This window comes from Myxine glutinosa, chromosome 8 (genome assembly GCF_964187855.1).
Source record: "Myxine glutinosa chromosome 8, kmMyxGlut1.1, whole genome shotgun sequence".
Classification (NCBI taxonomy): Eukaryota; Metazoa; Chordata; class Myxini; order Myxiniformes; family Myxinidae; genus Myxine; species Myxine glutinosa.
The window spans coordinates 150,595,384-150,708,042 of record NC_136268.1 but is presented as its reverse complement, the minus strand read 5'-3'; the positions used below and the strand labels follow the sequence as shown (position 1 = coordinate 150,708,042).

The 112,659-nt window shown below is 44.5% G+C and overlaps 1 protein-coding gene across 4 annotated transcripts; it reads left to right on the top strand.

Annotated features, from left to right (window-relative positions):
- The first annotated feature begins 17,549 nt into the window (after window positions 1-17,549).
- Window positions 17,550-106,683, top strand: SCYL2 (SCY1 like pseudokinase 2). Of its 4 annotated transcripts, none has more exons than XM_078783847.1 (18): window positions 17,550-17,656; window positions 20,508-20,699; window positions 20,834-20,991; window positions 25,183-25,327; window positions 29,864-30,013; window positions 46,174-46,398; window positions 55,558-55,674; window positions 59,640-59,765; window positions 60,294-60,470; window positions 65,234-65,356; window positions 65,605-65,718; window positions 65,818-65,950; window positions 68,769-68,887; window positions 87,434-87,534; window positions 92,879-92,948; window positions 93,083-93,187; window positions 100,889-101,014; window positions 104,838-106,683. In XM_078783847.1, the coding sequence occupies exons 2-18, from the start codon at window positions 20,514-20,516 to the stop codon at window positions 105,387-105,389; spliced, it is 2,727 nt and encodes a 908-aa protein (XP_078639973.1). In that variant the 5' UTR covers window positions 17,550-17,656; window positions 20,508-20,513; the 3' UTR covers window positions 105,390-106,683. The 4 variants fall into 4 exon arrangements, with proteins under 4 accessions (XP_078639973.1, XP_067981495.1, XP_067981497.1 ...); XM_068125394.2 differs by having other exon boundaries at window positions 17,550-17,716; window positions 20,511-20,699; XM_068125396.2 differs by having other exon boundaries at window positions 17,575-17,933.
- Window positions 106,684-112,659: the final 5,976 nt, after the last annotated feature.

Here is a 112,659-nt window from a genome sequence, read left to right as displayed (position 1 = left end):
TTTTGCAATTGCTTGTGTGCAATCTCAATCGCAATCTGTCCAGGTCATAACCGTTTTTTTTAACCATTTCAGCTTTTGTCATCAAATTTTCAACAAACCTTTATTATGAGAATATGGATAAAATAATTCAAAATTGGGTCAAAATGTGAAAGGGAAAAGTCATAGTAACTATAAAAGCACTTAGTTCCCCTGCCGCAGCGTGTCGCGTGAGGCACACTGTTTTATTATTATTATCGTTTTCGTGTTTGTTTTTTATTGTTTTCTTTTACTTTATTCATGGTATTATCCAATAGATTTAGAGCACAGGGTGAATAAAAACCAGTTGAAGGCAACAAATTGATATAAAACACACTTTAAAATAGGAATAAAGCACAAAAAATAATAAAATTAATGACCACAACATTTTTGGTAAATTACAATTTCAAATAAAGTCAATAAAACCAAATTCAACAAGTTTAAATAAACGATCATCCATATTTTTCCAAAAGAAAACACTCAAATTTCACAGTTCTCAAAAGAAAAAAACCACTTCCACAAGACAAAAATTAGTGATGGACAGGTGATTAAACTTTCAGAGGTAAAAAATTTGTCGTCAATATTTTTTGACCCTGGAACCGTTACCCTTGTGCTCACCGCATTTCCTTTGTATCGCCATACTGATAGCTTAAAGAATAAACAATATGGAATGGGGCTCTCCAGTAGCAAATGCGGATGCAATTTCCAATCCTTGATGAATTTGAGCAATTTGGTCCCCCAAGGACCAAATGTCTCAACGCAAATGGGAATAACTTCATAGATGTTCCTCAAATTTGTGTATTTGGTGAGTTTGCGCATTTCCGCCATTTTGGCAACCTTGTCTGGTATAGATAATGTAGGCAAATTGTTTGGCGTTGCGGTGTCGCTGCATGTGAAATCCCAGACCAATGTCCTGACATTTTCCAGGGGAAAATGGACATACTGTCGGGTCTCCTACTGTCGACCCATGAAACCCCTACTCATTCCAAAACAGAGGGCTGGTTCACAGAAGCCAAGGCCCATTTGATGAGGCCATTCACTTGATGGCAAAGGAACTTGCCAGCACTTTTTTGCAGTTGAGACTGTGCACCCCTGAGGAGTCTACTGCCATGCCACAAACGCAAGTATGAGGATGGCACGGAGGTGAACGAAGTCTAAGGGCACACTATTCTCAGCTGAGAATTGTCCAACTTTAGACCAAGAGAGGGGTTGCGGATGGCATTCAGCCAATCTGCTGAATGTTCGGAGGCTGTTACTAGCACCCTCGCCTGTTCTTCATCTGAGGATGAACAAGAGAGCATGGTTTCAACGAACGAATACACAAAGGAGTGTCCCAAGTGGATTGGCTTGATGTTTTGGCTGGGATTCCGTAAATGCCGACACCAGTTTTTTCTGTCCACTGTATGCGGGCACCTGCCAAATCAAAATAATCGTCCTGAGAAAGATACTGTGGTGGTAAAGCATCAATCGGTAGCTTGCAAGTATAGGCCGAAGAAAGGAAAGCTGGCAAGGACAAATCGGATGCAGATCTGGCACTGACGCTACCATTATTTGTTGGCAGTGAACATTGTGTCCGTCTTGATTCTGATAGGCAAATGTTCAAAGCACTTTCCAAAGCCTTTTTTAGTTCCTAATCAAAGGAAAAAAGCACATTGATATCAAAGCATGGAGCTGACCGTAAGAAGAACAACAATTTCTGAATTGCAAAGCAGTTTTTCTTTCAGCAAAAACAAAGTGTTGTGGGCATCCAAATAATTTAGCCTGCTCGTTATGTTCAAGCCCATTGCTATGAGACGTTAGTAGGCAATGTCCAACCCCAGAGACTGTTCTGCATCGATTATATATTTTTAAGTCAGCCAAAACGATTGTACAATCCCCACCCAGGGTTCCGTCATCCGAATACCAAACGTTAAATTCGCTGGTACAGTTGTAGATAAGGTCTTGAATGCCCAAGTAGAAGCAAAAGGGGCCTCGAGGATTGCCCTGCTGCACGCCTTCCACTGAACTCAACGAATGATCCCGGAAGTGCAAAGTTGATCGTTTGGAGTATGCTTGCCAAGCAAATGGAAGGAGAGATCGATCTTTAGAATGATCTTTCCTTTCTATTGGGAGTGGCTGATAAATATTGTACATGCATGTGTGGCCACCTCTGCCCCCTAAGGTTGACCGAGGCCCAAACGTTGTAGAGCAAATAGTGGACAATTTGTTCATACTCACTTTGGCCACAAGAGGTCTCAACGTTATTCCAATTGCAATTGGCCTAATACCACTATCCTGTTTAAAGAACTCCAAGAGAAGCCCCAAAGAAGAATGCGTGCATGTTTTCTGGGATGTTTCCACACAAAATCATATTGTTGCTGATCTTCACGATTGCATCCAATAAGTTAGTTGCCACATCACCGAGGGACTCGGCTTTCAGGCCTTTTAGGTGTTGGGGCAGTAAGCCATCCGGGCCTTCCACCGAACCATTTTCAGGTAATCTCATCTCAATTCTCAAGATGAACTTATAAAATGGGTTGTGATGTTGTGATAAAATGGGTTGTGATGTTGTGATAAAATGGGCTGTGATGTTGTGATAAAATGGGTTGTGATGTTCAGATGTCCTTCCGTCAGTCCGTCCATCCGTCCGTTCATTAACTTTTCACTATTTTTGCTACTACTCCCTTATCACCCTGCTGATTGTTCTGAAACTTGATAAATGAGTAGAAGACAGCAGCTTGCACAATTGCTCAAACTTAGATTTTCGATTTCGGATCATGGGGGCTCACTGGAGGTGGCGTAGTGGGGTGGGGGTTTGCGGGCGGGGGAGGTGTGGGGAGTTCACCCCCTGAAACTTCGGATCCCTACTTTCCCATTATTTACCAACAAATTACTATAAAACCTGATACAGCTATTCTACCCGATGGTCTTTAGGATTGCTCGATCTTAGATTTTTCGATTTTGTATTGGGGGCCCACCCAGGGGATCAGGGGGTCTCCCAGTGGGGTCTCCCAAAATCAGCAGAGGTCTGAACTACAACCTTAAGAGATGACTATCAGCCCACTCGTGGCTATTTGTTGAAAGATAAAATCACCCGTTTGACCTCGTTTGCGGAGAAGTAGTAAGGGAAACATATGAAAATCTGTTAACTAAATTGTTACCAAAAAATTTATTCACCAATATGTTTGTAAAGGTGTGTAATAACATGTGTTAAAATGTTGAAGGTCAACTCCCGTGGGAAACCCAGAAAAAAAGCTGTTGAATTCGGGTACTGAAAAATTATTTTCGAGAATTTTTATTTTTTTTAATCGGCCCTTAAGTAACTTATGAGGGGTCAAATAAGGGCTTTTCATGATTCTGAGTTGATTGTTAACATTTATATTTCACCACAGACACTCCTTTGTGGAAAAATAATTTCTAAATATATCTCATTTTCTACTTTGCAGGACATGGAGTCTAGCAATATGGATGAAGACGTTACTCCACCTGTGCTCAATTGCTTCATCTGTGCACGCTCGGATACACCAGCTGAAAGGCTCATACAGGCAACTCCAAAGGGATACTCAACTTTATTGAAACAAGCAGAAACTGTCGAAAATGTTACTGTTGTGGAACGTATGAAGGAGGCTCAAAAGGAAGGAAAACTGAGGTACCACCAGAAGTGTAAAAATGATCTGTACAACAACTTTGTTGCAACCACCAAGAAGTCAGCTCAAGCATCAAAGGCAGAGAAAGAGTCATCAAAGTTGAAGAGAAGACGCACTACTTGTGAGTTCAGTTCATCAACTGGCTGCAGTTCTAGAAGATCACAGTCAGTTGACCTCCTGTATAAGGATGTATGCATTCTTTGCAACCAACCAGCCCAGCTCTACAAAAATAATCCAGCACAAGCTAGAAAGAAATACAGAGTGCCAGATAATTTGACTGCAGATACACTGAAGGCAAGCTTGCTGAAGACAGCACGGAGTCGCGGGGATGACTGGGGCACTGAAGTCACTGGACGCCTGGAAGGGATCAACGACTTGGTAGCAGAAGAAACACTGTACCATTTGCGATGCAAACTTATGTTTGCGAGAGGTGACAGTTTGTCCAAGACTGATGAGGAAGGAAAAAGGAAGAGAGGACAGAGGAGTATTGATGAGGAGCGAGAAGCAGTTTTTATTGAATTCTGCGAATGGTTAGACTCAGAATTAGAGCATGGGGTAATGAACATGGACCAAGTCCATGAAAAGCTGCAGGAGTTTGATCAGTCACCAGAGAAGAGCCTTTCTTATTCAAAGCATTGGCTAAAGATAAAACTTCTAGAGAAATACGAAGACACCTTGTATTTCACAACACAGGAAAGAAGGGCAGATGTACTCTGTTTCAAAGATGGCACCGACAATATTCTGCGAGCGCATCATGCTAATCTTGACCATGGAGATGAGAAGACTCAGATCATAAAGACGGCACTCAAGTTCATATCCAATGATATTGCCTTGATTGATTTAGGTCCAAAGTCATACCCCACCACACACAGTATGACTGACATCGATAGTCAGCTGACACTTGTTCCTGCAAGCCTTCAGATGTTCTTGAGACCGATTGTCAAGACAGACGAAAGAGTTGCCGTTTGGGGGCAGAATTTTATTAAGGCCTGTCGACCTCGGTCTGGAGTATTGCCACACCAAATGGGGCTTGCCATACAACTTGATCATAGATTTGGGTCAAAATGGATGCTCAACAAGTTCCACCGGCTGGGATACACTGAGTCTTACACAGAGACACAAAACTACAAATACTGCTTCCTTAATAGTAGGAGTGGAGATGATGTTCCAGATACTTCTGGCACTCTTGACACCATTGTGGAGGAAACCGATGAACAGATCAATGATGAGGTTGCGGTTGATGCTGCGCTTGAGGATCAATCAGTGATGACAGCCAAAGTGCCAGCCAGTGAAAGTGAATTGTCAAGTAATGATCAGGTGGTCTTTATGGAGGTTGGGGAAACAAACAATGCAGTCACTCAGTTTGTTGGAGACAATATCGATTTAAACATTGTCTCTATTCACGGAAACACTCCCTTTCACTCAATGGGTTGGATCGAAGTCACCTCTCCGGCACCACCTTTGCCAGATCCACAGACAACAGCAGCTTTCCCCCGGGTGAAGTTGAAGGCACTCGACAAAGCTAAGATCCTGAGAGGAACTGAAGTAGAGATTATTCCATTTACGAACAGGAAACAGATAGGAACGAACGCGATCATGTTTCTCCCCCTCGCTGAGCTTTCCTCCTCCCTGGCTCATGATCAGCCACTCCTCACTCCAGGTGACACACTCTGGGCAGCAGGGTGGGTGATCAAAGCCAACGATCCTGAGTTCCCACACTCCAACTGGAATGGCTGGATGAAGAGAATCCATGCTAATGATGCAAAGCAGAGCACACAGATCGAGTTCCTCCCAGTTATTGAAGGAGACCCTAATGACCTCAACACCATCTTCACCACTCTGAAAGAGTGCATACGGCACGCTGGGGTCGCTATAGTGACCTTTGATCTTCCGATTTGGCTGAAGGCTGTGAATATAATAAAGCAGGCAAATCTACCCGTCATTCCAAGGTTGGGTGGTTTTCACCTGCTGAAGTCTTATCTTGGATCAATGGGTAACATCATGGAAGATTCTGGACTACTAGATGTGATCCAGTTGATCTATCCTGGAAGTACGACAGCCAACCACATCATGGATGGAGGATGTTTTGACAAGGCAATCCGTGTTCACCTCCTCATCGATGCAGCCATCTATCAACACATGAAACTTGCCTTCACTGAGGAGGAGCGTGGTGACATGAAGACCTTCATGGAGAAGGTGGCTGATGGGAAGATGGGAGCCAGACACTCAGACCAGTAGTGCCAGTGTTTGAGCAAAGGTTTGAAGAAACCTTCAAACGACTCGCAAAAGGAGGAAGAACACCTGCACTCTGGGTGGAGTACCACCACATGGTAGATGTGATCAAGGTCTTTATCAGAACCGAGCGACTTGCAGACCACAATGGGCATCTGTCCTGCATTGTTACCAAGATGCTTCACATCTTTGCCGCTGCAGGCCATCATCAGTATGCCAAGGGCGCACGGCTGTACTGTCAACTCATGAAGGAACTAGAAACTTTGCCTGCTTACAAAGACACCTTAGAACGTCTCACTGCCCACAGGAACCACGTTGTCCGTTACTCAAGTCATGAGTGGTCCGGCACATGGTGTGACATTTGCATTGAGCAGACATTAATGAAGGCAGCCAAGTCACAAGGTGTACTGAGCAGAGGAAGAATGAGAAACAGTTTTTAGGGTTAGGTCATGATGTTGACCAAACTGCAGTCATGATGTTGTTGAGTCTGAAGAAGACATAGACAATGACTGTTGAAACTTCTGACATTGTGAATGAGAAATAACTCTTGAGTATTATATATGTATGTGAAATAAAAGCTACTTTGTGTGTAAATGTAAAAGTGAAAATATAAATGTTAACAATCAACTCAGAATCATGAAAAACCCTTATTTGACCCCTCATAAGTTACTTAAGGGCCGATTTAAAAAAATAAAAATTCTCGAAAATAATTTTTCGGTACCCGAATTCAACAGCTTTTTTTCTGGGTTTCCCACGGGAGTTGAACTTCAACATTTTAACACATGTTATTACACACCTTTACAAACATATTGGTGAAGAAATTTTTTGGTAACAATTTAGTTAACAGATTTGTGAAATATCTCATAAAATGCCCTTACTAAAGGCCATGCTTGGTGAGATGCCTGTCCCGAAAGGTGGAGATGGCAGTGAAGATTAGAACGGCACTCAGTAGAGAGCATACCTCCGCCTGGTTGGCCATATCACTCAATGGTGAATAATCACTTAAAAAATTATACCAGCTGTACCCGGATCTGGATCTTCACCAAAACTGAATCGATTCTTCCTTGTCACACACACAACCTGTCCAACAAGGTTCGTCCAAATCCATCCATAACTTTTTGGGATATCCTGCTATGTATCGTTTTTGGCCCTATCTCCCAATGGTGAAGAATCACTTAAAGATTTAAATAATTCTCATATCTGAATCCATATTCAGATCTTCACCAAAATCGAATCGTCCTTGTCAAACACCCAAACGATCCACCAAGTTTCGTCCAAATCCATCCACAACCTTTTGAGATATCCTGCTATGTATGGATTTTGGGGGCATCTCCCAATGGTGAAGAATCACTTTTAAAAATTCTAGTAGCCGGATCCGAATCCTGATCTTCACCAATATCTAATCATTTCGTCCTTGGCACATACGCTACATCTCTGCCAAATTTCGTCCGAATCCGTCCACAACTTTTTGAGATATCTTGTTCATATACGGACAGACAAGGGTGGAGGTAATCAGCTTGAAGTTCGGAATGCTGATCTTGTAGTTTCTGTACCACTTCCGGTGACGGGTTCTATGATCGACTCATCTGATGAAACTATCACAGTTTCACACATTGAAGATGAAACTAATTTGAGCAAATGTCGCAACAAATTCACTGACGCCACCATGCCTCGCCGTCGTTGAGGCCTAATCTATCTATAATTCCAGTAATCTCTGTGTGTATGCGACCGCTGTTTCTCGACAACTACCGGTCCGATATACTTGAAACTTGCCAGGTATATTGCTGGGGACCCGAGGATGTGCCTTTTCAAGGTTTCATATTAATCGGACAAGTAGTTACCGAGCTATGTCCAAAAAACGATTCGACCAATCAGAGAGCAGCGAGCTACCGAGCTATAGCGATTTAGCCGGCGCCGTTCGCTTTGGCTTTGCGAATGGACCAAACCATTTCATGTAAATAGAGGGGGGGGTTCTACCGTACTCGCAAGCCGTTCGCTTTGGCTTTGCGAATGGACCAAACCATTTCATGTAAATAGAGGGGGGGGGATATAATTTTAGATATATATATAGTACGGGCATGCCCTAGTTTTTGGGAAATTGACATATTGTTGTTGTTGTTAATGACAGCGGCAGTGTTATTTCGAGTATTGATAATGGTTGTGCTGCCGTTCGCAGAGTGGAAGAAATAGCTTTCCGCACTGCATGCCGGCATGTCATGGATGTTGTTGTTGAAGTTAGAACTGCCGAGAACATGGAGAACACAAATGAACAAGGAGAAAAATACAAAATGTCATAACTCCCATGGTTTTAGTCATTCTGCTGTACGGAGTTAATGGCCGCCAGTCGGCCATCTTTGGTCAGATTACAAAAAAAAATCGTCTGCATATGTATGCTCTCATGTATTGTCTCTGTACCAAGTTTGAACAAAATCGGTCAATGCATGTGCGAGAAATGGTTGGGACACGTTTAAATAATGACCGCTAGTCCGCCATCTTGGATCTGAAAACATACGCACATATGTAAACCATCATTCATTTTATCTGTGAGTCAAGTTTGAACAAGACTGGTAAATGCATGTGCCGAGAAATGGTTGAGGAGGTGTTCAACTTGATCAGGATTTCAACTACCGTACGTTATCAAGTTCAACTACGGATCAGATTTTGTTTTACAACTAAAATGGCGGCCAGTCGGCCATCTTTGATTGCATCGCAAAGCATGTATACCATCATGTATTGTCCTTGTGCCAAGTATGAACAAAATCGGTCCATACATCTCCGAGATATGGTTGTGTCATAGATGTGCCTCCATCAATCTCGAATCCTCATAGACTGGTCGGATTTTTGGGAAAACACACTTCTGGAGGCATTTTTGGGGAAAAGCTGACATACCACTTTTTTATCATAATTATGGTGTGCTGAGTTCATTTTTGCTGTCTGTCACCCTCTCCTATGAAGCTAAATTCCTCAAAATGGCCAAAAACAAAATGGCCACCAAAATGTTATTTTACCTATTATATCCGGTCTTCCTGAGGTCAAATGCACAGTTTATAAGTGTCATCCATAGATATGACGTATCACCATATATAAATTTGTTGTCCTATCAAATTATAATGTTGTCTTCATTTTAATTAGTGGCAATGGCGGCCATTTTGTATTTCAGGATGGCTGCCATGGCCAGCAACTATTTCTCTTATATCGACTTCTAAGGTACAACCTAGTCGGAGTTTAATTGTTCAAAGTTTTGAGGAATAAAGTATTTAATTTGGCCCAAATATTTCCAATCGTAGTTGTAATCAAGAAACATATTTGCTCCATATATGTGTAACCAAAAATGCTGAAACACTCTACGCTCATATCATCATCACCAGAAAGCGCTTATATGGTCGAGTGATAAAATGCACTAATTCATTTTTCTTTTGTTTCAGATGAAGGATTGTCGAATGTGATTTTCATATGATGAATGTGCCGATACAAAAATGAGAATATGGAGCCAATACTGAATCTTAAAAGAGACAGATCCACTGATGTCAGACAATGCATCATCTGTCAGGAGAAGAAGAGTGACAAGCTGTTAGGTGCTACAGAACAAGGACTAACCAAACTGAGAGTCTGTGCAAATACGTCAGAAACATAGAGACAGTCAAAACAGAATAGCAATCGATAGACTTGTTATGATACTAACTACCAACCCTGATTCCTTGGTATGGCATAAATCTTGCTATGCTAGTTTTACTAGCAAAACAAACATATCCAGATTACAAAAACGAAATTACTCTGAATCGTGTGAAGCTGGCACAAGCGCTTCAGCTGGTGATCTGCCCTCTAGACCGCCCTCTAGACTTCGAAGTTCCATACAGCCTGTTGATTGGGCAGCCTGTATGTTCTGTCAGGATGACAGCACTAAGACCAAATTGTCATCTGTGACCACGCTGAAGATGAGCCAGCAGATCCTTGAAGCTTCTCCCTATGATCAACTTACCAGTATACGTTTATCTGGGGTGAATGATCTTATAATAATAATAATAATTCATTTATTTTGTATAGCGCTTTTCATGAAGCCCAAAGGCGCTTTGACAGAGTGCAAAACATAATGCATAACAAAACATGAAAACAACAATTGCAAAAAGACAAGAATCAATAGGTAAATATTCTTATAGCTTCTGAGGGCAAATACCATGCTAACTGCTACAAACAATTCCTCCGCAATACATCCAGAAGAAAGGAAAACACACAAAAAACATATCTTGCTATGCAATGGCTTATAGAAGAACTAGAGGGTGCAGCAAAACTAGCTCATGTTCTCGAATTATCTGAGGTGTGGAAAAGATATTGTCACTTGGCTGAAACAGCTGATATTGACGTTCCCCCATGTTTCACTAGTAGGAGGGCATCTTTCAAGGAAAAGCTTAAACTATATATAAGCCACTTCTTTGAGTTCGTAGTTATGCACAACCAAGCCGTTGAAGACAGACAAACATTGCTGGTGCCAACAAAATACGGACAAGCTCGGCATGAAGAGGCTGATACCCGTATTATTTTACATTGTGTTAAAAACCAAGCTGACAGAATAGTGGTTCAAGCCAGGGATACTGACATTCTGGTTCTTCTTCTGGCTCACTTCCCTCGAATGTCTTGCACAAAACTCTGGCTCAAAGCGGGCACAGCTAAGAAAAGAAAACATATACCTATTCACACAATAGCAGAACAGATGTCGTTTGATCCGACTGTGCTGGAAACTATTCCAGCCTTCCATGCTTTGACTGGAAGTGATGTGACATCCTTCTTCTCGGGCCACAGCAAATCCACTGCATGGAAAGTCTTTACAGAGCATCACGGACTACTGCAAAATCTTGGAAATGGAGATCTTACAGAAGGAACTGCTAAAGATGCGGAGCTGTTTGTCTGCAAAATGTACAAGATGCAACACGTTGACACAGTTGACAAGGCTCGACCAGTACTCTTCATTAAGTCCGTGCTCTAGAGTCACTTCCCCCAACAAGTGATGCACTATTCTTCCATGTGAAACGTTCACATTATCAGGCATTAGTGTGGAGACAAGCACATCTGAACGACCCAGATCTGCTTCCACCCGGGTCCATGGGTTGGAAACAGAGCGAGGACAAACTGGTGCCCATTTTGATGTCATTTCCACCTGTACCCCAGTCGTGTCTGGAACTGATTTCCTGTAGCTGCAACACTGGCTGTATGAATTTACGGTGCAAGTGCAGAAAGTCTCGTCTGTTGTGGACATCACAATGCAAATGCAAGGATAACGACAACTGTCACAATGAGTAGAACTGTATATGAATGACTGTGTGACACAATTGCAGAAAATTCGATCATTTTCATATGAGACATTGGAGGGAGATGCACATTCTATCAGATAACATCACATGTACATTGTATTATATATGGCTAAATTTATTTGAATACATATAAAGTAGCATTATGTACTGCTTAAATACAACAACAACAACAACAACATGCATTTTAAAGGCCATTTTCCCTGCTAGAGCGGGGGTTAGCCTTGCGGTCCCCATGACAATCTTCTCCATTTTGCCCTATTTTCTGCATCTCTCCTTGTTAACCCCCTTGCCCGCATTTCTTCTTCCACCATCTTTAGCCAAGTCTTTCTCGGTCTTCCCCGTCTTCTACTTCCTTCTACATTCATTTCCATCACTCTTCTCAACCAGTCACTTTCATCCTTCCTCAACACATGACCAAACCATCTCAACCTGTTCCACTTCACAGCATCAATCACAGGCTCTATTCCCATCATCTTTCGCAATTCATCATTTGTCTTCCTCTCTCTCAACGATACTCCGCACATCCGTCGAACCATTCGCATTTCCACCCTTTCCAACCTTAGTTGCTGCTCTACGTTCATTACCCATGTCTCGCTCCCATAAATCATAACACTTCTCACACATGCAGCATACACCTTTCCCTTCAGCTTCAACGACACTCCCCTCATCATCAGCACGCCACTCAATTCCCGAAACTTCTTCCATGCACATCTCACTCGAGCAACCGTTGCCGAGTCTGATCCACCTTCTCCATTCAGCATGTCTCCGAGGTAGCAAAATGTTTTCACACCTTCCAGCTTCACGCCGTCTCCAAGATCCAACTCAACATTTCCTCCATCTGCAGCTCCCTCTGTGCCCACCTTACATTTGAATGTAGCTGCCACACTGGTTAATGACCCTCTCAGACAACTACATTTTTGATGAACCCACTCAGCGCACATTGTACACTGAATGGAGTTCACTCCGACACCCTTCCTACACACAGCACAGGGCCACTTCCCAGTTCTTTCCACCTCACCACATGCTTTACCACTTGCCATCACCTTCGTCTTTCCGATATTCACCTTCAGACCTTTTGACTCCATACATTCCTTCCACGTGTTCATCTTTTCCTTCAGTCCATCCATACTTTCCGCAATCAACACCAGATCATCTGCATACAACTCCCACGGTAAACCTTCCTTTATGTTCTGAGCCAGCACCTCCATCACAGCTACAAATAGTAGTGGACGTAGTACCGACCACTGATGCACTCCCACCTTCACCTCAAACTCACCACTGTTCCCGTCCTTCGTCCTTACAGCTGTGCGTGCTCTTGTGTACATTGCCATCACTACTAGGATCAACCATTCCTCCACTCCTAACTTCCTCAATGCCCATGTCAATACTTTGCGTGGAACCCTATCGAATGCTTTCTCCAGATCAACAAACCCAAGAAACAACTTCTTCCTCTTCTCCATGTACTTCTCCTGCAACTGCCTCACAATGAAAAGCACGTCTGTCGTTCCTCTTCCTGGCATGAATCCAAAATGCATTTCGTCGATCTTCACTTTCTTCCTTATCCTCCTCTCCAACACCCTTTCCAATACCTTCATTCCATGTTCCAATAACTTTATCGCTCGGTACGAGCCACACTCCAGAGGGTCACCTTTCCCCTTGTATAGAGGGACGAGGGTACTCAGTTCCCAATCCACTGGAATGCGGCCTTCTTTCACCACCAGATTACAGATCTCTGTCATTCTCTTCACACCCCAACTTACTGCTGCCTTCAACATATCTCCCACAACTCCCGTCGGCCTTCCCGCTTTTCTACCCTTCATTGCTTTTATCGCTTCCTCAACTTCCTTCTCAGTTATCTTCTCTGCCGGTCATAAAACTGGGTTACTCTCTATGTTGCCATCCCATTCATTCTCTGTATTCAACAGCATTTCCATATATCTTTTCCATCTTCCTTTAATTCCATCTCGGTCGACAACAATTTGTCCCACTTCATCCTTCAAGCAACTCACCCCCATCATATCACACCTCTCTTTTGCTATCTGCTTTGCAATCCTGAATACTGCTTTCTGACCCTCTTCCGAATCCAAGCGTTCTCCGAACATTTTCCTACATGCCTCCTGCGCCTTTGCTACCTCTTTCTTTGCAGCCTTCCTGGCTGCCTTATAACTTTCATGCTCTGCTGTTTCTGCTCCCGTACCCTTCGCCTTCTGCCACTCCTTGAACTTCTTCCTCTTCTCGTCAATCCTCTTTCCAACTTCATCATCCCACCACCATGTTTCCGAGTGCCTCGGTGGTCCTTTTGTCCATCCACATACCTCACCAACGGCTCCCAACAGACTAGCTTTCATTGACATCCAACCACTTTCAAGCTCAACCACATCATCCTCGACCCTACTCAGCCTCTCTTTTAATGCCTCCCTTACTGTCACCTCTTTCAACCTCCACACCTTCATTCTCGGTTGGTACTTCACCCGCCGAGCTCTCCTCGCACCTTTCACCCTTACGTCGCAGACAACCAAGTGGTGCTGTGAAACAGCCTCCTCCCCCGGGATCACCTTTGTGTCCCGGAGGTGCCCCCTATCTCGCCTACGCACCATCAGGTAGTCAACGGTTGTCGTCGACCCACCTGACGTGTATGTAACAAGCTTATTATCCTCTTTCTGGAACTGAGTATTACAAATCAACAAATCAGCTCCATCAGCAAACTCCAAAATCCTTTCACCTTCTCCATTTCTCACACCATATCCGTAACCCCCATGAACTCCATCAAAACCATCCATACTCCTTCCCACATGTCCATTTAGGTCTCCTCCTACCACAATAACTTCCTCATCTTTCACGTTTTCCATCAGCTTCTCTATCGCACACCAGAACTTGTCCTTCTCTTCATCGCTTCGACCAACCTGCGGAGCATATCCCGAGATGACGTTCACCAAGAGCTTTCCAATCATCATTTTCACCATCATCAACCTATCACTCACTCTAGTCACACTCACCACACTGTCTACAAACTCCTCAGAAAACAGGACACCAACACCATTCACGCCCTCCGGGCACCCTTGCCACACAAACTTGTATTTCTGTCCCTGCCTACCCTTCACCATTCCCACACCACTTCCCTTCCATCTCGTCTCTTGCACACAACATATGTCCACTCTTCTCCTGACCAATACTTCCACCACTTCTCCTGATCTCCCTGTCATTGTCCCTACATTCCATGTCCCAAACCTCAGAAACCGATCTCCACTTCGGGCTGTACCCTGCCCACATGTAGTTGTAATTGTCATGGTTCTCTTTTTGAGGCAATGTTTTTATGGCCGGATGCCCTTCCTGACGCCAACCCTCTTAGTCGCCTTTTACGACACGCAGGGATACGGCGTACCTATTCTTATCCAGGGTAATAATAATAATAATAATTCATTTATTTTGTATAGCGCTTTTCCAGAAGCCCAAAGGCGCTTTGACAGAGTGGAAAACATAGTGCATAACAATACATGAAAACAACAATTGCAAAAAGACAAGAATCAAGAAAACAAACAGCAGCGATATACGGCATATATATAAGACAAGAATCAAAAAGACAAAGACAATCAAAGGGTACACACTGCTTAAATGCTGGTACCTTATCTAATTCACTGTTTGTCATCATATGAATGTGCCTACAAATAGCCTCTCGTGTCGCCTTCATATTTCCTATATTGGCAACATACCGATTAACAATGACAGCCATCTTGAAATTCAATATTCTTCCTCATCTGCATCACTTCATCTGCATCACTGAAATAAAATCCTGGCTTCAAATCAACTTCCTCAAACTTAACTGTGATAAATCTGAAATAATCATCATTGGCCCAAAAACGCTCACCAAGTCCACCCATAACTTTGCCCTCAACATCGACGGTTTCCCAGTATCCACCTCCCCTCACATCCGGAATCTTGGCATCATCTTTGACCAAACCCTCTCCTTCGACAAATACACTAAACAGATCACAAAGACAGCCTTCTTTCACCTGAAAAACATCGCCCGTCTCCGTCCATCCCTCTCCTCCGTGGCTGCAGAAACCCTCATCCACGCCTTCATCACTTCCCGTCTGGACTACTGCAATAGCCTCCTTTATGGTTCACCCTCAACAATCACCAATAAACTCCAATACATTCAGAACTCCGCTGCCCGTCTACTCACCCATTCCCGGACCCGTGACCACATCACCCCCGTTCTTTACAAGCTTCACTGGCTCCCCATCTCCCAGAGAATCCAGTACAAAATCCTCCTCTTGACCTACAAAGCCCTCCATAACCTGGCCCCATCCTACCTGGCTGACCTCCTCTCCAGACACACTCCCACCCGCAACCTCCGCTCTGCTGGTACCAACCTCCTGACCCCCCCCCCCCCCCCCCATCCGGACCAAATTTAGATCCTGGGGGGACAGGGCCTTCTCCATCGCTGCTCCCACCCTCTGGAACTCGCTACCTCACACCATCAGAGACTCCTCCTCACTCACCACATTCAAAACATCACTCAAGACCCACCTGTTCAACACTGCATTCAACATTTAACCCACAGCATCTAACCCCTGACTATCTCCTCTCCTTCTCCCTCCTTTGTGCTTTGAATATTTCCCTATTGATTCTTCTTTTTTTTGCAATTGTTTTTATGTTTTGCTATGCATTATGTTTTGCACTCTGTCAAAGCGTCTTTGGGCTTCCTGAAAAGCGCTATATAAAATAAATGCATTATTATTATTATTATTAATACTAGGGCATGCCCGTACGTGGGTGCCCGTTCCTTGCCAAAAAAATAAAAAAACGCTACCCGTACGCTCTACCCCGCCCGTACGCCCGTAAACAAAAAAAACAACGCTCTTCGCTTCCGCCCTTCGCTCTGGGAGAAATAATGCGCATAAGAAATCGAGAAATTATTATTTTCTCCGGAAGAAATCGAATTACGAACCGTAATGGCGCACGCGCTCGGCTCGGCTCGCAACAACGCGTTCTGTGATTGGCTGCCGGAAGTGAAGTCTTCACTGTCCGGAAGGTCGCAAATCGCAGTTACGATGAATCGCAAATTAGTTTTATTTAGTTTTAAAACATAGTTTAACGCCAACATAGTTTGCCAACGTGAAATAAATGAATACGCTCTCAAATGTGCCGTCCGAGGCAGAGTCTGTTCGCCACGTCCGGCACACGTGATAGCTCGCTGCTCTCTGATTGGTTGAATCGTTTTTTGGACATAGCTCGCTAACTACTTGTCCGATTAATATGAAACCTTGAAAAGGCACATCCTCGGGTCCCCAGCAATATACCTGGCAAGTTGCAAGTATATCGGACCCGTGGTTGTCGAGAAACAGCGGTCACAGACAAACAAACACACACACAGACACACACACACACACACAGAGATTGCTGGAATTATAGATAGATGGACACCATCAACCTATGTTAAGAAACTAATAACAGTATTTTGCATATTTGAGAAAATTTTGTACATAATGATGCTTTTGAAATGAGGAGAGTACTCACCTTTGTATTTAATTTAGAGAGGTATTAAAAAAATACAGTAAAATTGAATCTTTGGCAGCCATTTTGTTTTCGGCCATTTTTGAAGCTTTTGCCTTCATTTGAGAGGGTGACAGACAGCAAAAATGGACTCAGCACACCCAATTTATGATAAAAAAGTGGTCTGTCAACTTTTCCCCAAAAATGCTTCTAGGATTTTATAGAATTAGAAGCACATTTATCAGATTTCCGACCAGTCTATCAGACAAAACCAACAGTGACACTGAGCGAGCCCACATGATATCGTGTGCGCCTGTCTTCACTGAGCTCGCTTCTCGGTAACACCGACTTCATGTCACTTGCTCAGGACAGCATTGTTCGGATTCCTTACGAACATTATGCGTCACTGTCAAGTGTCAATGTAATTGATCCCGAATGACGTAATCTATCTTTTTCTGGGTGGAGCAACATGGCGGTGGTGCCTTCATCATTTACGTCATTGAGCATTCGTTACTCACACGAGCACATTGAGTTTTACTTACGGAATACAAGGAACGATACCACGTCCCACGTAAGCAGATTTTTTCCCGCATTTAGGGAACGAACAAACATTACTCTATGTTATTAATCATTATAAAAACCCGCCAGCCGACATTATTAAAACCACGTCGATCCTTCGTCGCCCCACGTCGAACCATGTCGTCCTTCCAAATAATGTGTACGTCACGTATTGAAATATTTTCCTCATTCCTGAGAATTTCCAGTTAAACAAAAATTAATGCTTAATTGTAGTGTCATATATACATATGTTTGGTATCTACATGTACATTGTGTTGGATTTGTAAAACGTTACGAAATGCTTTAAAGACGATTTACCACAAACAACAACAACAACAGCCATAAACGGATGGGCTTGTGCTGTCTCCGGACATCTGTTCCGGGGGGCGAAACATAAAGCTGGCACGCTGGCGTTTTCGAAAGGTTTGCCTGAAGAACACTATGGCTGTAATAACCACAAACGTGTAGTCCATCTGTGAGGCGGTAAGTCGTGGGTTTGAGATGCACACTTGGAGACGTGACGGCGGCGGTGGCGGGGAACGGCTCGGCTTCGGGTCACGAGCGTATTCCTACCTACCTGCGCGGTCTTTGCAGTCCGCGTCGAACAGTCCAGCGCAGTGCACCTGGCGTCGAACAGTCCAGCGCAGTGCACCTGGCGAACCGTACTGTCCGGTTTTCCTGACGCCAGTTTAGTCAATAGGTACCTTGGTACTTGTACGTAGGCCTACGTGTTTAAGTAGACCTGTGGAGACGCTGCTTGTCACTGCCAGTGGTTGTGTTGAAATTAGGGGTTTTTTGCCATTAATTTTGAAAATACCTGTTCATACCTGCACCTGTCCAACTTTACAACATTCTACTCATTTGATAGAAATCGGTGCTGACAGGATGACCTGGAAGTAGGCATGCTGGCCTCTCGCCTGTCTCGCCTGGGTTCGAATCCCGACCCGGCTATAAAAACGGTCATCCCGGTGTTTCACAGGTAGGTCGATTCATCGATGTGCGTGTGGTCCCTCGGATGGACGTTAAACCAGGTGTCCCGTCCACCGGAATTCGTTGGTGGACGTTAAATACCCCACGGTGTCCTTCGTGAAGGGTGGGCGAGTTATCACCGGCACCATGAACAAATTAGAAATTCCTGCCCTACCTACCGCTGGAAAGGCAATGGCAAACCACCTACTATCACCCCTGCTCAGGAAGCTACTTCGGCGACACCGACGCTCTGTGAGAGATAGAGACATTGTTACACGAAATGTCTTTGATTATTGCAGATTGCGTGTGTGTGTGTGTGTTTGTGTGTGTGTGTGTGTGTGTGTGTGTGTGTGTGTGTGTGTGTGTTGCAGAGAAGATAACTGAGAAGGAAGTTGAGGAAGCGATAAAAGCAATGAAAAGTAGAAAAGCAGGAGGGCCGACGGGAGTTGTGGGAGATATGTTGAAGGCAGCGGGAAGTTGGGGTGTGAAGAGAATGGCAGAGATCTGTAATCTGGTGGTGAAAGAAGGCCACATTCCAGTGGATTGGGAACTGAGTATCCTCGTCCCTCTATACAAGGGGAAAGGTGACCCTCTGGAGTGTGGCTCGTATCGAGCGATAAAGTTATTGGAGCATGGAATGCAGGTATTGGAAAGGGTGTTGGAGAGGAGGATAAGGAAGAAAGTGAAGATCGACGAAATGCAGTTTGGATTCATGCCAGGAAGAGGAACGACAGACGCGCTCTTTATTGTGAGGCAGTTGCAGGAGAAGTACATGGAGAAGAGGAAGAAGTTGTTTCTTGGGTTTGTTGATCTGGAGAAAGCATTCGATAGGGTTCCACGCAAAGTATTGACATGGGCATTGAGGAAGTTAGGAGTGGAGGAATGGTTGATCAGAGTAGTGATGGCAATGTACAAAAGAGCATGCACAGCTGTAAGGGCGAAGGACGGGAACAGTGGTGAGTTTGAGGTGAAGGTGGGAGTGCATCAGGGGTCGGTACTAAGTCCACTACTATTTGTAGCTGTGATGGAGGTGCTGGCTCAGAACGTAAAGGAGGGTTTACCGTGGGAGTTGTTGTATACAGATGATCTGGTGTTGATTGCAGAAAGTATGGATGGACTGAAGGAAAAGATGAACAAGTGGAAGGAATGTATGGAGACAAAAGGTCTGAAGGTGAATATCGGAAAGACGAAGGTGATGGCAAGTGGTAAAGCATGTGGTGAGGTGGAAAGAACTGGGAAGTGCCCATGTGCTGTGTGCAGGAAGGGTGTCGGAGTGAACTCCATTCAGTGTACAATGTGCGCTGAGTGGGTTCATCAAAAATGTAGTGGTCTGAGAGGGTCATTAACCAGTGTGGCAGCTACATTAAAATGTAAGGTGTGCACAGAGGGAGCTGCAGATGGAGGAAATGTTGAGGTGGATCTTGGAGAAAGCGTGAAGTTGGAGAGTGTGAAAACATTTTGCTACCTCGGAGACATGCTGAATGGAGAAGGTGGATCAGACTCGGCAACGGTTGCTGGAGTGAGATGTGCATGGAAGAAGTTTCGGGAACTGAGTGGCATGCTGATGAGGAGGGTAGTGTCGCTGAAGCTGAAGGGAAAGGTGTATGCTGCATGTGTGAGAAGTGTTATGATTTATGGGAGCGAGACGGGTAATGAACGTAGAGCAGCAACGGAGGCTGGAAAGGGTGGAAATGCGAATGGTTCGATGGATGTGCGGAGTATCGTTGAGAGAGAGGAAGACAAATGATGAATTGCGAAAGATGATGGGAATAGAGCCTGTGATTGATGCTGTGAAGAGGAACAGGTTGAGATGGTTTGGTCATGTGTTGAGGAAGGATGAAAGTGACTGGTTGAGAAGAGTGATGGAAATGAATGTAGAAGGAAGTAGAGGACGGGGAAGACCGAGAAAGACTTGGCTGAAGATGGTGGAAGAAGAAATGCGGGCAAGGGGGTTAACAAGGAGAGATGCAGAAAATAGGGCAAGATGGAGAAGATTGTCATGGGGACCGCAAGGCTAACCCCCGCTCTAGCAGGGAAAATGGCCTTAAAATGCATGTTGGCGGTGGTGGTGGTGGTGGTGGTGGTGGTGGTGGTGTGTGTGTGCATGTGTGTGCGCGTGCATGTGTGCGTTCGTTCATGTTCAGGGCACATGGAGGTTCTTGCCCTATTGTCGCCTGGCCAAGTCCTCAGAGTGATTCATATTCCTTTATCATATAATTTGATGGTGATGGGTGTAATATCCTGGTTAAATATGTTTATTCCAAGGGTGGTGACGTAATTTGATAGATTTCCTTGTTGATCTCAGCAGGTCATGGAGTCAATGTTTAGCAAGCTGAAGAGCACTGTGACAAAGGTTACGGCAGATGTGACGAGCGCAGTCTCTGTGGTGCTTGGCAATCCGGTTACCCGGGAGTACGAGATAACCGGTCATGCTGCGAGTGGAGGCCCCAACTTGGCATGGAAAATATACCACGGCTTCAAAAAGTCGACCAAGCAGGTTAAGCACCATGTAAAAGGGTACCGATTAGTGATCACAAACATTTCGTTCACCCAGTTTTAGCTTTCTAAACATTTTAATGATTTTTAACTCGTTTCTGTTTCTTCTTTCTTTCTTTCCCACAATGTTTCCAGGATGTTGCCGTGTTTGTCTTTGAAAAGAAACAACTGGAGAGATTTGGTCGATTGGATCGTGATCCTGTGTTGGAGCAGATGCGACGAGGAGTGCAGCAGCTAACCAGGCTTCGGCACCCTCGCCTTTTAACGGTCGAGCACTCGCTTGAGGAATCCAGGTGCTGTGGACTCCAAAATGTATTGCCACCCCATCCCTCTGGACTACCTTGCTTCAAGCGTCCCACTTTCCATTTTATTGTCCAGTAATGGAATACAACATTATTACTACAGCATGTAACATGTTCTTCTGACACATCCCTTTCCTTGGGCGGTGTATAGGCAACAGGCTGCTGCCTTGATCATCCTAAATATAAAATTCATGCACATATATAATACATTGTAAATTGAGTCAAACACGTAGGTGTGTGCGAACTTTCGCTCTCGGGGGATCCTACTATAGTAAATACTTAAATATCGTGGGGGAAGTTGGAGGGATTACGTGCCTGGAAAATGCTGTGATGTTCAAAATTGCTATTGTTAAAACCAATGTTTTATGGTAAAAGGAGGGGGAGGCTTATGTTAATGAGCTTTGAGAAAAGATAGAGGAACGTGGGCGGAAGTCAAAAATATGAACCACCTTTAGAGGCCATTTTTCCTCGCAGAGCAGTGGTTGGCCTTTTTGGGCACCATGGTCCCCTTTTTGAAGCAATGTTTTAGGGCCGGATGCCCTTCCTGCCGCCAACCCTGTTAGTCGCCTCTTGCGACACACCTAGAATAATTACCAGTGAACTGGTACTCAATTTGCCGACCTCGTAAGGATGACAAGCTGCGTCAACCCCCCTGATGTTAATTCAGCGATTGACCGGGATTCGAACCCAGGATCCTAGGATCCCAAGCCTGCACCTTAACCACTAAGCCAACACCAGGCAGTCAAAGTCAAATATATATTCAGACGATAATTGAAATAAACGCAAAATAAATATAAATCTACTTTACGATGAAATCTCCTGATGTGTTGAAGCAGATTAAACATTCAAAAGCAGACCAAACGTCACCCTTCCCTTCCATAATTTGTCTTCCATAATACTCCTTCATTCCTCTTTTCTCCCGCCTCTGGAACAATCTCCCACACTCTCTTCAATCCCACGTCTCCCTCCAGGTCTTTAAAACAGCTGTTCACCACCATCTCTTATCTTCCCCCATCCAAAACCTTGATCTCTTCTACCCCCATTAATTAACCACAGATCCACTTTTTTTTTGAAATCCCGACTTCTTTCTTTCCTGGAAGTTCTAGCAGTGTCTATGTGTTTTATACCTTTCCCACCCCCCCCCCTACCTTCCCATTCCCCCCCCCCCCCAAGCCCTCTCCCTCCCACGGACCTTCCGATGTCCTTGTTCTCTGCTGTTGTACTTGTGTGCTTCCTTCGCTCTCCCCATCTTATCTCCCGCCCCCTTTATTGTATGTTTTGTGTGTCTGTTTGTTTTTTTGTCATTAATGTTAGCTCTTACAGCCTGGTGTTGGGCTAGCGGCTAGGGTGCCAGCTTAGGATTCCTAGGATCCTGGGTTCGAATCCCGGTCGATCGCTGAATTAACGCCAGGGGGGTTGACTCAGCCTGTCATCCTTCCGAGGTCGGCTAATTGAGTACCAGTTCACTGGTAATTCCCTGCTTGTCGTAAAAGGCGACAAAAAGGGTTGGCGGCAGGAAGGGCATCCGGCCGTAAAACATTGCTTCAAAAAGGTGACCAAAAAAACAACAACAACAACCACGGTCCCCGAAAAAGGCCAACCCCCGCTTTGCAGGGAAAAATGGCCTCTAAAGGTGTTTTATTTTTTATTTTTAATGTTAGCTCTTACACGAGCCTCGATCTTATATACCAAAAAAAACCCCCAAAAAACCCCCCACCTCTCTCTCTCTCTCTAACTGATGTACCATCCTTTTCACAGAGAGTCAGTGATGCCAACGCAGCTTCCTGAGCTCTTAGGGTTAGGATTGGTAATACTGGGGATAAGTTAGGACAGCAATAGCTAGGACAGGAATTTGTAATTTGTTCATGGTGCCGGCGATAGCTCGCATACTCTTCGCAAAGGACACTGTGGGGTCTTTAACGTTCACTATCTAATGCCAGCAGATGGGTTATCCTTCCTAGGTTGGCAGAATGAGTACCAGCATACTGATAACAGTGCATATAAAATATAGAAAGTACATGGCAGGAACACACAAACAACAACAATCACACCATGACAGTAGCAACAACAAGGACATGTTATAAAATATCCTTTTTTTTCACGTGTTTCACTTCATGTATGTATGTATGTATGTATGTATGTATGTATGTATGTATTTGCTTTGCCTTCAAAAACTTTTCATACCACTTGGCTTTTTTCACATTTTGTTGTGTTACAGCCTGAATTTAAAATGGATTAAATTAAGATTTTTTTTTTTGTCACTGATCTACACATAATACCCCATAATGTCAGTGGAATCTTTTTTCAGAGTTTTTTTTTTACAAAATAATTAAAAATGAAATACAGACATGTATAATTTATATAAGTATTCAACCCCCTGAGTCAATACTTTGAAGAAGCGTGTTTGACAGTGATTACAGCTTCGAGTCTTCTTGGGTATGTCTGTATCAGCTTTGCACAAATGGATTTCGGGAGTTTCTCCCATTCTTCCTTGCAGATTTGCTCAAGTTCTGTCAAGTTGGATGGGAAGCATCAGTGAACAGCAATGTTCAAGTCTTTCCACAGATTCTCAATGGGATTCAAGTCTAGGCTTTGGCTGGTCCACTCAACAATTTTCATGTTCTTCTTCTGAAGCAATTCCAGTGTTGCATTGGCTGTATGCTTGGGGTTATTTGTCCTGTTGAAATGTAAATCTTCACCGCAGTCAAAGGTCTTTTGCACTCTGAAGCAAGTTATTCTCAAGGATTTGCCTGTATTTGGCTCCATTCATTGTTGCCTCTGTCCTTGCAAGTCTCCCAGTCTATGCCACTGAAAAGCTTCCCCATAGCATTATGCTTGCCACCATCATGCTTCATGGTAGGGATGGTGTTAGATGGACAATGAGTTGTGCTCGGTTTCCTCCAGAAGTAGCGCTTTGCATTCAGGCCAAAGAGTTAAATTTGCGTCTCATCAGACCACATCATATTTTGCCTCATGCTCTGAGTCTTTCACGTGCCTTTTTGCAAACTTTGGCGTGCTGTCATGTGCCCTCTTCTCAAGTGGCTTTTATCTGGCCATGCTTCCATAAAGACTAGATTTGTGAAGTGCTGCAGAGACTTTCCTTCCAGCAGGTTCTCCCATCTCAGCCAAAGAACTCTGTAGTTCTGCCAGAGTGGTCATTGGTTTCTTGGTGACATCTCTGACCAAATTCCTTCTTGTCCGGTTGCTCAGTTTTGTCAGACAGCCAGCTCAAGGAAGAGTTCACTGTAAGAGAAGAGTTCACCTAATGATGGAGCTCACTGTGCTCTTGGGAACTTTAAACACTCTAGAAATTGTTTTATACCCTTCACCAGATCTATGCCTCCTCACAATTCTATCTCGGAGTTCTACGGACAGTTTCTTGGACATCATGTTAGAGTTTCTGCTCTGAAATACACTGTTAACTGTGGGACCTTATATAGAAAGGTGTTTCTTTCTAAATCATATCAAATTAATTGAATTGGCCACAGGTGGACTCCAATCAAGTTGATGAGACATCTCAAGGATGATCAAAGGAAATTGGATGCACCTGAGCTCAATTAGGAGTGTCATAGCAAAGGGGTTGAATACTTATTGACTCAAGACATTTCAGCTTTTCATTTTTAATTATCTTGTAAAAAAATAAAATAAATAACCCCCAAAACATTATGGGGTGTTATGTGTCGATCAGTAAAAAAAAAATACAACTCTATTTCATCCATTTTAAATTCATTCTGTAAGACAACAAAATGTGGAAAAAGTCAGGGGGTGTGAATACTTTCTGAAGGCACTGTATGTATGTATGTATGTATGTATGTATGTATGTATGTATGTATGTATGTCGGTATGTATCTATGAACCTTATAGAATTGAAAACGACATGGCCGATCTCCATCACATTTTGCAGACATGCTCGGGGTACCCAAGGTCTTTCACTCCCGGGGGAATGAAAGACCTTGGGTATATTACTCGTGGTATTACTAATTCTTAATACTTCTGCCTTCAGCTGAATTTAAGCACACATCCAACACTGTGCCACCCTCATGTTTTCACTCGACCACCACCTTAACCAAGGCGATGTATACGCATCTTTCTTATCCTTGACATGCCAAGGAAAACATACTAAACAAAAAGTGAGTTGGCGTAGGCACTTGGTTAGTAGCTCTGTGCTTGTTTCACTTGCAGAGACTGCCTGGCATTTTGTACTGAGCCTGTGTTTGCCAGCTTGGCAAACATACTGGGAAAATATGATAACCTGCCATCACCAGTACCTGCAGATATTTGTGAGCATGAACTTTACGATGTGGAGACAAAGTACGGGCTGTTGCAGGTAACTTCTTGTTGGTTTGCATTTCGACTTTACTGTATTTAATTTAAAACGTGAAATTGTCACTTAAGATGTTCACGTACGTGCCAGTGAAAAACAACCCCCCCTCCCCACCCCCCCCCCCACCCCAACCCACCATACCCTCACACCCTACTTATTTTACCATTTGTATCATTGTGGAGTATACTGTGCCTCATTATATTTTGACACAATTTTCAGATTTTGCGAAAGTGAAATAAATATAGTTAAAACAGTTTTTAAATCTGCTTGTGTGGAAAGTGTCAGTTGTTGTACTTTGGGACGATATGAGACAAGTATAAGGGGCGGGAGGTTGGGGGGGGGGGGCGAGGGGAAAAAATGGAATTGGAATTGTGTGTGGGTTTTGGGATGTGATAATCGTTTGAACTTGATGCGATGAAGAAGGGGCAAAGCTCTTGGAGCACTGTACTTGAGAACTTGAGCACTGCGAAAAGGAGGAGATAAAGGGGGAAGGGTATGCCACATTATTATTGGTGTACAGCTGCACTTTTGCTGCAATCTGCTCTTGCACGATCCTGAAAATAAATAAATAAATAAATAACAACGAGAGTGAAGTTGATGGTGTGCTCCCCACACTTCCCACCTAAAGGAAAGTTGAAAGATGGCATAAAGTTCCACCAGGATTGACCCAATATCGAATTTTGCGTTAAATATTTCCTGTTTTGGCCCCTATGAGCCCAAGTTCACACCCCTTGGGGCATGAACCGGGGGTCAAATCCCAAAAATAGTTACTTATTTCATGCGTACCCCAATGTGGATTGCACATACAAATTTTAATCTGCTTGTGTTGCATTGTGATTGGACAGGTCCGTCTTAATGCATTTTTTGGTATTTGACCCCACACCAGGGAGCGGAGCCAAAATGATACTGCTCTTGGATCTGCTTGTCATAAACCACCTTTAGAGGCCATTTTTCCCCGCAAAGCAGGGGTTGGCCTTTTTCGGGGACCGTGGTTGTTGTTGTTTTTCGGTCCCCTTTTTGAAGCAATGTTTTACGGCCGGATGCCCTTCCTGCCGCCAACCCTTTTTGTCGCCTTTTACGACAAACAGGGAATTACCAGTGAACTGGTACTCAATTAGCCGACCTCAGAAGGATGACAGGCTGAGTCAACCCCCCTGGCGTTAATTCAGCGATCGACCGGGATTCGAACCTAGGATCCTAAGCCGGCACCCTAGCCGCTAGCCCAACACCAGGGTTGTCATGTGATATCATAACTACAGAGTTTGGTGAATTTCTGCCAAACCGTTTAAGAGGAGATGGCATGACGGACAGAAAAATTTACAGACAAAAGGAGACGATTACAATATCCCTCCGTTTTTTCCAAATACAGTGCATTCAGAAAGTATTCAGACCCCTTCACTTTTTTCACATTTTGTTATTTTGCAGCCTTATGCTGAAATCGTTTAAATTCATTTTTTCCCTCATCAATCCACACTCAATACCCCATAATGACAAAGAGAAAACAGGATTTTAGAAAGTTTTGCAAATTTATTAAAAAGAAAAAACTGAAATATCACATTGACATAAGTATTCAGACCCTTAACTCAGTACTTAGTTGAAGCATCTTTGGCAGCGATTACAGCCTCGAGTCTTCTTGGGTATGACGCGACAAGCTTTGCACACCTGGATTTGGGGATTTTCTGCCATTCTTCTCTGCAGATCCTCTCGAGCTCTTTCAGGTTGGATGCGGACCGTCGGTGGACAGCCATTTTTAGGTCTCTCAAGAGTTGTTCAATTCGCTTCAAGTCAGCACTCTGGCTGGGCCACTCAAGGACCTTCACAGAGTTGTCATAAGTATTCAGACCCTTTGCTATGACACTTGAAATTTAGCTCAGGTGCCTCCCATTTCTCTTGATAATCTTTGAGATGTTTCTACACCTTGATTGGAGTCCACCTGTGGTAAATTCAATTGATTGGACATTATTTGGAAAGTCTCACAGCTGACAATGCATATCAGAGTAAAAACCAAGCCATGAGGTCGAAGGAACTGCCTGCAGAGATCAGAGACAGGATTGTGTCGAGGCACAGATCTGGGGAAGCTTACAAAAAATTTCTGCTGCATTGAAGGTTCCCAAGAGCACAGTGGCCTCCATAATTCTTAAATGGAAGAAGTTTGGAACAACCAGGACTATTCCTAGAGCTGGCTGCCTGGCCAAACTGGACAATCAGGGGAGAAGGGCCTTGGAAAGAGAGGTGACCAAGAACCCGATGGTCACTCTGGCTGAGCTTCAGAGATCCTGTATGGAGATGGGAGAAACTTCCAGAAGGACAACCATCACTGCAACACTCCATCGATCTGGGCTTTATGGCAGAGTGGCCAGATGGAAGCCTCTCCTCAGTGAAAGACACATGAAAGCCCGCTTGGAGTTTGCAAAAAAGCACCTAAAGGACTCTCAGACTGTGAGAAACAGGATTCTGTTGTCTGATGAAACCAAGATTTAACTGTATGGCCTCAATTCTAAGCGTCATGTCTGGAGGAAACCAGGCACTGCTCATCACCTGTACAATACCATCCCAACGGTGAAGCATGGTGGTGGCAGCATCATGCTGTGGGGGTGTTTTTCAGCAGCAGGGACCTGGGGACTGGTCAGGGTTGAGGGAACAATGAACAGAGCAAAGTACAGAGATATCCTTAATGAAAACCTGAAATAGAGCGCTCAGGACCTCCAACTGGGCCGAAGGTTCACCTTCCAACAGGACAATGACCCTAAGCACACAGCCAAGACAATGCAGGAGTGGCTTAGGGATAACTCTGTGAAGGTCCTTGAGTGGCCCAGCCAGAGCCCTGACTTGAACCCAATCGAACATCTCTGGAGAGACCTGAAAATGGCTGTCCACCGACGGTCCCCATCCAACCTGACAGAGCTTGAGAGGATCTGCAGAGAAGAATGGCAGAAAATCCCCAAATCCAGGTGTGCAAAGCTTGTCGCGTCATACCCAAGAAGACTCGAGACTGTAATCACTGCCAAAGGTGCTTCAACTAAGTACTGAGTTAAGGGTCTGAATACTTATGTCAATGTGATATTTCAGTTTTTTCTTTTTAATAAATTTGCAAAACTTTCTAAAATCCTGTTTTCTCTTTGTCATTATGGGGTATTGAGTGTGGATTGATGAGGGAAAAATGAATTTAAACGATTTCAGCATAAGGCTGCAACATAACAAAATGTGAAAAAAGTGAAGGGGTCTGAATACTTTCTGAATGCACTGTAGCATGGGGATAATAATGGTAAAAGGAGGGCAAGAGCGAATGGATAGTCACTAACTTGATGGATTATTTTTGTGATTTACCCAGTGCAATTAGTGTGTTTTGTTTTTTTCATGCAAGTTGATGTAACTTTTCAATTAGCGTTGCCTGGAATATGAGGTTTTAAATCTCATGGGTTTCACTGAGTAATAATGTATTCATTTTCTGTCATATAAGGTATTTCACTACTTTTGTATGGCAGCTGCGTTTTCCCTTTCCATAACTTCCTTGCTGGCCCACTCCAGCCCCATCTTCATCTATTCCTCTTCCTCCCCCTCTCCACCCCAAAGTTATTTTTTGTACAGTATGTTCTCCATTGCTACCCCTCCCCATCTCTTTGCATATGTAATGTATTAGATGATTCCTGGGTTGGTAGATAGCTTGGAGGTAGCACACTCTAATCTAGGTTCGATTCCTGACCGAACGATAAACTGACGCCCCGGTTTTGTCAGGCAGGGCGATACGCCAATGAGTCAACCGTCCGTCAGATGGGGACTCTAATCTAACAACTCGCCTGCCAGCCTTGCATGCTGGTGGATGCTTCTAACGCAGTTGTCTTGCACAAAGATGAGGCGATTGTTCCTGGCACCCTGGACAAATGCAGTGCCAGATACTGCTGTGAAGGCAAAGGCAAACCACCCAGTGTAATTCTTGCCATGACACAGATTTGGCAGTCTATCAAGCTGCCTTCTGACAAACCACCAAACTGAAAATATATGGTGTCATGAAATTGTGTCTAAGTCTGAACCCAGATGTCATGCGACTTCTGTCCACTGCGCGGCATTTATAAAGATCTCGGACATTTAGCGCAGCGATCATTCCTGTGACATTTATTGTATGTTACGTAGGTGCATAAATAGATGGTACGTACAACCACTTTGTTCAAGGCTTGCTTGTGCTCGATTGTAAACCCATTACTGATTCAGATGAATGCTGCGTATTGATATGATATTCGCTGGTTCTCTTTACAGGTATTGCTAGGGATCGATTCAGATTAAACTCATGATCTGAGACAATGTTGTATCTCTGATTTTTACAACATATGGTCCATAAAATTAGGAAGGAGTTCAATGTCTCTTGTCCTTACTGATGTGCCTTTTGAAAAGCAGCAGATGTCAGGGTAGTTGTCTTTGAATAGTCAGTTCAGAAATATTGTATTTTACAATTTTTATGTCTGCACATAGTTCTAAAAAATTTTTTCCCAGTTCTTTGTGACATGTCTGTCATAACCGGGATCTATTTATCTTCCTATGTAGCTTGCCGAAGGACTGTCTTTCCTGCACAACAGTGTACGAATGGTCCATGGAAACCTGACTCCAGAAAATGTGATTCTCAACAAGAATGGTGCTTGGAAGATAATGGGTTTCGATTTCTTCATAACAGTGCCCTCCAATGATGACAATGTGGTACGTACCATGTGTGTGATTTTTTTAACCTCATTAAAAGTACTAATCTGTGTTTTTGATGCCAGCAGAGTACCTGCCCTATGGGCAATCTTGTTCCAAGCATGCAATACCATTTACCTTGGATGTGGTCTTTCATGTGGTCTTCCAGCCAGGGGATACGCCCTCGGTTGTGCACTGATCTTATCTTAATGGCATGTGGCCGAGCAACCAATAAGGCACACTGGAATCTACAGATTGGAGCCAAAATTAATTGGGTAATTATAATCTCCCAGACTAACACTAGGTACTAACACAGATTGGAGCCAATTAATTGGGTAATTATAATCTCCCAGACTAACACTAGGTGCTAGACCAATGGAGGAAAACACGAACACAGCCAGATGAGGTGAAGTACAACAATAGGGGGGTTTATTATTTACAAGGTGAATGGGGGCAAAGTGGAGCATGTAGTGCTGTTTAAGCACTTTAATGGTTCAAAGTAATTCAGGAGCAATTGGTGAAAAGGTAACTTTGGACTGGGTGGGGGGACAATGGAAGGAGAAGAGTGGAAGAGTGAAAAGTAAATTGTGACTAACAAAGCAAATGTACATTCTGTTATCGGTTAACAGAAATCAGAGTTTGAGTTGGAGGAGAGGACTTGTTATTGTGGATGTGGATATAATAAATCCTGAGGCCTTTATTTTATTTTGCAGATTAAAGATCATGTGATATATTTTACAATCCTATTGGAATCAGTATCGTGACCAAATAAATTTTAATAATCTTCATCATCTTCATCATACCAACCTGTTTTACCCATATCCATAGACAAAATAAATTGTATAAGTGTTAATAAAAGTAATTTGGCAAAGTAAATGGTTTACAGTGATTGTATTATATTAATTGCAGTTTGCAATGCCAATTAAGACATTTGTTTACATTTACAGCAGATCAGGACTCCACCTTAGCTTTTTTTTTTTTAACCTGCCAAGCACCCACTTTTTGTGATCCTGATTTATTTATTTTCTATGTGCCAAAAGTCAAAGTTTGGGTGACCGAAAAAGAAAAAAACAACTTATTTTCTAAGATATTGAAGTTTAAAAAATGAATATATAATTCCGTCAATGACTGTGGAAGGAGGTTATGTTTTCACCTTTATCTGTTTGTCTGTGAGCAAGATATCTCAAAGAGATTAACGTATTTTTTAACGTATTTATTAACGTATTAACGTATTTTTGACTCGAAGGTCACAAGAAACTCATTTTGCAATAAATGTTTGTTTCCCATTAATCGTACACTTTCTAAAATCCAATCTCACCCCTCCCCTCCAAATCTTCCCCATCACCCCTCCCCTCCAAATCTTCCCCATCACCCATCCCTTTCAAATCTTCCCCCTTTCGCCTCCCCTCCTAATCCTCCCCATCACCCATCTCTTTCAAATCTCCCCCCTTGCCCCCTCCCTCCTAAACTACCCCCTCACCCCTCCCCTCCAAGACTCCCCTCACCCCTCCCCTCACCCCTCCCCTCCTAGACTCCTCCCTCACCCCTCCCCTCCAAATCTCCCCCATATCCCATCCCTTTCAAATCCCTCCCCTCACCCCTCCCCTTCAAATCTCCCCACCCTCATTTCTTCTCAATTTCCCCCCTCTCACTCCCCCTCCTCAAAGCGTCCTCCCCGCTTCCTCCCCCTTCCAACTCTCACCTCCATCTCCCCCAACCTTCTTCCTCGCTCTTCCCCCGCCTCAAATAACACCTCATTGTGCCTCACCCAATCACCATCAAACCTTTTGTCCGCCCCATCCTTCCCTTTCTCCGAGCTATTCTGAAATCTCTGACACACCTTCAACAGCTCTCCCTACCTCTTCCACCTCTTCCACATCTTACCCTACCCCTCCTCCCCCCTGTTCTGTATCCGATGCTCCCCCTTCCTCTTCATTAACGGTATGGACCTCAAACATCCGGGGCCTTCGTTCAAACTTAACTGATCTCTCCATACAGGTTGCTTCTGTCAAACCAGACGTGATCTGCTCAACAGAAACTTTCCTCCTTCATGATGTCTCCGAATCCTTAGTATCTCTCCCGGGTTACTCCCTCCTCCGGTATGATAGACCTGAGCCTCGTCCTGGAGGTGGGGTTGCTATCTTTATCAAAAACTCTCTTCCTCACTAGCCTTGCACTGCACTCTCTCCACCTCACCCCCAGGAATACCTCTGGCTACGGCTTCCCCTTCGCTCCCACCTCTTGTTCATATGTGTGTTGTACCGTCCACCAAACAGTGATGACTCCATCTACATCTCGCTGTCTGATAATATGGACCAACTTCTATCTACTCATCCCAACTCTCTCTTCCTCATATGTGGTGATTTCAATTGTCACCATGCCAGTTGGCTGGGTGTGGGTACCCCTCTCACCAGCCATGGCTCCTCAGCAAAGGACTTCTGCGACTCACTGGGACTGACACAATCTGTCAATTTCCCGATCCGGATCTCAGTCAACGGAGCATCTTCTCTTCTGGACTTGGTTATGACTAACTTCCCTGAAAATGTCTGCTGCTCTTCTTCTGCTCCAATCGGATCATCTGATCATGTGCTTGTTAAAGTGGACATCTCTCTGACCATTCTCAGGGAGCCTGCTCAGCGTCGACGAGTCTGGCATTTCACTCAGGCCAACTGGCACGGTCTTCAAGCAGCCATCAATCATCTGCAGCCATCTGCAGCCATCAAGCATCTTCAAGCAGCCATCAAGCAGCCATCTTCAAGCAGCCTGTATGAAACATTCCAATCCGGATTCCGCTCCAACCACAGTACTGAAACTGCTCTCCTCAAAATCACCAACGACCTTATCCTCTCCTCTGACGCTGGCAACCTCAACATTCTCATCCTCCTCGACCTCAGCGCCGCCTTTGACACCATCGATCACACCATCCTCCTCACCCGACCTGAAACCACCTTTAACATTACCGGCACTGCCCTCTCTTGGATTAAATCATACCTCTCTGACAGACGCCAGTTCATCTCCATCAATAACTGCAAATCCCCCACTGCTCCCCTCCCCCAAGGTGTCCCCCAAGGTTCAGTTCTTGGCCCCCTCCTCTTCATCCTTTACCTGTCCCCCCTCGGTCACTTAATCCGCCGTCATGGTCTCCAATTCCACTGCTTCGCCGATGACATCCAGCTTTTCATCTCCACCAAGTCCATCTCCACCGCCACCCACTCTATCCTGACAAACTGCATCACTGAAATAAAATCCTGGCTTCAAATCAACTTCCTCAAACTTAACTATGATAAATCTGAAATAATCATCATTGGCCCAAAAACGCTCATAAAATCCACCCATAACTTTGCCCTCAACATCGACGGTATCCCAGTATCCACCTCCCCTCACATCCGGAATCTTGGCATCATCTTTGACCAAACCCTCTCCTTCGACAAATACACTAAACAGATCACAAAGACAGCCTTCTTTCACCTGAAAAACATCGCCCGTCTCCGTCCATCCCTCTCCTCCTTGGCTGCAGAAACCCTCATCCATGCCTTCATCACTTCCCATCTGGACTACTGCAATAGCCTCCTTTATGGTTCACCCTCAACAATCACCAATAAACTCCAATACATTCAGAACTCCGCTGCCCGTCTACTCACCCATTCCCGGACCCGTGACCACATCACCCCGTCCTTTACAAGCTTCACTGGCTCCCCATCTCCAGAGAATCCAGTACAAAATCCTCCTCTTGACCTACAAAGCCCTCCATAACCTGGCCCCATCCTACCTGGCTGACCTCCCACCCGCAACCTCCGCTCTGCTGGTACCAACCTCCTGACCCCCCCCCTCCTGCCCCCCCCCCTCCCAACCCCCCCCCCCCTTCCTGATCCCCCCCCCATCCGGACCAAATTCAGATCCTGGGGGGACAGGGCCTTCTCCATCGCTGCTCCCACCCTCTGGAACTCACTACCTCACACCATCAGAGACTCCTCCTCACTCACCACATTCAAAACATTACTCAAGACCCACCTGTTCAACACTGCATTCAACATTTAACCCACAGCATCTAACCCCTGACTATCTCCTCTCCTTCTCCCTCCTTTGTGCTTTGAATATTTCCCTATTGATTCTTCTTTTTTTGCAATTGTTTTTATGTTTTGCTATGCATTATGTTTTGCACTCTGTCAAAGCGTCTTTGGGCTTCCTGAAAAGCGCTATATAAAATAAATGCATTATTATTATTATTATTATTATTATTATTATTATTATTATTATTATTATTATCTGGACTGGTCTCCCATCTCGACCACCTCTGACATAAACTCATCCTGGGAATTCTTCCAAAGTAAATTGCTCTCTCTCATGCACAGATTTATTCCATCTCGTCTTCAGTTGTCATACCCTTCCTCCCGTCCATGGTACACGGAATCTTGTGGTGAGGCTGTTGCCCAGAAACAACTTGCCTTCGTCTCCTGGAAAGCAAATCCAACGGAAGGAAATCTCATTTCCTTTCACAAAGCCCGAAGCAAGTGTGTGTCCACCCTCAGGAGAGCCAGGAAACAATATCTCTCCGTTCTCAAGACCGAACTCTCTTATCTGTCTCCCTCTTCCAAATCCTGGTGGCGTCTGGTCAAATCTGTTTCTGGTGTTTGTTCCCCCTCCATCCCCTCCCTTACCTCAAACGGCTACACAGCTGACTCCGCCAGTGAAAAAGCTGAATGCCTCAACTCTGTGTTTGCCTCTAAATCTTGTGTCCCAAACCCATCCCTCTCTGTACCCACCATACCCAGTCATACCCAGCTGCTCCTGGACTCCGTGTCCTTTCCTCCTGACAAGGTGGAAAAGTTTCTGTCAACCCTCGACTCTGATTCTGCAACTGGACCTGACGGCATCAGCCCACGGGTCCTAAAATCCTGTTCTTCTGATCTTTCACTCCCACACTCTTCACCCTCTCTTTTGCTCAAGGTCAACTGCCATCTGCTTGGAAATCAGCCAACATCACCGCTTTGCACAAAAAAGGTGCAAAAACAGATCCTAGCAACTACAGACCAATCAGCCTTCTCCCAATTATCAGCAAAGTCATGGAATCCATCATTGCTTCGGATATGAAATCTTTCCTCTTCTCCAATGGCTTGATCTCTGATCATCAATTTGGTTTCAGACCAGGTCAATCTACTCTGGACATGCTGCTTCTGCTGTCTTAACAATGGATGGAGGTCCTCAATGCCAAACAGGAAATTAGAGCTGTCTCCCTCGACATATCACGTGCCTTCGATACGGTCTGGCACCCCGCTCTGCTCACCAAACTCTCCTCCTTTGGTATCCATGGAAATCTCCACGCATGGCTGGCGGACTTCCTCTCTCGTCGTAGTCAACGTGTGGCCCTGAATGGGTTTCTCTCATCTCCTCTTCCTGTTCAGGCTGGAGTTCCCCAAGGCCGTGTTCTGCACCCTGTGCTTTTTCTGGTCTTCATCAATGATCTCTCTGACTCTCTTGAAAATCCTCTCTATCTCTTTGCTGATGACTCCACTCTCTGCCGCTCCATTCCTCATCCCTCAGATCGGCAGTCCGCAGCCTCCTCACTCTCTGCAGACCTGGACAAAATCACAGACTGGGCAAACAAGTGGAACATGTCTTTCAATCCTGACAAATCTCACACTCTTACGATGTCTCTCCGAAAAGACCGACTGGACAACCCGCCCATCTACTTTATGAATAATCCTCTCCAAGAAGTTCTGTCACTCAAGCTTTTGGGTCTCATTATCTGCCATGATCTTTCCTGGGAAAACCACATTTCCAAGCTGGCCTCCAAAGCCAGTCGCCGACTGGGCATCCTCCGTCGTGCGAAGTCCTTCCTTGGCACACCTGAGCTCCTCACCACGTACAAGGCTTTCATCCGCAGCTCAATGGACTACTGCTCTCCCCTCTGGGCTGGTGCTCCTGCCTCACACCTAGCTCGTCTTCACGCTGTTGAAACCAAAGCGTTCAGAATCATTGAAATCTCCCGCGATGACGCTATCTCCGAGGGCCTTTCACTTAATCACCGCAGGCAGGTTGGTGGTCTTTCCGTCTTCTACCGACTCCTCTCCGGCCTTGCTCCCCCAGCTCTCTCTGGGCTCTGTCCCCCAAATATTCCTGCAGGTCGCACAAGATCTGCCTGCAACCCTCTTATGGTTAAACTGCCAAAATCAAGACTCTCTGCTCACCTTCACTCCTTCATTCCTCTTTTCTTCCGCCTCTGGAACAAACTCCCTCACTCTCTTCATTCCCACTCCTCCCTCCAGGTCTTTAAAACGGCTGTTCACCACCATCTCTTATCTTCCCCAATCCAAAACCTTGATCTTTTCTACCCCTGCTAATTTAACCCCAAATCCACTTTTTTGAGGTGACTTTTGACTTCTTTCCTGGAAGTCCTTGGCGTCCTTGCGTTTTATACCTATCCTGCATCCCCCCAGGCCCTCTCCCTCCAAAAACATCTCCCGATGTCCCTGCTCTCAAATGTTGTGTTTGTGTGCTTCCTCCCCTTCTCTCCCCATCTTGTCGACCGCTCCCCTTTTTATATACTTTGTTTGCTTGTTTGTTTGATTTGTTTGTTTGATAAATGTTAGCTTTCACGAGCCTCGACTCTGTATACAACAACAACAACAACAACAACAAAAAAAAAGAGATGTGGATGGATTTGGGAGGGTGGCTGTGTGACGAGGTCGACATTATTCAATTTTGGTGAAGATCCGAATCCGGACCAGATATGAGAATTTTTTGTCACCATTGAGAGATGGGGCCAAAAACGATGCACAGTACAGCATGATATTTCCAAAAGTTGTGGAAGAGTTATGACAAATCGATGTGAATGAGTTGGTTAGGTGACAAGAATAAGCTGATTAGATTTTGGTTCAGGTCCGGATCCAGATATGGCCTATCTGTGGGATACAAAACGTAAACTGTTCAGCCTGGTGGAGGTTTGCACTCTTCGGAGTGCCAATGTAGTTATGCATGGACTGATTACTGAAGCAGCCGTGCATACTCGGAGCCAATCTCAGACTCGAGTCGACTCGACTTGACTAACTCGAGCCAATCTCGGTTTAGATTTTGAAGATCCGCAATCATACATTAACACTCCACCGACAAATGCCAATAAAGGCGACTATTACGAGTGTTACAAACGCTTCTGTGATATATGTAAAGTCAAGTGGAAGGCCATGAAATCTGGTGCTCAAAATGAGATTTGAAACGTACTTCATTTTTAGCTCACCTGGAGCAAAGTTCAGGCGAGCTTATGCGATGGCGGGTTGTCCGTCCGTCAGTCCGTCGACACTTGAATCTTCTTCTCCGAAACCGCAGATGGGATTGAGACCACATTTGGCACAAATGATATTTGTTGTGTTGTGACTAAAGTTTGTTCACGGCATTAAAGAAATTGGGCTCCAAGGGGGTTTACCGGGATCAAAGTTGGATCCAGATTTGACCCCCAAAATAGGAATTTGCTTTTTCCTCTGAAACTACACACACAATTTTGATGAAACTTGACTACAACCTTCACCACCCATGCTGTACCAAAGTGTGTTCACGGCATTTAAAAAAATCTGCCCCCTTATGGGTCTACGGGGGGGGTGTTGCCCCCCCAACCCCCCCCCCCCCGCCAAAATACAGTCACGTGAAAAAGTAAGTACACCCCATGTAAAGTTTTGACTTTTTCAACATATTTCAACATACAGCTATTTGATCTTCATTTCAACACTATTGATAGATAAAGGTGATATAATATAACAAATATCATGAAACATTTACATTTTGTAGTCCATTGTATAATTTAAATAAACATAAATGCAAATTTCGCATGTGGAAAAAGTAAGTACACCCCTACATTTATCACCACTTCAAATACCTAAAATTAGAATCAGGTACACCAGCTCAGGTGCAAATGATTAGAACATCGTTTGAGAGGATCTTGGAGGAACCTGTCTTATTTAAACCTCAGACATTTAGTTTGGTTTGCTCTTTGTTGTTGAAGTGTGTGGCGTCACCATGCCTAGATCAAAAGAGCTCTCTGAGGCCTTCAGAAAGAAGGTTATAGATGCCTACGAGTCTGGAAAGGGATTTAAAAAGATCTCCAAACAATTTGAAATCAATCATTCGACTGTCCGGAAGATCATCTACAAGTGGAGAAGATTCCAAACAACTGCCAACTTGTTCAGGCCAGGCCACCCCAGCAAGTTCAGCCCAAGAGCAGACCGCAAGATGCTGAAAGAAGTCTCTAAGATCCCCAGAATGTCATCACGGGACCTACAGGTAGCTCTTGCCACTGTTGATGTCAAAGTGCACGAGTCTACCATTAGAAAGAGGCTGCACAAATTTGATCTACATGGGAGGTGTGCCAGGAGGAAACCTTTGCTGTCCAGAAAGAACATCAGGGCAAGACTGAAGTTTGCCAATGAACACCTAGGCAAAGACCAGCACTTCTGGAACAATGTGCTCTGGACAGATGAGTCAAAGGTAGAGCTATTTGGCCAGAGTACCAGAAGACATGTTTGGCGAAAACCAAAGACAGCATTTGACCACAAGAACCTGATACCAACTGTAAAGCATGGTGTTGGAAATATTATGGTTTGGGGCAGCTTTGCTGCATCAGGGCCTGGGCAGCTCACCATCATGGAATCCACTATGAATTCTTCATTGTACCAGAGGGTGCTTGAGGATAATGTGAGGCCATCTGTCAGAAAGTTGAAGCTCAACCGAAGGTGGACCTTGCAACATGACAATGACCCTAAACATACCAGTAAATCCACCAAGGAATGGCTGAAAGGAAAGAAATGGAGGGTTCTGGAATGGCCAAGTCAAAGCCCGGATCTAAATCCCATCGAGATGTTGTGGGGGGATTTGAAACGAGCTGTGCATGCAAGAAACCTCTCAAACATCGCACAGCTGAAATAATTCTGCATGGAGGAGCGTGCAAAAATTTCTCCCAGTCGATGTCAGAGACTGGTAGACAGTTATAAGAAACGCCTACTTGAGGTTGTTTGTGCCAATGGGGGCAATACCACCTATTAGAGCCAAGGGTGTACTAACTTTTTCCACATGTGAAATTTGCATTTATGTTTATTTAAATTATACAATGGACTACAAAATGTAAATAAATAAATTTTAAAAATAACCACCTTTAGAGGCCATTTTTCCCCGCAAAGCGGGGGTTGGCCTTTTTCTGGAACCGTGGTTGTTGTTGTTTTTTGGTCCCCTTTTTGAAGCAATGTTTTACGGCCGGATGCCCTTCCTGACGCCAACTCTTTTTGCCGCCTTTAACGACAAACAGGGAATTACCAGTGAACTGGTACTCAATTAGCCGACCTCGGAAGGATGACAGGCTGAGTCAACCCCCCTGGCGTTAATTCAGCGATCGACCGGGATTCGAACCCAGGATCCTAGGATCCTAAGCCGGCACCCTAGCCGCTAGCCCAACACCTAAATGTTTCATGATATTTGTTATATTATATCACCTTTATCTATCAATATTGTTGAAATGAAGATCAAATAGCTGTATGTTGAAATATGTTGAAAAAGCCAAAATTTTACATGGGGTGTACTTACTTTTTCACGTGACTGTAGGTATTTGCTTTCTTCTCAGAAACTACACACACAATTTCGATGAAACTTCACAACTTTAATCCCCTATGATGTACCAATATTTGTTCAAGGCATTAGAAAAATTGGGGTCTTAGGAGGTATATGTGGTTGGGGGACGTGGGAGATGCCCCCAAAAATAGGAATTTTTTTGTTTGTTTAAAGTCTTACGATGATGTTAATATGATTCGACATGCTGCCCTGTCTTCTAGCAACCATTGAAATTGGTTTAAAATACCCTTAGTCGGTGCAGTATCCTGTTTATTCTACCAGGTGAGCACCAGGGGTATTGCCCCTATGTTTAAGTTTAACTCTGGGCCATCCTAGGTAGCCGAAGCTATGTAAGCTTACATGTAGTATTAGTGAGAATGTAAACTGTTTGATTTTTTTTCAACACAAATTAATGCAAACAATTGCATTAATTTTGTGTTGAAAACTGAGTTTGTTATTCAGATTGTGAACACTTGTGCATATTGGTTATTTTCAAAATGTGAGGGAAAATAAACACAAGTTGGTTTCGCCAGATTTAGTGGAGTCAGTTTGGAATAAACATATTCGTTTGTTTCCATTGTTAGGATTGTTACGTGTTTGTCACTGACTTACATGTATCTTATGTATCCAAGGCCTGAATGCATGCCTCTAAAGTCGAATCAATGCGTCTGTATTTTTTTTTTTTTTTTTTTTCCCCTCGTAATGAAATAAATATGATAGATCACATCAAAATGAGTATATATATTAAATATGAACAATTGGAACATGAGTACATCTATTGATTACATATTGAAACGTATCAATTAAGTCTACTTTATTTTTAATTATGTAACACACCAGCACACAACACATGTCCTGTGAGGATCTGTAATCTCCTATTGTTCCTTTTTGTTTACTGATGCAACTGAAGCCTGATAAGGGAGGGATGAATATTTCTGCAGAGGGGTGAATGGAGAGACCGTAGTTCACGGAGCGGTGAGCGCGGCAGAAAATAAGCATCGTAGACACCCACAGTAAATGATGTGTACTATCTAGATGAATGTCCAGATGAATGTGTACTGTCTACTCTGGCATTCTAACAAGTATAAACAATAAATCATTGCATTTCCGGAAAGATCACTGGTATGGTTGGTTAAATGTGAACAAATTAATGGAGGTCAGCTTCTGCAAGCAGCTCGGCGAAAAGAAGACTCCATTCTGCTTCCACAGATTGATGGTGAGGAATCGGTTGCCCTTGAGTTACAGTACCACCCTCAGTGCTACAAGTACACAAGATTTCTTAATGAGCATGTCAAGTGATCGACACCAATCCAGACAGGATAAATGGATAAATATGAAATATGCTGCGATGGCTTAAAAAGAGTATGACTACGAGGTAAAAAAGGAGATTCTACATTAGCTCTTCATACGAACAATTAAGCAAGTGAAGGCATCCATGCTCCATATCACACATGGAACCTGAAGAAAAGGCTTCTGGTACCGAAAATGTTTCCCCAGGTCATCTGTCTGACACCAGCCAACCGACAAATGAACGATTATAGTTTATTTTGAAACCCTTTCGGTGGAGGATCTGGTTGATAACTCACATATGCTGAAAGTTCCACTGATGAGGAAGACGATGATCAACAGGAAAGAAACGAGCATCTCCAAAAAGGCACATGTCAGACACAAATCTGTGTGGACACTGTTCAATGCTGCTCTGGTCATGAATTCCCTGATTAGTAGTAACCAACCACCAACACCGCCTTGGCCTCCAACTGCATCACAATTGTCGGGAGGAATTGATGAACCACAAAATTAAGAATTTGGAAAATGTCCTTCCCGCTCCAAATCGCAAAATGCTTCTATACAAAAATAATCACTTGTACAGTATTTTATCATGGAATTTTACCACACTTGAAACATAAATATAGCCACCCTCCCCACCTTCCCAGTGGGCTGACGGTCATCTCTTGAGGTTGTAGTTTAGACCTCTGCTGATTTGGGGAATCCCCATCTCCCCCACTCCCTTCCTCAGGAGCTCCCTGATCCAAAATCGAAAATTTACGACCGATTGATCCTGTGGACCATCGAGTAGAAGGGCTGTATCGAGCTTCGGAGCAATCGGTTGGTAAATAAGGGACTTGTCGGGATCCGCAGTTTCAGGGGGTATTCCACCCCCTTCCTGGGAGACCAAATGATCCGACTTCAGAAAATACGAAAATGAAAAATCTAAGACATCAGCGATCCTGTGGACTATCGAGTTGAAGGGTTGTATCGGGTTTCAGAGCAATAGGTTGGTAAATAAGGGATGAGTAGGATCGGAAGTTTCAGGTGGTATCCCCCTTGGGAGCCCCCATGATCCAAAATCAACAAATCGAAGCCCGAACAATTGTGTGGGCCATCGAGTAGAATGGCTGTATTAGGTTTCAGAGCAATCGTTTGGTAAATAAGGGACAAGTAGGGATCCAATATTTGGGGGTTAACCCCACTAGGACCCACATGATCCAAAATCGAAAAATTGAAGCCTGAGTGATTGTGTGGATTACTGTCTTGTATCCATGTGTCAAGTTTCAGAACAATCAGCTGGGTGATAAGGGAGGAGTCGCAAAAATAGCAAAAAGTTAACGGATGGACGACCGGAGGGACGACATTCGGACACCATGGCACATTTTAGAAGTTAATCTCTATGAGAATCGAGAGGAGATGACCTAAAAACATTTAGCTAACTTTCATGCTAAATATTCCCAAATTAAAAAGTCTTAACAATTGAAATTACATTCAATCCTAATATGTTTCCTACACTTTACCAAATTAAATATTTTCATAGTCATCCCATTTTCGAACGAGTACGGTACTCAGTAGAAAGCATAACTCCGCCAGGCTGAAAAGTTTACTTTTGGTATCCCACTGATAGGCCGGTTCTGCATCCAGACCTTCACCATAATCTAATCGTCTTGCTCTCATCACCTTCCCAACTCATCCACCAAGTTTTGGCGTAACCCGTCCACAACCTTTTGAGATATTCTGCTCTACTGTACATCGTTTTTGGCCCTATCTCTTGATTGTGAAGAATTGCTTTAAAATGCTCTTATAGGGATCCGGATCTTCACCAAAATCTAATAAATTTGTCTTTGTCACAGACCTAACCTGACCACCAAACCAACAGACAAACAGGGGTGAATGCCACAAGTAATCCTCATTCATTGGCAGAGGTAAAAAAGAAAAAACACTAATTTTTGACATCCAAGATGACTTAAGTAGAGTTTTGGCCAGGTTATGTCATAAAGTGCAAAAGTGCTTCCATCCAGTTGCGCAGAAATTTAACTATTCAAATACAACATTTTGTAACAAGTATGATTTCCATATAAGCCATTTACCATTTGCTTCTTTGGGATGTCATGAACTGCTCGTTCAAAATGTATGACCACAGACTGCACGTGGGGATAAGGTGATTCTGACTCAGATATTTGGTTGTAACTCGTATAAATTATTATTTCTCGTATACTCGTATGATTATTTCAAGTAATCCCCATCCTTGTTTTTTTTTTTGTTGTTGTTTTTTTGTATACAGAGTCGAGGCTCGTGAAAGAGCTAACATTTATCAAACAAACAAGCAAGCAAAGTATATAAAAAGGGGAGCGGTCGACAAGATGGGGAGAGAAGGGGACGAAGCACACAAACACAACATTTGAGAGCAGGGACATCGGGAGATGTGTGGGAGGGAGAGGGCCTGGGGGGAGGCAGGGTAGGTATAAAACGCAAGGACACCAAGGATTTCCAGGAAATAAGTCAAAAGTCACCTCAAAAAAGTGGATTTGGGGTGAAATTAGCAGGGGTAGAAAAGATCAAGGTTTTGGATTGGGGAAGATAAGAGATGGTGGTGAACAGCCGTTTTAAAGACCTGGAGGGATGAGTGGGATTGAAGAGAGCTGAGGGAGTTTGTTCCAGAGGCGGGAGAAAAGAGGAATGAAGGAGTGAAGGTGAGCAGAGAGTCTTGATTTTGGCAGTTTAACCATAAGAGGGTTGCAGGCAGATCTTGTGCGACCTGCAGGAATATTTGGGGGACAGAGCCCAGAGAGAGCTGGGGGAGCAAGGCCAGAGAGGAGTCGGTAGAAGACGGAAAGACCACCAACCTGCCTGCGGTGAGTAAGTGAAAGGCCCTCGGAGATGGCGTCATCGCGGGAGATTCCAATGATTCTGAACGCTTTGGTTTCAACAGCGTGAAGACGAGCTAGGTGTGAGGCAGGAGCACCAGCCCAGAGGGGAGAGCAGTACTCCATTGAGCTGCGGATGAAAGCCTTGTATGTGGTGAGGAGCTCAGGTGTGCCAAGGAAGGACTTCGCACGACAGAGGATGCCCAAGTGGCGACTGGCTTTGGAGGCCAGCTTGGAAATGTGGTTTTCCCAGGAAAGATCATGGCAGATAGTGAGACCCAAAATCTTGAGTGACAGAACTTCTTGGAGAGGATTATTCAGAAAGTAGATGGGAGGGTTGTCCAGTCGGTCTTTTCGGAGAGACATCGTAAGAGTGTGAGATTTGTCAGGATTGAAAGACATGTTCCACTTGTTTGCCCAGTCTGTGATTTTGTCCAGGTCTGCAGAGAGTGAGGAGGCTGCAGACTGCCGATCTGAGGGATGAGGAATGGAGCGGCAGAGAGTGGAGTCATCAGCAAAGAGATAGAGAGGATTTTCAAGAGAGTCAGAGAGATCATTGATGAAGACCAGAAAAAGCACAGGGCCCAGAACACTGCCTTGGGGAACTCCAGCCTGAACAGGAAGAGGAGATGAGAGAAACCCATTCAGGGCCACACGTTGACTACGACTAGAGAGGAAGTCCGCCAGCCATGCGTGGAGATTTCCATGGATACCAAAGGAGGAGAGTTTGGTGAGCAGAGCGGGGTGCCAGACCGTATCGAAGGCACGTGATATGTCGAGGGAGACAGCTCTAATTTCCTGTTTGGCATTGAGGACCTCCATCCATTGTTGAGACAGCAGAAGCAGCATGTCCAGAGTAGAGTGACCTGGTCTGAAACCAAATTGATGATCAGAGATCAAGCCATTGGAGAAGAGGAAAGATTTAATATCCGAAGCAATGATGGATTCCATGACTTTGCTGATAATTGGGAGAAGGCTGATTGGTCTGTAGTTGCTAGGATCTGTTTTTGCACCTTTTTTGTGCAAAGCGGTGATGTTGGCTGATTTCCAAGCAGATGGCAGTTGACCTTGAGCAAAAGAGAGGGTGAAGAGAACAGAGAGAGGGAGTGAAAGAGCGGAAGAACAGGATTTTAGGACCCGTGGGCTGATGCCGTCAGATCCAGTTGCAGAATCAGAGTCGAGGGTTGACAGAAACTTTTCCACCTTGTCAGGAGGAAAGGACACGGAGTCCAGGAGCAGCTGGGTACGACTGGGTACGGTGGGTACAGAGAGGGATGGGTTTGGGACACAAGATCTAGAGGCAAACACAGAGTTGAGGCATTCAGCTTTTTCACGTGCGGAGTCAGCTGTGTAGCCGTTTGAGGTAAGGGAGGGGATGGAGGGGGAACAAACACCAGAAACGGATTTGACCAGACGCCACAAGGATTTGGAGGAAGGAGACAGGTTTGAGAGTTCAATCTTGAGTGTGGAGAGATAGTGCTCTCCTGAGGGTGGACACACACTTGTTTCGGGCTTTGTGAAAGGAAATGAGATTTCCTTCCGTTGGATTTGCTTTCCAGGAGACGAAGGCAAGTTGTTTCTGGGCAACAGCCTCACCACAAGATTTCGTATAGCATGGAAGGGAGGAAGGGTATGACAACTGAAGACGAGATGGGATAAATCTGTGCATGAGAGAGAGCAATTTACTTTGGAAGAATTCCCAGGATGAGTTGATGTCAGAGGTGGTAGAGATGGGAGACCAGTCCAGATGATTGATGGCTGCTTGAAGACCGTGCCAGTTGGCCTGAGTGAAATGCCAGACTCGTCGGCATTGAGCAGGCTCCCTGAGAATGGTCAGAGAGATGTCCACTTTAACAAGCACATGATCAGATGAGCCGATTGGAGCAGAAGAAGAGCAGCAGACGTTTTCAGGGAAGTTAGTCATAACCAAGTCCAGAAGAGAAGATGCTCCGTTGACTGAGATCCGGGTCGGGAAATTGACAGATTGTGTCAGTCCCAGTGAGTCGCAGAAGTCCTTTGCTGAGGAGCCATGGCTGGTGAGAGAGGTACCCACACCCAGCCAACTGGCATGGTGACAATTGAAATCTCCACATATGAGGAAGAGAGAGTTGGGATGAGTAGATAGAAGTTGGTCAATATTATCAGACGGCGAGATGTAGATGGAGTCATCACTGTTTGGTGGACGGTACAACACACATATGAACAAGAGGTGGGAGCGAAGGGGAAGCCGTAGCCAGAGGTATTCCTCCAGAGCCAGAGGTTGTTTCATGGAAGCTGTACTTGAAGGACTTGTACCTCGATGTGTAATGGCCTAAAAGTAATTTATAGATATGCAGAGAATGCAAGGAGAGGTGTGAAGGGGTATGGACAAAGGGATTACAGGTGATTGTTGCGAACGGACTGGTATACTAAGGTCGGTCAAACACAGTTTTGCTGCTATTTGTGGTTTATTTTCAGACGACATTCCCATGTTCTGAGTGGGACCCAGCGCTGCCACCATTGTGCCACCCACGACCTGAGTACCTTGCTCCAGAGTACATCCTGTCAGTAAGCTGCGAAACTGCCAGTGACATGTACTCCTTTGGGATGCTCATGTATGCTGTATTCAATAAAGGAAAGACCATCTTGGAGCCCTCCGTGGGACGTGACATTTTCAAAAGTTTCAGCATCCACTTGGATAAGGTAAGAAACTCCACAATTTGCGTATAATAATATCAATAAAATAATAATAATCGGTTTATTTGAAAAATACTTTTGCAGCTATAGGCTAAATTACAGTCAATTTACAAATATTACAAGAATAAAAACAAAAAATATAAAAACACCTCAATACATTAACGACTGAATAAACGAGATAAAATTGACGTAAAACCAAGAAACAAATCGCAGATGTCTAGCAAAACACAATAGACGCCAAACTTGTATTGAACACAAGGACCTCGTCCAATTCTTATTCAAAATGGAGGTTAAAAAGTGGATGAGGCTGCACTTATAGCGGTTGGTTCGACATCTAATAGTAGATAACATGTCAGAGTTCCTCAAGTTATTGTTCCTACTTCCTAGGTTGGGGGAGCCAATCTCTGTGTATATTTATTTGTGGTTAAAAAAAAAAAAACAACGCAAACTGTTTTTGTTATACAAAATGACAGGTTGAGTTTTGAATGAAAATAATATTTCCACGCTGTGTGCGTGAGCATCATGCATGAGCAGGGGTCGGCAACCTTTTTGACATGAAGTGCCAGTTTGAAATGTTCTTGTTAATTAGTGTGCCATATCAACATTAAGTTTAACATTAAGTTTAATTATGACACCACATCAAAAAAACATTTCCAACAGACATGGAATTTTATTCCATCCATATCGGCTACATGCATAGCAACAACATTTTAAAGAAACATTTATCTCTCATAATCAGGACATTGTAATGATCATTTTATCATTGTAAAATTTGTCCCCAATGAGGTTACAAATTATATGCACGGACCCCATTTCAAAACACTGCTTTCAGTAACTCATTTACAAAGTATTGCATTGGAAACAAATGTCAAAAATGGAGAATAAGCTGTATCAAATAGAAATACCAGTACTATACAAGAATGCTGCCATCCTCATGAAAACATCTACATCTGAGTTGGAAAAAGAGATGGACAAACAGCTACATATGCAAACCCATGTGTACTACAAATAAACAGATGCCTACCAGTCAGTGTGAGCCCTGGCCCTGCTTTCCTTTGCTGAGCTCCATTATCTGGGGGTTGTAGTTAGTCACTTTAAGTTGCACACATGCTTCGGAGTGGTCGGTTGTCAAACGACTGCGGGAGGGGCTGAGCACGTTCTTCATGTGTGAGAATATCTGCTCACAGAGGTACATTGACACGAAGACTGACAGCAAAGTCAGTGCAACGTTCCAGAGACAGCTGAACTTCTTCGGCACGGATGTCCAGCAGGTGAAGATGCAGGTTCCGTGATCTTGCACTGCCGTGGTTTCTAGTTGTTTCCGTAGCTCTGCAAACTTAGTCACCCACAGTGTTGAACTCTTCCGCTCAATCAGCTGCATTTCCATGTCCTGTGTATCCAACCAGTCTATCAGAGATAAATCCAATTCGTGTCCATCAAAGCTGTCTGGCTTGATCAAGAAAGAGAACATGGGTCCATACTTCTGAAAGTCCCCAAATCGTGTTGTGAACTCCGACTCAAGCTCGCTCATGTCTTTGCATATTTCAGCGGTGCTGATGCTGTGCTGCTAGGACAGCTCCCTTACGTGTCTGAAGTAGCGGAAAGTGGAGGTAGCAACATCGCTTGAAAAGATTGCTAGCTTGCCGACAAAAGCCGTCTATGTGTCGGACATGTCCAAAACAGTTTGCCCTGCACCTTGCAGTCGGAGATTGAGCTCATTGAGGTGTCCCTTAATATCCGTGAGAAACATAAGTTTCACAACCCACTTCTCATCCTTGAGTTCTGGGTAGTTTTGGCCCTTTTCAGCCAGGAAGGCCTTGATGGCATCAAAGCAGCTGGCAAGCCGCTCCAAAACTTTTCCGCGGCTTAGTCACCTAACCGCTGAGTGGAGAGGGATATCTTTGTATGTGCAGTCCATTTCCTCGAGCAGGGACTGGAACTGTCGGTGTGTCAGAGCAGATCGCTTAACTGTGAAGTTAATAACCTTTACTACCGTAGCCATAACCTCATTAAGATCTGAATTTGACATCTTTGCACAGAGGTTTTCTTGGTGTATTATGCAGTGGAGTTTCATGATGGGGTGACCGACTTTTTCCTCAATTAATTTGACAGCTCCCCTCTGTTTCCCGACCATGGCAGGTGCGCCATCTGTTGTCACTGCAAAAATCTTCTTGATGTCAATCCCTCGCTCCTCAAAATGTTCCATAAACACCTTGGCTATGTCCTCACATTTTGTTGTGTCAGACATTGGCTTTAAGCAGCAGAGTTTCTCTCTTACAGTCGAATCACAGTATCTTGCCATGACTGCCAAATGTGGTATGTCATTCACGTCCACGCTCTCATCAAGTGCAATGCTAAATACCACAGCATCTTTTAACCCAGCTATTTGCTGCGCACTGACATTTTCTGCCATTTCTTTGATGCGTCGCTCAACACTTCTAGCTGACATGGGAATATCTTTTATTCTTGATTTGATTGTCTCTTTGTTTGGTAAGCCTTCAAACAGAACCTCTGAGCTACAGAGAAAAGCCTCCTTAATATATTCGCCATCAGTGAATGGCTTTCCGCGTTTCGCAATGCAATGAGCAATGCGATAGCATGCTTCAGTCGCATGGTTTTTAGCAGTAGCAAATATTTTGAGGGTGTTGGCTTGCTTCCCATACCCGGACACAGCACGTTTGATGGATTCTGCCTTGTCTGCCTGATCTTTGAAAGTTTTCTCGTGCTTTGTCTCAAATGGCGCTTAACACTCGACGTTCAACAAACAACATTTTCAAAACATAAAGTACACACAGCACTGTCCTTCTGAAAAACAAAACCCCACTCTTCTATCCATGAGGGCTGGAATGCCTGAACCTTTACTTTAGCTTTATGAGCTAGCGGGGTTGCCATTATCTACCGAACCTGAACTGCACTGCAATTCCTGTGGGAAATGTGAGCGGGAGGCCGTACCGTCAATCAAACTAAATAAGACAGGCTGCGCAACAGCCAATGGCTGTTCAAGAGGTGATTTGGCATGCAGCTGAGAGGGCACTGCTTTCGCCAGTGTGCCAATGATTACGCTGCCGCGTGCAAATGGTGGCACCCGTGCCTAAGGTTGCCGACCCCTGTGCATGAACATGCGGAGCAGATTTCCCTTTCTCTTTGTCCAGTCTTCTTCTCTCTGTGTCTCGTGCAAGTGCTGGGAGGTGTAGAGTTGTGAATATATTTATATATATTTAAAGAATCATTTGGCTTCGTTACCCTCGCCAGAGGAGAGGGTATTGCATTTGAGTCCATTTGTTTGTTTGTCTGTTTGACCGCACACACTAAATAGGATTTTCTCTGCAACCGTTGGTCCGATTGACGAAATTTTCACCATAGGTGCAACTCGACCTGTAGAATTTTTAAATGATTAATTATGACGTCATAGGTCACGTGGTATGGGCACCATCTTGGAAAAGGCGAAAAACTTTGCACCTCTATATCTCCGAAAGCGCTGCTTAGAAAAAAATGAGAGGTGGCTCATTGTAAAGATCTCTCCATGGAGAATAATATATGTTAATGATGATGTCATAGGTTCCTCCATTATGACGTTATAATTCGACAATTACAAAACTTCATCCGATCAAGATGAAATTTATTGAGCGTCATCTAGGGATAAATTGGTGGATAAAAAAAAAAATGATGTCATTGGTCACGTGGGTCGGCCGCCAAATTTGTTTTAACACAAAAGCATTAAAAGCCACTAAAAACACGTCCTGGCGAGGGTGTGCAATATCTGATTGCTCTTTCTTGTTTGTATTGTTTTTGTTTGTTTGTAAAGTCCTCAGCGTTCTTTTAACAACCGGCACTAAATGTCAGTTGTGGGAAAATAATATTTCGTTTTAAAATATGAGATTGGCCGGATGGCCTCGAGGTATGCACACTCGGCTCTGAGATCTCTTGCCTGGGTTTGAAGCTCAACCCGGCTGTAAATTCTCATCCTGGCATAACACAGGCAGGGCAAGGCATGTATGCCGTCCTTCAGATAGATGTTAAACTGGGTGTCCATATGCCAGCATCAGTTGGTGGACATGGAAGATGCAATGGTGTTGTTTGCAAATATTAGGTGAGCTATTGCTGTCATTCTCAGCAAATTACACAATCCTACCCTAACATACAGGGGGCACTGCATTAGCAGCATTGCAAAAGAGCATCACCATGAACCGGCGATCAGAACTGTAACAAACAACAACAACAACATGCATTTTAAAGGCCATTTTCCCTGCTAGAGCGGGGGTTAGCCTTGCGGTCCCCATGACAATCTTCTCCATTTTGCCCTATTTTCTGCATCTCTCCTTGTTAACCCCCTTGCCCGCATTTCTTCTTCCACCATCTTTAGCCAAGTCTTTCTTGGTCTTCCCCGTCCTCTACTTCCTTCTACATTCATTTCCATCACTCTTCTCAACCAGTCACTTTCATCCTTCCTCAACACATGACCAAACCATCTCAACCTGTTCCTCTTCACAGCATCAATCACAGGCTCTATTCCCATCATCTTTCGCAATTCATCATTTGTCTTCCTCTCTCTCAACGATACTCCGCACATCCATCGAACCATTCGCATTTCCACCCTTTCCAACCTTCGTTGCTGCTCTACGTTCATTACCCATGTCTCGCTCCCATAAATCATAACACTTCTCACACATGCAGCATACACCTTTCCCTTCAGCTTCAACGACACTCCCCTCCTCATCAGCACGCCACTCAGTTCCCGAAACTTCTTCCATGCACATCTCACTCTAGCAACCGTTGCCGAGTCTGATCCACCTTCTCCATTCAGCATGTCTCCGAGGTAGCAAAATGTTTTCACACCTTCCAGCTTCACGCCGTCTCCAAGATCCAACTCAACATTTCCTCCATCTGCAGCTCCCTCTGTGCACACCTTACATTTGAATGGAGCTGCCACACTGGTTAATGACCCTCTCAGACCACTACATTTTTGATGAACCCACTCAGCGCACATTGTACATTGAATGGAGTTCACTCCGACACCCTTCCTACACACAGCACAGGGCCACTGCCCAGTTCTTTCAACCTCACCACATGCTTTACCACTTGCCACCACCTTCGTCTTTCCGATATTCACCTTCAGACCTTTTGTCTTCATACATTCCTTCCACTTATTCATCTTTTCCTTCAGTCCATCCATACTTTCCGCAATCAACACCAGATCATCTGCAAACAACAACTCCCACGATAAACCCTCCTTTACGTTTTGAGCCAGCACCTCCATCACAGCTACAAATAGTAGTGGACTTAGTACCGACCCCTGATGCACTCCCACCTTCACCTCAAACTCACCACTGTTCCCGTCCTTCGTCCTTACAGCTGTGCGCTCTCTTTTGTACATTGCCATCACTACTCTGATCAACCATTCCTCCACTCCTAACTTCCTCAATGCCCAAGTCAATACTTTGCATGGAACCCTATCGAATGCTTTCTCCAGATCAACAAACCCAAGAAACAACTTCTTCCTCTTCTCCATGTACTTCTCCTGCAACTGCCTCACAATGAAAAGCGCGTCTGTCGTTCCTCTTCCTGGCATAAATCCAAACTGCATTTCATCGATCTTCACTTTCTTCCTTATCCTCCTCTCCAACACCCTTTCCAATACCTTCATTCCATGCTCCAATAACTTTATCGCTCGGTACGAGCCACACTCCAGAGGGTCACCTTTCCCCTTGTATAGAGGGACGAGGGTACTCAGTTCCCAATCCACTGGAATGCGGCCTTCTTTCACCACCAGATTACAGATCTCTGTCATTCTCTTCACACCCCAACTTCCTGCTGCCTTCAACATATCTCCCACAATTCCCGTCGGCCCTCCCGCTTTTCTACTCGTCATTGCTTTTATCGCTTCCTCAACTTCCTTCTCAGTTATCTTCTCTGCCGGTCCTAAAACGGGGTTACTCTCTATGTTGCCATCCCATTCATTCTCTGTATTCAACAGCATTTCCATATATCTTTTCCATCTTCCATTAATTCCATCTGGGTCGACAACGATTTGTCCCACTTCATCCTTCAAGCAACTCACCCCCATCACATCACACCTCTCTTTCGCTATCTGCTTTGCAATCCTGAATACTGCTCTCTGACCCTCTTCCGAATCCAAGCGTTCTCCGAACATTTTCCTACATGCCTTTCCTACATGCCTTCGGGCTGTACCCTGCCCATATGTAGTTGTAATTGTCATGGTTCTCTTTTTGAGGCAATGTTTTAATGGCCGGATGCCCTTCCTGACGCCAAAACTGTAACACTGTAAAACTGTAACTGTAACAAACGATTATAAATAAAAGAACCCAGTTTGCCCTTTTGCCCTTCGGACCTCGACCGACTAAAACGAGTATCTTATTGCATTCACTTGGAGGTATGCGGGAGAGAGAATAGAAGAGACGGAGAGAAAAGCGAAACGTGCTCCATGTGGGATGCTTGCGTGCGCTGTGTGGTCTTTCTCCCAGTGTGCAGCGGATCGGTCCGAGGCTGTCCCTGCGTTGCCTAGCATGTCGGTGAGACCAAGTCGTAAGTGCCCCACAAAGCACCGGAGTAACAGGCTGTTGTGAGGGCAGGCAGGCTCTGGGCAGCATCAGGGACAGCCACCAACCATGCTCAGCAGTGACCCAGAAGCAGAGTGAGCACCATAAAGAAGAGCAGAGAGCGAGCCAGCACTGTTGTTTTGGCTTTTATTAAGTCCCGTGGGACATGTTGGACCATCCGCTGCATGCACCCATTGGTTGATGTGGCTTGTCAGGCAAAGATCAATGGCCTGGGCTGTTTGGTGGGGCAAGCCAGCGAAATTCTGCTCGATCAAAGTCGGCCTTGAATGTCCCAGATGTCCATATATGGTGGTGTCTCTTCTCTGTCTTGTGTCCTCATGCTGACCCCACGATCGCGCTCTGTGACTGCACCAATTGACTACAGTCAAAAGAAAGGTCATACAAGGACAGATTATAACGAGGGAGGTTCCAGAATGCAGAGGGGAAAGAGTATAGATATAGACACTTTGGTGGGGTGACTAGATCTTTCTAAACACATGCCCAACACCTTTTTTAATTGCAGGAATTATGTTATACTTATGCTAACATGCACTACTATCCCCAAAACCAGATCCGTAATAATATTATGGGTTTTGTCTCGGAGGATAAAATGGGGCATAGATTAGAATATATATTTCGTAGTGCATGTTAGAATAAGTGTAATGCAATTCCCATAAGAATGGGAGTTGGTGGCGAGCACATGTTTGGAGAGCCATATAATTCCCTGCCCCAGTGTTTGTGTCTAAGCTCTTCCATTTCCCCTTCCCTACATTATTGAACATCTTCATGTATATCTTGTACCCTTCATGTACATCTGTCTTTGTGTACTTTTCCATTCTGAGCAACTTTCAGCAATGAGTGGATCACATAAGGGCATATGTGGGCTAAAGGTCGAACAAAACAAGATGCATGACCATATATGGACATCTGGTATGCTCAAGGCCAACAGACTGTCTGGGTATGGAATTTTCCTGGTTTGCCCACGAATTAGCGCAGCAGATCAATCGTCACCTGACAGGCCGCAGCAGCCAATGGGCGCACTGCCGGTGGTCCAATAAGCTGCACGGGACATTACTGCTGTGTTGTTCGCATGGTTGGTTTGGGTGGTTGCTCTTGCTTCTGGGTCCCTGCTGCTTCTCGGTACCTTCCTGTTTTTAGGCGCTTACCCAACCTGGTGTTCCTGTGCTTGTGCTTTGCTTGCATTGTGGTTGGACAGGCAAGTATGGTGCCGCATGGACTGCTCTGAACCGATCCGCTGCACATCCAGAGAAAAGATGCATGCTGTGTGTGTGAGCATCATGCGTGAGCATGTGGAGCAGGTTTCCTTTTCTCTTTGCCCAGTCTTCTCTCTCTGTCCCGTATGCCCTGAGTGAGTCGATAAGGCCATAGTTGTTTAAGCTGTCGGGTTCCCGATGGCACGTTGGGTTTATTTCTTATTTATTCATTTGTTACAGTCTCAACGCAATGCGGTCGTGCTCTTAATTTTGTTGCAATAAATCTCCGTTTGATGAACTCTTGTGCGGTCATTGGGAGCAGGCTCCATAACTAGTAGTGATTTGGCAAATTAACCCATTAGATTGACAGATTGGGTTCGCACATTAAGTGCCGCCATTAGTGGATCGCCGACTGGATCGCTCAGCCAATCAAGAGTGGCAGATTAGGCGAGGTCGAGTGTCTGAGATGCTGATCCATGCCCAAATTATGGGGCAGACGTGGTGACCTTTTAGACCCTTACCCTTCAGGGGAACAATGGTCTTTGAATGCCACATGACACTACAAAAAATAATTATCCTCAAAAAACAATAATATCTCAACTACAATGCAATTCCAACCAAAATCCTAGTTGTGCCATCCCTTGGATGGATGGTAAGCTTGGGACTGCTAACATTGATTGCTGGTGGACATTAAAGATCCTACATTGTCTTTTGATAGAGTAGGCGATTTATCGTCGGCATCCTGGCGGAATCCTGGTGTAGCCTGGTGTTGGCTTAGTGGTCAGGGTGCTGGTTTGGGATCCTAGGATCCTGGGTTCGAATCCCGGTCGATCGCTGAATTAACGCCAGGGGGGTTGACTCAGCCTGTCATCCTTCCGAGGTCGGCAAATTGAGTACCAGCTTTGCTGGGATGAATGATCACGGTGTGTACCCCGATTTAGAATAGGTACACCGTATCCCTGTGCATTGTAAGAGGCGACCAAGGGTTGGCGTCAGGAAGGGCATCCGGCCATAAAAACATTGCCTCAAACAGGGAACTATGATTGTCATGGGGCCCGCAAGGCCAACCCCCACTCTAGTGGGGAAAAAAATGGCCTTAAAACGATCATTCATTCATTCATCCTGGCCGAATCCAAAATCCATTTCCTAAACTACAGCGGGCATTGCATCGGTGATACAATGGTACATCCTCCAGGAATGATGCAATGGAAGTCACATGTTGCGCAAGCTCGTATTACAAAGTTAAATAAATACCCAAATAGCCCACAATTTATTATGCTCATGCTAGTTGTACAATTGTAGGAACATATGTGTGACATCATTCCTCTGGAATCTTGCCATTTCCTCATTGCATTTATTTGTTTTAATAAATTTAATTGCATTTTTCTTTTCAGCTAAGTCGTCTAAGCCCTTCTGTGCTGCGCAATGTACCTGAAGGTGTTCGTGATCACCTGAAGATGCTGTTGAACGTTGCCCCGACTGTGCGTCCTGATGCTGACCAGTTAGGCAAGGTATGGTTTAAGATTCACAGTGACTCTTTGATTTACACTTGAGATGCGTTCCTAAAAACTGAATGTAAGACAAAAAAATGTGAATCGAAAACAATTTTCCCATGGGCATGTTACAAATTGAAGATCATGTGTAACTGCATGGAAATTCCTAATCTAACTCTAACCTAAGTGAAGACTAAATGTGTAAATACAGTTCCTGTTAATATATCCTAAAGGCATAATAACTAAATACTGTATATCAATAAAAAATGTAAATAAATGTTTAAATAAACAAAATTATGGATGGTTGTAAATGTGTACGGTACTGTTGTTGCTCACCAAAATCTGTGTTGCGCAGCGAGTGGGGATGGAGCGGTTACTGAGACGATGAGGCTGGCAATGTTTCCTTGCTTGTTGAAGGGTTGTTGCTTATCGATGGAGTTTCTGTGCTTGTTGTGGGAGTTTCGTTTACCATAATTATTTGCTTCGTCGAGTGGTGACCTTCCTCAATGATTTTCTTCAATCCTCCCGGGAATGAATCTGCTGCAGTAACGTCTGCACTCGCTGCCTCTCCAGTCACTCGAATATTGTGCAGATTAGCACGCTTCTTGAACCGCTCAAACCATCCATGGCTTTCCTTAAATCATTTTCACGAATACTAGCACTTCCCTCACGTCCCTCATGTTCTTTAAAGTCTTCCCAAAGTGACTTGGCTTTCTCCTGGATCATCATCAAACTCATGGGAACATTCCTCTGACTCTGAACCTCGATCCACATGCTGAGAAGCTTTTCCATGACATTGTCCCTACCTTTCATAATTCTTACAGTCTTACTACCTGGGCTCCAACTTTCAGCATTCCATTTTATTTTGGTGACGTTAATACTAATTGTCCTTATAGTCGAGGGAGGAAGGCTCTTTGCTGATTCGGGTTCATTCTGATGACTCCAATTCAGTATCTGTTCTTTAAATTGATCATGATCAATGACATAGGAAGAGAGATATCTTGTATACTATCAGTGTGGACTTGTTTATTGATGCTGCCAGAAGTTGTCTTGATCTATGGCGTTTCAAATCAAACGATTTTTTTTTTTTTTTTTTTTGGATACAAGATCGAGGCTCGTGAAAGAGCTAACATTAATCACACAAAAAGTCAAACCGACACACAAAACACAAAAAATAAGGGGAGCGGCAGACAAGATGGGGAGAGAGGGGGAAGGACACAAACACAACATTTGAGAGCAGGGACAACGGGAGAAATGTGGGAGGGCGAGGGCTTTGGGGGAGGTGGGAGAGGTATAAAACATATGAACACTGCAAGGACTTCCAGGAAAGAAGTTGGAATTTCCAAAAAGTGGATCTGGGGTGAAATTAGCGGGGGTAGAAAAGATCAAGGTTTTGGATGGGGGAAGATAAGAGATGGTGGTGAACAGCTGTTTTAAAGACCTGGAGGGTGGAGTGGGATTGAAGAGAGTGAGGGAGTTTGTTCCAGAGGCGGGAGAAAAGGGGAATGAAAGAGTGAAGGTGAGCAGAGAGCCTAGATTTTGGCAGTTTAACCATAAGAGGGTTGCTGGCAGATGTTGTGCGACCTGGAGGAATATTTGGGGGACAGAGCACAGAGAGAGTTGGGGGAGCAAGGCCGGAGAGGAGTCAGTAGAAGACAGAAAGACCACCAACCTGCCTGCGGTGAGTGAGTGAAAGGCCCTCGGAGTTAACTTCATCGCAGGAGATTCCAATGATTCTGAAAGCTTTGGTTTCAACAGCGTGAAGCCACGTGAGGTGTGAGGCAGGAGCACCAGCCCAGAGGGGGGAACAGTATTCCATTGAGCTGCGGATGAAAGCCTTGTATGTGGTGAGGAGCTCAGGTGTGCCAAGGAAGGACTTCGCACGACGGAGGATGCCCAGTTGGCGACTGGCTTTGGAGGCCAGCTTGTAAATGTGGTTTTCCCAAGAAAGATCATGGCAGATAGTGAGACCCAAAAGCTTGAGTGACAGAACTTCTTGGAGAGGATTGTTGAGAAAGTAGATGGGAGGGTTTTCCAGTCGGTCCTTTCGGAGAGACATTGTAAGAGTGTGCGATTTGTCAGGATTGAAAGACATGTTCCACTTGTTTGAAGTGGCAAAATTGTCTTGCCTTTCATTTGCTTTCATCTCTCCTTGATCGTTCAGTCTATTGATGTAACGGGCTATATCCAATTTGAAGTGTCATTGTTTTCATCAACATTTCTATCTTCCACATACCATACACTTGTCTTTACCCCTATTATAAAACCTCTTGCTCTTCCATGATCCTCTATTGCATAGTCTCCTTGTAATAGTGACTTGCTTTGTTTATTTTCTCTTGAACTAACACGGATGCTCTTATGCATTCCCACACTCACTGGTTCTCTTCTGCTGTGGAGTTGGGGAAATTGCCGCCATCATGCTAGCCAACTGGAGGTATCAGCTCTATGGTGGCATCGAAGGATGAGGCTAAATACTTCATTCTATACGTTGTATTTCTCTGTTCTGTTCTTTCCCTCAAGGACCAGTCACTAACATATTCTGCTTCTGACATTAACGGTTCCTGGAATCACTTCCACCAGGTTCTCATCTAATGCATCAGTTCATCTCCTCTTGCCTCGAGACAAGATGAGAATTTTGTTTGTCACCTAGAACAGGTCTTTCAACCAAGATAAATATCTTTTCCTCACAATTTCTTTCCAGAAAAAAACAACAGGAAATTTTTTAAATCTTAAAGTCGTTTTTGTGACCATCCCTTCAAAGAAATTGAGTCTCTTAAACCTTATGAGCTCTCGCTTGGCCATAATCTGTCTTATGAAGACCACGTGCCACATTTGGTCCGTGCCACGTGCCACTTATGAAGACAATCTTTATATATTCATCTGATCATTTTCTTGTTAAAGTGGACATATCTCTGGCTGTCCTCAGAGAGCCTCCTCAGTACCGATGAGTCTGGCATTTCACTCAGGCTGACTGGCATGGTCTTCAAGCAGCCATCAAACATCTGGACTGGTCTCCCATCTCTACTGTCTCGGACATCAACTCATCCTGGGAATTATTCCAAAGAAAATTGCTCTCTCTCTCTCTCATGCACAGATTTATCCCATCTCGCCTTCAGTTGTCATATCCTTCCTCCTGTCCATGGTACACTGAATCCTGTGGTGAGGCAGTTGCCGTGAAATAACTTGCTTTCGCCTCATGGAAGACGAATCCAACTGAAGGCAATCTCAGTTCCTTCCACATAGCTCAGAATAAGTGTGTGTCTACCCTCAGGAGTGCCAGGAAGCACTATCTCTCCACACTCAAGAATGAACTCTCAAACCTGTCTCCTTCCTCCAAATCCTGGTGGCGCCTGGTCAAATCCGTTTCTTCATTCCTCTTTGTTTTTCATTCCTCCTCATTCCGCAATTCTTTTATTCCTCTTTTTTTCCCACCTCTGGAACAAACTCCCACACTCCGCAATCCCACTCTTCCCTCCAGGTCTTTAAAACAGCTGTTCACCACCATCTGATATCTTCCCTCATCCAAAACCTTGATCTTTTGTACCCCCGTTAATCCACCTCAAACACACCTTCAAATTCCAATTTATTTCCTGAAAGTCCATGTAGTGTCCATCTTGTTTATCCCATGTACCCTGCCCCAGCCCTCTCTCTTCCACAGATCTCCTGATGTCCCTGTTTCCTACTGTTGTTGTGCTTCCCTCTCTCTCCCTTTCTTGTCTCTCGCTCAGAGAGGCCTTTATTATATATTCTATGTGTTAGCTCTTATACGAACCTCGACTAAGTGTACAAAAATATAATTGTGGAATACCAATTGGTATCTTGTGCCGAGTAAGACCAAGTGATATCTCCCCTCAGCTTTTGCCATTTTTGATAACTAATAGTATTTTATCTTTTTGTTTGTTGCAAATTTTTCCAAACGATTGCACCAAAGGCGACTGTATACTGTTAACTGTGTCCATGTATGTACCATTCTTCACCCACAGATCCCTTACTTCGAAGATGTCGGTGCTGCGACTCTGCAGTACTTGGACACGCTGTTCCAGCGTGACAACCTGCAAAAGTCACAGTTCTTCAAAGGCTTGCCGAAAGTGCTACCACAATTACCCAAGGTCTGACCTTCCTTGATTCTCACATTGAAAACTGCAACAGCAAAGGCATCATGGAAACTGGCAAGGGAATTTAATTACAATTTATATTAGCATGTCACCACTCGAGGCTTCCTCTAGATAAAATCCTCATTATTACAAAACGGTGGCCTGGTGGTGAGAACACTGGACTGGCATCATTGAAATTGAAGGCTGGTATCCAGCTGAAGATTGGATTCAAAAGGCAGCAAGGCTGAGGAGAATTACCATGTTGCTATGGAATTGTCAGTAAAATCCAACTGGCTCTATAATGATCTTCAGGAAGGTATAATATTTTTCACCTGTTCTGGTCTACAGAATGTGTGGCAATGGAGCCGCTTCGGATGGGAATTAAAATGCTCCTTATAGAAATTTTGTTCTGCCCAAACCCCCCTCTAACAGGATAAAATATACGATCTTTCACGTCGAGCACAACAAATTAAATCGGCTTTCCATATGATTGAACCCCTCTCTCCCCTCTCGCAACTCCCCCCACCCCCTTCTCATCTTCAGCGAGTGGTTCAGCAGCGCGTTTTGCCATGCCTTGTGACGGAGTTTGTAAATCCAAACATGGTGCCTTTTGTTCTGCCGAACGTGTTGTTAATTTCTGTGGATTGCTCCCGTGCCGAGTACACAGACCTTGTGCTGCCCGATCTCATTCCCATCTTCAAGCTTCAAGAGCCCATTCAGGTTTGCTCCTATTCTTTTTTTTATAGATACTAGCAGAATACCCGCCCTAAGGGTGACCATGTTCCAAGCATGCAACACGTTCTTCTGACACACACCTTTATTTGATTGGTGTATAGGCAACTGACAGCTCCCTCAATCGCTCCCGGAAATAATAACAAAAATTTCCCAGGTTACATGCATGAAGCAAAAACATGCTGACTGCTTATAATTCAAAACACCTCACTGCACTGGAAAACGTGGCTACAGGAATACGAACGGTACTGTAAGGGTGGGGACATGTAATACCCTCTCCCACCTGGAGGCGGCGCTACACGATACACACTTGCATAGAGAATTCCTCCCCCCCCCCCCCCCCCCCCAAGACCACTGGCAAAGATAAAAACACCCCTATACACTAATTGGGATCTTGTTGATCCTATGTAGCAAGTCTGGATGTAATCTGGCTAGAACTGTAGGAGTAGCGTGCCAAAAACAAACATTAACTTTTTTTTTTTTTTTTCATTTTCAACCCTTGGTAGCATGTCTGATTTGACATTGTGTGACAACACCTACTGCATACTTTTCATATGCAATGCATTCTTGTTATTTATGTCTTCAAGGCATTATGATGAGCATTCTTCACCCTTGGAAACAAGTAAATATTTGCTCTTGAAATTATAAATCAAAAACACGTAAATTGCCTTCGTGATAAATGAGTTCCAACTGCCTCTACTGCTCACTGCACTATCAAGGCGACCATATATGCTTCATTGTAACTCGTTTACAACTGCCGTTAAGTCGATCATCATGTGTTCGTTGTGACGTCTCAATGTGCCCAAATACTGTAACTGCCCCCCTTTGTTTCAAAATTTGGAGATTTTTAACTGACTCATTTTGTGGTATTACTTTTGTGTGCTTAGTTAAAGACAGGTTTGGGTAAATTGCAAACAGAGTTAGTTTTCTATTAACAATGTGGCATGAATCCTATCTCACTAGTATTTAGTTAAACTGCCTATTTACTCCAGCCACTCAATCTAGGCCGCAACTGGCTCCACCTGATTGCACCCCCTGGGTTATCGCACACATCCCCATCCCCTAAGAGCATGCAACAGTATGTAGTTGTATTGATCAGAGTTTTTAGGAAGCTACTTTGGTAGTTGCAAAGAGTCCCTGAAAATTTTCAACCTGTGTGGTTGCCGCTCAATTTCAACCCGTGACTAGCCTCTGCACTTGTAACTCTGCATTGTTAGCGACTTCTGTCAGAACTTCTTTTTCACCCAATGTTTCCCTCCCTTGCTATCCTGAAGGCAAGCCACATGGTAAGTCTTCCTTCTCCTCCCTGTGCTTTGTTTCTTCACTTGTGACCTGGCTTATCTGTGTTTTCTGTACGTCTGTCACTTTCTGTGCCCATTTGCTTGACATAAGCTTCTGCTGCGAGTAACGCATTCTGTACATCACCTCATGTGCATAATTTAAAGGTGTGTGTGCTTCCTAATGCTTTGCTGCTTTCTTTTTTTCGATAGCTTTTCTTTTGTTTTACTTTATTATCAAATAAGTGTTTTTTTGAGGTTTTATTATGAAAACTAAGAACCAGAGATAACATACAGAAAGCATTAATGTGTTATTATCAAAATAAGTGTTATCAAAACACTGATGCGGATAAACAGCGGTACATTGAAATCGACACATGTGCAGTGGCTCCTTGTCCTGTCTAACATCCCAACCCCTCATGTGTGCCGGAAGGCAAGAATGCTGGGAGAGTTTAATCGCAATAAAGCCAACCCAGATCTTCCAATCCATGACGAACTTCAGAATATACCAAATATACAACTCAAGTCACACAAACCTTTCTGAGGCTCTGAAAATGTTCTGAGTGATGCGTAGTTTAACACAAAGGATGAGTGGCGCACTCTGTGGACAGATAACAAAATTGCTAACAACTGGCGAGTGATCCGACAGAAGAGGCTCCAGGTTTTGACCCCTTTCCTCACCCCACCTTCCCCCCGGAAAGAGCGGTCTGCGCTCATCAGGATCCGTACTCTCCATATACAAGGACTTCACGCCACCTCCACAAATGGGATTTCAAAGACCCAACATGTGACTGTGGTTGCCCAGATCAGACTATCACATCGTGAATAATTGTCACTACGGGAATTTGACAAAGGATTTAGGGCAAACCATGTGGTGAGGTGGAAAGAACTGGGAAGTGGCCTTGTGCTGTGTGCAGGAAGGATGTCAGAGTGAACTCCATTCAATGTACAATGTGCGCTGAGTGGGTTCATCAAAAATGTAGTGGTCTGAGAGGGTCATTAACCAGTGTGGCAGCTACATTCAAGGGTAAGGTGTGCACAGAGGGAGCTGCAGATGGAGGAAATGTTGAGTTGGATCTTGGAGAAGGCCTGAAGCTGGAAGGTGTGAAAACATTTTGCTACCTAGGAGACATGCTGAATGGAGAAGGTGGATCAGACTCGGCAACGGTTGCTAGAGTGAGAAGTGCATGGAAGAAGTTTCGGGAACTGAGTGGCATGCTGACGAGGAGGGGAGTGTCGTTGAAGCTGAAGGGAAAGGTGTATGCTGCATGTGTGAGAAGTGTTATGATTTATGGGAGCGAGACATGGGTAATGAACATAGAGCAGCAACGAAGGCTGGAAAAGGTGGAAATGCGAATGGTTCGGTGGATGTGTGGAGTATCGTTGAGAGAGAGGAAGACAAATGATGAATTGCAAAAGATTTATAGGAGTAGAGCCTGTGATGGATGCTGTGAAGAGAGACAGGTTGAGATGGTTTGGTCATGTGTTGAGGAAGGATGAAAGTGACTGGGTGAGAAGAGTGATGGAAATGAATGTAGAAGGAAGTAGAGGATGGGGAAGACCGAGAAAGACTTGGCTAAAGGTGGTGGAAGAAAAAATGCAGGTAAAGGGGGTTAACAAGGGGAGATGCAGAAAATAGGGCAAAATGGAGAAGATTGTCATGGGGCCCGCAAGGCTAACCGCCGCTCTAGCAGGGAAAATGGCCTTAAAATGCCTGTTGTTGTTGTTGTTGTGTTTGTATTTAGGGCAAAAAACACCTAACAACAGACAGTGCTGTAACTTGGCTGTCCAGCTTAGACTTAGATCTGTGAGCTGTAATTTGTTATACGCAAGAAAGATCAAATAAATTTCTGATTTGTTCCAAAAAGCTAAATTTAATTTCATAACTTTCGCTTCTCTTTTTAATTGTTGTTCGCGGGTTGCCATTGTGTTGTCTAATTTAGGCGTGATCCCCAATGGGGTGCACTTGATAGATAATAGTGTTGGCTATTCTGTTGGGGTTTCAGCAAGATAGTTGCATCGCTGAACACTGTCTTTCAGTTTGGGGCAAAAGCTCGCTGTTATCTCCTGCATTTTTGTACAAAAGGCATTCACATTGCATTTTGGCATAAATGACTGACATAAGGGGCTGATGAACAAATCGAAGAGGTATATTTGATTCAAACCTGGGGTTGTGGAGGAGGAGCGTGCGGTGGTGGTCAGTTGGTGGGAAGGGAAGTGGAGTGTGGTGTTGGCAGCTTCAGGTTCACAAGATTAGTCTTCAGACTAAGTTAAAACTGTCCTTTGTTTGCTCAATTATTTTGGACTGATCCAAATTGGTTAATACAAAACAGAAACTTTTTCAGTTATTTCTATGAAATGGCCTCAGAGTGGGTCCCGGTGTCCGGCCGGTGAATGTACGTACACTAACATTTGACTAAAACATCTCACAAACTACCCGACCGATTTATAATGGCCTAAATTTGGTATGATGCATCAGTACAGCAAGGTCTCATGTGGTTGTGCTCCCTATCTGGATGCACCCTGTATAAAGAGGGTAAAAAGTGGGGTTCGCCCCAAATATTGGTATTTCATTAAAAAATCATTTTCTCAGAAACCGTCAGGCAGATCCAGACCAAACTCGCCACGAGGCATCGGGATCATGAACTAACCTTAAGTTGTGCTCCTCATGGTCATATCTCCCATGAAACAGGGCCAGGGGGCCCCTCCTCAAATCCCTAATTTTCACTAAAACATTTCCACAACTACATGCGTGATACGGACCAAATTTGGTACAATGCATCAGGACAGCAAGGTACCGTGAAGTTGTGTTCCCCATCTGGATCCGACCATTTATTGGGGATTTAAGGGGGTTTTGCCTCAAATATTGGTATTTCATTCAAAAATATTCTCAGAAACCAACAACCAGATCCAGACCAAACTGGCCATGCAGCATCATGACCATGCCCTATCCTTAGGTTGTGCTCCCCATGGGCCATCCCATCCCCATGACTCCCCTCGATAGGGGGCCACAAGCTCCCTCCCCTAACCCCTCATATTCACTAAAACATATTTTCCTCACAAACTACATGACCAATAAGGACCAAATTTGCTACGATACATCAGAACATTAAAAACATTTGGATCTTCACCAATATCTAATCATTTTGTCCTTGTAACATACCCAACCTCTCCACCAAATTACCTCCGAATCCGTCCACAACTTTCTGAGATATCCTTGTCACAGACAAACAAACAGACAGGGGTGAAAACATCATAACCCCTGCTCCTAACGTCGGTGGTGGAGGTAATAACCGTCAATCCCCATGGGGATTTATTTATTTTTTGCTGTTTACATTATGATGAGCTACCTGTGCAAATTCCTCGAATCTCAATACTGGTAGAGAAAGGAAGACGAGAAGAAGAAGATGATAAAGAAGCTACTTTTTGATTTTGTTTTGATGCATCATGAGAGTATTTTACCCCGCTGGGCAGGTTTTGCTGATTTTCTTGCAAAAGATGGATTTGCTTCTCACAAAGACTCCGGCAGAGGATATTAAGCAGCACATCTTGCCCATGATCTTTCGAGCTCTTGAAGCTCCATCCATCCAGATTCAGGTACCAGCACTTGAACAGGTTGATTCAAAGCAGTTTCACTCGAGTTGCGTGATACTGTCGCGGCCCCTTCACTCTTGCCCAAATAGAGTTATTCCACTGTCATTGGTGTTTGTTTACTGCCTCATGGGTATTGAGCAAAGTAAAACAACAGGAGGCATTTGAATCCTACCTCCCTCCCCCCCCCCCCCCCCCCCCCCCCACTACCCTCCACCCCTCACCTCACCCTCCCTACCCATCTTTTTCTTCAGGAGCTGTGCTTGAACATTATTCCAACTTTTGCAAGTTTGATTGAATCTTCATCCATGAAGAATTCTCTTTTCCCAAGGATCAAGAATGCTTGCCTACAGACGAGTTCTCTCGCTGTAAGTGCCCGATTGATTCCCGGACGGCTTCTGAATTACGCACGCAATGCACCTGGCATAGGAAACCTGGCCAATGAATAATCGATGCACCCGTACCAGGTGCGCGTCAATGCACTTGTCTGCATGGGGAAGTTGCTGCAACACCTCGACAAGTGGTTCGTACTCGACGAGGTCCTACCCTTTTTGCAACTGATCCCTTCCAAGGAACCAGCTGTGCTCATGGCCATTTTGGGTGGGTCTCTCTTGAAAGTTTTCTTTTCTAGGGTTGGATTAAAGTAAGTATTTTTGTGGGAGGAGGGAATAATCTCGTAAATATTCTCAAAATTATTCTCCAATCTGCTTTGAAAACGTTTCTACCAACGTTTATGAAGGATTTCTTTGCTAATTTTTTTATTGAACTTCCCTGATAATGTTGAGGACCTACGTTTGAATTGTGTATGCTACACTGCTACAGCTCGGTCCACTGCCCTCGTTTGTTATGTGTGTGTGTGTGTGTGTGTGTGTGTGTGTGTGTGTGTGTGTGTGTGTGTGTGTGTGTGTGTGTGTGTGTGTGTGTGTGTGTGTGTGACTTCATGGTAGTTTAGCATCTCATTGAGCCCTATGGTTATCTCACCTGGAACGAAATTCAGGAGAGCTTATGCGATTGTGCGTCGTCCTCCCGTCAGTCCGTCCATCCGTAAACACTTGAAACTTCTTCTCCGAAACCGCTGATGGGATTGCGACCAAATTTGGCACAAATGATATTTGCTATGTTGTGACTAAAGTTTGTTCACGGCATTTAAAAAATCGGGGTGCAAGGGGGTCTACCGGGGTCAAAGTGCATCCAGGTTTGACCCCCCAAAATAGGAATTTGCTTTTTTCTCTGAAACTACACACAATATTTCGATGAAACTTGACCTCAACCTTCATCACCCATGTTGTACCGAGGTTTGTTCACGGCACAAAGAAAATCTAAGTTTAAAGGTGTCTATGGGGGGGGGGGGGGGCGGGGGGGGGTCGAAGTGAGTCCAGGTTTGACCCCCAAAATAGATATTTGCTTTCTTATCTGAAACTACACACACAATTTCAATGAAACTTGACCACAACTTTCACCACCCGTGATGTACCAAAGTTTGGAGGAGGAGAGGAGGATTTTTAATGCCGTGAACAAACTTTAGTCACAACACAACAAATATAATTTGTGCCAAATTTGGTTGCAATCCCATCAGCGTTTGCGGAGAAGACGTTTCAAGTGTTTACGGACAGATAGACTGACTGATGGACGGACGACGTGCCATCGCATAAGCTCCCCTGAACTTCGTTCCAGGTGAGCTAAAAATCGGGCCTTGAGGGGTCCACTGGGGGTTGCCCCCCAAAATAGGTATTTGCGCTTTTCTCGGAAACTACATACACAATTTCAATGAAACCTCACCACAACCTTCAACACCCTTGATGTACCAATGATTGTTGGTCTGAGGCATTATAAACATTAGAAGGCATTAGAAAAATTGTGGTTCTGAGGAGGTATACAGGATGGGAGGGGGGGGGGGGGTAGGGGTTGCCCCAACAAAATAGTATTTTTTGTTTGTTTAAAGTCTTATGATCGTGTTAGTATGATTCTACATGCTGCCCTGTCTTCTAGAAACCATTGAAATTGATTTAAAATACCTTTAGTCTGTGTAGTAGCCTGTTTATTCTACCAGGTGAGCACCAGGGGTATTGCCCCTATGTTTATTCCTCCGCTGACGAAGTAGCCGCAGACATTATGTATTCGGGTTGTCAGTCCATGTGTCCGTCCGTCTGTGATATGTTTTCGTTACAGCGATAACTTAAGAACGGCTGAAGGGATCCAAGTCAAACTTGGTACAAGTATGTATAATGATGTAAAGATAAACTGATGAGATTATGGGGTCAAAGGTCAGAGGTCCCATCAGGTAAAAATTCTGTTACCAAGCTAACCTGTGAACCAGTGATGAGATTTTGACCAAACTCGGTATAAGTATATATTATGATGCAAAGATGAACTCATTACATTTTGGTGTCAAAGGTTAGAGGTCATGTCAGGTGATAATATGATACTTGAGACCAGCTGAAGGGATTTAAATCAAACTTGGTACAAATATGTATAATGATGTAATAATGTGGGCGGCGGCATATCCATCGACGTGGCGACGTCGAAGAGTGTCGTTCTAGTTTTTAATTATTACGGAAACCTCATCTTGTTTTGTTATTCCTTTCGACAAAATCATTCAATTTGGTCACTTGTGTGACTTCCTGCTCTGTTTAATTTTGCCAGAAGTGCTCAACTACAGTGTGGATGGGAAAACCCATTTGTCATTGTATCGAAAGAACGAAACCTTTTGTCGATGCTTGTTGCAATCGTAGAGTGATTCACGAATGCCAGACTAATCCTAATAATATAATCTGACTAATATGATGATAATTTTAATTCTGGCAAAATTAAATTTTTTTAAATGTTTACATAATCACAAATATTATGAGGGGAGTGAGGGGATAAATTTCGAAATAGACCCATATCGGAGCACTTTCAACACAGCTACTGGTTATATTTGGTGCCTACCTCTAGCTATTTCAAATGTACAAGGTCTGATCAAGTTGAACCAATGTCCAGGTTTTCAGCTTGGTGCCCAGTTTTCACTTCTATCTGATTTTGTCCCATCTCTCCTCGAACTCCAATGTGGTGTGTGGTCATTGAGCAACATTCCCCTCTTTGGATTCCCATCCTCGTGCATTTACATTCGCCCTCCCAATTCGGTCCACTCTTCTTCCTCCCTACAAACCACGAGGAAAGCTGCTTTCGGTTATCAATTAAATTTTCTTTTTTAAAGGTTCAGGCCAATTTATATTGGGAAAGGATTTCGATGCTTATTATCCATAAGTATCCAAAATGCTGTTGCTGGCCTCGAACATATGAAGAAAAAAATTATTTATTTATTTTATTGTTTGCTGTGATTTGTGCCGCTTTCACTCCCATGCCAATCCCTGCTTGCCAGCAAAGGTACATTTTCACATCGCTTACCCCCACCTCCTTCCTTAATCGTTGCTTGCAGGAATATACAAGTGCACCTTCAGCCACAAAAAGCTGGGAATTACGAAAGAAATATTGGCCGGAAAGGTTTTGCCACACCTCGTACCACTGAGCATTGAAAGCAGCCTCAATCTGAACCAGGTAAGCAGGACTTTCCTTCTTGGTTATTGCTGCATGGTATTGTTTGCACATCCATGCAAACTAGTCAGGAAGTCGGTAGACTTCCTATGTATGGATGACCTTGACACCCCATAGGTTTAATACAACACAAATCCTCAAAAAATCAACCGAGATACAATCTTTTCAACCTATAATGTACCTATATTGGTCATCTGTATAGGATTTCACATGCAATGACATTAAAAAAAAATTTGGACGTCATTAAAATACATAATTGCTGACCGACCCAAAATAGCCGTTTTGTAATTCTTCTTCTTTTCTTTAGAGAGCCCAACGCAAAATTGGTTTAAGCTCAGGACTTGGTTTAAACATGAACCCACTGCATTTTAGATTGGGAAGGTTCTACAACATGCTAAATGTGAGGATGGTGGTGGACTGCCTGTGTACAGCTGGCATGGACATGACCGTCCATAATGCTGTACATCCATATTATAAAATAGGAGCGTCCATCCGTCCGTCCGTCACGAAACTACTCCCTCAATGTTGCGGCTAGCCTCACAAAACCTTCTGAGGAACGTTTTGGGGTCCCAGCAGGTGTCCTAAGGTAGGTGTGAGGTTTATTAAATACCTCGATTCAATTATGATTTTTGACCCATACAAAGTTTCATATCCGCCCGTTCTCACCAGCAGATTCATCTATATTGGTTATCACGTCAGATGATCTATATGATCCAGTCTATATTCGTTTACCTCACGAGTGTTTTTAATATTTCGTTTTGTTATATTAATGCTATAGTATTAATTTAAGATTGGAATTATTATGTTTGGAATGGAAATATAGATTGAGTTTAAAGCAGAATGAGGAAATGATGTGAGGGGTCCACCCGTGACACTTGCGGATTCAGCAATTGTAGTTTCGCCATTGACCTCATGCACAAACAACGAACCAGCTGTCCATGCCTGACGCCTGACTGAAGGTGGCACAGGAATGTGGAATTTATTGGGTCAGACGTTTTTTCTGAGACTCGGGCCTCAGTCCCATGCGTAGAATGGGTACCCTGCTAGTGATATTATATAATGGGCAGGAATTATAGCATGTATGCATGTATTCTATTTTTGCTACCCATCATATAATAGCAACACTTTTTAATGCAATCAACGTATAACTCAAGCATGTAAATACCTACGGCATTTAAAAAGCATGGAAACTAGTAACAAAAACCTTTTATTTTTATTTTTATGTAAAAGGATTTAGGGTTGATATGCCAAAAAGTATGCAAACAAGGTCGGGATCGGGATGGTCACAATAGATTAATCATGTGAGAAGCATACCTCCATCTTTCTTTGAATAATTGTTGTACCTACAAACGACAAGATACATCTCTCTCTAGAGTTGGGTTCACAATCACCACAAACAATTGTGTGCTTGTGCGTGCGTGCGCGATATCGTACATGTTGTTTGTTTTAGCAGTTTAATATATCACTGGCTGAATTTGTACATGGAAGCAATCAAGGGAGGGATGGAATTTGGACATGGAGGGAAGGATGGACGAGCAACAACTATTATTCAGATGTCGGGATGTTTTCACATGATGATCTCTTTTGACCATCCCTACCTTGTTTACATTCTTTTTGGCAAATATTCCCATACATCCTTTTACATTTTGAATTATTTTTTATAACTTGTCATACAGTCGTGGCCAAAATATTGGCACCCTTGCACCTTTTTCAAATAATGCACCATTTCTTCCAGAAAATTGTTGAAATTAAAATATATTTATTATATCCACATTTATATTTCTTTAGTTTGCAGTGGAACAAAACAAAAAAAGCTTTAAAAAATTACGAAAGCTTATTCCACATTATTTATTATTATTTACGTTTATTATTTATTATTTATTATTTATTATTACACATTATTATTTACGGGATATGCTCCGCAGGTTGGTCGAAGCGATGAAGAGAAGGACAAGTTCTGGTGTGCGATAGAGAAGCTGCTGGAAAACGTGAAAGATGAGGAAGTTGTTGTGGTAGGAGGAGACCTAAATGGACATGTGGGAAGGAGTATGGATGGTTTTGACGGAGTTCATGGGGGTTACGGATATGGTGTGTGAAATGGAGAAGGTGAAAGGATTTTGGAGTTTGCTGATGGAGCTGATTTGTTGATTTGTAATACTCAGTTCCAGAAAGAGGATAATAAGCTTGTTACATACACATCAGGTGGGTCGACGACAACCGTTGACTACCTGATGGTGTGTAGGCGAGATAGGGGGCACCTCCGGGACACAAAGGTGATCCCAGGGGAGGAGGCTGTTTCACAGCACCACTTGGTTGTCTGCGACATAAGGGTGAAAGGTGCAAGGAGAGCTCGGCGGGTGAAGTACCAACCGAGAATGAAGGTGTGGAGGTTGAAAGAGGTGACAGTAAGGGAGGCATTAAAAGAGAGGCTGAGTAGGGTCGAGGATGATGTGGTTGAGCCTGAAAGTGGTTGGATGTCAATGAAAGCTAGTCTGTTGGGAGCCGTTGGTGTGGTATGTGGATGGACAAAAGGACCACCGAGGCACTCGGAAACATGGTGGTGGGATGATGAAGTTGGAAAGAGGATTGACGAGAAGAGGAAGAAGTTCAAGGAGTGGCAGAAGGCGAAGGGTACGGGAGCAGAAACAGCAGAGCATGAAAGTTATAAGGCAGCCAGGAAGGCTGCAAAGAAAGAGGTAGCAAAGGCGCAGGAGGCATGCAGGAAAATGTTCGGAGAACGCTTGGATTCGGAAGAGGGTCAGAAAGCAGTATTCAGGATTGCAAAGCAGATAGCGAAAGAGAGGTGTGATGTGATGGGGGTGAGTTGCTTGAAGGATGAAGTGGGACAAATCGTTGTCGACCCAGATGGAATTAATGGAAGATGGAAAATATATATGGAAATGCTGTTGAATACAGAGAATGAATGGGATGGCAACATAGAGAGTAACCCAGTTTTAGGACTGGCAGAGAAGATAACTGAGAAGGAAGTTGAGGAAGCGATAAAAGCAATAAATAAAAAAACCACCTTTAGAGGCCATTTTTCCCCGCAAAGCGGGGGTTGGCCTTTTTCGGGGACCGTGGTTGTTGTTGTTTTTTTGGGTCCCCTTTTTGAAGCAATGTTTTACCGCCGGATGCCCTTCCTGCCGCCAACCCTTTTTGTCGCCTTTTTACGACAAACAGGGAATTACCAGTGAACTGGTACTCAATTAGCCGACCTCGGAAGGATGACAGGCTGAGTCAACCCCCCTGGCGTTAATTCAGCGATCGACCGGGATTCGAACCCAGGATCCTAGGATCCAAAACTGGCACCCTAGCCGCTAGCCCAACACCAGATAAAAGCAATAAAAAAAAAAATAAATAAACCACCTTTAGAGGCCATTTTTCCCCGCAAGCGGGGGTTGGCCTTTTTCGGGAACTGTGGTTGTTGTTGTTTTTCGGTCCCCTTTTTGAAGCAATGTTTTACGGCCGTATGCCCTTCCTGACGCCAACCCTTTTTGCCGCCTTTAACGACAAGCAGGGAATTACCAGTGAACTGGTACTCAATTTGCCGACCTCGGAAGGATGACAGGCTGAGTCAACCCCCCTGGCGTTAATTCAGCGATTGACCGGGATTCGAACCCAGGATCCTAGGATCCTAAGCCGGCACCCTAGCCGCTAGCCCAACACCAGGGATAAAAGATAAAGGACCAGATAAAAGCAATGAAGGGCAGAAAAGCGGGAGGGCCGACGGGAGTTGTGGGAGATATGTTGAAGGCAGCAGGAAGTTGGGGTGTGAAGAGAATGGCAGAGATCTGTAATCTGGTGGTGAAAGAAGGCCGCATTCCAGTGGATTGGGAACTGAGTACCCTCATCCCTCTATACAAGGGGAAAGGTGACCCTCTGGAGTGTGGCTCGTACCGAGCGATAAAGTTATTGGAGCATGGAATGAAGGTATTGGAAAGGGTGTTGGAGAGGAGGATAAGGAAGAAAGTGAAGATCGACGAAATGCAGTTTGGATTTATGCCAGGAAGAGGAACGACAGACGCGCTTTTCATTGTGAGGCAGTTGCAGGAGAAGTACATCGAGAAGAGGAAGAAGTTGTTTCTTGGGTTTGTTGATCTAGAGAAAGCATTCGATAGGGTTCCACGCAAAGTATTGACATGGGCATTGAGGAAGTTAGGAGTGGAGGAATGGTTGATCAGAGTAGTGATGGCAATGTACAAAAGAGCGCGCACAGCTGTAAGGACGAAGGACGGGAACAGTGGTGAGTTTGAGGTGAAGGTGGGAGTGCATCAGGGGTCGGTACTAAGTCCACTACTATTTGTAGCTGTGATGGAGGTGCTGGCTCAGAACGTAAAGGAGGGTTTACCGTGGGAGTTGTTGTATGCAGATGATCTGGTGTTGATTGCGGAAAGTATTGATGGACTGAAGGAAAAGATGAACAAGTGGAAGGAATGTATGGAGACAAAAGGTCTGAAGGTGAATATCGGAAAGAGGAAGGTGATGGCAAGTGGTAAAGCATGTGGTGAGGTGGAAAGAATTGGGAAGTGGCCCTGTGCTGTGTGTAGGAAGGGTGTCGGAGTGAACTCCATTCAATGTACAATGTGCGCTGAGTGGGTTCATCAAAAATGTAGTGGTCTGAGAGGGTCATTAACCAGTGTGGCAGCTACATTCAAATGTAAGGTGTGCACAGAGGGAGCTGCAGATGGAGGAAATGTTGAGTTGGATCTTGGAGACGGCGTGAAGCTGGAAGGTGTGAAAACATTTTGCTACCTCGGAGACATGCTGAATGGAGAAGGTGGATCAGACTCGGCAATGGTTGCTCGAGTGAGATGTGCATGGAAGAAGTTTCGGGAACTGAGTGGCGTGCTGACGATGAGGGGAGTGTCGTTGAAGCTGAAGGGAAAGGTGTATGCTGCATGTGTGAGAAGTGTTATGATTTATGGGAGCGAGACATGGGTAATGAACGTAGAGCAGCAACGAAGGTTGGAAAGGGTGGAAATGCGAATGGTTCGACGGATGTGCGGAGTATCGTTGGGAGAGAGGAAGACAAATGATGAATTGCGAAAGATGATGGGAATAGAGCCTGTGATTGATGCTGTGAAGAGGAACAGGTTGAGATGGTTTGGTCATGCGTTGAGGAAGGATGAAAGTGACTGGTTGAGAAGAGTGATGGAAATGAATGTAGAAGGAAGGGGAAGACCGAGAAAGACTTGGCTAAAGATGGTGGAAGAAGAAATGCGGGCAAGGGGGTTAACAAGGAGAGATGCAGAAAATAGGGCAAAATGGAGAAGATTGTCATGGGGACCGCAAGGCTAACCCCCGCTCTAGTAGGGAAAATGGCCTTTAAAATGCATGTTGTTGTTGTTGTTGTATTCTACACAGAAATCCTAAAATGGCCCGGACAATATTATTGGCACCTTTTAGAAGTTCAAGCAGGTGATTCTCCTTTACCTTGGAATTGAACTCACCTATGTTGAGTTGCAGGTGCCGGCAATATAAAAATCACTCATTCAACCAGTTTGAATAGAGAAAAGGAGTCATTCTGCTCTTTTGTGTCAATGTGTGCACCGCAATGAGCATGGAGAAAAGAAAGAAAACCAGAGAATTGTCTGAGGAGGTCAAACACAAGATTGTAGCCAAGCATGGACAATCTCAAGGCTACATGTCCATCTCTGGAGACCTTGATGTTCCTGTGTCCACCGTATGCAATGTTATCAGGAAGTTTAAGGCCCATGGCACTGTAGCCAATCTCCCTGGACATGGCCACAAGAGAAAACTTGATCGAAGATTGCAGCGAAGGATTGTTCGAATGGTGGAGAAAGCACCTCGATCAACTGCCAAACATTCAAGCTGACCTTCAGACACAAGGTACGACAGTTTCAACTCACAGCATCCATTACCAACTCGATGAAAGGGGGTTCTATGGTAGGAGATCCAGGAGGACCCCACTATTGAGAAAGCCCGACTGGAGTTTGCCAAAACACAGCTGAAAAAAAAACAAAATCCTTCTGGGAAAATGTCGTGTGCACAGATGAGACCAAATTAGAGCTTTCTGGTAAAGCACATCATCTCTATGTTTACATAAAACAAAATGAAGCCTTCAAAAAAAGAATACGTTCCTTACAGTCAAACATGGATGAGGTTCAGTGATGTTTTGGGGTTGCTGTGCTGCCTCTGGCACTGGGTGCCTTGAATGTGTGCATGGCATCATGAAATCAGGAGATTACCAAGGCATTTTGGAGTGCAAAGTTCAACCCATTGTCAGAAAGCTGGGTCTCCGTTAAAAGTCATGGGTCTTGCAGCAGGACAATGACCCCAAACACACTTCAAAAACCACCCAAGAATGGTTCAAGACAAAATGCTGGACTGTTCTGAAGTGGCCGCAATGAGTCCAGATCTAAATCCTATTGAACACCTGTGAGAAGATCTGAAAACAGCAGTTGGGAGAAGGCACCCTTCAAATCTGGGAGAACTGGAGCAGTTTGCACAAGAAGAGTGGGCCAAACTGCGAGTAGAGAGGTGTACGAAGCTCATTCACGACTATAGGAAATGCTTGACTGCAGTTATTTTGTCCAAAGGCCGTGCTACGAAATATTAAGTCTAGCGTGTCAATAATTTTGTCAATGCCATTTCTTTTTATTTTCTGGTTTAAAAGGATATATTGAGTTCTGAATCAAAAACAAAGGTTCTGTAATATTAAGAGTGAAATAAAGAATTGTGGAGACCAAATACTTTTGGCAATTTCAACTTATTTTTAGAGAAAATTGTGAGTTATTTGAAAAAAGTGCAAGGGTGCCAATATTTTTGACCATGACTGTATTATCAGTGACATGATGTTGTGATGCAGAAAATGCAGGAAATTTAAACGTTTTTTATGCCTTGTGTTGAAGTGCGATGTCCGATGAGACACTAAAGACCCCGTACTAAAATACAAGCTGTTTATTAGGAGATTCACACATATGTGGGAAAGGGTATGCTTCAGATCAATGCCAAGTCCCTTCTCATTAGGTTTTACTATGCACTCTGCTTATATACACAGAGGCAGCTTTAGCGGAGCAGAGATTATCATCTTAACAGGAAGCTTCCCACAAGAACATGTCCTGTGCGCAATGCACCCCACATGCAACCTTGAAGGTCCCTTCCCAGAAAGTAGGAGGATTGTACAATAGGAGGAAACCACAGAGTTCCTGTCATTGTTAGATAAGCAGAATGAAAAACACAGGCCAGCTTGTGGTCATAAAGTAAATGCAAGAGAAAGCACATAGCATGGGAAAACGTATTCCCAGCCTGTGAGCACTATAATAAAGAAAGTTTAATAAAACAATCATCACCTCCCACAATCTCCTCTCTTGTTCGAATATTAGTTTTCTCATATCAAAGAACAACAATTTTGTGGAACTTTATTAACTTTCCAATCCGCAACAAAGACGGCTGGTTCGACAAAGTTGTGCCCTGCTGGAGGGCCAGGCACCTCCCCCGCAGAGCTGGCTCCCTCCGCCTCCCGCAGCCGCAATCCCTGCTAATCTTCCGGTTAATCGATGTTTATGTTCATGAGGGATTGAATGTCTCTTTCCTCAGGAGTGAATAGGAGATCGTTAATCTCCTGTAACATTCATTCACGTTTTGCATAAAAGGAATGATAGACAAAAGAGAAGGCGAGCGACTAATGCCACTGGTGTCGGAATCATCCGTTTCCTTGTAATCCAGGGTAACGGATCGATCGGGCAGTTCCTTGTACTCGTTCATTTCCAGCTGGGCCATTTGTGCTGAGGAGCTAGAAAATAATCTCTCCATACACATCCGAAGGAGATGCTTTGTTAAAACACAACTAAAATTAATCCCACAAGTATGGTGAGACCCCACAAAACCCAGGACAATGTGGTATATCCAAAACTGCTCAACCATCCTGAAAACCAATTTTTTATGCCCAAATCTTCCCAGGAGGTCCTCTCTACCTGTAGTCGCATGCTTGTGTCTTTAAGTCAGTTAATAGCTGCTTCTATCCCCTCTGAGGGTCTGTTATCCATGTACAACACTTCCCTTTGATTACCCCACATACCTCTCTTCTTTCTGCCAATAAAATGTCAATTGCCACTCGGTTTTGCATCACCATAGTACGCATTGCTACCATAGTCCAGGTCTTTAAAACAGCTGTTCACCACCATCTCTTATCTTGCCCCATCCAAAACCTTGATCTTTTCTACCCCCGCTAATTCACCCCAGATACACTTTTTCCAAATTACAACTTCTTTCCTGGAAGTCCTTGCAGTGTTCATATCTTTTATACCTCTCCCACCTCCCCCAAACCCTCTCCCTCCCCACAGTTCTCTCGATGTCCCTGCTCTCACATGTTGTGTTTGTGTCCTTCCCCCTCTCTCCCCATCTTGTCTACCGCTTCCCTTATTTTGTGTTTTATGTGTCAGTTTGACTTTTTGTGTGATTAATGTTAGCTCTTTCACGAGCCTCGATCTTGTATACAAAAAAAACAAAAAAAACATTTTTTGTATTTAACAATTCTCTTTGAGCTTGTAGATTTATCATTGGCAACCTTTTCTAAAGCCAAGGCGACTTTGTCTATCCTATAGCTGTTCATTACAGTGCCTGCTCCCAGGAAGAAGAATCCCATTGCTATCTCCCATCCATGTCCAAAAAGAGAAGTCTGACTGTCCTCGTCCCACATTACTCTATGAACCCTTCCCAGAGAGGTTTCGAGTCTATCTAACAAGAGGACTTCAGGTATCACTGAACCTAGGTAGCATGTTCCCTTCCAGCTATCGGGCAGGTATGGGTAAGCTTTATCCCCACAGACAAACATTATTCCATGTAGAGAAACCAAGTGATTCGAAAGACATTCCATGCCCTCTGAATCTAATCCCTTGGGGACAGTGGAAAAGGTAATAGCTGTCAGGGTGGTGGTATTGTCCTGTAAACCCACCCGAACTGTCATCACTCCCTTTGAGTGTTTTGGTTTTCTCTCAGGTATAACAAAATCGCATTCAGATACACCCATTTCTATTATTCCTATTCCTTGTATGCAGATAATGCCCCTTTGTATTTCCACCCAAACTGGACTTGGTCGTGCTGTCGGGTCCTGGATTGTGGGAACATATCCAAATTTACGAGCACATTCGTCATCATTGTTCACCCCTGTTCTTTCCAACGTTGTTCGAATACAAGTATTCCCCAGGGGGTTTGAACATAAGCCGTTAAGTGACAATGGAATTGCATTCATCCTAATACCCGTTGAGGTGCGTTCCGGCATCGGCATACACGACCAACACTTTGTGTGATTTTGGGCTGCAGCAACCTCTCTAGCAACTCCCCAGTAGGTGTTTGATTCCCCAGTTTTTCCCCTCATCACTTCCTTTTGGTCTTCTGGCGAGGGTGGTCGATATCCCTTAATGTTAACCGTCATGGGGGTAATTTACCCCTGTGCAGGTAGCTCCACAGAGGCGGGCTTTAACAAGACATTGGAATTCCTGAGGTATCTTTGCAGGGTCGCTGACTGACGTTATCATCTGGTCGTTCCTATCTCCCCATTCATAGCCGGCTTTCTGTTGAGTGGAGGAATTGGTGACGTCGTATTGGAATCCGTAACCAACCCAGTTTCCTTCTTCGGTTTTTGTCAGAACATTGACCCATCTTCCTGCTATTTTCCTAGACCATCGTACCATTGAGATGGTGAATGCTGGCTGTTGATATCTCTCCCTCATGCTTAGACAGGGTATTTTTTTATTTTTTGTCCGTTTTCAATAGTAATAGATGCAGGTACCATTGGGATGAGAGTTCCCATTTTCCTTTTTTTGGGGTCCGCTCCATTACTAAAATATTTGGGGTCGTCTAACGCTCTCTTTCTTATTCCTGGGTGCGGTACCTGGGGTTCTCTACTCCTTTGTCCGTTTATTCTGCCTAGGAAGCACATCCCATACCACAGAGGAGGTAATTGGGGATATGCCCATTGGCCACAGATGTAATAATATCCCAATGGGGCTGTTTGGGCCTCAAACAGAGAGAAGTTGGTGAGGTGCGTTTTTGCCTTAGTGTTCATTCTGTAGGAGAATAATTTCTACTGTATTTACTACTTCTAAAACTTCAAGAAACTCGTTTTAGCAAAATCAATGTTTTATTCACTTTTGAGAGTTTTGCTGTATTCTACTAAATGTACTAATTAGATATTAATGACGTTGTTCTGCCGGTCGTGGCTGTAGCTCCTTCTGTAGGTCTTTGTTGAACCTCGTTCAGTTGTTGACCAGTCTCCAGTTGGTTGATCAAGTCAACTGGTCTTCAGTTGTTCACTCCTCTTCAGTCACTCTCCCAGTCCACTGCTCCTCCGTCACTCTCCCAGTTCTCTCTCCCCAATCGCAACTTTCTCTTTCTTATAAAGGCCCAGACTCCTTTCTCCAAAAGCCTTATTTGGCTCCTTTGGCCAGCTTTCTATGTTGGGAGACTGAGAGCACTATATTATTTCTGTTCAAGAGGTCAATTCCTATGACCTGTTTGAGGGAGAATTTGCCCAGCACTAGCTTTTGTCAAAGATGACAAAAGCTATTTCTATCAATAGCACACTTCTGTTATGACTCCATAAATGGAACAGAGTCTATTTGGAACTGCACACATGCTGTCTTTAATTATATTGCTCTAGTCCTATGCTCTTGGCTCATTTGTAAAGTAAAACATATTCCACTTTACACAAGATCACATTGAGATATATTCTAGCAATCTTGTCAATAAGAATATTTATTCCCTGACAATACCTTGTGGTCCTAAATGATATTCAGCTTGAGTATCTATCTGATCTTTTGAGGGGACCTTTATGGCATTGTGGGCACACACTGGGTTTCCTAAAAAAAATTCCCTTTTGCTTCTTACTGATAAAACAGAGAAACCCTTATTCTTGTTTCACCCAAATGCATTCCTGATTTCCCCAGCCTAAGGGTGGATAGGTAAAGCATGTCTGTGGTCCACAAACATATCCCAAATCTTGCCAAATTGATTTCAATTCCTCTATTTCTTTATTCATTTATTGGGGCCAATACCCGCCTCGGGCCATCATTAATCGATCCCTATTTGTTATCATGGTACAAGTTTTGTTCCCCATGGCTGGCCATACATCTTGTTTCAGTAGAGTTTCACTATGTACTAGCGGTGTCTCCATCATGACTAGCAGCAACATCTGCATCACTCCCGGTCCCATTGTGCTGGGGTTGTTTGGCGCCCTGGGTGAGTGCTGGTGTTCCTTGAGTGACCTCTTGGTGTTGTGCCTCCGGGGATACCCACCTTCGCCAGCGAGATGCATGCATCCAAGAGGTTTACCTTTATACTTCACGGCAGTGTGTGTGACCAACAGCACCTAGCGCGGGCCGGTCCACCTCGGTTGGAGGCTGTGTTTCCTCTTGAAGTTCTTGATTAGCACCAGATCGCCTGGCTCAAAGGGGTGACACGGCCGTGATGCTGGTTCCGGTAAGCCTTCCTTCACCTGTGAATGGAAACTTTTGACTGTTCTCATTAGTTCTGCACAAAAAGTCAACACGTTATCATCTAAGTGGTGAATATTTTGTAAATCTGTCATAGCTGGTGCCATTACTGGCAGTCTCATGGGGTGTCCCCTAATGATCTAATGTGGGGATAGGCCCGTATGTCTGTTTGCTGTTGATCGCATGGCCATTAGAGCAAGAGGCAATGCCTCTGGCCATTTGAGTCCTGTGTCGTCAGATATTTTTGTCAGTCAGGACTTCAAGATACTGCTAAAGATGAAGAAGAAGAAGCTGTCTTCCGATGCCTTTTAGCGAGGATTTCTCAAATGAGAATCAAGAAGACTTCAACTGAGTTTCAACTTAGATTTATTCAACCATTGTGGAGAGAAAACCATCACTACTACACATTTATACTTTACACGAAAATACAGACAGAAAACGATGCGTTGTTCACTCAAAGGCAATCTCTGTGTCTCCCTTTGTGCAATCCCATTATATAGGCCCCGTCTTCTTTAATGTTATTTGCTTGAAATCCGGGGTCACTGAAAGACTTGCCAAAGGCAGTCTTCCTGGCACCAAGGCCCTCTAATTCCACACACTAAGAAGTTTACACAAGATTGCGATCCCAGCAAGAGGGGACGATGGTCTTTGTTTGGGCCGGAAAGGTCAGCATTCTCCTGACCTGTTTCCATCTGGAATAATTAACTCTTGTCCACCGGCCCGTGCTGTATCAACACTTTGCCCCTAGCATTCCTGCGCAGAGGTGAGGAGGTCGTCCCACAGATAGCAGATTGTCGTTTTGCTCCAAATTCACTCCTTTTAGTATTTCATGCCAACACTGAATACTTTGAACACAACTAGTTCTCAAATTCAAACAATGCAGTCTATGCAATTTAAGATGCAGGTAATAACTCACCTGCTCTTGCCTGTATAAATCTTTTATAATTCCACAATACCATTCTGACGTTCCACGGCTCCCGCCGACTGGGGATGATAAGCGCAGTGGAGTACTTGCCGTATCTGTAGTGCTTTGCATAGTTCTTTGACTATTCTCCGCTGTAAAGTGTGTGACCTGATCACTTGATATTTTCCATGAGATACCGAACCTGCAAATGAAATCACGCATGAGGCGTTTCACGACTGCAGTGGCATCACACCGGTCGGTGAGTGGCGTACGCTTCTACCCATTTAGAAAACATGTCCACAATCATGAGTATGTATTTGTATTTCAGGGATGGTTGCATTTGTACATGGTCAATTTGTAAATGGACAAACAGTAAATGTAAATGCTGCAATTAGGTCACTGTGCACAAAAACACTAAAAACAGTAAATGTCAATGCTGCAATTAGGTCACTGTGCTTTACTGGTGAACCAGTGGAGGTGAGGAACCCGCTCATCTCCAATATCTTGCCTGAGTCGTGTGCGACTCCCCATGCATATGCAGAGTCTGTGTAAATTGTGGCAGAACGTCTCACAGCCATTTCACATGCTCATATGAGAGCTATCAATTCTGCCTGCTGTGCGGAGGCAATGCATGAGCCTCAACAGTTCACCAGTCGTCGCACACCGCATAGCCTGAGAGTAGACAGTCATCCTGGGGGTGGCTTGAAGAGCCGTCGACATAATATGCCAATTCCGCGTTCGGTAGTGCTTCGTCTTTTAAATCTGGTCTCGACGCGAGACTGAATCAACGAGTTTCAGGCAATCATGTGGAGTGACCTCCCCTGGTAGGGGAATGAGAGACGCAGGGTTCAGCTTATTACATCTTTCAACAGTTAAGTTGGTAGCTGACAATAGCGTAAGTTTGTATATGATGGACCTCGCGGCGGTGAGATGTTGTGTTTTTGCCTGCAAAATGAGCGTGCTGACGTTGTGGGGCACCCTTACCACCAGGGGGCTCCCCAGGACCAGTTCAGAAGAATGAGTAACTGCATAAACGGCGGCCGCCACGGCACGGAGACACGCCGGCTGTCCTCTACTTACAGGTTCGAGTCGACTTGACTACTGCAGTAGGCAATGGGGTGCATCTTTTCACTGTGTTTTTGTACCAATACAGCTTGGGCAAAACCCTCCCGTTCATGCACATACAGATAGAAAGTTTTGTCATAGTATATGGCAAGCCCATCCGGCAAGCCCAGGGCGGGTGCTGTAGACAGCGCAGCTTTCAGTCCAGTAAATGCAATTTCCATGGCCAATGACCATTGAATCTGTGACGATGTGGTCTCCTTCGTAGCGTCATACAATGGGCGGGCCTGTGAAGCATATTCTGGAATCAAATTACGGCATTATCCGGTAATTCCCAAAAATCGTCGTAGGGCCCTTTTTGTTGTTGGTCTGGGGATTTCGGAGATGCTATTCACCTGTTTTGTTTTCAGCGTCTGTTTACCTTTTTCAATAGAATGTCCAAGGTATTCTACTCTGGTTTTACACAGCTGTAGTTTGTCATGATTGACTTTGTGGCCCCTGTCGGCCAATGCGCAGAGGTGGGTTACCGAGTCAGTCAGACACTGTGGTTTTCGTTCATTTCAAAGTACAAGGTCGTCGACATACTGTACCAGCATCGACCCTTCTGTGAGGACCACTTCCATCAAGTCTTTGTGTTGGGCCCATGAAAATAGCATAGGGCTGTCTGTAAATCCCGGAGGTAGGCGGGTCTACGTATACTGCTGTGCTTTGTAGGTGAGGGCAAAAACAGAGAAAAAGGCAGAACACAGATCAATCACCATGAAAAATTCTGCCTCTGGCAGGATGGAGGCCATAATTGTAGCTGGGTTAGGTACCACAGGGGCAATGCTTACAATATACTTATTTAACGCCCTCAGGTCCTGAACAAAATGCCAGTTCTTCTTCCTGGGCTTCCGGACCGGCAACATGGGAGTGTTACACGCACTGCTGGAGTTGGAAACATAACTCCCTGCTGGAGCAAATAATTTAACACCGGTAGAATGCCTTTCTGAGCCAAAGCGCGATCGGGTATTGGTTGACACGTAGGGGTAGGGGGCTTGCTCCTGGCTGCATTGTAATCGTCACTGGATCTGCACTTATCATTTTCCCCATATCGTTGGGATGTCTGGTCCATAGTTTAGCTCGTACCTGGTGTAAAACGTCATCATGGGGTCGGCCTCCCTCTCTCCCCCGAGAGTTCTTATACTCAATGTCCACTCTCAAATCGTGCCGGTGCGTCTATGCGCGGTTGTTCCCACATAAAACCCTGCTGGTTGCGTATGTGATCTTTTGAGATGGGGACCCCTCCCGAGTCTGATCCCTTTAGAGTAGAGCGAGTCGCCCCCGTATCCACTAGAAATTTAGTTTTTCCTGTCTTTTACTAGCGAAGTGGTGTGGTCATTGATAGGGCTATCAGTGAGGGCGGGGAAAAGGTGGGACGTCTCGCTTGCATCATGACAATGGTGGGTTTTAGGGTTATCCCGACTGTCGAATCAGGCTGGGTTGCGTCGGTCCCCATGCGGAGGTCTTTGGCCACCCCGCCGGTTGTCGTTCCTACGCCCTTTGAGGAAGGGGCACTCCCTTTTCCAATTCCCTTCCTCCCCACAATTGAAACAGCCATTTGATGGTCTAGGGGCAGTCACATTACCTTTTCTTGGTCCGCCATATCGGTCTTTGTTTTGGGGTCTCAGTTCCCCCCCCTGGAGGGGACATTTCCCAATAGATGTCATCTTCCTCATATTCTGCTAAAGGGGCACGAGCATTTCCCCACATGGTCTGAGGGGGAGCCCTTTGCCGTTTCCACACCGCATCCTGTACAATCATCTGGAAAGCTTGTTTCATTTATTGGGCTGCTTCCGCCTCGGCATTATGGGAATGATAACATTGCATTGCTGAAGCTAGATTTTGGGCAGACGTCTGGCCCACCCATCCCAGTATGGCGGCTTTTAATCTTTTCTGGATAGGTGGTAGTTGTCCTTTCACGAAAAAGTTATTTAATAATTGGTCCGGCAGGCCCTCTCCTACCCCCAGACCCCCATGAACTCTCACTACTGTGGTCAGCCGGAGTAGGTATTCCTCGGGGTCTTCGTCTTTGTGTTGTTTACAATAAGTGATTTTCTTCCAATCCACGTGACTCAGACACAACTGTTGCCCTATTTGGGTTATGAGTAATTGCTGTCTGGTGACTAGGTCTGCGAGGGTCTCATCACCCGGGGCTTCTACAGGCCAATTCGTGGCTCCTTTATTTCGACGCCATACCTTTTCAGGTAACACTCGTTCCATCATTATTCCCACATTATTATGCGTGGGACGATGGGCGGCCACAGAGGCAGTAAGATTTTTCTGTACTGCTTTGTGGTTGTTAATACACCCTTGATTTGCGTTGGCTATAGATTGGAGGCCTAATTCATTCTATGCCCGATATGCGTAAGTACTGCCGGGTTACCTCCGACGGCTTCTACCCTTGGTTGGTGCATAATCATGGGTGCAACTGTCTCCGGAGTTTCTTGTATATCTTTTAATTGAGCTCTTAGATTCAAATATGGGTCTGGTCCGTACGTAGCCTGAGGTTGGGAGAGGGCCCCACTCCCTTCCCCAGGTTTCATCATTTTGTCCTTTTCCTGTGTCGCTACCATTTGTTTCTGTAACACAGATATCTGTTTCTTTGTCGTGTCAAGTTCGCCCTTAAAACCTGCACATTTTGAGTCCATCTCCTGTTTGGCACACTCTTCTATCCACCGTCCAAACGCTTGCCAGTCCCCTCCATTGTCATTTTTCTTCTTTTTGTCGTCTCTTGCCTGCATTCCCCTTCGTAAATTATCTAGCCGCGTCCGTTGGAACGTTCCTTCCACTGGGAACGCGGACTTTTGTCCCACGGTCAGTCCCAACCCACTGGTGCACATATTGTACGGAATCCTCCCCAACTGCTCTCAACATATACTCCGCAGGAGTACCTGCGGATGGGCGATCGGGTTTCACCAGTCATCCATTCTGATTTCCCATTCTTGCACCTTATTTCCCTCCTAGTGAGGTCACTACTCAGGGTACTCCCTGTAGTCCTTAGTCACTGAATTATCTTTCTCCCAAGGTCCCACCTTGTTTCGTTTGTACCTGAGGTCTCACCTCACTTAACATCGGAGGACCCACATCGGTTCCTTAAAATTTGTCCTATTCCACATAAACGGCTTGACTACTTTTTACCAAGTTAACAATTCTGGTTTGGACTCACTCAAAGCTATGGGGGAAAGGGTCCAATTGTATCTGGAAACGACAGCACTTTGCTCACGAAGAGAGATATAAAAGGTCTCTCACCTTGTTCCCTATCTTGAGTGGGTACCCGAGCCAATTGCTGTTGTCTCCAGGAGTCCTCAGTCCTCTCACCCACAGCCTGGCGAGTCCCGGGTTTTGGCACCAATTGTTGAAGTGCGATGTCCGATGAGACACTAAAGACACCATACTAAAATACAAGCCGTTTATAAGGAGATTCACACATATGCGGGAAAGGGTAGGCTTCAGATCAATGCCAAGTCCCTTCTCAATAGGTTTTACTCTGCACTCTGCTCATATACACAGAGGCAGCTTTAGCGGAGCAAAGATTATCATCTTAACAGGAAGCTTCCCACAAGAACATGTCCCGTGCGCAATGCACCCCACATGCAACCTTGAAGGTCACTTCCCAGAAAGTAGGAGGATTGTACAATAGGAGGAAACCACAGAGTTCCTGTCATTGTTAGATAAGCAGAATGAAAAACACAGGCCATCTTGTGGTCATAAAGCAAATGCAAGAGAAAGCACATAGCATGGGAAAACATATTCCCAGCCTGTGAGCACTATAATAAAGAAAGTTTAATAAAACAATCATCATCTCCCACACTCGCTAAGCAGCTAATCTTATTTTTTTTTTTTCAAGTGTTTGTGTGTTTGTTTGTGTGTTTATTGTGTCACAGCTGAACTGTACTACCTGTAGGCCCCAAATTTTGGTTGTAGATACTTCAGAACCTGGGCAAAGTTTTAAGCTACCCCCACTCCCTACAAATCCCTCCGCCCTCCCCTAACAAGGAAATCCTTTGTCTGTATGCTTATGTCGGTCTGAAAATCATAGGAAAAAAGCGACTGGGCCGTGCTGCTAAATTTGGGAAAACATTTTTTACCCAAGTTTGCAAAAGTTCTGGGTCATGACCCCAGTCAGGTCATGGATACAAAAACATATTCTTCACCCCCTATCCCTGCAAGGGTTGGAAGCCTGCTCATGATTTCCACCTGTATGTCTCGGCCAATCCACACCAAATTTTGCTTATGCGTGGGGTCATACTTTGCATATGCATTTTGCATATTTTGCACAGGGTCATGTCATGGGGAACCCCCCTCTACCCCACAAGGCAATTCTCCATATGTTTGTGTGCACATCCAAAAATCATTTTTAAAAACGCTGGGCAAATCACTACCAATTTTTGTATACATACTGGGGCTACCCAGGACCAGGTTCAGAACATTGGTACAAACCCCCCCCCCCCCCCCCTCCCTCTGGCAAGGCAATTCTCTGTATGCACGTGTATTTGTACATCTGAAAATCCATTGTACATAAGTTAAATTGTACATAGGTTAAAAACTTCAAATTGTACATAGGTTAATTGGAATGGAAAGGTGAGAGAAGCGGAGGAAAGCATAATGTATACAAGGAGGGGAGAGGGAAGTTTAATAACTGCACCATCTTGATTACGTAGAGGTTACCGATAAAGCATTGTGTTGAAGATACATTTTCACCCTTTGTTCATTGATGGGGTTTTCAAGTCGCAGCTATTATTAATTGCTCGCAGGAAACGGCTGCTCACTTTGGCTACCTGTTGTAACTTGTCAGTGCACGCAGATGGTTAACATACACAACTTGTGACACACTCGAACAATTGCATTCCCGGGATACCACCAGGTCATTTGTGATGGGATACTAAGGATTTCCACTTATTCCCATATATTTCTTATGGTGGTCAATAGAGGTTTGACATGAAAAATCCCAGCGCTGGTAAAGACATCAACTGGGAGCACATGGGATTCTAGTGTTTTAAACACGTGGTTAGTATTTGGGAAGTTTCATAAGAGGCAAAATGTTGATGGACGCACCTTACCCATTGGTGAATCCTTGTGTTTCAGTTCAATTCGTACATAGTTATCATAAAGGAAATGGTGTCACGCATTGAGATGGAGCAACGAGGCAAGCTGGAGCAGTTGCAGGCCATGCACAACGAGCACACGTGAGTGGTCCATCAGGAACCTGTTCTCTGCCTGTGCTGTGATTCTCATTCACTGTGTTCTTCTTTTTGTATACAAGGTCAAGGCTCGTGGAAGTGTGGGAACACTGAACGGATCAGTACTCAACAGGACAAAAGGAACAGTAGAAAGAAGGGGGAAATACCAACAGTGGGGTTGAAGGATAAAATAGAGGGACACTTGGACAAATAAGGTAATGGGGGAGATAAGACGCAGGCTGAAAAAGGGAGGCTGAAAGGTGTGGACAAGTTGGATACAGAAGCAGATTCTCAATAAGTAAAAACTGGAAATTTGAAAGGAGGTCGGCTTTTATGGTGAAATGGGTGGGGGTGGGGGATTAGCGAGGGTAGAAAAGAACATGGTTCTTGATTTTGGATGATCTGAGATGGTGGTGAACAGCTTTCTTGAAGGAGGGAAGACTCAAGCTACTGCATTTCCGGGAAATTTTGTGGATTGTTGATATTTTTTGTGTGTGTCAATGATAGGCTGATCCACACCAATCCACACCTGGAGGGAAGAATGAGATTGGAGAGGATGTGGAAGATGATTCCACAGGCATGAAAAAAGAGGAACAAATGAATGAGCAGTGATCGTGGATTTTTGGGAGTTTCACCAGAAGGGGATTAATGGTGGACCTTGTGCTACCTACAGGAACTTTAGGGTGACAAAGCATTGAAAGAGGAGAGGATGCAAGACCAAAAAGGAGGTGGTAGAAGACTGAGATCAGTGACCTGTCTGTGATGGGAAGTTGATAGGCCCATAGATGACTTCAACATGTGTGATTCCAATGACTTTGAAGGCCTTGGTTTCCACTTCGTCAAGCCGAGCAAGGTGTGAGGCAGGGGAGCCAGTCCATAGGGAATAGCCTTACTCAATCAAGCTGTGGATGAAAGCCTTGGAGGTGTATAGGAGTTCAGGTGTGCCACAGAAGGACTGTATGGCGTAGGATTCCCATTCGGTGACTGGCTTTGGAGACCAGCTTTTGAAATTTGGTTTGTCCAAGAAAGATCATAGTTGATGGTGAGACCCAGGATTTTGAATGACTGAACCTCTTCATTAAGATTGTTAAGAAAGTAGATGGGATGGTTTTCTTTATGGTCCTTTCAGAGAGAGAGAGAGAGAGAGAGAGAGAGAGACACACACAGAGACACACAGAGAGACTTCCTTCCTTTCTGAAGGATGAATGATGTCACAGCAGAGGGTGGAGTCATCAGCAAATAGATAAAAAGAGGATTTTCCAGAGAGTCAGATAGATCATTTATGAAGACCATGAATAGGACTAGGCCCAGAACTCTGCCATGGGGCACTCCATCCTTTACGGGGAGAGGAGATGAAACGATTCCATTGAGTGCCACACGTTGGTCTACAAGAATAGAGGAAGTCAGTAAACCAAGTGTGGAGTTAGCCTTGGATGCCATAGGCAGAGAGTTTGGAGAGCAAGGCGAGATGCCAGACTGCATCAAAAGCACGAGATATGTCCAGAGAGACGGCCCTGATCTCATGTTTAACATTGTGGGCCTCCATCCGTTGTTGGGTGAGTGGAAGCTGCATATCCAAAGTAGAGTGGCCTTGTCTGAATCCGAATATGTGATCTGAGATGAGGCTGTTGGGGAAATGAAGGATTTCATATGAACTGCGATTATGGATTCCATGACCTTGCTGGTGATTGGAAGTAAGCTGATGTATCTGTAGTTAAGGGGATCCTTTTTATGAAATGCAGTGATGTTGATGGATTTCCAAGCAGAAGGGAAGTTGCTAATCTACCTGAGTGAAATGGCAGACTTGCCGACGTTGAGGCATCTCTCTGAGAATAACTAGAGATATGTTGACTTTCATAAACACATGATCAGATGAGCCAATTGGAGCACAGGAAGAGCTGGAGACATTTGCAGGAAAGTTAGTCATCACCAAGTCCAGAAGGGAGGATTTGCCATTGGGAGGAATCCGGGTTGGAAAGTTTACAGATTGAGTCAGTCCCATGGCGTCACATAAGTCCTTTGCTGAAGTGAGAGAGGGACCAACACCCAGACAGTTTGCATGGTGACAATTAAAATCGCCACATATGAGGTAGAGAGAGATGGGATGAGTGGTTAAAAGTTTGTCCATGTTGTCTGAGAGAGATGTAGATAGTCGTCACTGTTTGTAGGACAGTCCACCACACAGACAAACAAGAGGTCGGAGCGGAGGGGAAGTCGCAGCCAGTGGTACTCCTGGTAATTTGGAGATGTAAGATCAGTACAAGAGCAGTGTGAAATTGAGTTATTGATGTAAAAAGCAACTCCGCTGCCAGAGTGTGGTTTAGGCCTATCTAATTGGAGGAGGCAATAGCCGGGGAGAGCCACTAAGGTGTCAGGCATGTCCTATGGGACGAAACATTCTGTTAAACAGACGATGTTTGGTTTGTCAGCAGCAGCCTGGATTGAGAGATGTCAGGTTGGAGAGGAGACCTCAGATGTTTGAGGTTCGCATGTTGAGAGACAGGGGAGGAAGTTTTGGGAGAGTGCGGGATGGTTGGGAGGCTGGTAGGGTGAGGGCTAGGGGGAAGCCGAGAAGAAGCAGGACTAGGGGGGAAGCCAAGAGGGGGCAGTGCCAGGGGGAAGCCGAGATGGGACAGGGCCGGGGGGAAGCCGAGATGGGACAGGGCCTGGGGAAGCCGAGATGGGACAGGGCCAGGGGGAAGCCGAGATGGGACAGGGCCAGGGGAAGCCGAGATGGGACAGGGCCAGGGGGAAGCCGAGATGGGACAGGGCCAGGGGGATGCCGAGATGGGACAGGGCCAGGGGGATGCCGAGATGGGACAGGGCCAGGGGGAAGCCGAGATGGGACAGGGCCAGGGGGAAGCCGAGAGGGAGCGGGACAAAGAGAAAGAGAGGTGGAAGCTTTGAGGGGTGGGGTGTGGGAATCTTTGAGGAGGTGGGTGAGGAGGAAGCTTTAGGTAATGGGAGAGGGGGAAGGTTTGAGGCGGTGGTTGAGGGGGAAGCTTGGAGAGGGTGGGTTGAGGGGGAAGCTTCGAGAGGGTGGGTTGAGAGGGAAACCTGGAGAGGATGGGGTGGGGAGGGATGCAGAAAGAGGACGCATGAAGTAAGATGAGATGTGAAGTGGAGGGTGCTGAAGAGGGGGCACGTAGAAGCTGTTGACTTGGAAGGGCATGGACTTGTCGGAGATGTGGGGCAGGGTACTGAAATGGAGGGGTTTGACACGAAAAGAAAGTGAAGGGGATTTGATTTTTTTGCGCTGTCAACCTCTGCACACTGGACTTCTCAACATTCCCATATTTAACACTTACAGAGTTACCCAGGGTTTCCCAGAAAATAAATAGTCAGTCACGTGTGTGTAGTGGTCAGAGGAAGCCACGCCCTTTGGGCACGCCCCGTTGCCATGCCCCTAGTCTAAACCTGATGCTCCCATGTTTTTTTGTCGTGAAAAGTTACCCCCCGTGTACTGCCTCTTCCCTCTATAAGTCACTTCCTTAGGCTGTCCATGAGGCACAACCAAACAGACGTTCACAAATAGGGTTATCGATTCTGAGATAAGATACTTAGATAGGTTGTAGCCAACAAAAAGATGATCACAGCATGTTTAATGTGGCAATGAAGATGTGGCTGGCACTTTGAACGTTCGCTCTTTATTAAAGCAAAGCGTGGGGTCAAAGACCCTGTTTTACCTTGGGTTAACACTCAAAACAGTGTGTGTGTGTGTGTGTGTGTGTGTGTGTGTGTGTGTGTGTGTGTGTGTGTGTGTGTGTGTGTGTGTGTGTGTGTGTGTGTGTGTGTGTGTGTGTCACCATTCCAAATTTAAACGTCCATCTGACTGATGACACAAACATTGCTTGTGAAACACCAGAATGGTAGTTTATAGCTGGGTCAGGATTTAAATCAAGGCTACACAGCTCTGAGGTGAGATCTCCGTCTGCTGTGGCTAAATTATCCCATTCATTAGCACTTATCGGCCGCCATCGATGCTTTTGAAATAAAAGCCTCATTTGGGCAATCTCTCCAAAAAAAAAAAAACCCCGTGTCGAAGAACGAACAAAGTAATTTGTCTCGTGTCAGGAGCAATGCATTATTCAATGTGAGATAAGGGGGGAATTTGTTGACCTTTGCGAACATAAGCAAGATACAAGTAGCTACTTTAATAGATATCGGGCTCATGATGGAGTTTGTACATAAATAAAAAAACATTCCTGACAAAAACTTCAGGAGAAATTGCTGTCTTGTGTGGATATCAAGGACATTAGGAGACGAAGGGCGAACGTGCATGATGCCGGTGATTTGTAACCCGTGATCCCAGCATCCTGTGCCGTGGATTCAGAGAGAAAGACCAATATTAGCACTCGCTTATCCATGGTGTCCACTTTTGGCGTCTCCCTTTATGTTTCTCTTTTGTTCCAAGTTTAACTTTTTTGTTCATTCCTCTTTTCTCCCGCCTCTGGAACAAACTCCCTCACTCTCTTCAATCCCTCTCCTCCCTCCAGGTCTCACAAACAGCTGTTCACCACCATCTCTTATCTTCCCCCTTCCAAAATCTTGATCTTTTCTACCCCCCGCTAATTCACCCCAGATACAATTTTTTGAAATACCAACTTCTTTCCTGGAAGTCCTTGCAGTGTCCTTGTGTTTTTTGCTTCTCCCACCTCTCCCCCCCTTCCCACGCCTCCTCCCCCCCAAGCCCTCTCCCTCCCACAGATCTCCCGATGTACCTGCTCTCAAATGTTGTGTTTGTGTGCTTCCCCCTCTCTCCCCATCTTGTCTACCGCCCCCTTTATTATATGTTTTATGTGTCTGTTTGATTTTTTTTTTGTGTGATTAATGTTAGCTCTTATGCGAGTCTCGATCTTGTATACAAAAAAAAAAAAAAAACCTGCTGGAAGCTACTTTTCGTAGTCTGTTGTTGGTTTAGCGGTTAGGGTGCCGGTTTGGGATCCTAGGATCCTGGGTTCGAATCCTGGTTGATCGCTGAATTAACACCGGGGGTTTGACTCAGCCTGTCATCCTTCCAAGGTCGGCAAATTGAGTACCAGTTCACTGGTAATTCCCTGTGTGGCACAAAAGGCAAATAACAGGGTTTGTGGCAGGAAGGGCATCCGTCCATAAAACATTGCTTCAAAAAGGGGACCATGGAGCCCAAAAAAGGCCAACCCTCGTTCAGCGGGGAAAAAATGGCCTCTAAAGGTGGTTCTAAAGGTGGTTCAAGCTACTTTTCGTCCAAACGACTGATGCAACTCAAGCCAAGAATGATCATTACTCTTTATTGTATCAATATGTGGACCAGGTGCACAGATTGTGTGAATATAGCATTAAGATGCATGCCTGTGCTGCTGCATTCCAGGAACTTGGACCTACATCCGCAGTTGAGCATTCAGAGTGAAGCAGAGCAGACAGCAGGTGGCAGCAATAAGGTACTGTGGCTTGTTTCTTGCAATTCCTTTGGATGTCGTTTGCTCACCTGCAAGATTTATTCGAGACGTACTGCAGCAAATGCTGTTAATGCTGCACGTGTACTTTGTGTGGCTTTCCTTCCTTTTCTTCTCAGACCGATGATATCTTCAAAACCTTTGGCCTAGATCCTTCTGCTAAAGCCACACGGCAAGCAAACTCCGAGCATAAAGAGAACGGGGTTTCCACTCACTCCAGCAAGGTAACCTTTTTTTCTTGCACCTCCACCTGCAGGTTGTGACTACGTGTTGCTTGATGATCTCCACTTAACTGAGCACGCCATGAGCAATGTTCCGCACAAACTGCAAAATTACGGTTTTGGTTTCTTTGAGCAGTGGTGTTTTTTTTAGCTCACCTGGAACGAAGTTCAGGGGAGCTTATTCGATGGTGCGTTGTCCGTCCATCTGTCCGTCCGTAAACACTTGAAACTTCTTCTTCGAAACTGCTGATGGGATTGTGACCAAATTTGGCACAAATTATATTTGTTGTGTTGTGACTAAGGTTTGTTTACGGCATTAAAAAAAAGTCGGGTTTAAGGGGGTTTACCGGGGTCAAAGTGGGACCAGGTTTCAGCCCCCAAAATAGGTATTTAATAATAATAATAATAATACATTTATTTTATATAGCGCTTTTCAAGAAGCCCAAAGACGCTTTGACAGAGTACAAAAAACAAGTGCAAAAAGACAAAAATCAATAGGTAAATAATCAAAGCAAAAGGAAGGAGAAGGAGAAGAGATAGTCAGGGGTTAAGTGCTGTGGGTTAAATGTTGAATGCAGTGTTGAACAGGTGGGTCTTGAGTGATGTTTTGAATGTGGTGAGTGAGGAGGAGTCTCTGATGGTGTGAGGTAGTGAGTTCCAGAGGGTGGGAGCAGCGATGGAGAAGGCCCTGTCCCCCCAGGATCTGAATTTGGTCCGGATGGGGGGGATGGGGGGGGGGGGGTCAGGAGGTTGGTACCAGCAGAGCGGAGGTTGCGGGTGGGAGTGTGTCTGGAGAGGTCAGTCAGGTAGGGTGGGGCCAGGTTATGGAGGGCTTTGTAGGTCAAGAGGAGGATTTTGTACTGGATTCTCCGGGGGATGGGGAGCCAGTGAAGCTTGTAAAGGACGGGGGTGATGTGGTCACGGGTCCGGGAATGGGTGAGTAGACGGGCAGCAGAGTTCTGAATGTATTGGAGTTGATTGGTGATTATTGAGGGTGAACCATAGAGGAGGCTGTTGCAGTAGTCCAGACGGGAGGTGATGAAGGCGTGGATGAGGGTTTCTGCAGCCATGGAGGAGAGGGGAGTATTTGCTTTCTTCTCAGAAACTACACACTCAATTTTGATGAAATTTGACCACAACCTTCATCACCCGTGATGTACCAAAGCTTGTTCACGGCATTAACAAAAACTGCCCCTTTGGGGGTCTATGGGGGGGGGGGTTTCCCCCCAAAATAGGTATTTGCTTTCTTCTCAGAAACTACACACTCGATTTTGATGAAACTTCACCACAACCTTAATCACCCGTCATGTACCAATATTTGTTCAAGGCATTAGAAAAATTTGGGTTTTCGGAGGTATATGAGGTTTTGGGAGGTGGGGTTTGCCCCTCAAATAAGGTTTTTTTTTGCTTTGTTGGTCTTGAAGTCTTATGATTATGTTGGTATGATTCTACATGTTGCCCTGTCTTCTAGCAACCATAGAAATTGGTTTAAAATACCATTAGTCGGTGCAGTATACTGTTTATTCTACCAGGTGAGCACCAGGGGTATTGCCCCTATGTTTTTTTTAAACCAAGCCTTACTTTGAACGTCGTCGTCGCATTGAATCATTTAATTTACCGAGCTCGCTCACTCACGCAGAGCGTTGTAACGAGGATACAACATGTGGAAATGATCGTGCTGTGTATCGTCCGTTATTTGAGCAGAAGGAGCACTCGCTGAACAGATGAGAATTATCCTGCGTCTGTTTGGCCACCAATCAATCGGCATGTCTTGACAAAACCAAAAGCCCCAAAAGTCTTGGTTCCCTGATGCCAAAGATGCTTGAGAGTTTTTGAAATCCACAGTATCGTGCAAAGGACGTCGTTATCGGATTTGTCTCCCCACTGAGCGGCAATGCATGCGCACCTAGCGAAGCAGTGAGGGTGCCGGTTTAGTCGCCGACAACCCGACCATGCGGCAGGTAGCACTGGGTTACATGTTACTAGTGGCATTCCCAAGAGACTGACCTGTCCTGAACTGACAGCAGGCAGATTGACATTACTCCTGGAACTTTGGGGTGTTATAATGGAATAAGTAGGAAGCCAGAACTGTATTGTATTGTAATGGAATAAATATTGTCAGACATTATACTATTCAAGATTGAGGAAAGTATAATACAAATGATTAACTAATTCTTTTTCCAAAATCGTTCATTAGTCTCTCCCAGATGCGAGACTATTACAATGTATGCGTGCCTGTGTGTGATATGTGATATCTGATATGTGGCATCTGATATGTGATATCTGATATGTGATACCTGATATGTGATATCTGATATGTGGTATCTGGTATGTGATATCTGATATGTGACATCTGATATGTGATATCTGATATGTGACATCTGATATATGATATGTGACATCTGATATGTGACATGTGATATGTGATATCTGATATGTGATATCTGATATGTGCCATCTGATATGTGCCATCTGATATGTGTCATCAGATATGTGACATCTGATATGCGATATCTGGCATGCGATATCTGGCATGTGATATCTGATATGCGATATCTGGCATGTGATATCTGATATGCGATATCTGGCATGTGATATCTGATATCTGATATCTGATATGACATCTGATATGTGATATCTGATATGTGATATGTGATATCTGATATGTGACATCTGATATGTGATATGTAACATCTGATATGTAACATCTGATATGTGACATCTGATATGTGATATCTGGTATGTGCCATCTGATATGTGGCATCTGATATGTGACATCTGATATGCGATATCTGGCATGCGATATCTGGCATGTGATATCTGATATGCGATATCTGGCATGTGATATCTGATATGCGATATCTGGCATGTGATATCTGATATCTGATATCTGATATGACATCTGATATGTGATATCTGATATGTGATATGTGATATCTGATATGTGACATCTGATATGTGATATGTAACATCTGATATGTAACATCTGATATGTGACATCTGATATGTGATATCTGGTATGTGCCATCTGATATGTGTCATCAGATATGTGACATCTGATATGCGATATCTGGCATGCGATATCTGGCATGTGATATCTGATATGCGATATCTGGCATGTGATATCTGATATGCGATATCTGGCATGTGATATCTGATATGTGCCATCTGATATGTGATATCTGATATCTGATATCTGATATGACATCTGATATGTGATATCTGATATGTGATATGTGATATCTGATATGTGACATCTGATATGTGATATGTAACATCTGATATGTAACATCTGATATGTGACATCTGATATGTGATATCTGGTATGTGCCATCTGATATGTGGCATCTGATATGCGATATCTGGCATGTGATATCTGATATGCGATATCTGGCATGTGATATCTGATATGCGATATCTGGCATGTGATATCTGGCATGTGATATCTGACATGTGATATCTGACGTGATATCTGACATGTGATATCTGACATGTGATATCTGACATGTGATATCTGACATGTGATATCTGACATGTGATATCTGATATGTGATATCTGAACTGGTGTGAGTGAATAATTAAATTTATTACGTTTATAACCCATACCAAGGAACTATGTGACTTAATGGGATACATGCACGATACAGGTAATAGAGAGCTTCGTAAGCGAAACTCTATGGCAATTGCATGTACCGTAAATTTCGGACCATTGAGCGCATCGTTATATAAGCCGCATCCCCTAAATTTTAAAAAAAATCTGGAATTTAAACACACACAAGCCGCAACCGTTTATTAACCACAAAAAGTGAGAAACTCGACAGCCACAGAAACTTGTCAGACGCGCGCAAAGCACAAATTCAGTGACAAAGCAACACAAAAATAAAAATACAGCTACACCAAAGATACACAATAATACACACAATCAAAAAATACCGGTAGTCACATTTATTCGTCGTTGTCATCATTTCCACTGAAGCCACTGAAAGCTTCGTCTTCAGTGTCGGAGTTGAACAACAGAAGCACAGCTTCTTCTGCTATGGCTGCATCGCTGACCCCGGCCTCTTTTTCACTGTCGGATGAATCAGAGTCTTGCTGGCTGGAGCTGGTGGCTTCTCTGTCGTCTGCTACATACAAGAGTTCAACTTTGCGAAAGCTGTTGACGATCGTAGATTGTTTTACTTTTCCCCACGCTGTCAAAATCCATTGACAGACCTCCGCGAAGCTTGCTCGTCGCATACGTCCAGTTTTGATGAAAGATTTTTCGCCACTGGTCATCCATGTTTCCCATTCGACACACAGTGCTACTTTGAAAGCACGATTAACACTGATATCAAGAGGTTGAAGATATTTGGTCGTGCCACCTGGGATCACTGCTGGGATGGAGTTAGTCGATCTGATTGCTTCTTTTATGGTATCAGTAATGTGGGCCCTCATGCTGTCCAAAACCAACATGGCCTTGTTTCGGTGGAAGAACCCTCCCGGTCGCTTGCCGTAGCACTCAGTGAGCCATGTCTTCATTAGCGTTTCATTCATCCACCCTTTCTTGTTCACTTTAATAACGATTCCTTTTGGAAACTTCTCCTTTAGCAACGTAACGTGTTTAAATATGACCATTGGTGGAAGTTTTTCTCCAGATGCCGTGCAGCTCAGGACGCAAGTAAAATTTGTTTTCTCGTGACCAGTTGTTTTTAAACAGATGGATGATTCGCCTTTTTTGTTTACAGTCCGATTGAGAGGTAGGTCAAAGGTCAGAGGGACCTCATCCATATTAATTATGTCCTGCGGAGCAGGAGCAATGAAGTTCTCTGCTATTTTCTCCTGCGTGTAGTTCCGAAACTTTGCGATTTTTTTCTTCAAAGTCAGGAGGGAGTTGTTGACAGAGAGTCGTTCATGCTCTGACAGAAAGACCTTTGCGTTTCATAAATCTGAAACACCATGACTGCCCGTCCTGAAATTCTTCTATTTTCTTTTCTGCAGCGATCGATCTTGCTTTGAATCTAATCTGAACAGCAGAAACACCCTGACCATCCACTCTCTGTGTGTTAACCCAGTCTTCAAGTTCGTCTTCAAGTTCGTCTTCCAGTTCGGGCCATCGGCATTTCCTACCTCTGAAAGCCTTTGTTGACTTTTTGCAGCGAGAAAGTTTGCCCCTCTGCTTTCTCCAACGTCTGATCATGGATTCATTCACTCCAAGTTCATAGGCAGCAGCTCGGTTTCCCTTTTCAATAGCCAGTTCGATCGCCTTCAATTTGAAAGCTGCATCGTAAGCATTGCGTCGTGTTTTCGGCCTGATGGAAGTTGCCTGCGCAAGGGCGATTAACTGAATGTTTCGTGTGTGTAAAGGCCGTGTGTAAATTTGGAGGAAAAAACCGTAAACAGTTATCACGAGCACACTTTTACAGTGAGTTTTGAATTCACAAAGAGTCAAAACCAGTTTTGAAACCTAATGTGAATCTAAACATAGACTGGAGACTGACGACAACAACTTGATTTGGCCTGAACGCGTCATCAGGAAAACCCGCAACATCGGAAAATTCCATAAACAAGCCGCATCGTTATTTTATCCGCAGAGGTCGAAGTTGAGGGAAAAAGTTGCGGCTAATAGTCCGAATTTTACGGTATATGTAAATCCATTCAAAATTTCACTGTCATTCCCCATTCCCTTGGGAACAAAATTTCATGTTGTCATTTCAAATGTCCCTTCCATGATCCGCCATCTTGTATTCGCAGTATGGTGATATATCTATTTCCGGTGACGTCAAACGTTTTATATACACGAGAATCCCACATTCTCTGATGTTGAGTTTTTATTTAATTATAATAATAGGTATTGTTTTTAATGTTTACTTCATCTCTTGGCCTTGCTGTGTTTTAATTTGCTGGGTGTAGTGACTAAGGTAGTGTAGCTGGTGGTACCTCATGAGGTGGTTCATATATCTTAAGATTTTTAATAGAGAGCTTCGTAAGCGAACCTCTATGGCAATTGCATGTATATGTAAATCCATTCAAAATTTCACTGTCATTTCCCCATTCCCTTGGGAACAAAATTTCATGTTGTCATTTCAAATGTCCCTTCCATGATCCGCCATCTTGTCCCTTCCATGATCAGCCATCTTGCTCACTTGATCTTGCTTTGGTCCAGCGCGACCGATAAATTATTTTCACCTGGTGATTAAAATCAATAAATTACAATACAGTACTGTACAGAACGGATTTTGAATTCGAAACCGCTCATCATTTACGCCAGCTACACCGACTTCTTTTTTCCACCAGCTACACCGGCTTCAGTTTTCCGCCAGCTACACCGGCTTCAGTTTTCCGCCAGCTACACCGACTTCATTTAAGCCAGGTACACCGATTTCAGTTTTCCGCCATCTACACCGACTTCAGTTTTCCGCCAGCTACACCGACTTCATTTATAATTCTAAGCCCAAGATAAAACAACCTAGCGTAGCTAGGCCTAGGCCTACAGATGTTTGTGAGGGCTGCGTACTCGATCGACTGACCATTGTCGACGAAGCTCTCACTCTACGCAATGCGTATTTTCATATTAATATACCACGATATGGCCCACATAAAAGCAGTAGGCCATTATGGTAGTATGTTCACTTAACGATGGAATTTTTGTTCAGAATGAAAGTGTGAGGCGAGACTATGCGCTCTACGCGTGCCGTTCTAGTAGCTCGTCTCCGGCGCAGCGGGAGACGGCGTTTTGCAATCACTTCTGTGTTACTGTCCGGGCCGTAACTTTTTCACCATTTGAGTTTTTGTCATGAAGTTTTCAACAAGACTTTATTTTGTGAATATGGAGGAGATAAATTACAATTTGATCAAAAGGTCAAAGGTCAGCATCACATAAAATCGTTCATTTTCATCGAATTGACCTGAAATTAAAAAATTTGTTTATTGAGTCACTGAATTGGTTCACCAATCAAAAGCAAAGCCGATTGTTTTTTGTTTTTTTTGTTAGATCAAAAAGTCTAAGGTCAAGGGTGCATATATCAATTTTCATCCGATCGACTTGAAATTTGAGCAGCGTTTGCATATTGGGTCACCGAAGCCTACTGCTTTTAAGGTCAAGGTCACCTAAAATCTTCAATTTTGTTTTTCGTATTTTAAAAAAAATCTGTTTTCATCATGTTTTGCATGCTGAAGAAAGAAGCCTGAAAACAAAGCAGATGCGGACGGGCTTTGCTTTTTCATATGCGTTCTAGTTACCTCCACTACCAAGGGTGGATGTGTTTTCACCCGTCTGTGAACACGATATCTCAAAAAGTTGTGGACGGATTCGGACGAATTTTGGTGGAGAGGTTGGGTTATTTGACAAGGACAAAATTATTAGAGATTCATCTCAAAGCCTGTTAATCTTGATGAGACTCAGTAATAGATCAACTTTGGTGCAAGTCGTGTTTGTAGCAGCACCATTTTCCCTTTGGTTTCATCATAGGTTAACTTGCTTTTGCTTCGGTTCATCTTGTTGGGATTTCCGGTATGCTATTTCCAGCAGGAGATTCTGGTTCCTTCAGTGCACCGTTCTGAAGAAATAAAGACTCGGAATTCGAATGTCTCGGGTATCTTTTAGATTCCATGCTAAATGTTCTCAATACTTTGTCTTGAAACTTCTTGAACACACAGTATGCATATCGAGAATAGTTGTGCTGACCTTCGGCATAGTTGTGCTGACCTTCGGCTCCTTTCCCACAGCCGCAGGTTTCTCTAACTCTGGATGAAAAGCAGAAACTTGCGAAACAGCAAGAGCAAGCACAGATGTTGCGCAGCCAGAAGCATCTTTTGCCACAAAGCAAAGCACATGCCATTTCCATACCTCAGGTACACGACCCATGGTTTATTACATTGAAACACATTATCACGCATACCATTTCCGTGGCTTGTATCAAGATCGCTTGTCAGATTTTGCTTTATATATTTAGTATAACTTTCTTGCTCGTGAAGTTGAGGAATTTGTACCCGTTGCTTGTCTTTACATATTATAGGGTAAACATTGAAGGCGAGTACCTTTTAAGACACGGAATTTACTTGGCCAACATCCAGAAGCTCTTGTGGGATATTTTCCATCAAAGTGTTTTTATGTTTTGAACATCACAGAGGAAGGCCAAAACCAAGAGGATCCTCCTAGGTGAAAAAGCAAAGAAAGAAGATGGGGAAATGTAATAATTAAATGAGATCTAGACTATTGTTTCATGACTTGAATTGTTGTAAGTTGATAGAGGCTAGAAACACACAGGCTATTCCAAAGAGGAAGAGGAGGCATGGCGATTGGTACAGAAGGAAGGGAGGGTAATGCGGATAGGGTGATGAGTAGACGCTAGATGAGTGTTACAAACTGGAGGAGGGACAGAAAGAGGGTTCAGCAGAGCACTGACTGTGGTAGAAGAGGCACAGGAAAGAAACTGCTCAACGATGGGCCGAAGGTTGGAGATGGCTTGACAATGTAAGATCGTTAATCAGTTGGACATCATCGGCTTTGATGCGATCTAGAATACCGATGACTGGCGAAGGAGCGCCACCTCAGACATGAGAGCAGCATTCCATCACCGGTCTGATTTATAGAATGTGAGAAGCTAATATAAGTTGAAGTACCTGTGAGCTCTGAAGAGGAAAACAAGTTTCCTGGAGGCTGATTTGGCGATATGGATGATGTGAGGCTGCTAGGAGAGATAGCTGGAGATGGGGAAACCGTGCATATTAATAGACGAAATAGACTCATATAATAGACCTGGACTCAAGTGCTCGGCATGAGAAGAGGAGGGGTGGCTGTGTTAATCCTGTGGGACATTAGAAAGGTTTGAGTCTTGGACTGATTGAAGAAGACAAGATTGCCAGAGCCCTATTGGAGGATGAAATTGAAATCATGACTGATGGAGGCAACAGTTGAGAGGCATTTGTTAACAAGGGAGGTGTACTGGGATTTATAACTGGTGGAGGAGTCGACGGTAGAGTCATCAGCAAAGGGATATGCAGGGTTGTGTTAGTAGCTGTGAGGTGGTCGTTGATGAAAAGGAGAAGCGAGGGAAAGATGACACAACCTTAAGGGACACTGAAATGAATGTGACGGAGGTCATGCGGATATGGCACCATCGACTATCAACGGGAACTGAGTGGCCTGCTGATGATGAGGGGAGTGTCGTTGAAGCTGAAGGGAAAGGTGTATGCTGCATGTGTGAGAAGTGTTATGATTTATGGGAGCGAGACATGGGTAATGAACGTAGAGCAGCAACAAAGGCTGGAAAGGGTGGAAATGCGAATGGTTCGGTGGATGTGCGGAGTATCGTTGAGAGAGAGGAAGACAAATGATGAATTGCGAAAGATGATGGGAATAGAGCCTGTGATGGATGCTGTGAAGAGAAACAGGTTGAGATGGTTTGGTCATGTGTTGTGGAAGGATGAAAGTGACTGGTTGAGAAGAGTGATGGAAATGAATGGAGAAGGAAGTAGAGGACGGGGAAGACCGGGAAAGACTTGGCTAAAGATGGTGGAAGAAGAAATGCGGGCAAGGGGGTTAACAAGGAGAGATGCAGAAAATAGGGCAAGATGGAGAAGATTGTCATGGGGACCGCAAGGCTAACCCCCGCTCTAGCAGTGAAAATGGCCTTAAAATGCATGTTGTTGTTGTTGTTGTTGTTGACTATCAATGCACGTGGAGATAAGATTGCCCAGCGAGGAAACTGGAAAACCAGGAGATCAGCTGAGGTCGAGGTCCATACATTGGGAGGTTTGCTCGGAGCTCCGTGCCCCAGACAGACTCTGTTTGCAGAAAAGAGCAGCTGGTCTCCTCAATGGATAGTTATGCCATGGCATTCGCTGGTAGACCGCCATTTTGGAGAAAATGCAAAACAGACAAGAGAACGTTGGAAAAGAATCGTTGGTGGTTAAATGTGCGGTGATGACTTCTAAAACTGCTGTAATGCCGGCCAGCCGACTCACCGGATGTGGAATGAATGAATGAATGATCGTTTTAAGGCCATTTTTCCCGCTACAGCGGGGGTTAGCCTTGTGGGCCACATGACAATCATGGTTCCTTGTTTGAGGCAATGTTTTTTATGGCCGGATGCCCTTCCTGACGCCAACCCTTGGTCACGCTCCTACGATGCGCAGGGATACGGTGTACCTATTCTAAATCGGGGTACACACCGTGATCATTCATCCCAGCAAGCTGGTACTCAATTTGCCGACCTCGGAAGGATGACAGGCTGAGTCAACCCCCCTGGCGTTAATTCAGCGATCGCCCGGGATTCGAACCCAGGATCCTAGGATCCCAAGCCGGCACCCTAATTGCTAAGCCAACACCACCAACACATCACGATGAATAACCCCACCCTCTCCCCCCTGCCCCCAATCCTCTTGAGTCTTCACTGTTCTTTCTTTTTGCCATTTACGACCCCCTCCCCTTGTGTGCATTAAAATTGGGCCCCAATTAAGAGAAGGTGTGGGGATGGGGAATTGAAGAGAAGGGGGTGAAAGTAAAAGATTATTTTGATAGAAAATTGTTTTTACATGTTTTCTTTTCTCGGTGGAAGTGCATTTTATTTCATTTATTTAATTTTTTGGGGCAAGGTGCAGAGAGGAATAAGGGCAAAGGACTTCATTTAAATCCCCTTGAAGCCAAAGTGTTGCTGGTGCCCCCCTGTGTGGGGGAAGGGGGGCGAGATTGGGTGAGGGCAACAACTTGGTTTAACGGGTATGGAGAAGATAATTGTTGCAGATGTTGGGCAATTTGAGATGGTGGTGAACAGCTGTCTTTAAGACCTGGATGATAAAATGAGATTGAAGAGTGTGGAAGTTGATTCCGCAAGAGGGGGGGTTGTGTGGGGCGGGGGGGGGGGCGGGGGGGCGGGAGGGGAAGCGGAAGAAGAAGAGGAAGAAATGAGTGGAGGTTAGCAATGACCCTGGAATTTGGGAGTTTCACTAAAAGGAGATTGCTGGTGTGGCACGTGCATGCTGCAGGAGCCTAGGGCGTGGGCGGTACAAAGCTCAGAAAGAGCAGAGGGTACAAGACCAGGAAGGAGGTAGTAGAAGACAGAGAGGAGACCACCAATGTGTCGGCTATGGCAAACTGATAGGCCTATAGACTCAGCTTCATCGTGAGGGATTCCAATTTGATATTGAAGGCTTTGGTTTCCGCATCGATTATACCTAGGCCTAGTCAATTAAAATAGGATATTATACCGCCTGCAGCAGCAGCAAGATGGTTGATACACTTTTGTGCCTGCTGTCTTTTAAGGTAACAAGAGGTGGAAAAAGAGTAGGCCACAGCAATTCCAAATGGAACTTTTAATGACCTGTTTTATCTTGTTATCCTCTGGATGTTAACATTGACAGGCAAGAGGACGTCTGCTTTAATGTCCTGTCCACAAGGTGGGGTTTTAAGCTCACGTTGATCAACTGAGAAATGGTACTCCTCCTTGTTTGGTCCTAGCACAGGCCGCATCAATCATTTAGGTGGCAAGAAGCACTTGAGCAATTCTGAATTTCCTTGTTTTTAATCTTTCTTGGATTTCGTGCTTGCATTTACATCTTGGAATGTTGCAGTATCAATGATACGAGCTTTCATTTTGTCTTCCCTGTTTATTGAAACGTAATTTGCTTATCATGGATTTGTTTAATGAAAGCTGTCCCCCTACCCATCCCACAGCCGAAAAACCTTGCAGCAAATCTGTTGGATGACTTTATGAAGCCAGGTGCATCACTTACCCCAGGTGGGCTCAGTGCTCCAGGAACATTTTCCAGTGGATCTTGTAGAGTGAACAGTGCAATTGGAACTCCCAGTACAGGAACACGATTCGCAACTCCCGCTCTGTCCACCGGTAATGGCTTTGCACCACTCTCTTTCAATGGTGTTCTCCCAATGCCGGCTGGAATGCCGCCCCAGATTATGGTCGGCAATCCTGTAGGATACGGGCCAGTGTCAGGTGGTCCCCCGAAACCCTCAAATATGATGCCGCTGGACAATCTCTTTGGACCTCAAAAGGCCAAAGTGACCTTGAACCAACTGGCACAGCCGCATACACCTGCACCAATGCAAGGTGGAACGTGGAGTCAAGCATTTATTCCCGCTGCCAATCAAGCTTTGGGACAGGGGAACCCTTTCCTCGGAAATCCTCCAACGCAGCCCAACCCTATTTCCCGATCAAATAGCACGACGCCTGTCTCAGCCAGCAGTGACCTGCAGGACCTGCTCGGATGAGCGCCTCTGGGCCTTAGGGTTTGGCCTTGCTCAGTGAAGTGCCTTCCAGCATACTTGCCATTTCGCTTTCCCAAAACGAACTTGTGGTCACATGATACCAGCTTTCATTTTATCATTTGTTTGATTGAAACTTTTGTTTTAATGGATTTGTTTGGATGACTTGATGAAGCCAGGTGCGTCACTTGCCCCAGGTGCATTTCGTTCTACAAGGAAAATAAAAACGTCTTCAAAGGAACTTGAAATTTGATGATAAGATTGGCGCTTGGGTTTAAGAGAAGAAATCCAGAAAGAGGATCACTGCACACCTGAAACCTATTTCAAGCTTTGACTCTCCCGACAATGCCCCAGAAGCTTGGGAGCTTCACTGAGGGACCCAAGCTGTTGCCGCCAACTTTTCCAGTCTTGCTCCACAGCGTTAACCTCGAGTTTGCAGCTATGCCTGACACACCTGACTGACCTTCACATCGGAGACAAGAATAACTGTGGATGTGCTAAATATTCAAATATTCCTGTGACATTTGAGGCAAGACACTTGTGCTTGCACCGAATTCCCCAACCCTCAGGTGCAAATGCCAAATGACACCTTAAATCGTGGTGTATTTTTCTCTGTATAAAGCTTCGTCCATAAAGTAGGTCCGCAAGGTCGTCTATTTGGAAAGGAAACTTCAAACCTGTCCCCAGATCAAACGGTCGAGCTTGTTCCACACGAGTAATTGTAAGAAATGACGACTTGCAAAGCAATGTTGCTCGGCATCCCTCCACTTGGATGTTTAGCGTTTCCCTACTTGGAATTCCGAACGCATTGTAAAAAAAAAATTCCGCGCTACGTCGTTTTCGTCGTACGACGTGTGCACGGACCAATATGTATGCTTCAGATGTGATGAACCCCAAAATACCTTCCTCTATGTTTATTTAAATACATTTGCACATTCCCGTCCGTTCCTAATAAGTCTGGAAGTTTGATGATTAGGGGTTAATATGTGTACATAGTATAACGTTTACAAACCTCTGTGTTTGCAACATGCACATGTGACGTTTTGAGACCCGGTTAATGTATCGTCGGTTTATAAATATTGTTTATGCTGCAATGTGCTATTCCATAAGGACGGCAATCGTTGAACCATGTACATTTCTCCATCTGAAGTGTTTTTGTTTTGTTGATGCAATGTCATTTTAAATACGCTTGTAGTTAAGAACGTAGAAATGAAAGACTAATTTGGTGTGTCATCTCGACTCGATTGTTTCGTGGGGTTTTTGTCAATGCCAATAGAGTACAATAAAATACCAAAATGGCTTTATTTTCCTTGATATTGCTTTGCATATACAGTGCATTCAGAAAGTATTCAGACCCCTTCACTTTTTTCACATTTTGTTATGTTGCAGCCTTATGCTGAAATCGTTTAAATTCATTTTTAACCTCATCAATCGACACTCAATACCCCATAATGACAAAGAGAAAACAGGATTTTAGAAAGTTTTGCAAATTTATTAAAAAGAAAAAACTGAAATATCACATCGACATAAGTATTCATACCCTTTGCTATGACACTTGAAATTTAGCTCAGGTGCCTCCCATATCTCTTGATCATCTTTGAGATGTTTCTACACCTTGATTTTAGTCCACCTGTGGTAAATTAAATTGATTGGACATGATTTGGAAAGGCACACACCTGTCTATATAAGGTCTCACAGCTGACAATGCATATCAGAGCAAAAACCAAGCCATGAGGTCGAAGGAACCGCCTGCAGAGCTCAGAGACAGGATTGTGTCGAGGCACAGATCTGGGGAAGCTGACAAAAAAAAAATTCTGCTGCATTGAAGGTTCCCAAGAGCACAGTCTTCCAAGCTTCTTCCATTGACCTCAATGGAAGAAGCTTGGAACAACCAGGACTCTTCCTAGAGCTGGCCGCCCGGCCAAACTGAGCAATCGGTGGAGAAGGGCCTTGGTAATAGAGGTGACCAAGAACCCGATGGTCACTCTGGCTGAGCTCCAGACATCCTGTGTGGAGATGGGAGAAACTTCCAGAAGGACAACCATCACTGCAACACTCCACCGATCTGGGCTTTATGGCAGAGTGGCCAGACGGAAGCCTCTCCTCAGTGAAAGACACATAAAAGCCCGCTTGGAGTTTGCAAAAAAAGCACCTGAAGGACTCTGAGACTGTGAGGAACAACATTCTGTGGTCTGATGAAACCAAGATTGAACTGCTTGGCTTCTGTCTGAACTTGGGGCTGAACTTGGGGACGACTAAGAAGAAGACCTTTGTTGGTCGAAAACTTGTCGAGAATTAAAGATCGACGGTCCTGAAGCTACGTCCGCGTCTTATTTAATCTCCCGATTATTTATTTAATACAAATGAGACGCCCTGCTCGTACTGTGGAGTTTCTACTATTTCTCACAGTTTTATATATATATATATATAAATGTGTGTGTATATATATATATACCTTCCTCTATGTTTATATATATATACACAAAGAATTAAGTTAACCACCCCTACACAACGAATTAAGGTAAGCACCCCCTAATATATATTATTTGTGTATATGTATACATTGGCATATATTCTAAGGTATGTGAGATCAAATAATGATTGGTATGACATTAGCAATTATCCATTGATGAAATTGAGTGATCAAAGTGAAAAAAAGTGATTGGTTGAGTCAGTGATCCGATCACGTGGGTCCTACACACGTTATTGACGCAAAGATCGCTAGAGGTCTTCTCAGAACAATGACTGTACGTTAGAAAACATAAACGTCATCCACACTGTCCGTGATGGACCTATAGCTCCATACTTAAATTGAGGTGAAAATATGCCTAAAATTCCCAAAAATTTTCACCTTAAATTATTCAGAATAAAATATTGAAAACGGCATGATTGTTATGTTTTTATGTGACCATAATATCACTTCTCCAGAAAATATAGCAATATCATGGGTATATTACACTGTTTTGACGACAACAAACTTGTAATGTGCGAGGTTGTAAAAAAACGGGGGGGGTGCTTAACTTAATTCTTTGTGTATATATATAAAAGCCTGGTGTTGGCTTAGCGGTTAGGGTGCCGGCTTGGGATCCTAGGATCCTGAGTTCGAATCCCGGTCGATCGCTGAATTAATACCAGGGGGGTTGACTCGGCCTATCATCCTTCCGAGGTCGGCAAATTGAGTACCAGCTTGCTGGGATGAATGATCCCGGGGTATACCCCGGTTTAGAATCGGTACACCGTATCCCTGCCTTACTCGGAGGGGTTTATCCCAATTGATGGCGGTTCATACACGAGCCGGAATGAACAATGCCGCTTACCTTCACGGCCGCAGGCGTCTTCAACCTGAAATCAATTAATAAATCAACCACAACGAGATTTATGTACAAAAAGAACGTGTTTATTTTATGGAACCGAGAACAATGGACGCGACGGACGAAACTAATTCTAAATTGGGACGTCCCCACACAGATTTCAAATACGAGACAAAGGGAGAATTAATAAAATAAATGTCTCATCGTGTGTTTGTGAATGCAAGCTTATCTCCCTCTGGCAGTGTGAGGGATCGTCTGGCTTGAGCGCGTTGTCCGATACAGCTCCAGTTGGCGCGAACTGCCTCGTCTTTGGCACCGAGCGGCCCTCGGCGCACCCGCTCGTCAGCACTCGCAACGCAAGCCTCACTCGTCGTTCGTCGTTCGCACACCAATGCAAGGAAGAGAATCGACGGCGTTCCTTCTCTCCACCGTCTTCCGAACTGCTCGTTCCTCCACCAGGTCCGAAGCAAGAGAAAGCCCAACGCGAAGGGACAGTCAGGAGCAAGAGGCTAAGGGAAGAGAAGAGAGGGAAGAGACGAGACGGAAGAGCGCGAGGGAAGAGAACAAAATGCCGGCGAGCGAGTCGTTTTGTCACTCGCGGTGACGTCAGCCCTTTCTCTCTCCCAACCAGTGCCTCGTTTATTGGTGGTCTTTCCCGCCTTCTGACGTCACCGGCGCTTGTCCTTCAATCAGCGAACTGCTTCTAAGTAGTCGTTTTGCGCCTTCTGCACTGATTGGCCGAATGTTCGCACCTTCCGCACTGATTGGCCGAGGTGTCAACGGTCGGTGGCCAATCAGTGTGCCGCTCCTTTACCTTTCTTACTCCCCAATCACGGGGAAGCTTTTTGCCCCTTCCCCGACCAATCGCACGTTCTCCTGGGCATGGCTCCCAGCCTGCCTGGCACGATGTTTGTCGCCCATGGTGGCGTACTGCGTGGCTGCTGTCTGTTGGCTCTTCCAAAGTCTTTGTGGCGGCGGAGGAATTATTTAATGTGTGGTGCGCTAATGGGCCTATCTAATGTCTATGGGATGTATTGCCATAAGGGACACTGGGATGCTCACAGAGGGAACGACACACAAGGGAATTTTACCCATAATCCTTGTACTAATTAGCATGCCCCGCCCCCTCGTGGCGGGGACACAAATACGCACTTATTCCGACATACGGCTACACAGAACTTATTACAGGTGAGGTTCCCCATCACGACAGCCAGACACCTACCTATGCAGATCGACCTGGATCTCGATATTCCTCTACCCCAAATTCATATATATATATATATATATATATATATATATATATATATATATATATATATATATGTATACGTGTGTGTGTGTGTGTGTGTGTGTGTGTGTGTGTGTGTGTGTGTGTGTGTGTGTGTGTGTATGTATGTATATGTGTATATATGGATATATGGGTATATCTATACAGTATATGTATGTATATCTGTATAATATTCTCCGTAGGTGATTCTGTTTGTCTGTCCGGGGGTGTGGCTACACCCGGTCTGGGAGGGGCTTCAAGAACAAATCACCACCATTTTGTTTCCTCGCATAGCTTTGAGGCCTCTTTTGTTCGGCTCGCGGTGTCTTGCTCCCTCTCACAGTTTTATTTATACTCTAATTCGATATCTCGTTTAATTTTTCACAGTTGCTAACATGGTTTTAGACTCGGTTGCAAAAAACGGGAAGAAAATTCAATGAAAGTTACCGTTTATAGAACAAAATGCATTTTCAAAGGCCTGTAACATAAAGTCCATTGAGACTCCCTCACAGCTTTATCTCGACTCTAATTCGAGATCTCATTTCATTTTTCACAGTCGCTAACATGGTTTTAGACTCGCTTGCAAAAAAGGGAAGGAAATTTTTGAAAGTTACCTCAGGCAGGAAATAGCCCGAGATCGGCACGGTATGTCATACACCGCCCAAATAACAGACGGGAAATATTCGATGAAAGTTAACGTTTATAGAACAAAATGCATTTTAAATGAGAAGGCCTGTATAAAGTAAACGATGGAATACAACATTTATTAATAACATTTGGTTTTAATTTATTTTTACTTTGTAAAGCTAAAAGTTTTCAATACATTCAAGTTTAAAAATGAAGAAGTCATGGGGTCCATAGGCCTCTGACAGGCCTCTGATGTGGATTTTAAGACTGAATCAACACGTCTTCGATCATAAATTAGTTTTTGAAGAAACAAAGGTACATTTTGATTACAACTCAAGCAAAGGAAACCAGGTAATGCCTGTTTCGTTCGGAGCGATTATACACCACCCAAAGAAGATCTATAATAAAAAAAATTTGTTTGTTTTCGCACGAGTTTTCAAGATTGAATATGTTCACATCCAGGATTAATAAAGAAACTCTATTTCACGCATGCATGGACATGTAATTCACAGATGTGAAATAAATAAAGAAACACAGACGGGAAGAATCAGGTCCGGTAATTACGATTATAATCGCTGCGGAAGTGGCCGCTGCCATTCGTCGTGTTCCTGTGCTGTCACATGTTGTGCACGTTGTTTTGTCAGGTTCTTGGTGTGAGTTGCACTCGAGGTCAGAATATGCTCCATATGTGTTGTGCATCCGAGCTGTCTTTAGCTCAAGGTTACGTAATGTGGGGCATGTGGGTGGTCATTCCTGATTCTTTATGTCAATGCTGTCTCAATGAGTTGCATGAGGGTCATTTGAAACTGCCATTTCCAAAATGAATAAAAGAGTGAGGGAACAGAACGAGACCACCAATGAACGTCTTGATCCTCTCTTCCTCCCCCCGTGTGTGTCTGACCCACTCCCCCGTGTGTGTGTGTGTGTGTGTGTGTGACCCACTCCCCCCAGTGTGTGTGTGTGTGTGTGTGTGTGTGTGTGTGTGTGTGTGTGTGTGTGTGTGTGTGTGTGTGTGTGTGTGTGTGTGTGTGTGTGTGTGTGTGTGTGTGTGTGACCCAATCCTCTGCGCTACGCGTTTCAGCACCTGGCGGTCCCGTTCTGTGAGCTTGTGTGGCCTACCACTTCGCAGCTGAGCTGTTGTTGCTCCTAGACATTTCCACTTCACAATAACAGCACTTACAGTTGACCGGGGCCGCTCTAGTAAGGCAGAAATTTGACGAACTGATTTTTTTTTTTTTTTTTTTTTTTTTTTTGTATACAAGATCGAGGCTCGTGAAAGAGCGAACATTAATCACACAGAAAGACAAACCGACACATAAAACATATAACATAGGGAGCGGTAGACAAGATGGGGAGAGAGGGGGAAGGACACAAACACAACATTTGAGAGCAGGGACCGAGAGACATGGAGACATCGAGAGATCTGAGAGAGGGCGAGGGCTTTGGGGGGGGGGGGCGTGGGAAGGGGGCAGTGGGAGAGGTATAAAACATATGGACACTGCCAGGACTTCCAGGAAAGAAGTTGGAATTTCAAACAAGGTGGATCTGGGGTGAATTAGCGGGGGTAGAAAAGATCAAGGTTTTGGATGGGGGAAGAAAGGAGATGGTGGTGAACAGCTGTTTTAAAGACCTGGAGGGAGGAGTGGGATTGAAGGGAGTGAGGGAGTTTGTTCCAGAGGCGGGAGAAAAGAGGAATGAAAGAGTGAAGGTGAGCGGAGAGCCGAGATTTCGGCAGTTTAACCATCAGAGGGTTGCTGGCAGATCTTGTGCGACCTGAAGGAATATTTGGGGGACAGAGCACAGAGAGAGCTGGGGGTGCAAGGCCGGAGAGGAGTCGGTAGAAGACAGAAAGACCACCTACCTGCCTGCGGTGAGTGAGTGAAAGGCCCTCAGAGATAGCTTCATCGCGGGAGATTCCAATAATTCTGAAAGCTTTGGTTTCAACAGCGTGAAGCCGAGCTAGGTGTGAGGCAGGAGCACCGGCCCATAGGGGAGAACAGTATTCCATTGAGCTGCGGATGAAAGCCTTGTATGTGGTGAGGAGCTCAGGTGTGCCGAGGAAGGACTTCGC

Bases quoted from the DNA above. Each gene is read 5' to 3' on its own strand.
- SCYL2 (XM_078783847.1), top strand. From the start codon at position 20,514: ATGGAGTCAATGTTTAGCAAGCTGAAGAGCACTGTGACAAAGGTTACG. The intron at 59,766-60,293 runs GTCTGACCTTCC...TCTCATCTTCAG, and splicing joins TGCTACCACAATTACCCAAG to CGAGTGGTTCAGCAGCGCGT. The intron at 65,719-65,817 runs GTAAGTGCCCGA...CACCCGTACCAG, and splicing joins TACAGACGAGTTCTCTCGCT to GTGCGCGTCAATGCACTTGT.